This window comes from Glandiceps talaboti, chromosome 11, assembly GCF_964340395.1.
Source record: "Glandiceps talaboti chromosome 11, keGlaTala1.1, whole genome shotgun sequence".
Classification (NCBI taxonomy): domain Eukaryota; kingdom Metazoa; phylum Hemichordata; class Enteropneusta; family Spengelidae; genus Glandiceps; species Glandiceps talaboti.
Window position 1 is genome coordinate 22663899 of NC_135559.1, and position 144179 is coordinate 22808077.

General features: G+C 34.3%; 3 protein-coding genes across 3 annotated transcripts; 1 reads left to right on the forward strand and 2 right to left on the reverse strand.

Annotated features, from left to right (window-relative positions):
* Nucleotides 1–5987: 5987 nt before the first annotated feature.
* LOC144442401 (dynein light chain Tctex-type protein 2B-like) lies at nt 5988–17209 on the reverse strand. The gene is made up of 5 exons (XM_078131736.1): nt 17029–17209; nt 10020–10153; nt 8047–8116; nt 7572–7635; nt 5988–7306 (listed from the first exon to the last, which is right to left on the reverse strand). Exons 1-5 carry the CDS (start codon nt 17106–17108, stop codon nt 7259–7261), a joined length of 396 nt encoding a protein of 131 aa, XP_077987862.1. The 5' UTR covers nt 17109–17209; the 3' UTR covers nt 5988–7258.
* Nucleotides 17210–37743: 20534 nt separating this feature from the next.
* LOC144441976 (guanine nucleotide exchange factor DBS-like) lies at nt 37744–93517 on the forward strand. Its single transcript, XM_078131246.1, has 23 exons — nt 37744–37819; nt 40627–40741; nt 51179–51269; nt 53445–53558; nt 63309–63425; nt 65998–66275; nt 67256–67370; nt 67893–68012; nt 70287–70478; nt 72005–72196; nt 76327–76599; nt 78228–78331; nt 79028–79210; nt 79805–79874; nt 80237–80335; nt 82660–82752; nt 83722–83847; nt 84959–85165; nt 85325–85417; nt 86217–86295; nt 86945–87031; nt 87143–87336; nt 93179–93517. Exons 1-23 carry the CDS (start codon nt 37744–37746, stop codon nt 93458–93460), a joined length of 3300 nt encoding a protein of 1099 aa, XP_077987372.1. The 3' UTR covers nt 93461–93517.
* A 10350-nt stretch (nt 93518–103867) lies between these two features.
* On the reverse strand, nt 103868–133439 carry LOC144442165 (short stature homeobox protein 2-like). The gene is made up of 4 exons (XM_078131433.1): nt 133160–133439; nt 124168–124367; nt 112284–112341; nt 103868–104193 (listed from the first exon to the last, which is right to left on the reverse strand). Exons 1-4 carry the CDS (start codon nt 133437–133439, stop codon nt 103868–103870), a joined length of 864 nt encoding a protein of 287 aa, XP_077987559.1.
* Nucleotides 133440–144179: the final 10740 nt, after the last annotated feature.

The following is a 144179-nucleotide window of genomic DNA, read 5'->3' on the forward strand; positions in this document are numbered from 1 at the left end:
CACCATATGTGATATCAGTTTGGCAGAGTACCATACGTGATATTAGTTTGTGAGAGCACCATATGTGATATTAGTTTGTCAGAGTACCATACGTGATATTAGTTTGGCAGAGCACTATATGTGATATTAGTTTGTGAGAGCACCATACGTGATATTAGTTTGTGAGAGCACCATACTTGATATCAGTTTGTCAGAGCACCATATGTGATATTAGTTTGTGAGAGCATCATACGTGATATTAGTTTGTGAGAGCACCATACGTGATATTAGTTTGTGAGAGCACCATGTGACATTAGTTTGTGAGAGCACCATGTGATATTAGTTTGTGAGAGCACCATGTGATATTAGTTTGTGAGAGCACCATGTGTGATATTAGTTTGTGAGAGCACCATGTGAAATATTAGTTTGTGAGAGCACCATGTGTGATATTAGTTTGTGGGAGCACCATGTGATATTAGTTTGTGAGAGCACCATGTGTGATATTAGTTTGTGAGAGCACCATGTGATATTAGTTTGTGAGAGCACCATGTGATATTAGTTTGTGAGAGCACCATACGTGATATTAGTTTGTGAGAGGACCATACGTGATATTAGTTTGTGAGAGCACCATGTGACATTAGTTTGTGAGAGCACCATGTGATATTAGTTTGTGAGAGCACCATGTGATATTAGTTTGTGAGAGCACCATGTGTGATATTAGTTTGTGAGAGCACCATGTGAAATATTAGTTTGTGAGAGCACCATGTGTGATATTAGTTTGTGGGAGCACCATGTGATATTAGTTTGTGAGAGCACCATGTGTGATATTAGTTTGTGAGAGCACCATGTGATATTAGTTTGTGAGAGCACCATGTGATATTAGTTTGTGAGAGCACCATACGTGATATTAGTTTGTGAGAGCACCATGTGATATTAGTTTGTGAGAGCACCATATGTGATATTAGTTTGTTTGATATGACGTGTTTTGCCAAACCTATCAATCAGCACACCATTGATAAGGTCTTGACGACGTGACGTATCTCACAGTCTAGTCTAGTTTGGTGTATACTATAAATTAGCATTTTTCTACAGTTATGGTATATTATGGATACACACACACACACACACACACACACACACACACACACACACACACACACACACACACACACACACACATATATATATATATATATATATATATATATATATATATATATATATATATATATATATATATATATAAATGAAAGAAGACGAGTCTGATATTACATAGTGGAATTACACTACGGACCGTTTCACCCGAAGGATCGTCAGGTGTAATAGTGTGGTTTAATAGTATTCGTTAGCTATACATCCTGCATTATGTACATAACTTGTGTGTGTTCACTGATGGCTGTGTGTACACAAAAAGATTGACAACAAAGGTTACGTATTATTAAGTAAGAACTTGTTAGCGTGCCGGCATTTACTGATTAATTCAGTTCTGCTGTTCAAGTTCGTTGATTTGTCGGCAGTTATAATAAAATATTTTTCCCAGAGGCATAGTTGACATCGTTTGGTAACGTTAGAGTATGAGGAAGCCTGCTTGAGAACTGACCAGTGTACGTCGTAATTAATGTTGCTGTCTTTTAGGTGCCAAATGTATTTACTGAGTGCAGTGTCTTTCTTCTTGTGATCAAGTTTAAATGAAGACTTGTGGTTGTTAAACCTGCTTTTGAATTCTGTGTCACTAACGCCTATGTATGATTTGTGATCTTGATTAGTGGTGACTGTTGCTTTGTAAACAACGCTTTTTATGAGGCATTTTCCTGCGAGAGGGCACTCCTTTGGTTTTCTGCAGTTACAGGTATTTTGTTGTGTTTGCTTAGCTTTTGAAAGTATGGCTTTATTATGACCGCTGATTAATTTACCCATGTTGTCCATGCAACTATAGCTCACTTTGGTATTATTACGGTTGAAGATTTTATGCAGTACACTGGATATAGGGAAATGCTTGTCGATGAGGTTGAGAAATTTTCTACCGATGTTTGTTGAAACGTGTTTACTGTAAGGTGGGTTGAACCAAGTTATATTACGGCTGCGATTCCGCTTGCGTTGAGTGTGTCTTGTTTGGTCAAATTTGAGGGTGTGATTATATCCTGCTTCATTGAGTGCATCTTGGTAGGATGATGTAGTGGCGTCGAATAGTTGTTCATCACTGGAAATGTTGGATAGTCGTTGGTTTACCGAGCTGGGTATGGTCTTAATTATGGCTTTAGGATGGTTTGATTTCTTGTTGACGTAGTGGGTGGTGTTATTTGGTTTTGTGTACGGTCGGTATGACTCGTCACGCAAGTTGAAAGTGACATCAAGGAAGTTGACAATTTTGATACCTTGGTCGGTGGTGATTCTAAGGCCGAGTTTCTTAAATTCTGAAGTTAGCTGCTTGGCTACTTTGTTGGCTTTCGATGGTGAATGGTTACGGAGTACAGCTAGGCCATCATCCCTGTATAATCCTACCTCATTATCAAACATATGTTTGACTTTACTAAGTAAGTAGGTGCCTATAAGTTCGCAAGTTTCTGCTCCGTCATAGCAGCCCATAGTAATATCAAATAGGTAGGGCGGGTTAGACTTGTGCCATGGTGAATCATCGTGGAAAAGTAGGGTTTTCTTTGTATGCATAATTATTTCCTTTTCTTCGTTCTTGATATCTGTAAAATTTGATGCGAAGTCAAGTGCTTCATGTAGAAGTTTCTGGGTGATTGATGGGTAGAATTCAACTACATCAAACGTGAGGAAAGAGCATGATTGCTTATTGGTAATAGATGTGAACCATTCAATGACAGAATTAGTGTTTTTCCATTGATAGGTATTAGTGGCCTTGATAATGTCCTTGTTAATGCGGTCGAGTATGGTTTTACTTACAATTCCGATTTCACTTTTTGCGGGGTTGATTAGTCTACATTGAACGTGGTTGGGAAAGTTATCTTTATGGTCCTTGATTGTAATGAATGCTGGTTTCTGCGCAAGTGTTTCAATTCTATCATCCAGTTGAAGTTTCTCTGCGATACATTTTGCTTCGGCATTGATTTGTCCGGTTTATGAAGTGGAAGTCCTCCTGTATTTCGCTGTGGTATTGTCTTTTAACAGTTTTTTGTATTCTTCCTTCTGTAACTTGTAATGATTGTTAGTTTTGTCGGCTGGGATAAACATGTTTTCAGACTGTTTGATACATTTAGCATCTTTGCGTAGCTTATTTAAATCCAGATTGATGAAATGATTAAGTTTGAAGAAGATCTGCTACATGTTATCGAGAACATAAAATTAAGGAACATCAAATGTCAATTTTTAAATAAGCTACGCAAAGATGCTAAATGTATCAAACAGTCTGAAAACATGTTTATCCCAGCCGACAAAACTAACAATCATTACAAGTTACAGAAGGAAGAATACAAAAAACTGTTAAAAGACAATACCACAGCGAAATACAGGAGGACTTCCACTTCATAAACCGGACAAATCAATGCCGAAGCAAAATGTATCGCAGAGAAACTTCAACTGGATGATAGAATTGAAACACTTGCGCAGAAACCAGCATTCATTACAATCAAGGACCATAAAGATAACTTTCCCAACCACGTTCAATGTAGACTAATCAACCCCGCAAAAAGTGAAATCGGAATTGTAAGTAAAACCATACTCGACCGCATTAACAAGGACATTATCAAGGCCACTAATACCTATCAATGGAAAAACACTAATTCTGTCATTGAATGGTTCACATCTATTACCAATAAGCAATCATGCTCTTTCCTCACGTTTGATGTAGTTGAATTCTACCCATCAATCACCCAGAAACTTCTACATGAAGCACTTGACTTCGCATCAAATTTTACAGATATCAAGAACGAAGAAAAGGAAATAATTATGCATACAAAGAAAACCCTACTTTTCCACGATGATTCACCATGGCACAAGTCTAACCCGCCCTACCTATTTGATATTACTATGGGCTGCTATGACGGAGCAGAAACTTGCGAACTTATAGGCACCTACTTACTTAGTAAAGTCAAACATATGTTTGATAATGAGGTAGGATTATACAGGGATGATGGCCTAGCTGTACTCCGTAACCATTCACCATCGAAAGCCAACAAAGTAGCCAAGCAGCTAACTTCAGAATTTAAGAAACTCGGCCTTAGAATCACCACCGACCAAGGTATCAAAATTGTCAACTTCCTTGATGTCACTTTCAACTTGCGTGACGAGTCATACCGACCGTACACAAAACCAAATAACACCACCCACTACGTCAACAAGAAATCAAACCATCCTAAAGCCATAATTAAGACCATACCCAGCTCGGTAAACCAACGACTATCCAACATTTCCAGTGATGAACAACTATTCGACGCCACTACATCATCCTACCAAGATGCACTCAATGAAGCAGGATATAATCACACCCTCAAATTTGACCAAACAAGACACACTCAACACAAGCGGAATCGCAGCCGTAATATAACTTGGTTCAACCCACCTTACAGTAAACACGTTTCAACAAACATCGGTAGAAAATTTCTCAACCTCATCGACAAGCATTTCCCTATATCCAGTGTACTGCATAAAATCTTCAACCGTAATAATACCAAAGTGAGCTATAGTTGCATGGACAACATGGGTAAATTAATCAGCGGTCATAATAAAGCCATACTTTCAAAAGCTAAGCAAACACAACAAAATACCTGTAACTGCAGAAAACCAAAGGAGTGCCCTCTCGCAGGAAAATGCCTCATAAAAAGCGTTGTTTACAAAGCAACAGTCACCACTAATCAAGATCACAAATCATACATAGGCGTTAGTGACACAGAATTCAAAAGCAGGTTTAACAACCACAAGTCTTCATTTAAACTTGATCACAAGAAGAAAGACACTGCACTCAGTAAATACATTTGGCACCTAAAAGACAGCAACATTAATTACGACGTACACTGGTCAGTTCTCAAGCAGGCTTCCTCATACTCTAACGTTACCAAACGATGTCAACTATGCCTCTGGGAAAAATATTTTATTATAACTGCCGACAAATCAACGAACTTGAACAGCAGAACTGAATTAATCAGTAAATGCCGGCACGCTAACAAGTTCTTACTTAATAATACGTAACCTTTGTTGTCAATCTTTTTGTGTACACACAGCCATCAGTGAACACACACAAGTTATGTACATAATGCAGGATGTATAGCTAACGAATACTATTAAACCACACTATTACACCTGACGATCCTTCGGGTGAAACGGTCCGTAGTGTAATTCCACTATGTAATATCAGACTCGTCTTCTTTCATTTTTATGTATGATAGCTCTCCAAGGTGATCGAGCACTCTACTTGGCGAAAGAAGAATGAAATTATATGTATATATATATATATATATATATATATATATATATATATATATATATATATATATATATTATATATATATATATATATGTGTGTGTGTGTGTGTGTGTGTGTGTGTGTGTGTATGAAAATTTCTTGTGGTGTGCATACGTTTTTCAACTTATTTGAGTTTCACACTCCAATAGAGGGCGACATGACATCAAAAAGGTGCCAAATGAAAATGTGTGAATGTTTTCACACATTTTCAGACAATTCTGCCGACCTGAGGACTAGCGTTAAATTGAACCATATTAAAACCAGGGGTCTTGAAGACTCATTAAAGCAGTTTCACTTTGAGGACCCAAAATAAGACCTCGGAACTCGGTCAGGTCCCCGGAAGACGGCTGTGTATTCAAATGTTGGTCCTCAGATTGATAGCAATGCAAAGTACACACAAACACACACACACAAACACACACACACACACACACACACAGACACACACACACACACACTTTGTCATGCCTTATTAGTTTATAGTTGTGCTTAAGATTGATGTAAAGTTACACACATACAAATTAGTAAACCTACTTCATTTGATATTTTATTTTATCAATTTAAAATGAAGATGTTACATCTACATATATTAGCATAACCTAAATGCCAAAAAAATTGTCCCATAATAATGAGAAAATCGCAAAAACAATGGTCAATATTATGTATAAAGACATTTTATTTACATAAACAGGTATGCATTTGTCATATTACTAAGTATGCTGTGGAGTAAAACTTTTTATACACTGATGTCTAGTCTAATGGTAAATGCATATACACTGTATTGTGGCTAGACTGAAGTAGAAGTCAAACATGGTATCGGAATATATTCATATACATCAAGTACAGGTTAACAATTCGTTTCTGATTTGACAGCCCTGTGTAAACACAATGTAAGGTCATGATGACTAGCTTGATCAGAACATAAGGCTGGCGTAGTTATAACCTATTTCTAGGTGCCATCAGATGCTGGTAAAATGTTTATGTCAGCTTCGTATATAAGAACTGGACTGAATTAAAGCTAGTCTACATGTACCAGTACATGCAATGTACTTGCCAAGTCACAAGGCCAATATTGACCAATCTGGCACTAGTCAAGTCAATAGGGCAATATTGACCAGTACTGCACTTGCACTAGTCAAGTCAATAGGGCAATACTAACCAGTACAGCACTAGTCAAGTCAATACGGCAATATTGACTAGTACTGCACAAGTCAAGTCAGTAGGCCAATATTGACCAATCTGGCACTAGTCAAGTCAGTAGGCCAATATTGACCAATACTGCACTAGTCAAGTCAGTAGGGCAATAGTGACCAATACTGCACTAGCTGAGTTAGTAGGGCAATATTGACCAATACTGCACTAGCCGAGTCAGTAGGGCAATATTGACCAATACTGCACTTGCCGAGTTAGTAGGGCAATATTGACCAATACTGCATTAGCCGAGTTAGTCGAGCAATACTGACCAATATTGCACTAGTCAAGTCAGTAGGCCAATATTGACCAATACTGCATAAGCCAAGTCAGTAGGGCAATATTGACCAATACTGCACTAGTCAAGTCAGTAGGGCAATATTGACCAATACTGCACTAGCTGAGTTAGTAGGGCAATATTGACCAATACTGCACTTGCCGAGTTAGTAGGGCAATATTGACCAATACTGCACTAGCCAAGTTAGTCGAGCAATACTGACCAATATTGCACTAGCCGAGTTAGTAGGGCAATATTGATCAATATTGCACTAGCCAAGTCAGTAAGCCAATATTGACCAGTACTGCATAAGCCAAGTCTAGTCAAGACTAGTCTAGTCATGTATTGTCCATGACTAAAATATATACAGCTGTCCTACAGACCAATTAATAATAAAATACACCAAAGGCTGCTGCTACACAAAATAAGGAATCCTGGAAAGAAATGAGAGAAAAGAAATAAGAAACAGCATAATACATTGGTCAATAATTGTACACACATTTACAGGTGTCTCAACTCAATATAATATTTGACAATTGTTCGTATAGGCTTGGCTTTATCAAAAGTCAACCTTTCTTGCAAACATTTTAAGCAATCAGAATACATCATTTTGAAAACGTTGCATAAAATCATTTTTAGTACCATATTTGACTATAGTTGTTAACAAATGTATTATGTATGTTAGTTATATATACTTACATTCATAAATATATCTTGTGCATAATTGTCTGTGTCAGAGTCCCAAAAACATCGACATGCCATCCTGTGAAAAGACAAATACATTTTTTAATTTGCCTACACGAATACAACATTAAACATATCCACGGAGATCTCTCTTCTTAACGTCTAACCTATGTTTATAATTCTTATTGTTGGCAGGTAACATTCACTAGTCAAGTCACCTGTATACATGTCATTCGACTGGCATAACTGATGTCATTTTATTGGCATATCTGATATCATTTGATTGGCATATCTGACTTCATGCAATCGGCATCTGACTTCATGCAATTGGCATATATGACAACACGTGATTTGCATATCTGACATTTGATTTGCATATCTGACATCATTTGGTGTGCATAACTTACATCATTTGATTTGTATATTCAGTCATTTAATTTACATTTATAACTGTTTAGACATTTAGAGGAATAATTGAAGTATTACTCACTTGACACCTTCACCTCTTTGTTCACCTATTGCAACTTGAACAATGTATTTATACCTCTCCATCCCTTGATCTGTATTACAAAAAAAATGATATTGTTCATATCAGTCAATCAATCAATCAATCAATCAATTATTCATTCAATCAATCAATCAATCAATCAATCAATCAATCAATCAATCAATCAGTGAAATTATAAACTGTCAGTTTCAACTATGATGTAGAGTTCAAAGGAGTAGTAGAGTTAGAATATTCAGGAGAATTTTAACTTCAAGTGTGTTCATGTCATCATATTGTACATTTTGTATGTAAGTGTTACTTCATCTCACTAAACTACACTGTATGTAAGTGTTACTTCATCTCACTAAACTACACTGTATGTGAGTGTTACTTCATCTCACTAAACTACACTGTATGTGAGTGTTACTTCATCTCACTAAACTACACTGTATGTGAGTGTTACTTCATCTCACTAAACTACATTGTATGTGAGTGTTACTTCATCCCACTAAACTACACTGTATGTAAGTGTTACTTCATCTCACTAAACTACACTGTATGTAAGTGTTACTTCATCTCACTAAACTACACTGTATGTGAGTGTTACTTCATCTCACTAAACTACACTGTATGTGAGTGTTACTTCATTCCACTAAAACTACACTGTATGTAAGTGTTACTTCATCTCACTAAACTACACTGTATGTAAGTGTTACTTCATCTCACTAAACTACACTGTATGTAAGTGTTACTTCATTCCACTAAACTACACTGTATGTGAGTGTTACTTCATCCCACTAAACTACACTGTATGTAAGTGTTACTTCATTCCACTAAACTACATTGTATGTGAGTGTTACTTCCTCTCACTAAACTACACTATATGTAAGTGTTACTTCATCTCACTAAACTACACTGTATGTAAGTGTTACTTCATCTCACTAAACTACACTGTATGTAAGTGTTACTTCATCTCACTAAACTACACTGTATGTAAGTGTTACTTCATCTCACTAAACTACACTGTATGTAAGTGTTACTTCATCCCACTAAACTATACTGTGTTACTTCATCTCACTAAACTACATTGTATGTGAGTGTTACTTCATCCCACTAAACTACACTGTATGTAAGTGTTACTTCATCCCACTAAACTACACTGTATGTAAGTGTTACTTCATCCCACTAAACTACATTGTATGTAAGTATTACTTCATCTCACTAAACTACACTGTATGTAAGTGTTACTTCATCCAACTAAACTACACTGTATGTAAGTGTTACTTCATCTCACTAAACTACACAGTATGGAAGTGTTACTTCATCTCACTAAACTACACTGTATGTAAGTGTTACTTCATCTCACTAAACCACATTGCATGTGAGTGTTACTTCATCTCACTAAACTACACTGTATGTAAGTGTTACTTCATCTCACTAAACTACACTGTATGTAAGTGTTACTTCATCCCACTAAACTATACTGTATGTGTTACTTCATCTCACTAAACTACATTGTATGTGAGTGTTACTTCATCCCACTAAACTACACTGTATGTAAGTGTTACTTCATCCCACTAAACTACATTGTATGTAAGTATTACTTCATCTCACTAAACTACACTGTATGTAAGTGTTACTTCATCCAACTAAACTACACTGTATGTAAGTGTTACTTCATCTCACTAAACTACACAGTATGGAAGTGTTACTTCATCTCACTAAACTACACTGTATGGAAGTGTTACTTCATCCCACTAAACTACACAGTTTGGAAGTGTTACTTCATCCCACTAAACCACATTGCATGTAAGTGTTACTTCATCTTAATGATATGAACAAAAATTACTACAAATATTGATTCTATTAGAGCTAGGAGGGCTTTGGTTTTTGATTTGGCAATTGTAACATATACCTACATGTGTACTGACATACATGTATATCTTTCTTTGTATATTGTGTTGTGGTTTTCTTACCTTTCAATCTCTGTTTGATTTCATCCGATATACTTTTACACCAGTTTGTTGTTTCTTCACCATCATACTGTCTGTCATTTAACATTTCATGCAACACTGTATGAATCACTTCTTTAACAATGACTGGTCGAAACCTACAACAAATAGTGACAAAGTGTTGATATAATAAATATTGACAAACAATTTATAGTTAGACAAAATGCATTATAATTTGTATAGAACTTTACAATTGTGGAATTTACAAATGTATAAAAATGTGAATATGGGCTTCTAGTATATTAAACATTGATAAGTTTCTAGTAGATTGTACATTGATAAGTTTCTAGTGGATTGTACATTGATAAGTTTCTAGTAGATTGTACATTGATAAGTTTCTAGTGGATTGTACATTGATAAGTTTCTAGTAGATTGTACATTGACAAGTTTCTAGTACATGTAGCTTGTACATTAATAAGTTTCTAGTAGATTGTACATTGATAAGTTTCCAGTAGATTGTACATTGATAAGTTTCCAGTAGATTGTGAATTGATAAGTTTCTAGTAGATTGTACATTGATAAGTTTCTAGTAGATTGTACATTGATAAGTTTCTAGTGGATTGTACATTGATAAGTTTCTAGTAGATTGTACATTGATAAGTTTCTAGTAGATTGTACATTGATAAGTTTCTAGTGGATTGTACACTGATAAGTTTCTAGTAGATTGTACATTGATAAGTTTCTAGTAGATTGTACATTGATAAGTTTCTAGTAGATTGTACATTGATAAGTTTCTAGTGGATTGTACACTGATAAGTTTCTAGTAGATTGTACATTGATAAGTTTCCAGTAGATTGTGAATTGATAAGTTTCCAGTAGATTGTGAATTGATAAGTTTCCAGTAGATTGTGAATTGATAAGTTTCTAGTGGATTGTACATTGATAAGTTTCCAGTAGATTGTACATTGACAAGTTTCCAGTAGATTGTACACTGATAAGTTTCCAGTAGATTGTACACTGATAAGTTTCTAGTAGATTGTACATTGACAAGTTTCTAGTAGATTGTACACTGATAAGTTTCCAGTAGATTGTACATTGATAAGTTTCTAGTAGATTGTACATTGATAAGTTTCCAGTAGATTGTACATTGATAAGTTTCCAGTAGATTGTACACTGATAAGTTTCTAGTAGATTGTACATTGACAAGTTTCTAGTAGATTGTACACTGATAAGTTTCTAGTAGATTGTACATTGACAAGTTTCTAGTAGATTGTACACTGATAAGTTTCCAGTAGATTGTACATTGATAAGTTTCCAGTAGATTGTACATTGATAAGTTTCCAGTAGATTGTACATTGATAAGTTTCCAGTAGATTGTACACTGATAAGTTTCTAGTAGACTGTACATTGATAAGTTTCCAGTAGATTGTACATTGATAAGTTTCCAGTAGATTGTACATTGATAAGTTTCCAGTAGATTGTACATTGATAAGTTTCTAGTAGATTGTACATTGATAAGTTTCCAGTAGATTGTACATTGATAAGTTTCTAGTAGATTGTACATTGATAAGTTTCTAGTAGATTGTACATTGATAAGTTTCTAGTAGATTGTACATTGATAAGTTTCTAGTGGATTGTACATTGATAAGTTTCCAGTAGATTGTACATTGATAAGTTTCTAGTAGATTGTACATTGATAAGTTTCCAGTAGATTGTACATTGATAAGTTTCTAGTAGATTGTACATTGATAAGTTTCCAGTAGATTGTACATTGATAAGTTTCTAGTAGATTGTACATTGATAAGTTTCTAGTAGATTGTACATTGATAAGTTTCCAGTAGATTGTACATTGATAAGTTTCTAGTAGATTGTACATTGATAAGTTTCTAGTAGATTGTACACTGATAAGTTTCTAGTAGATTGTACACTGATAAGTTTCTAGTAGATTGTACATTGATAAGTTTCTAGTGGATTGTACATTGATAAGTTTCTAGTGGATTGTACATTGATAAGTTTCTAGTGGATTGTACACTGATAAGTTTCTAGTAGATTGTACATTGATAAGTTTCTAGTGGATTGTACATTGATAAGTTTCTAGTAGATTGTACACTGATAAGTTTCTAGTAGATTGTACACTGATAAGTTTCTAGTGGATTGTACATTGATAAGTTTCTAGTGGATTGTACATTGATAAGTTTCTAGTAGATTGTACATTGATAAGTTTCTAGTAGATTGTACATTGACAAGTTTCTAGTAGATTGTACACTGATAAGTTTCTAGTAGATTGTACATTGATAAGTTTCTAGTGGATTGTACATTGATAAGTTTCTAGTAGATTGTACATTGATAAGTTTCTAGTAGATTGTACATTGATAAGTTTCTAGTAGATTGTACATTGATAAGTTTCCAGTAGATTGTACATTGATAAGTTTCCAGTAGATTGTACATTGATAAGTTTCTAGTATATTGTACACTGATAAGTTTCTAGTAGATTGTACATTGATAAGTTTCTAGTGGATTGTACATTGATAAGTTTCCAGTAGATTGTACATTGATAAGTTTCTAGTAGATTGTACATTGATAAGTTTCTAGTAGATTGTATAATGATAAGATGATAATTATATACATCATACATGTGCATGTTTAATTATTTATTCCAATATACATCAGTAATTTATCTCCTTTTTAGTTTGTATAAATTAGTTCATACACATCTGTACATCGTACATTGTACTTTTGTATTGGTTTATTTTTCACGTTGTTCCCATAAAACACTATCAAATGCTTGTTTTTATGTTGAAATATACCAGTAGTCTTACTTTTTCAATCTTTATTTGATTCTAGAACAAAGAAGTGTGGCATGAAAGCAATTTGATTTTTAAATGAATTTTTTTTTTTTTTGATATTTAACAAAAAATGAATTCATTGTCACCAGTGATATATAAATGTTTTTTGCCAAATACTATTACATATTTTGGTACTAAGACATGTATTTGTATATGTGTACTATCTAACAAGAGTCAAAGTAACAAATACATGTACCAGTAGGCACAGTACTCGAAAGGGCTTTCTCACTGAACAGACATCAACCCATTTAATAACAATACATGTACTTGGTATTGATATTAGAGACTCAGCAATAGAGTGACAGCCTTGCAAACCAAATTTCTTTATAAATCTGAATCCATGATTTCTTCACATCACAAATCATATATGTACATGTATATCCCCTGATTGTACTGGCATTGCAGCTGGCTACTTACTATTGGTGGGGGAGGGGGGGGGGGTGTCAAGAAACTTCTACAAAATCTGACTCTCCACAGAATAAAATCTACAATTTGTGACTAGTGGCTGAAACTCAATCATGTATGAAAGACTGGTCCATGGCAGAAGTTGGTGATGGCCTTGTGTCCTAGCTGGTCAAAGTGACAGAAGTTGGTGATGGCTATGTGTTCCAGTCAGCCAAAGTGGCAGACGTTGGAGGTGGCTATGTGTCCCATAAGGATTGGCGATTGTTTCATTGATAATTTACAAAATGAAAACCTAATAACAATCCAAACTCATGTCATAACAATTACAATGTACAGTATGGATACCATCAACATTGATGATAAACTACAGTACAGTTACTAGCAGAAAATGCCCACTTACATACATGTACATGTATAGATGAAAGATACAATTTTAAACATTAAGAATTTGCTCCAAAGTCTGAGGCCTCACCAAGGAAACAACTTTACTCAGTGCAGCACTTTGACATGTACATGTATTTATAGTCTAGTTCCTGACGACTGTGTTCCAATTTACACTACGTTAATCTTCACATATAACAGTAATGTATGAAGATAACGTACTGTAAATCAGAAAACAGTCATCAGGAACTAGAGTAATGTATCTGTTGCAAGAGATAAACAAGCGACCTATCGGTCAGAATAGCTCCGCTGTTTTTTTTTTAATTTAATTTTTTATTTTGGTGACATGTAGAAGTGGTTCAGGTCTTCAGCTCTTCGAGTCACTATGCAGTTTTGTTTTAGTGATGCAATAAAGTGGTTAGTGGTTTCATATGATGTCTCACTATAAAACACATTTTACACAGAAGTTGGTAATGTATTGTACTTTTATACCATAGTCACCATTTTATAACAAAAATCTACTGTTATGAAAAATTGCACAAAATCTCAGAAAAAAATGACTGGGAAATGCACACAAAAAAAAGAAAAAAAGAGGATTTTGAGGTTGGCTATAAGTAATTCCAGTGTCTTACAGCTGTAACCCTGGAAAATTTTAATGAAGAATGAAATAAACTAGGGATCTAAAATAATTTTGAGGCAATTTGAATTTCAATTTTCTAACAAATTTACAAAGTCAACAACATTCAACTTGTTCTAGTTGTGGTAGATATATATAGGGAAGAAATGTATTAATCGCCATCTTAGTTTCCGTACGGCGACAATCTCAAGTACCCGGAAGAGAGTCATTCTCAGCCATACGTTACAGTGGTAACACTCGTTCATGTTCGGTTACCTTTCACAAAGAAAACACAACGAAATGGTTGAAATGATCTTTTTTTTAATTTCTTTTCATCACAACAACAAAATCTGCGTGATCAAAAGTGTTGTAAACTAAACCAGAAAGAATTATCGGACTGGCTAAACTTCCCGATGAACTGGAAGGTCCTACTACTTCCAAGTAAGCCTCGATATAGCTGCAATAATTGTAGCGTCTTGTTGCGGTTTTGTGGGTTTTTTCGTCTGTTTTGGTGACTTTTTAAGTTTTTGTGTTTAACCCGCACGTTAGGTGCGGGTTAAACACAAAAACTTAAAAAGTCACCAAAACAGACGAAAAAACCCACAAAACCGCAACAAGACGCTACAATTATTGCAGCTAGCCTCGATAGTACTATAGTACGTGAGAAAATCGTCTCAAACTAGCTATACAACTTTCAAAATATAACTTTACATGTCTTCATTTGTTAGAGTTATACAATTCAAGACGGGTTTTCACTCGAAAACAACAATTCTGTGAATAATGACACTCTGAACGCAGCGATTTCTCGGACGATGTTACCACTGTAACGTATGGCTGACAACGACTTGCTTCCGGGTTAGTCCCTCGTGCATACGGGTGGATTGTCGGCGATTAATACATACATGTACATCGTCTGATATTTTAATTCACAGTGTTTTTTGTGACCGACGCCTGTCAGCAGACTCTGCCATTTTTTTCATCATTCCATTTTATTTAAACTTTGTACTTGACATCTGCAATATTTATAATTCTCAACAAAATACCTCAACATGCCTCACTTCGCTCGTACTCAAAGCAGCCCCGCACGTAGTCCTGCTTGCATACGGAGGAATTCGGGACTCGATTCTGACAATTGTCCCTCCCCCTCCGGTGTTTAGAGTCAAGTCAGTAATACAGACTCGTGCACCCGAGGACTACCCCGCGCGGTATGATCACTGACACTGATGACATGATGAGAGAGAACCTTTTCGGATTTACATGTAAAACGGGGAAAGATACGCAAAACATAATGCAAAGTCTGAAGCCAAATTAAAGTTGTAATTATTTTGATTATTCTAACTTGCCAAATATTTGCATTTTGGAAAGGCAAGACACGTTCATGTCGTTTAACTTTAATGTGAACTGTCGGCCATATTTAAACTTCAACCGCATGCCTGGCATGCCCTTCCTTACGCAAGTTGTCTGAATTCTGGTTCACTGTCATTCAAAATTGCACGACAATATAGAATTAACCACAAGTTACATGTTATCTGAAAACATCACACTTTTATAGTGGGTCTGAAGTGTGATTTTAGTGAGTACTAAGAACGTCCTGTGTTGATACTCAAGATACTTGCTGTGGAAAATCGCTCGGTCGAATGAGGTCACCTTCAACTTCTGGTCGAATCAGGATAGAGTATGCAAATGAGGATGTTGCGGATTGGCTGATGATGTAGAAGGGTGCAGAATTGGATTTGAAGTTTACAACCCTGTTTCGAACAAACGCTTGTCATTTGGGTGCCCAATGCGTAGAATTATTACTATAGCACGTATTACATTGCTTGTTTGACGTCAATAGTGTCTTTTGAAAAGTGGCAGTTTACTTAAAGTCTCGTCGACTGATTTCCAATATGGCGTCGGTCATTATGCTCATTAACATATTCATTTTCTTTTCAAATTACAAAAAAAAAATCATAAAAAATAAAAATGAGGATGTGCTGACTTGAAATTAACAAATCTGAGTAAGCTACCCCCTGCGCATCAACACACCAGATATCAAAGCAATCTAATAAGAGGTTTTCAAGGAGTTGATGAAAATGACATTTTATGAAAAAAAATCATAAAAAATTGAAAATGGCACAGATCAACTTGGCATGAACAAATCTGAATAGCCTCCCCCCAGGGAACATGCACACCAAATATCGAAGAATTCCGACTGTCACTTATGGAGTAGATAGTAAAAATATAAAAGTTTGACGGACACCTATGATTCACTCTACTCTCTATACCTCAATACCCACCTATACCTAAAGCTACGCTTTCAGCTTTCGCTGACAGCGGAGCTAAAAAGTCACTATCTTCAGCCTTACTAACAGATGACACGACAATCTACTACATTGTACCTAGGCTGAACACTTGTGGAAGCACACTCTGTGTATAGTCTAGTTCCTATACGGTATCGTTACGATTTACACATAGAGACCACACTAACTCTGTGTTAGAACTGTGAGATGAGTCTTCCAATTTGTATCCAAGTACAATACTACAAATTACAATCTCAACCCAATTAGTAGTTTCATTTTCTATATCTGTCCTGTTGACGTTGTTATTCATTTGCTGAAATAAACTAATACATCTAATCTAATTATTTAATGCATTGGTAGTGCTGCTTGCAGACAGAGTCAGGGCTCGATTCTGACATGTCCCTTCTAAGTTCTATATGGAATGAGTCCACACTTTGCGTCTGCAAGTAGGACTGTGATAATGATTGATATACACATTGGTAGACGCCATAATTGAAACTTACTTATGAAGAAAATTCGGCCTTATTGTGTAAGTATTTTCAGCCTGGGGTTCCTCTATCACCACTTGCTCTTCCTCCGTCATTGTGAAGGTGTGTGTATCTCTTGAAGTTCCCAGTATATGAATGTTAGATTTTACGTCAAACGGTTCAACAACACACAATGTACACTCTAATGGCCGCCTTGACAACAGACAACAATTTGAACACTTAGGCTGGTCTCAAAAGACACATGCACCTCTTGTTATTGTGTTTTCGGTCATTTGTCCGTGTTTGTTGGACGAAAGTTGAACTTGACAGTGCTGTCTATTTGTGAAAGGAAACCGAATAAAAGAAAATGGGATTGAACGAAATACGCGGACGAGTGACCACAAAGAATGAATAATGTTGACGTACTTTAACGAGTGATCCAGGTGGTCTCTTAGAGGTCAGAAAGTAATATGGCGGTTGGTTATCATCAACACACTCGAACTTGCTGCTGTTAAAAAATAATGGTCCATGACAATAATAATTCATAGTGCAAATTGAATACTCTGCCAAAAATAAAATGATAGCATGCAAATCCATACAAATTAAGTGAAAAGTAATTACAATCGCATAATTTCAACCTACCAATGAAGTATGTGATTTGCCGAACGCGCCTTCGCGTTCGTACCCATTTGATATCGGAAGGCTTCGAATCTGAAGATGAACGTGTGAGGCTATCATCATATTCATATTGAGCGTAGAGGTCAACTTTTGAAAGTGAAGATGAATATGAATATGATGGTAGCTTCACACTCGTCTGTTGAAAGGGAGATATTGCTCTGTTTACTTATATAACTTGTGACTTGTATATGTATGCACTAAATATGAGGTGAGTACTTGTGTTCACTTAGACTGTGTAGACAAACTAGAAACGCTACGCCTTCCATTGCCGATTTTCAAATCGTGGTACGAAGACTGGTGATTGCTTTCAATGTATGATTGTTTTTAAACCAGGTACTGCTGTCGACGCGACAAGTACGTAATTAATGTCAGTAGTAAAGGGGGAGGTGATGCGATCTACCACGTTTTCGCAAGGGCACCACACTGTATCCGTGGATTTTTATAGGTACAAGAAGTGAAAGAGTTTGTTTGTGTTATGGGTATTCGATGACTGACATCAACTTAAAAAATAGGAAGTCGCTAGAATGGCATTTGCTCTATAAATCGAGTCACGTACACAAACGTAGACACAGAAGTAAAATCGATATGTAAACTGTTTATAGTTCATAGTTATACACAAAGTCGATTGTTACGAATTTGGTCGTTCTAATTTCATACCGCTTGAAAGACGGTAGAGAAAGGAAAGAACAAGATCACAATTTAAGTTAGAAAAAAAGCTGTAGAGATAGCTGTCACAGTAATTGTGGTTCTTTGAAAGTGGTGAGACAAATTTTTATCATGTGTCATGTGTACAGCGTAGACAGACGGGAAGTGACTTAGTGCTAACATAACATAGACCCCTATAGTGTTGAGTTTCGATATGCTTTCGTCGCGTGACTTTCAATGTCAGTATAACAAACGCCACCAACGTTCAACATTATGACTTGTAGTTCATAATAAATGCGAATTAAATGAAAATGAGGTATGAGTCATCGTCTTGTATTGACAGTACAGGCTGCCAACTCGACTTGTATTTGATTCATCTGTATATTTTGGATTATCTCACCAATTCGCCACCATTTGTATGTTGTCAGTGTCACCTAACATGCCAGCAGGGGCAGTGGAACAACTACATAGAGTGTCTAGTGAGCAATGTCCTACATCAAATAGGACCTCTGTAGGCTGTAATACAACTCATTTGAATTCAGTAGCAATGGACAAATATGACGACTATGGAATTCATGATAATCTAAGTGTGCTCAAGATAGGTCGACAGTACCATTCAGGATCGGATTCTGATCTCTCATCTCCAACTATTGAATATGAAAACCAGAAAACAGGAGAAGCTAAGTATGGTAATGATCAGATCTCATTTACATACTAAAATTTACATCCACATCTATTTTATATCCCAATCTTGATATCCAAGGCATGGTTATGTTTTTACTACACAAGAAGGAAACAGAATATTATTTACACACAAGCTCATTAATATTGAATTTATCAATACATCTGTACATGATACCTTCTATGTTCTTTATGCTTGTTTTCGATTTAAATGTTGAAAAATCAACAAATTGACAATATGACAGGTTGATAGCAATTACATGTATGGCCATGGATTGCACACAGTGTACATACATGTAGTTAGTTGAGGTCAAAGTAATACATCAGCTTGAATTGTGGGAGGGGTTTCATATAATGACATAATGTAAGTGCACTTAGGAGGGGGGGGGGGGTCGTCAAGTGAGCTCCAATAGCAAGCAGATGTTTGGTTTTTGAAACCTATACTATAATAATAATACTAATAATTCATAAAATGTAAATGTATTTATGTGAGAGATGAAAGTAGTAAGCACTCTTCTGTACTTGGTGAATTACAAATTGAATTCATATTATCTTAAACATATGTCCTTGATTGTCGCATCTATCATTACAAATGATGAAACACTGGAATGATTTACCTGTTATGTCAAATGATGAAACACGGTGAAATTATGAAATTTAATGGGGATGCATGTGGGGAGTATAGATGAAGCATATAATGATCTCATCAGTGATATGCAAATTGGGTATAAAAATGTAAATTTTAGTCAAAAATTTATATCTCAAAAATAACTTTGTCAATGAGACTAAAATTTGGTGAGATGTTTCTAGAAGTGTTATTCTGCAGATTTTCTTCAAAACATTTTGATGCAATTGGCCCAAGCAACCATGCCCATGCCCTCAGCAACAACCAAATGGCAGTATATTTTGCTGAAATAACAACATCATGTGGTAGAGGCAAGTGAGTAAACATTCAAAAAAGTATGTAAATATCCCTAGCAACCATGACCATGCCCATAACAACAGCCAAATGGCTGTGTATTTCACAAAGATAACAGGGATTAAGAAACAATTGAACATTCAAAAAATGTTATATATAAATTTGCCTAGCAACAAGACCACGCCCATAGCAACAACCAAATAATCATGTATATTGCAAAGATAACAGGAATTGAAAGACAAATGAACATTCAAAAAATGTAATTGTAAATTTGCATAGCAACAAGACCACGCCCATAGCAACAGCCAAATGATCACATATATTGCAAAGATAACAGGAATTGAAAGACAAATGAACATTCAAAAAACTGTATGCAAATGTGCCTAGCAACAAGACCATGCCCAGAGCAACAGCCAAATGATCACATATATTGCAAAGATAACAACAGGGATTAATAGACAAATGAATAAACATTCAATAAATGTATGCAAATATATCTAGCAACATGACCATGCCCATAGCAACAGCCAAACGATCGCGTATATTTCAAAGATAGCAACATGGTTGGATAGGCAACTGGATAGTCATTGAGCAAATGAACACCTATTGTTAGCATGGACTAGCATATGGATAAACATTTTTAAAAACTGTACAGTGGTGGTATTTTTAAAAATTGTACACGACATCCACATCATTGTATCTTTATATCAGTTGTGAAATATATGGATTAGCATTCCTGAAATGTAAAAAACAAGGATCAGTAGTGCTATAGGCATGGTGTGGTGTCTGTCCGTGTGTGTCTGTCCGTGTGTGTGTGTGTGTGTGTGTGTATGTGTGTGTGTGTGTGTGTGTGTGTGTGTGTGTGTGTGTGTGTGTGTGTGTGTGTGTGTGTGTGTGTGTGTGTGTGTGTGTGTGTGCGCGCGCGTGCATGGATAACTTAAATTCATAAACCACCACACCGATTGCTCTTGTATTTGGTGGGGTCATTAATTTTGGTGTCTAGTTGGGAAATTATTCAAAGCAAAATCATGGCATCAGAGATGTGTGTTTTGGGTCAAAAAATGTGATTTTTGGTCACAAAACTTAAACTCCAAACTACTGGACAGTTTAGTCTGAAATTAAGTAGGAATGTTCTTGGGGGTGTGTTGATTGAGAATTGTTCATGTCATGATGATTCCATCAGTGATATGGATATTAGTAGGCCTTAAAATGTGTCATTTTGGTCAAAAATCTTTAATTCCAAAACTACAGAGCACATTGGGCTAAAATTTAACAGGAATGCATCTAAGAATGTGTAGATGAAGAGTTAGTGAGGACATAATGATCCCATCAGTGACAAGTGACATGCAAATTAGATCTTAAAATCTCATTTTTCATTTTAAAAATCGTTCATTCCAAAACTGCTTTGCAGATTGAACTGAAATTTAAAAGGGATGCCTCTGGGGACATGTAGATGAAGATTTATTGACGACATGATGATGTCATCAGTGGTATGCAAATTGAGTCTAAAAATATCATTTTTGGTCAAAACTTATATCTCCAAAAACTACATGTTGAATGGGGCTGAATTTTGATGGGGAGGTTTCTAGAGATGTTTTGCAGATATCGCTCACATCAATTTGACATAACTGGCCCTAGCAACCATGACCACACCCTTTATCAACAGCCAAATCATGATGTATATTGTAAACTCAACACCAGGGATTAATAGGCAAGTGTATAAACATTTTTAAAATGTCTGTAAATATGTCTAGCAACAAAACCATGCCCATATCATTATCGACAGTGAAATGGTGATGTATATTGAAAAAATAACAACATGGTTAAGCTAGTGAATAAACTTTCAAAAACTTGACATAATTGATCCAGCAATGAAGATACTGTTAATACCACTGAACAATAAAAGTTTGGTTTATATAAACATTAAAAAAATTGTATAAACTGAACAGTTGTGCTACATGTACAATGCCATTGGCAATATTTTTAGATTTTGCAATTTGTCTAAAATGATAAACTTGAATGTACCATATCAAATTTGTAATGAACTTGAATGGACCATATCAATTTGTAATGAACTTGAATGGACCATATCAATTTGTAATGAACTTGAATGTACCATATCAATTTGTAATGAACTTGGATGGACCATATCAATTTGTAATGAACTTGAATGGACCATATCAAATTTGTAATGAACTTGAATGGACCATATCAATTTGTAGTGAACTTGGATGGACCATATCAATTTGTATTGAACTTGAATGGACCATATCAATTTGTAATGAACTTGAATGTACCATATCAAATTTGTAATGAACTTGAATGGACCATATCAATTTGTAATGAACTTGAATGGACCATATCAATTTGTAATGAACTTGAATGTACCATATCAATTTGTAATGAACTTGGATGGACCATATCAATTTGTAATGAACTTGAATGGACCATATCAAATTTGTAATGAACTTGAATGGACCATATCAATTTGTAGTGAACTTGGATGGACCATATCAATTTGTATTGAACTTGAATGGACCATATCAATTTGTAATGAACTTGAATGGACCATATCAATTTGTAATGAACTTGGGTGGACCATCTCAATTTGTAGTGAACTTGGATGGACCATATCAATTTGTATTGAACTTGAATGGACCATATCAATTTGTAGTGAACTTGGATGGACCATATCAATTTGTAGTGAACTTGGATGGACCATATCAATTTGTAATGAACTTAAACGGACCATATCAATTTGTAGTGAACTTGGATGGACCATATCGATATGTAATGAACTTGAATGGACCATATCAATTTGTATTGAACTTGAATGGACCATATCAATTTGTATTGAACTTGAATGGACCATATCAATTTGTAATGAACTTGAATGTACCATATCAATGTGTAATGAACTTGAATGGACCATATCAATTTGTAATGAACTTGAATGGACCATATCGATATGTAATGAACTTGAATGGACCATATCAATTTGTATTGAACTTGAATGGACCATATCAATTTGTAATGAACTTGAATGTACCATATCAATTTGTAATGAACTTGAGTGGACCATATCAAATTTGTATTGAACTTGAGTGGACCATATCAATTTGTAATGAACTTGAATGGACCATATCAATTTGTAGTGAACTTGGATGGACCATATCGATTTGTAATGAACTTGAATGGACCATATCAATTTGTAATGAACTTGGATGGACCATATCAATTTGTAATGAACTTGGATGGACCATATCAATTTGTAATGAACTTGAATGGACCATGTCAATTTGTAATGAACTTGGATGGACCATATGAATTTGTAATGAACTTGAGTGGACCATCTCGGATGGACCACTCAAGTTCATACTGTCAATGGGTTTAATTTTAGCACAACTAAACTTTTAGGTTCAGTAGTGCTATAGGCATGGGAAAGTGTCTGTCTGTGTGGATGTGTGTGTATAAACAACTTAAGCTAAAAAACTGCAGGACTGATTGCCCTGATAGTTGGTGGGTGTACTACCTTGGGTGTCTAGTTGGAAAATTGTTCAAACCAACATTATCTTTATACTACTAGTATGTGATTTGGGTTTCAAAAAATGTGATTTTTAGTCAAAAAACTTAAACTAAAAACTACTGGGCAGATTGTTCTGAAATTTAGTGGGAACATTCTTAAGAGTGCTTAGATCAAGAAGTGTTCTTGATATGATCCCATCAGTGATATGCAAATTAGGTCTAAAATGTGTCTTTTGGAAGTTTTGGGTCAAAAATCTGTAATTCTAAATTACATTTAGTATATTGAGCTGACATTTTGTTGGGATGCATCTGGGCATGTGTAAATGAAGGTGAATTCACAACATGACAGGCCCATTGGCGATATGCAAATTAGGTCTACAAATCTCAATTTTGGTAAAAAAAACTTATGTCTTGAAAACTACATGGTGATTGGGGTTGAAACTTGCTAGGGATAGTTAGAGAAGTCGATAAACATCCAAAAAGTGAATGCAATTATGCCTAGCAACAAAAATATGCAAATAACTTATCATAAAAACTAAAACTAAAAGCTCCATCAACAATATTTTCAGGACAGATGCACTTTGGTATCGCAAATGTATGTACCAAGTTGTAATGAATTTGAAGCTTGCAATTTTTAGATAGAATTTTTAATCACATAAATGGCTAATTAGATGTAATATTCATGGCTGTTTACCAAAACTAATCAGTTCTACCGGTTACCCTATAGAACACATGCATCAAATTTCATTTGAATTTAACCAGTCGTTTTTAAGAAAATGGTGATACAGACAGACAGACAGCTAGACAGACAGACAGAAAGACACACACACTTTCTTATGGACGGCAAAAAGGCATTTATTTGCAACCAGCAAATTGGCCTGCACTGTGACCCACTGAGATGCAACTTGATGTTCAAAATAATTCTGCTGCTGAAAAATTCTCTAATTGTATATGATATTAAACTTAAAGCTAACCATAATGACATTACATATAAATTATATGTACCGATGTATTCCATCGTGGCCCTCAACCAATCAGAATTCTGTGACGTACTGCATGAACTATTCTGTCAAGACAGCTTAATGTAGAAGAAATCATATGATAACAGGCCTCAGGTAGTTACACTCTCAGTCTCTTGTTTGAAGACTTTGGCTTCCGACTCTTCCTTGGACAGTTTTTCATCAGTGGAAGTAAGTGTTTTTTTTTTACAGTTATCATTCAATCTTTTAATATGCTCAGCATACAAACAAACTTTTGTATTGTTGTATTTTACAATGTACAAAATTGTCAAGACCATTGTAGCATTACAGAATTGATACAGTGGATTCTTGTACACATACACATACATGTACATTTAGCTATATCCTGCTAACAAAATTGCTTTACAGTTGTACACTTGTAATTATCACTGTTATATTGTGTGCAACATGTACTTTAACTTGATATTGTAATGGTCATCCATTCACCAAATATGTCTAGCTATGGTCTTCCTGCATGTAAACAAGAAGGGTGAACAGGCAAGGGTTCTTGTAAAGGCAGTCCTGATAATCGTTATTTATATGTCCGAATACTTCAGTTTTCTACACATACATTTGTATGTACATGTATCTATTTTGTTATTCAGGTTATGTTGCGTGCTGTGATTCGTCATTTTCCACTACTGCCAAGGTCATCTTACTTAAAAAAAGGAATCACCAAATATCCCTACCTACATGTAAATGATGGTGTACAATACAGGAATGAAAGTACTAGGTAAGTAAAGCATAATATGTCAGTAGCAGCTGTGTAGTTTTTAAATTTCCCATTCCATCCTAAGACTAGGATTTCATACTTGGCTACATGTTCATCATAGGCTTTGCATATTTTATGTCTACATGTACAGTGTTTGTTCTTCGTCACCAGATCTTCAGGCATTCAAGCTTACCATGTATGATTCCAGTATTGTAGCTGGACTATAATTTGTAGTGCGTTTTTATCCATCCGTCTATATGTCTGTCAATATGTCCATCTGTCTGCATGTATGTCAGTATGTCTGTCAGTCTGTCAGTATGTCTGTCAGTCTGTCAATATGTCTGCCTGTCTGTAGATGTCTGTCTGTCTGTGTTTGTCTGTAAATATGTCCAACTATCAATATGTCTGTCTGCCTGTCTGTCAATATGTCTGCCAGTCTATATATCTGACTGTCTGTCCATCTGTACATCCATGTGTTCACCAGTTGATGGCCGTTTTCCCAATTTCTTGTCGTTGACAGTTATAGAATTCAGGAACTATGAAATGAATAAGAGCTCACCATGTCCATTTTATAATTTAAATTGCAATTAGTTTTGTTGTTCAATTATTTATAATACTTTATTGTGATTTTCAGATTTGACAATAATAATTATCCTATTGAAGTCCAGCAGTTCCAAAAACATCATGAGAAAGAAGCTGTGATGGTGCTAAGAGATACCTTCAGTCAACATGAACCAATGACACAACACTTGCAGCCACCAGTGGATGCACTGCAATGTCTTTGTGATATTGCCACCAAACGGGCACATCAAGATGGTATTTCAACTGTTGCCATTGATACCAAACATAACCGTGTTATTGGTTTCCAGGCATCTTTCCTTTTATCTGGAGGTTACCAAGTTAAAGATTTTGAAGAATCAAGAGCCACTAAGATGAAAACACTGGAACCGATCTTTAGCATCTTGGGACAGATGAAAGAAAGAATGGCACACTTGGATGAAATGAAGGAACATCAAGAAAAAGGACATTCCATAATGGAGTTATTTATGGTTGGTGTCCATGATGGTTACCATGGTCGTGGTGTCATGACACGCCTCGTAAATGAAAGTTTAGACCTTGGCAGATCTCGAGGGGCAAAGATGGTGTGTACTTCTTTAACTGGGCCAGTGTCTCAGCATATCTTTAAGAAATATCCTGATTTTCGACAAGTTGGGGAACTGATTCTATATTCTTCATTTGATATGAATGGTTATAAACCATTTGCTCGTATAGCACCGCAATTTGAGGGAGTCATGTTATGTATGAAAAGACTGTAAAACAGTTGATAGAGTGGCACACATTGTGCCACACACTGAGTTTCTAAATGCTTTACTTGATGAAACCTTGATAAGATACAAGTAAAGTATTACTAGTAAACTATAATTACATTGATGTATATCTTCTACATGTATAACAGTCATTACAACTGTCTTCTGACATTGTTACAACAGTTTATTACATACTAGGGATTCCTTGATAGTAATTAATATTTAACAAGAAGTATATAACTTCAGTAAGTAGAATACAATGTACTGTGCATACCTTTTGAACATGTAGCAAACTTATGAATTAATGCACAAAACATAAAATTAATCTTAATTGTGTCCCTGTAATTACTGTATATGATTTTTGTGTTGAACATATGTTGCTACATAGTACATAATATTGTTTACACAGTGTAGGTCACTGATAGGATGGATGTATCACTAAGAAGTTACAACATAACATGAAACACTATTTACAAATGTTAATGATTGAAATCATGGACAGGTACATGTATGTACAGTATAATGTGAATGGACACTACCAATCACATACTAGTACTTCCTTTATGGACACTACCAATCACATACTAGTACTTCCTACTATGTGGACACTACCAATCACATACTAGTACTTCCTTTATGGACACTACCAATCACATACTAGTACTTCCTACTATGTGGACACTACCAATCACATACTAGTACTTCCTACTATATGGACACTACCAATCACATACTAGTACTTCCTACTATGTGGACACTACCAATCACATACTAGTACTTCCTACTATGTGGACACTACCAATCACATACTAGTACTTCCTTTATGGACACTACCAATCACATACTAGTACTTCCTACTATGTGGACACTACCAATCACATACTAGTACTTCCTACTATGTGGACACTACCAATCACATACTAGTACTTCCTACTATGTGGACACTACCAATCACATACTAGTACTTCCTTTATGGACACTACCAATCACATACTAGTACTTCCTACTATGTGGACACTACCAATCACACACTAGTACTTCCTACTATGTGGACACTACCAATCACATACTAGTACTTCCTACTATGTGGACACTACCAATCACATACTAGTACTTCCTACTATGTGGACACTACCAATCACATACTAGTACTTCCTTTATGGACACTACCAATCACATACTAGTACTTCCTACTATGTGGACACTACCAATCACATACTAGTACTTCCTACTATGTGGACGCTACCAATCACATACTTCCTACTAAAGTTATTTATGTGGACACTACCACTACACTAACTGTCACATACTAGTACTTCCTACTATATCATGGACACTACCAATCACATACTTCTGATTACAGACAATAACTGTAACAGTTAATTTCAAGCCCTGATGTGGACACTTACCAATCATATACTCCCTACTATATTTGACACTAACCAATCACATACATGTATTCCTTACCAGTGTATGTTGACACTACCAATCACATACATGTATTCCTTACCAGTTGACACTAACCAATCACATACTCCCTACTAGTGTACATGTATGTGGACAATACCAATCACACACTACTGTCTACTACTAGTGGACACTTCTAATCACTTGCTTTCTACTATATTGGACATTATAATCACATACTCTGCTATGTTGACATTGCAATCATGTACTCCCTACTAGTATATACATTGTATATGGATACTTGCAATCACATATTCCGTACAAGTGGATCGACACTACCAATGACATATTCCCAACAAGTGGACACTACCAATCACATGCTCCCTGTTACCGGAGAAGCCCATGTTTTAGAGCAAGGAAATTGAGGGTGGGTCACTTTTAAAAAAATGAACTCGGGATTCGGTACGTGTACACTACCAATCACATGCTCCCTACTATGTGGACACTACTAATCACATGGCTCCCTACAATGTGTACACTACCAATGACATGCTCCCTACTCTGTGGACACTACCAATCACATGCTCCCTTCTATGTGGACACTGCCAATCACATGGCTCTCTACTATGTGGACACTGCCAATCACATGGCTCCCTACTATGTGTGCACTACCAATCACATGCTCCCTACAATGTGTACACTACCAATGACATGCTCCCTACTCTGTGGACACTACCAATCACATGCTCCCTTCTATGTGGACACTGCCAATCACATGGCTCTCTACTATGTGGACACTGCCAATCACATGGCTCCCTATAATGTGTACAATACCAATCACTTGGCTCCCTACTATGTGTACACTACCAATCACCTGCTCCCTACTATGTGGACACTACCAATCACATGGCTCCCTACTATGTGGACACTGCCAATCACATGGCTCCCTATAATGTGTACAATACCAATCACATGGCTCCCTACTATGTGTACACTACCAATCACCTGCTCCCTACTATGTGGACACTGCCAATCACATGGCTCCCTACTATGTGTACACTACCAATCACATGGCTCCCTATTATGTGGACACTACCAATCACATGGCTCCCTATTATGTGGACACTACCAATCACATGGCTCCCTACTATGCGGACACTGCCAATCACATGGCTCCCTATAATGTGTACACTACCAATCACATGCTCCCTACTAAGATGTCTTTTCATGTTGTCTAAGTAAGTTTGGTTTATTAGAAGACTAATCCTATCTCAGACTTCAATTGGAAATTAGCTCCCATGGAAACAATAGAAAATAAAGTACATTTGTTTGCAGAAACTGAGGAAGTAAATCTATATAACAAAAATTCTAAGCAGTGAATGTGAGTAAGGGGTAATAGATAGTTGATATACAATGTACAGTGTGATCAATATGTGTCAATGTATGTCTCTTTGTTCTCCTCAGTAAATAAAGTTTATTTATACCCCAAACTATGCCATTGTCAGCTTTGTGTGAGTGAATACACCAGACATATTGGTTATAAGAATCTACTTGCCACACTTCTAACATACAAATGCAGACATCAAACATGGTGATTTCTGCCATTTGAAAAGGTGAACTATTAAACTTCAGGCAATGTCCATGTGTAAAACTGTAATACTGTTTCGTTGCCTTTTATTGATATACAGACATCCTTAAATGTAGATACAAGAATAGTCATTATCTTGAAAACAAATGTGATGACATACTGCTTTCTCTGCATTGTGTAGTCCCTTGAGAGCTTTGACAATGGCTTTAGTCTGTCAGTGTGTCCATCTGTCTGGCTGTCTGTGTCTGTGCATTCATGTTTCTGTAATACATACATACATCAGTTCTCAGGCGCGAGCGACTGTCGACAGTCTATTCTCAGACATACAGTATCCAATATCTTCCACACTCAGCACAAAGGTGAGATATCATTTTGTTTCATGACATATGCAAATATGACCATACAATGTATTTGTACTTAAAAATAAAAACATTATGCATAACTGAATAGCTATAATACAGAGACTCCATTCAAGTGTCTACCCGTATATTAACAGGTACAAACGTTTTATGTAATACATTGACTTTTGATCTTGAACCAAAATGCAAATCTCTGATATGATCATTTTCATTTGAACAATTTCCAAACTAAAGTCCAAAAGTAATGTCCCCAGCAAATACCAAGGCAGGCTTTTAAGTCATCCACACACACACACACACACACACACACACACACACACACACACACACACACACACACACACACACACACACACACACACACGCGTACAAGCACACGCACACACACACGCACACACACACACACACACGTACACGCACACACACACACACACACATGCGCGTACACGCACACACACACACACAAACACACACACACACACACACACACAAACACACACACACACACAAACACACACACACACACGCACACACACAAACACACACACACACAAACACACACACACACAAACACACACACACACACACACGCACACACACACACACACAAACACACACACACACACACAAACACACACACACAAACACACACACACACACACACACACACACACACACACACACACACACACACACACACCACATCATGCATACATCACATTAGTTCAGTTGTGCTAAGTAGAGAATGAAAACAACATCCCTACAAAAAATCAAAATATTCTTCCCAGTGCTTTTTGACTTTTCAGTTTTTTTAAGTTTAAGTCAGCTACAGATTGGCAGATAGACAGATACCTGTATACAGATTAACAAAACTCTCTATCATGTCTATAGCATGAATGATCCTGTTTTAATCATAGAAAATGTCTATGGTTTAATTCAGATGTGCTGAAAACAGCATTTCCAAGCAACTTCAAACAGAGCTTAATCTTGATGCCATTGACATAGAGGTGTGAAGTAGCCCATAAAGATTTAATGATTTCATGACATCAATAAAACAATAACCTTTCATTTCTAGGAGTCAAAGCATTTTCTCACACCATGAATCATGTTTTTTTACCCTGTCTAAACACACATCTATGATGCAATCATTTTGATTTGAACAATTTCCCAATTAGACACCCAAGCTATATATATTCGCCAAATATGGTAATTGGTACAGCTGTGTTTGACTTTAAGTTGTTTATTTACATGTATGTTGGTAATTCCTATATTGCATGCTTAGATTCCTAGATATTCAGATTACACAATCAGGAAAGAATTATTTATGTATAAAGTGATGGTACATGTGTACATCATACTAATTCATACTAATTCACTGTGTTGGCACTATATATTTGTATAAGACTAACCCTGTAATTACCATCATATCATATTTCTAAGAAGTACATTTATCATGTCATGTTATCCTAGAAATTGCTATTCAAGTTAATGGTCACATGGTCTGGATTAATCCATTTGGTGAAGGGATAAAGAGCCATGTGTATAAAATGGGTTAAACTATTGAGATAGGGAAAATACTGTATCCTTGCTTGCCAAGGATGTTGCACTTTAATAGTGTTAAACCATTGGGTATAATTAGCCCTGTGGGTTATACCATTGACGTAAGGGTAAATAGGCTTGATATGTTTACAAATCGGGTCCATTGAGGTACATGTAGGGTTACATAGTTTTGCATAGAAAGGATATACTGTATATTAATTAGACAGTTATATACTGTATATTGATTAGACAGTTATATACTGTATATTAATTAGACAGTTATATACTGTACATTGATTAGACAGTTATATACTGTATATTAATTAAACAGTTATATACTGTACATTAATTAAACAGTTATATATTGTACATTGATTAGACAGTTATATACTATATATTAATTAGACATTTATATACTGTATATTAATTAGACAGTTATATACTGTACATTGATTAGACAGTTATATACTGTACATTAATTAAACAGTTATAAACTGTACATTGATTAAACAGTTATATACTGTACATTGATTAGACAGTTATATACTGTACATTAATTAAACAGTTATATATTGTACATTGATTAGACAGTTATATACTATATATTAATTAGACAGTTATATACTGTACATTAATTAAACAGTTATATACTGTATATTAATTAGACAGTTATATATTGTACATTAATTAGACAGTTATATACTGTACATTAATTAAACAGTTATATACTGTACATTGATTAGACATTTATATACTGTATATTAATTAAACAGTTATATATTGTATATTAATTAGACAGTTATATATTGTATATTAATTAGACAGTTATATACTGTACATTGATTAGACAGTAATATACTGTACATTGATTAGACATTTATATACTGTACATTAATTAGACAGTTATATACTGTACATTAATTAAACAGTTATAAACTGTACATTGATTAAACAGTTATATACTGGTACCAGACATTAATTACAGTTGTGTACTGGACATTGAAATCAGTTAATGTGTAGTTATGTAACAATGATATTAATTATATTGTTTGTACATAGATGTTTTAAATGTTGCAGTAGCTAACAATATATGATGTATTACATAACAATATGTATTCAACTATATGACATTGAAAAGTGCAACTGATGTGTTACAGTGTATTACAACTTCATTTCACATTTGTGTGTATCACAATTCTTTTGATAACAAGGCCACTGTTATTGTTGATAGTACATACTGAGCATGCTCACAAATGACAGAGACAGGTTGTGAGTATACGTAAACTGTCAGTGTGAATAACACTGTTTGCATATTAATTCATACTGGTAAGTCATCATCATCATTGATATGATATCACACCATACTGGTAAATATTCTACATCATTGATATGATATCATAACATACTGGTAGATATTCTACATCATTGATATGATATCACAACATACTGGTAAATATTCTACATCATTGATATGATATCATAACATACTGGTAAATATTCTACATCATTGATATGATATCACAACATACTGGTAAATATTCTACATCATTGATATGATATCACAACATACTGGTAAATATTCTACATCATTGATATGATATAACATACTGGTAAATATTTTACATCATTGTTATGATATCACAACATAATTGTAAATATTCAACATCATTGATATGATATCATAACATACTGGTAAATATTCTACATCATTGATATGATATCACACCATACTGGTAAATATTCTACATCATTGATATGATATCATAACATAATTGTAAATATTCTACATCATTGATATGATATCACAACATACATGTACTGGTAAATATTCTACATCATTGATATGATATCACACCATACTGGTAAATATTCTACGTCATTGATATGATATCACACCATACTGGTAAATATTCTACATCATTGATATGATATCATAACATACTGGTAAATATTCTACATCATTGATATGATATCACAACATACTGGTAAATATTCTACATCATTGATATGATATCATAACATACTGGTAAATATTCTACATCATTGATATGATATCACACCATACTGGTAAATATTCTACATCATTGATATGATATCATAACATACTGGTAAATATTCTACATCATTGATATGATATCATAACATACTGGTAAATATTCTACATCATTGATATGATATCACACCATACTGGTAAATATTCTACATCATTGATATGATATCATAACATACTGGTAAATATTCTACATCATTGATATGATATCATAACATAATTGTAAATATTCTACATCATTGATATGATATCACACCATACTGGTAAATATTCTACATCATTGATATGATATCATAACATAATTGTAAATATTCTACATCATTGATATGATACCACACCATACTGGTAAATATTCTACATCATTGATATGATATCACACCATACTGGTAAATATTCTACATCATTGATATGATATCATAACATAATTGTAAATATTCTACATCATTGATATGATATAACATAATTGTAAATATTCTACATCATTGATATGATATCACAACATAATTGTAAATATTCTACATCATTGATATGATATCACAACATACTGGTAAATATTCTACATCATTGATATGATATCATAACATACTGGTAAATATTCTACATCATTGATATGATATCATAACATAATTGTAAATATTCTACATCATTGATATGATATCACACCATACTGGTAAATATTCTACATCATTGATATGATATCACAACATACTGGTAAATATTCTACATCATTGATATGATATCATAACATACTGGTAAATATTCTACATCATTGATATGATATCATAACATACTGGTAAATATTCTACATCATTGATATGATATCACAACATAATTGTAAATATTCTACATCATTGATATGATATCACAACATACTGGTAAATATTCTACATCATTGATATGATATCACAACATAATTGTAAATATTCTACATCATTGATATGATATCACAACATAATTGTAAATATTCTACATCATTGATATGATATCACAACATAATTGTAAATATTCTACATCATTGATATGATATCATAACATACTGGTAAATATTCTACGTCATTGATATGATATCACAACATACTGGTAAATATTCTACATCATTGATATGATATCATAACATAATTGTAAATATTCTACATCATTGATATGATATCATAACATAATTGTAAATATTCTACATCATTGATATGATATCATAACATACTGGTAAATATTCTACATCATTGATATGATATCACAACATACTGGTAAATATTCTACATCATTGATATGATACCACACCATACTGGTAAATATTCTACATCATTGATATGATATCATAACATACTGGTAAATATTCTACATCATTGATATGATATCACAACATACTGGTAAATATTCTACGTCATTGATATGATATCACAACATACTGGTAAATATTCTACGTCATTGATATGATATCACAACATACTGGTAAATATTCTACATCATTGATATGATATCATAACATACTGGTAAATATTCTACATCATTGATATGATATCATAACATACTGGTAAATATTCTACATCATTGATATGATATCATAACATAATTGTAAATATTCTACATCATTGATATGATATCACATTGTGGTATTTGGAGAGGTAGGTTTTCATAGTAAAGGCAATGGGCAGATATTCATTGTAAGTAGGAGGTACTGATTTATTGCATGCAAACATTGACACTGATATCAATGTTTAGGATTACATGGTAACATCGTCATTGAAAGAAGATACATCACTCTCAGATGAATTCTGATGAGTATCAAAGTTAGTATTACTACGGTTTGATATGTTGTTCCCTTAGCCTAATCAGACTTCTAAACCACTGTAAGATTGTCATGTTGTTCAGCCCTACTTCTAAACCACTGTAAGATACATTGTGTTGTTCAGTCCTATCAGACTTCTAATTTCCACTGTAAGATATGTTGTGTTGTTCAGTCCTATCAGACTTCTAAACCACTGTAAGATATGTTGTGTTGTTCAGTCCTATCAGACTTCTAAACCACTGTAAGATACGTTGTGTTGTTCAGTCCTATCAGACTTCTAAACCACTGTAAGATATGTTGTGTTGTTCAGTCCTATCAGACTTCTAAACCACTGTAAGATATGTTGTGTTGTTCAGTCCTATCAGACTTCTAAACCACTGTAAGATATGTTGTGTTGTTCAGTCCTATCAGACTTCTAAAACACTGTAAGATATGTTGTGTTGTTCAGTCCTATCAGACTTCTAAACTACATAGTTAATACATGTAGTGTGGCACATTAGTGAAATATCTGACAGACTACTTGGTTTGTTGTATGGTGGGTTCACATATTATTAGTTTATTGTATTTTCACTTTTAGGAAACTCTAACACCTCAATTACAATCACTGATATAAACCAAGTATGTAAGGGTCCCAAAATTAACAAAGTGAGCGTAAAAGTGCTCAGTGCTCACTTTGTTGAAAACGGCAAAGTGTCAGTGTCGAACTGTGCATGGAAGTGATCAATGTTCAAACCAGTGAACATGTAACAGTACAAATTTATATAAAACAGGAGTACATATTTGTAGCTATAGTAGTAGAGAACATTCTGTGTTAGTATTGTATTGTATAGGAGACTCAGAGAGTAGCCATATCAAATAACTTACATGTACATGTATAATGTTAGTTTTAGAATCTCTGGATGAAACATCAAAATCTCGTTTAGACATTAGAATCATATTACTGTGTATATGTACAATGTACATCATAGTTTATTAGCATCGTCTACTCATATTTCATTGTCTGTCAATTTCACCATCTTGATGAACTATTATAAAGTACTTGTGTTGGTTATCGACCTCTTAATACTTGACGTGTGTTGACCCATAGCACAATATATTGTGACCTTTAAATGACCATGGCTATACAGACACAGTTGAGGGTTACACTGGGTCAAGAGGACTTGGCATTGTAGCCCTACCTTACAATCCATAGAGTTTGACAGGAAACAATGACTAATGCTATAGATCGTCTTTCTGTTCTACATACATACATGTACATGTAGTTATTGTCAGTTAGTACAGAGTATGTTGACATTGTGTCATGTACATGTATGTGTGATGTCCTAAATGTACTGCTATGTTGGTGGTAATTTACATCTCAGGTAATTTTTTCTTATATTAGAGTTTTACTAACATTTTGGGTGATTACAAGTGTACATTGTTCACTTACTGCATTTGCTACCATAATATACTAGACAGAAGACTCCACGTCTATATACATGTACTTACCATAGCTACAATGCATTTCCCGTGTGATGTGACCTCTATTGTATGTTTGTACCTATTTACAAAAGTGATGACTTGGAACAAATTAATTCATGAGTCCCAAATTAACTTGTGACTTCTTTTAATAGACTTTTTTAGTCAACAAATTTGTTGCAGTGTTTCTTCCATTATTTTCCTCAAATAACAGCTACATGTAATATGTAAAGTATTCCTTTTGTTCACTTACTGCATTTGCTACCATATAGCTATAGGAAATGTACCATTATATATGAAAAGTCATAAAGCATACACTTTACAGATTATCATTTCAAATACACCTACATGTACAATGTAGGCTAGAGACTTGATTGTTGGTTTTCAAACCTAGAAAATTATTTCCAATTTGTGTTACTGGATGACATCTAGATTTAAAGTAATAAGGAAAAGTAATATACTCCATTGTTAACCTTGTCCATGCAGTCACTTTATAGTAGTAAAATACACATGGTTATGCTATGGTATTGGTAAATTAAAAAAACTCTAAGAACTGTATTACATTTGTATATGTAACCATTTGGTGTAGGGTCTATGATGTAACTAAGGAATAAAATCGTTCTGTTGTAACTGTTGACCTTATAGGCTTAGAATACTGTGATTTTGTGATACTGGTACATATATACATAGAGAGATAATGTTTTCAGTCTTTACAGTATCACATTAGTGCCTATACATTATAATCTATCTTAGGTACTAATAACACTATCATGTTAGTGCCTACATATCCCCTAGTCTACTATATATAGGTACAACATAGACTGTATACAAGTATATACATTTAATGTACTAGTATCTGAAATCAAGTGAACAATGTCAGGACATTGATGTATTAATTATAATATAAAAGAAGTTATTAGAATAACAATTAATCAACAAACCATTAAGTAGCACTGTATTGTTCATGTATTTTCAATCCAGCTTTACTGTGTATACCATATACCAATATATTTATGCTATACCAATGCTATACCAGTACTAGAATTCTTAATTTTGTTTGTTTTCAGATGGCTTGATAATGGCCAATAATGAGGAAGTTATAAAAGTGTTGGATGTAGCCGAGTTATTACAAGCTAAAGTTGCATATATCACAGGTTGGTAGAAATTTATAATTATTTATACTAGGTTGGTCACCAAGTTACATGAATGTATTTGTACTAGGCTGGTAGAAATTATTTGTACCAGGTTGATAGAAATTTATAATAATTTGTACCAGGTTGATTTTTAGAAATTTATAATTATTTGTACCAGGTTGATAGAAATTTATAATAATTTGTACCAGGTTGATAGAAATTTATAATAATTTGTACCAGGTTGATTTTTAGAAATTTATAATTATTTGTACCAGGTTGATAGAAATTTATAATAATTTGTACCAGGTTGATAGAAATTTATAATAATTTGTACCAGGTTGATTTTTAGAAATTTATAATTATTTGTACCAGGTTGATAGAAATTTATAATAATTTGTACCAGGTTGATAGAAATTTATAATAATTTGTACCAGGTTGATAGAAATTTATAATAATTTGTACCAGGTTGATAGAAATTTATAATAATTTGTACCAAGTTGATAGAAATTTATAATTAATACCAGGTTGATAGAAATTTATAATTATTTGTACCAGGTTGATAGAAATTTATAATTAATACCAGGTTGATAGAAATTTATAATTATTTGTACCAGGTTGATAGAAATTTATAATTAATACCAGGTTGATAGAAATTTATAATTATTTGTACCAGGTTGATAGAAATTTATAATAATTAATACCAGGTTGGTAGAAATTTATAATAATTTGTACCAGGTTGATAGAAATTTATAATTATTTGTACCAGGTTGATAGAAATTTATAATTATTTGTACCAGGTTGATAGAAATTCAAAGCATAAAAGCATAAATATAAAGTGAATATCAAATGATTCACAATGAAATACCTAACCCATATTTTTTCCAAGGAAAACTTACCATTAATACATATATATATATATTCCGATATTTAGGAGTGTTGAGTTATTTCAGTCTTATAAGTAATTAAGATTATGTTTACGCACTTTATGATTCAGGGTCAATCAATTATGATAGAAATTAGCACAACTCTAGACCATAATATTATATTAGATTCAGGGTCAATCAATTATGATGGAAATTAGGTCAACTCTAGACCATAATATTATATTAGATTCAGGGTCAATCAATTATGATGGAAATTAGGTCAACTCTAGACCATAATATTATATTAGATTCAGGGTCAATCAATTCTGATGGAAATTAGCACAACTCTAGACCATAATATTATATTAGATTCAGGGTCAATCAATTCTGGTGGAAATTAGGTCAACTCTAGACCATAATATTATATTAGATTCAGGGTCAATCAATTCTGATGGAGGTCAATCATTTAATGATATAACTTAGGTCAACTCTGTAATATTACATTCTGAGTATTATATGTTTATTACATGATTTATCCTGTCAGCTTGGCATTCATGTCACCAGTTTTCAATTATTTATTTAGTATAAACAGATTAGTTTTCAGCAGTTAGTAATTGCCATCCATTATGGATAGCTGCAATGTATACATGTGTAATACATATAATTGATTTCAATCACTATTATGGTTTGATATTTAGAAACATACATTATGTTCCTAGATTATCACCAGTCCCTTTTGGAGAATTTCTTTGTTTCATAACCTTTCTTTCAAATTTTGTAAAGGAAAATGTCCTCAAATTTTTTTCTATATTTCCTGGTTACAATAGTTTCCTAAGAATCATTTTTACTCTGTCAGGTTATTATTTCATACAAAAGAACACAGTTGTGTTTTTTGTTTTGTTTTGTTTTTAAAAGTCTGTTGACTCGAGTTAGTGATATTCCCTCTAAGGCATACTACAGTAGTAGTACAGTCATTACTTTGAATAAACTTGTGTAATTTGTATACATTATTACATTATATATAAATATATATTTAATTTTAGTATTATAATAGCTGTCAGTAAATTTGTAATGAGAATACAGGTACAGGAGTCAGATCAATAATTTACTTTGACTCAAGTCATACAAGTACATAATTATACATATTAATATCTATCATCTTTCCTTGGCTATATGATTGTCATCAGTCACTTCACTATATTTAGTATTTATAACTATTACTAAACTATATTGTAGACATACTATGTTTTACTCAAACCAAGTAAAAAACCCCAAATGTGTGAATATTATTGTAAGTATATACAATACTTTACAACTATACTTTATTTAAGCTGTTGTAAAAAAGAAAACACATATCCTGTTTGTGATAATCTAACTTGTCTAAATTCATTATTAGTGTCCCCAACCCCCTAAAGTTGGAGGCTACTACAATCGGCTCCGCCTGTCTCATGTCGATCCAAGCATCTGTGTGTGTGTCCGTGTATATGTGCATCTGTCTGTCTGTAATACGTTATTTCTTGAGCAGGAAGACATGCAATATCTGATTGATTTCAAACCTGACACAAAGCTGACATTATCATATGGGACATATGCACATCAATTTGTTTTTTGATATTTATTTGACCGCATGGCAGCCATATTTGTAGTTAAAAATCAATATTTACCGCATATCTCAAGAACTGTAGTACACAGACACTCAATTCAAGTGTCTAGCCCCATAATATCAAATGCAAGCTATCTTTGGTGACCTTGCCCCTTGACCTTGACCTTCAGGGTCAATTATCAAAGTAAACAGCAATTCCTGCCTATCACAGACACATTGTAGTATTTACACATCGCCAACTTCTTTTAAATCTTGCTTACAAGTTATAGTGAAGAAAAGAACAATACACAATATTTTTGGTGTTCATGTAATAGATGCCATCACACTAACTTGTCTAAATTCATATTATCTTTGTCCTATAGGTGGTCAGACTGAGGAAGGTTTTCCCATCATAACATTTCCAGAATGTCCAGTATTTAATACTATATCTAATGAAGAGTTTTTAAGATTAATGAAGTATTTGACAACGATACCAAGGTAAGCATCATGTGATGTCACATCATTACGTTGTTTACATCATGAGTGTAAGTGTGGCATATCAGGAGTATTTACATCATGAGTACAAGTGTGGCATATCAGGGGTATTTACATCATGAGTGTAAGTGTTGCATATCGGGGTATTTACATCATGAGTACAAGTGTGGCATACCAGGGGTATTTACATCATGAGTACAAGTGTGGCATATCAGGGGTATTTACATCATGAGTACAAGTGTGGCATATCAGGAGTATTTACATCATGAGTACAAGTGTGGCATATCGGGGGTATTTACATCATGAGTACAAGTGTGGCATATCAGGGGTATTTACATCATGAGTACAAGTGTGGCATATCAGGGGTATTTACATCATGAGTACAAGTGTGGCATATCAGGGGTATTTACATCATGAGTGTAAGTGTGGCATATCAGGGGTATTTACATCATGAGTACAAGTGTGGCATACTAGGGGTATTTACATCATGAGTACAAGTGTGGCATATCAGGAGTATTTACATCATGAGTACAAGTGTGGCATATCAGGAGTATTTACATCATGAGTGTAAGTGTGGCATATCAGGGGTATTTACATCATGAGTACAAGTGTGGCATATCAGGAGTATTTACATCATGAGTACAAGTGTGGCATATCAGGAGTATTTACATCATGAGTGTAAGTGTGGCATATCAGGGGTATTTACATCATGAGTGTAAGTGTGGCATATCAGGGGTATTTACATCATGAGTGTAAGTGTGGCATATCAGGAGTATTTACATCATAAGTGTAAGTGTGGCATATCAGGGGGTATTTACATCATGAGTGTAAGTGTGGCATATCAGGGGTATTTACATCATGAGTGTAAGTGTGGCATATCAGGGGTATTTACATCATGAGTGTAAGTGTGGCATATCAGGGGTATTTACATCTGTCTGCAGAAAATGATCTTTTCATAGGTTGTATTTACATACCTCCAGAAAATTCACATTATTATCAAAATGGTGACTTGTTTGAATATCTAGAAACAGATGTTATCAAATTATCTTCTCGTGGCAATATTATCCTCTTAGGAGACTTTAATTCACGTATAGGTACAAGGCAAGACTTAATTAATGAGGAAAATAATCAACACTTACCATTGCCAAGTAATTACACAGAAGATAACTTTACTGTAAGAAATAGCATGGACTCTAATAGAAACAACTGCGTCAACAAATCAGGAAGAAAACTTATTCAAATGTGCATTGACTGTAATCTTCTAATTTTAAATGGCCGTACTATTGGTGATTCCACGGGTAACTATACATATTTCTCACCCAGAGGCTGTAGTACAATTGATTTTGGTATTGTTTGCAAACCAATGTATGAATTAGTTCAATATTTCAAAGTTCAAAATTTAACACATATCTCAGACCATTGTTCTATATCGATGTCAATAAGACTAAAAAATTCACCAAGTGCAATCCAGCATAAAACAAACAAATATCAACTTTCTCCTCTCCCATCAAAATACATCTGGGATGAACATGCTGAAACAAACTTTAAAGAATGTCTTCAATTTGAGACACACACCCAGCATATACAAACATTTCTTAATACAAAGTTTGACGATGCTGACTCAGCACAAAATGAATTTGAAAACCTTATCAACAAAGTCTGTGAGAATAGCCTCAGAAGATTCTCACCCAAATTAAATAAACACACTAAAAAGCCAAAAAGAAAAAAGAAAAAATGGTTTGATGGTGAATGCTGGCTCATAAGACGAGAATTTAAAAAACAAGCTAAATTAATCCAAAATGAACCAAATAATCCAATGATTAGAGAAATGTTCTTCAAAATAAAAAAATTACTAAAAAAAACAATCCAAACAAAGAAAAAAGAATTTAAGATAAAACAACTAACTGAGATTGAAAACCACACAGGGGACACATCAGCATTTTGGAAAAAATTAAACAACTTGAACGATGACTCTTTCAATAAAACAAGTAGTGATCTTATAGAACCCTGTGAGTGGTACAACTACTTCAAAAAATTACTAAATCTAAATAATTCTGAACCCCTTACAAATAATAATTCTGATGTAATAGATTTAGAACAAAGATTAAACCCAACATTAAAACATGATCTTGATAAACCAATATCAACCAATGAAATAAAACAAGCTGTTAAAAACTTAAAAAACAATAAAGCTACAGCAGAAGACAAAATTTGCAATGAAATGATAAAATATGGACAATTTCAGTTAATAAAACCAATCCATAAATTATTTAATATTGTATATAAATCTAACGTATTTCCAAAATCGTGGAATGCCAGCATTATTGTTCCGATCCACAAATCAGGACCCAAATCAATTCCATCTAACTACCGAGGAATTGCTATATCTAGTTGCCTTGGCAAATTATTCACAAGTATATTGAATAACAGGCTAACTGAATACATAGAAAACAAAAACATTCTACCATCAGAACAGTTTGGTTTTAGAAAAAATTGTCGTACTACAGACAATCTATTTATTTTAAAAACAGTTATCAATAAATATTTATATCAAAATGAACAACAAAAAACAAAACAAAAGGACAACAAAATTTATGCTTGTTTCATAGATATGAAAAAGGCATTTGATAGCGTCTCACATGATGGCCTCTTCCAAAAAATGCTTTCTAATAACATATTTGGTAACATGTATAAAATGATTAAACATATATACAGAAATGCAACTTACAAAGTGAAAACCAAAAATGGTTTAACACAAGAATTTAAATCATCTGTAGGAGTCAAACAAGGCTGTAACCTTAGCCCTACACTATTTAATATTTTCATTAGTGACCTACCAAGAATTTTTGATTCAAGTCATTGTGACGCACCAACTATCAATAACAAGGCAATCAGTTGCCTACTTTACGCTGATGATATTGTCCTTCTGTCAAAATCGAAGCAAGGGTTACAACACTGCCTTGACAAATTATCAAAGTACACACAGAAATGGAAACTCAAAGTTAACACTATGAAAACAAAAATCATGATATTCAATAAAAACAACAGACTGTTACAAAAAAGTGTTTTTTTCTTTGAGGGAGAAGAACTAGACATTGTAAAAAAATTCAACTACTTAGGTCTAATTATTTCTCCAAATGGAAAATCAAAAGAAGCAATGATGAATTTAAAAAACAAAGGGATCAAAGCATTATTTTCACTAAAGTCAAAGTTAGGCAATCTTAGAAATCTAAGTCCACAATTAATGCTAGATATATTTGATAAACTAATAAGACCAATAGTTGTATATGGGTGTGACATATGGAGTGATGAGTGCTGCAAAGATTCACCAATTGAAACTGTAAATGTTAACTTCTGTCGGTTTATACTAGGAGTATCAAAGAAAACCACTAAAATGGGGATTTATGGGGAACTTGGAAGATTTCCATTAGATATATTTGTGAAAAAACAAGCGATAAAATATCTCGTCCATGTAATGAATACAAAAAACAACATATTACGAGAAGCTTTCAGTTTCAACAAAGAAAAAAAGACAACCTGGTACAAATCCACAACTTTGTACCTACCTAATAGTGACATAAATCAATTACAAGTCAATGAAATCAGTAAAAAAATAAAAACACAGCAAATAATCAACATTGAACATCAGCAACAAGCAAGCTTCATCTCACAGTGGAAAAACAGCTTAAATAACAGAGAGGAAAATGGAAATAATAACTGCAAACTCAGAACATACAAACTCATTAAATTAGATTTTAAGCTTGAACCATATCTAGAAAAATTAAATAACCCAGAATTGCGATCAATAATCTGTAAATTCAGACTAAGTGACCACAAACTTGAAATTGAAAAGGGCCGTCATCACAAAATACCAGCTAAAAGCAGATTATGTAAAATATGCAACTCAACCCTTGTAGAAGATGAAAAACACTTTATATTACAGTGTCCCCTGTATAATTTACTCAGGCATGACCTCTTTAGTGAAGCTGCTAAACATATTAATAATTACAGAAACTTGACAGAAGAACAACAATTTAAAGAAATAATGAGCAACAAAACTCTAATTATCGCACTTGGAAAATATATCAAACTTAGTAATATAAAAAGGGAGCACCACCTACAAAATACTCATAATATATAATTTGAAATGTCTAAATACCCTTCATTATTATTTTTTCATTAATATTATGTTTCAACTCGTTGAATAGTTATTGTTGTTGTTTTGTTTTGTTTTGTAGTCTTTATTATGATGTGTAATGTTACTTTTGAAAAGCCTATAAGTGTTATTATTATGATTTTTTTTTTCCCAATTTTATTTTATTTGTACCTTTAACAAATCCCCAGGGTTTTGTTACGTGTAATCAATAAATACTTTAAATACATCATGAGTGTAAGTGTGGCATATCAGGGGTATTTACATCATGAGTACAAGTGTGGCATATCGGGATTATTTACATCATGAGTACAAGTGTGGCATATCAGGATTATTTACATCATGAGTGTAAGTGTGGCATATCAGGAGTATTTACATCATAAGTGTAAGTGTGGCATATCAGGGGTATTTACATCATGAGTGTAAGTGTGGCATACCAGGATTATTTACATCATGAGTACAAGTGTGGCATATCAGGGGTATTTACATCATGAGTGTAAGTGTGGCATATCAGGGGTATTTACATCATGAGTACAAGTGTGGCATATCAGGGGTATTTACATCATGAGTACAAGTGTGGTATATGAGGGGTATTTACATCATGAGTACAAGTGTGGCATATCAGGAGTATTTACATCATAAGTGTAAGTGTGGCATATCAGGGGTATTTACATCATGAATGTAAGTGTGGCATATCAGGGGTATTTACATCATGAGTGTAAGTGTGGCATATCAGGGGTATTTACATCATGAGTACAAGTATGACATATCAGGGGTATTTACATCATGAGTGTAAGTGTGGCATATCAGGGGTATTTACATCATGAGTACAAGTGTGGTATATCAGGGGTATTTACATCATGAGTGCAAGTGTGGCATATCAGGAGTATTTACATCATAAGTGTAAGTGTGGCATATCAGGGGTATTTACATCATGAATGTAAGTGTGGCATATCAGGGGTATTTACATCATGAGTGTAAGTGTGGCATATCAGGGGTATTTACATCATGAGTACAAGTATGACATATCAGGGGTATTTACATCATGAGTGTAAGTGTGGCATATCAGGGGTATTTACATCATGAGTACAAGTGTGGTATATCAGGGGTATTTACATCATGAGTGCAAGTGTGGCATATCAGGAGTATTTACATCATGAGTGTAAGTGTGGCATATCAGGGGTATTTACATCATGAGTACAAGTGTGGCATATCAGGGGTATTTACATCATGAATGTAAGTGTGGCATATCAGGAGTATTTACATCATGAGTACAAGTGTGGTATATGAGGGGTATTTACATCATGAGTACTAGTGTGGTATATGAGGGGTATTTACATCATGAGTACAAGTGTGGCATATCAGGGGAATTTACATCATGAGTACAAGTGTGGTATATCAGGGGTATTTACATCATGAGTGCAAGTGTGGCATATCAGGAGTATTTACATCATGAGTGTAAGTGTGGCATATCAGGGGTATTTACATCATGAATGTAAGTGTGGCATATCAGGAGTATTTACATCATGAGTGTAAGTGTGGCATATCAGGGGTATTTACATCATGAGTGTAAGTGTGGCATATCAGGGGTATTTACATCATGAGTGTAAGTGTGGCATATCAGGGGTATTTACATCATGAGTGTAAGTGTGGCATATCAGGAGTATTTACATCATGAGTACAAGTGTGGCATATCAGGGGTATTTACATCATGAGTGTAAGTGTGGCATATCAGGGGTATTTACATCATGAGTACAAGTGTGGCATATCAGGGGTATTTACATCATGAGTACAAGTGTGGCATATCAGGGGTATTTACATCATGAGTGTAAGTGTGGCATATCAGGGGTATTTACATCATGAGTGTAAGTGTGGCATATCAGGGGTATTTACATCATGAGTGTAAGTGTGGCATATCAGGGGTATTTACATCATGAGTACAAGTGTGGCATATCAGGGGTATTTACATCATGAGTGTAAGTGTGGCATATCAGGGGTATTTACATCATGAGTGCAAGTATGACATATCAGGGGTATTTACATCATGAGTGTAAGTGTGGCATATCAGGGGTATTTACATCATGAGTACAAGTGTGGCATATCAGGGGTATTTACATCATGAGTGTAAGTGTGGCATATCAGGGGTATTTACATCATGAGTACAAGTGTGGCATATCAGGGGTATTTACATCATGAGTACAAGTGTGGCATATCGGGGGTATTTACATCATGAGTGTAAGTGTGGCATATCAGGGGTATTTACATCATGAGTGTAAGTGTGGCATATCAGGGGTATTTACATCATGAGTGTAAGTGTGGCATATCAGGGGTATTTACATCATGAGTACAAGTGTGGCATATCAGGGGTATTTACATCATGAGTGTAAGTGTGGCATATCGGGGTATTTACATCATGAGTGCTTGCAGTGTTGTCTGTGGTTGTTCTTTAACAAGCATAGTAAAGTGAATGTACAACAGAAAACACTAACACTGTAAACATGAGTACCCTTTTAGTATACCTACACTGGAACTCACATGTTATAATAGATAATGTTTATCAGAAACATCAAAGTTCTTTCTGGTGTGATCATGCCATTTCATGTGCAAGGAACACTTATGCCCTTATTTGCATACATGTATGCAATGATGTTTTTTCCGTGTTGCACTGCAGTGCAAATACCACCAGTATGCATGCACACTGGTGCAATAATCTCTGGTACATATATATACAATCATGTACATTGTAATAATAGATATTATGTAGAAGACATACACTTTGGTTACAGTGAAATAAATAAAATATTTTTGTTTATTTGTCATTTGCACTGCCAGTATATCAAAAAATGAACATCAAAAGTAAGCCATTTTGATTACAATTTTATTTGAATGGATAGCATGATGTTCTCTTTTGTGAAGATGTACAAGTTTGCTTTGTTCTCATTCAATATCTTTTCTTTGTGGTGTGCCAAATTTCCTACCTACAACAGAAACTGATGTTCCTATCATGGTACAGACACTATGATTTAGTGTACTGACTTCAGATTATTTCTTGTCTTCAGATTCTTCATACATGTAGCATGCTTCATTGTGATTGGTTCAAAATCTGTACATGTAGTATGCTTCATTGTGATTGGTTCAAAGTCTTTGTACATGTAGCATGCTTCATTGTGATTGGTTCAAAGTCTCTGTACATCTATATGTAGCTAGCCTACCTATAGACTTGAGAATGGCTATCACTACACTATTCCACTATCTTAACTGACATTTTGAATTTTTGAATTTCTGCTACGTTGCCTTGGCTACGCTGAGAATTGAACGTTGCTATTATTTAAGCTCTGCCTCGGCATACACATAATGTGTGCAAAACATTAGCATAAATTTGAATAGAATCATCCAGTACGTGGGTCAGCGGGTTACATTTACATTTGTTTAAAAAATTCTTTTACAACATCTAATTATTTATTCATCATGTGACTTACTTATGAATTAAATATGGCTAATTATGTATTCAACCAATTGCACTTTATATAGGAATGCTGTTTAAATACTCACAATGTGTTAATCTTAGAAGCTAGGAGTTGATGAGGGAACATAGCTGAGAATTTAAAATGTCAGTTAGGATAGCGAAATGGAATAGTGTAGTGTAGTGATAGCCATTCTCAAGTTTATAGGTAGGCTAATATGTAATATGCTTCATTGTGATTGGTTCAAAGTCTCTCTGTACATGTAGCATGGTTTGTTGTGATTGGTTCAGTTTCTCTATATATCCTTCTTTGTGATTTGTGATTGGTTGATGCTTTGTTACAACATAGTATGATGATTCTGTCTTTTGATGAAGATGGACTTTTCATCAAAACAACAGATCAACATTTTACAAACACGAAGACACCCAATAGCTAAGATTGCATAGTGTGAAAAAAGACAATCATTATACCATACTGGTTTAGGTATTGAGCCTTCCATTTGAGCTGTACAAATACATGTAGTTACCAAGCTGTAGTAGTTGTCAGCAAACCTGATGCTATCCCAGCTGCAAACTGATCTTGATCTGTATACAATGAGACATATATACCGTACTTACATACAAAATATACCTGCTTTATATTATCAAACCTTTGGTGTGGTTATTACTATCATTAATGTCATATCTGTCTTTTTAGTCTAAAAATCTTCAATTCCCAAACTCGACTCCCTACCTATATAATGTTATTAATATAATTCACAATGCAAATGAAATATATACAAAATGTACCAAAGTATTAGTAATACATTATGTAATAACCAACTACATTTATAACATTCTGCATGTCCACATACATTGTCTATCTTCCTCTCTTGTAACCTATGTGGCTACATGTACATGTATTAATGTATGGACTGAACTAATTATGCCAAGTTCCCAGTAATTGCTAGAATATTATCCTCAAGTTCTTGGTAATTAGTAAAATGGTATCCTCAAGTTCTTACTAATTAATAAGAAAGGAAGGCAGCTCTATATTACTATGTTTTTCCAACTCTAAATCTGAATACTTTGTGTATAACCTGTGAACAGTGAGTGATACTTTGAGCAGTACATTATTATTATGTTAAATTGCTGTTTTTGTTGACATGAATATTAATGACAGGTGGAATCTACAAAACCTGTATACATGAAGATTAAGTGAAGTTGTTTAGTTCTACCAAGAGATACATGTACATTGTAATTTGTAGGCTTACAACAGTATCATTCAAGGTTTTGGCTAATTACTACAGTCCCTATGATAAACACTAACTCATTACTACTATGATAAACACTAACTCATTACTACTATGATAAACACTAACTCATTACTACTATGATCAACACTAACTCATTACTACTATGATCAACACTAACTCATTACTACTATGATCAACACTAACTCATTACTACTATGATCAACACTAACTCATTACTACTATGATCAACACTAACTCATTACTACTATGATCAACACTAACTCATTACTACTATGATAAACACTAACTCATTACTACTATGATAAATACTAACTCATTACTACTATGATCAACACTAACTCATTACTACTATGATAAACACTAACTCATTACTACTATGATCAACACTAACTCATTACTACTATGATAAACACTAACTCATTACTACTATGATAAACACTAACTCATTACTACTATGATCAACACTAACTCATTACTACTATGATCAACACTAACTCATTACTACTATGATAAACACTAACTCATTACTACTATGATAAACACTAACTCATTACTACTATGATCAACACTAACTCATTACTACTATGATCAACACTAACTCATTACTACTATAATAAACACTAACTCATTACTACTATGATCAACATTAACTCATTACTACTATGATAAACACTAACTCATTACTACTATGATAAACACTAACTCATTACTACTATGATAAACACTAACTCATTACTACTATGATAAACACTAACTCATTACTACTATGATCAACACAAACTCATTACTACTATGATCAACACTAACTCATTACTACTATGATAAACACAAACTCATTACTACTATGATCAACACTAACTCATTACTACTATGATCAACACTAACTCATTACTTGATATACAAGTTAAAGCAGAAAGAGTTTGCCAAAAGACTGGATGTAACAGATCAAAGTCATTCATGTGACCAGTTAAGGTTGTTGAAATTACTTGCAAGATAACAATATGACAGAAACCCATGATGCATGAGTACAAGTATAGCATACTCAGGGTATTTCCATGAGTGTTTGCAGTGTTCTCTGACTGAGATAAATAAATTAATCAACATTTTAAACTCCCGTCAATAACAATCATGTTGTCCATAGCAGTAAAGTTTTGTTTTCTATCAAGTAAAACAACAACCTAAACTTTGATTGTTAATGTAGTCTTTTGATGAGAACTTCCTGTTTTAGCTGTAAGCTGTTGAATAGATGTAGATGGTGTTTTAGTTACACTAGTAGCACAAGTAGCCTAGGGTGGCATTTCTAATGACTTCTATGTTCTTACAGCATTTATTTTGGAGACTGTAAGTGATCACACTATTTTGATTACCACATAGCAAAACAGAGGTGTTTGAACCACTATCACCCACTTGTGGAATCTACCACAGTAAAAATAAAATAGTAAAACTGTTTTAGTTTGTGTCTATCTTTCAGTAAGTCAAAACCTTGATTTCCACTGTTGTAATAGTAGTTAAGTTAGATACAATGTATGTACAATGTACTGATTATCTGTTATTGTTATGCTATTTAGTTTACAAGAAGTGGACCTTGGCTTTGTCATAATTCTTGATAGAAGAGAAGATAAATGGAGTTCTGTCAAAGCTGCTCTTGTCAAAATTGCAGTAAGTTATTAATATTGAAAGAGAAAGGATGACTAGTTGACCATGTATGCATGGCAGTTTCTTAACTCTGCACTAAGCTACAATCGGACTATTTGCTGAAACTGTTTTGTTAGATAAATGATTTCATTCACAATTGTACACTGTGAGGTGAATTAAACGATCTATAGGTAAACTTGTGTGTGTGATCGCATGGCTGTATCCATAAAACAGTTAAAAATGTACAGAATTTGTGTTTTACGGAATGGACCCTAAAATCAGTGCCTTCACCAATCAAAACCAATTGAATTTGAAACACAAAATAATAAGTTAGGAGAGACACTGTGAAAGAATATATGGCAATTGTGTCTCAATAAGCATTTACCATATATAGTTATCAAGGCAAGTCAAACTAACATGGAAATGGGCGGTAGAAAACCAAGATTTTGCTCACTATACAACCTCCAGAAAAAATTGACCACTAATTAAAAGAAACAATGTCTGTTTTTGTAAATAAGCCAAATGATTGCATCACAAGTGTGTGATTTAGGTAAAAAAAATGTAATTTATGACCAAAAACAAAATGTGCTGGGCAGATCACTCTGATATTTGGTGGGAACATTTCTAGACATGTTTAGATTAAGAATTTTCAAATAGAAATTCATATGTGTTGGTAAACCATAGTATTCAATTTAACTTTTGTTCCAAACACAACTTTGAAAATTTTACCTGAAATTGTTTTACTGCACACTGCAGTCTTTATCAACAGATTAACCCAGTGATCAGAACACATGACCTTATGGACACGTGAGCCTAATAAGGGGGTCAGTACACATGACCTTATGGACACGTGAGCCTAATAAGGGGATCAGTACACATGACCTTATGGACACGTGAGCCTAATAAGGGGGTCAGTACACATGACCTTATGGACACGTGAGCCTAATAAGGGGATCAGTACACATGACCTTATGGACACGTGAGCCTAATAAGGGGGTCAGTACACATGACCTTATGGACACGTGAGCCTAGTAAGGGGGTCAGTACACATGACCTTATGGACACGTGAGCCTAATAAGGGGGTCAGTACACATGACCTTATGGACACGTGAGCCTAATAAGGGGGTCAGTACACATGACCTTATGGACATGTGAGCCTAATAAGGGGGTCAGTACACATGACCTTATGGACACGTGAGCCTAATAAGGGGGTCAGTACACATGACCTTATGGACACGTGAGCCTAGTAAGGGGGTCAGTACACATGACCTTATGAACATGTGACCCTAGTAAGGGGGTCAGTACACATGACCTTATGGACACGTGAGCCTAGTAAGGGGGTCAGTACACATGACCTTATGAACACGTGAGCCTAGTAAGGGGGTCAGTACACATGACCTTATGGACACGTGAGCCTAGTAAGGGGGTCAGTACACATGACCTTATGAACACGTGAGCCTAGTAAGGGGGTCAGTACACATGACCTTATGGACATGTGAGCCTAATAAGGGGGTCAGTACACATGACCTTATGGACATGTGAGCCTAATAATAGGGTCAGTACACATGACCTTATGGACACGTGAGCCTAATATGGGGGTCAGTATACATGACCTTATGGACAGGTGAGCCTAATATGGGGGTCAGTACACATGACCTTATGGACATGTGAGCCTAATAAGGGGGTCAGTACACATGACCTTATGGACATGTGAGCCTAATAAGGGGGTCAGTACACATGACCTTATGGACATGTGAGCCTAATAAGGGGGTCAGTACACATGACCTTATGGACACGTGAGCCTAATAAAGGGGTCAGTACACATGACCTTATGGACACGTGAGCCTAATAAGGGGGTCAGTACACATGACCTTATGGACATGTGAGCCTAATAAGGGGTCAGTACACATGACCTTATGGACATGTGAGCCTAATAAGGGGGTCAGTACACATGACCTTATGGACATGTGAGCCTAATAAGGGGGTCAGTACACATGACCTTATGGACACGTGAGCCTAATAAGGGGTCAGTCTCTGTTCAGTAATGGTTTAAGTGCCCGGATGTAGATAGCTTCCTTCACTCCCTGTTTAAAATGTCTAGACATTTTAAACTAGATTATTATATTTCATTATATTTCAGTTTGTGTCATGGATGTGTATTTGAGTTAATGGTTATATTTGACATCTTTACAATTACAGGGTTACTTTCCTGGAACTATCAGAGAAGTTTTTGTACTTAGACCAAGTGGATTCCTACAGAGAGCATTTACAGATGTTGGTTTTAAATTTTATAAAGATGAATTTAAGTTTAAAGTAAGTCATTTCATTTATCGTTGACAGTTTATTATGAACACCTGGTATGCAGCAATCGTATTTTATATGTTGGCTATCCTTTTAATCACATTCAACTTTTTTTGCACTGGTCAGTCCTGTACTAACTAACAAATTATTGAAATCAACTGACATTTGTGCATTGTCATATTATGGGATGTATTGATTCTTACATAGCTGCAATTACCTTTGACCTTCAGTGATGAAATTCACAATCAAGATCCTTTCTGTGTACAAATGTGTTATTATTACTGGTGCTCTGATATGTATGTTCTGTTACCATGGTACCAAGCTGGTTCCCCTAATGTTGTCTTCGTTCCGGCCTTCACATGATATATGACCCAACACCTCTTTAGATTTGTTGTTTTGTCTTTAATGGAGTCGAATGGTGTTTTGAATTACAACCCTATGTACTTGAAATACTGTTGTAACAGTTTGTGCCACTGATGTGTGATATATCTACGTTGATGGTGACTTGATATATGACATCTACATGTATGTTGACTTGTTATGATTTATCTCAGTCTTAGCTTGTATTTGTCTTCTTGAGACTAAATATCAACTCTTGGACATCCTATTTATGGATCTTATACTTAGTAAGGCCATACAGCAATGGGTACCTTCTCTGATGTAGGATACAGTCTATCATACAGCAATGGGTACCTTCTCTGATGTAGGATACAGTCTATCATACAGCAATGGGTACCTTCTCTGATGTAGGATACAGTCTATCATACAGCAATGGGTACCTTCTCTGATGTAGGACACAGTCTATCATACAGCAATGGGTACCTTCTCTGATGTAGGATACAGTCTATCATACAGCAATGGGTACCTTCTCTGATATAGGATACAGTATATCATACAGCAATGGGTACCTTCTCTGATGTAGGATACAGTCTATCATACAGCAATGGGTACCTTCTCTGATATAGGATACAGTCTATCATACAGCAATGTGTACCTTCTCTGATGTAGGATACAGTCTATCATACAGCAATGGGTACCTTCTCTGATGTAGGATACAGTCTATCATATAGCAATGGGTACCTTCTCTGATGTAGGATACAGTCTATCATACAGCAATGGGTACCTTCTCTGATGTAGGATACAGTCTATCATACAGCAATGGGTACCTTCTCTGATGTAGGATACAGTCTATCATACAGCAATGGGTACCTTCTCTGATGTAGGATACAGTCTATCATACAGCAATGGGTACCTTCTCTGATGTAGGATACAGTCTATCATACAGCAATGGGTACCTTCTCTGATGTAGGATACAGTCTGTCATACACTTGATAAGTATACAGTGGCAGATGAAAAAAGTTCATTGTTAAATTTACACTACAAGTTGCAACTACTACAAGATATTATTCCAGAGCTTTGAAACAACAGTTTTGGTTGTATTAAAAAACTTAACATTTTCAATTATTCCTATGCAATCTATACAGGGTCAATAACCTTGACAAAACAGTCTAACTAGCTTTAACAGGCTGTTAAATAATATCACACAAAATAATCAAGTTTAAACCAGCTTTGGGAGATATATACTTCTGCTATAACTAAACACTTGATATAACAACCCATAGTTGGTTATCTGGTAAATGAAATACCATTCACTTGATATAACAACCCATAGTTGGTTATCTGGTAAATGTAATACCATACACTTGATATAACAACCCATAGTTGGTTATCTGGTAAATGAAATACCATTCACTTGATATAACAACCCATAGTTGGTTATCTGGTAATGAAATACCATACACTTGATATAACAACCCATAGTTGGTTATCTGGTAATGAAATACCATTCACTTGATATGACAACCCATAGTTGGTTATCTGGTAAATGAAATACCATTCACTTGATATAACAACCCATAGTTGGTTATCTGGTAAGGAAATACCATTCACTTGATATGACAACCCATAGTTGGTTATCTGGTAAATGAAATACCATTCACTTGATATAACAACCCATAGTTGGTTATCTGGTAAATGTAATACCATACACTTGATATAACAACCCATAGTTGGTTATCTGGTAAATGAAATACCATACACTTGATATAACAACCCATAGTTGGTTATCTGGTAAATGAAATACCATACACTTGATATAACAACCCATAGTTGGTTATCTGGTAATGAAATACCATTCACTTGATATGACAACCCATAGTTGGTTATCTGGTAAATGAAATACCATTCACTTGATATAACAACCCATAGTTGGTTATCTGGTAAATGTAATACCATACACTTGATATAACAACCCATAGTTGGTTATCTGGTAAATGAAATACCATTCACTTGATATAACAACCCATAGTTGGTTATCTGGTAATGAAATACCATTCACTTGATATAACAACCCATAGTTGGTTATCAGGTAAATGAAATACCATTCACTTGATATAACAACCCATAGTTGGTTATCAGGTAAATGAAATACCATTCACTTGATATGACAACCCATAGTTGGTTATCTGGTAAATGAAATACCATACACTTGATATAACAACCCATAGTTGGTTATCTGGTAAATGAAATACCATTCACTTGATATAACAACCCATAGTTGGTTATCTGGTAAATGTAATACCATACACTTGATATAACAACCCATAGTTGGTTATCTGGTAAATGAAATACCATTCACTTGATATAACAACCCATAGTTGGTTATCTGGTAAATGTAATACCATTCACTTGATATGACAACCCATAGTTGGTTATCAGGTAAATGTAATACCATACACTTGATATAACAACCCATAGTTGGTTATCAGGTAAATGAAATACCATTCACTTGATATGACAACCCATAGTTGGTTATCTGGTAAATGAAATACCATTCACTTGATATGACAACCCATAGTTGGTTATCTGGTAAATGAAATACCATTCACTTGATATAACAACCCATAGTTGGTTATCTGGTAAATGAAATACCATTCACTTGATATGACAACCCATAGTTGGTTATCTGGTAAATGAAATACCATTCACTTGATATAACAACCCATAGTTGGTTATCTGGTAAATGAAATACCATTCACTTGATATAACAACCCATAGTTGGTTATCTGGTAAATGAAATACCATTCACTTGATATGACAACCCATAGTTGGTTATCTGGTAAATGAAATACCATACACTTGATATAACAACCCATAGTTGGTTATCAGGTAAATGAAATACCATTCACTTGATATGACAACCCATAGTTGGTTATCTGGTAAATGAAATACCATTCACTTGATATAACAACCCATAGTTGGTTATCAGGTAAATGAAATACCATTCACTTGATATGACAACCCATAGTTGGTTATCTGGTAAATGAAATACCATACACTTGATATAACAACCCATAGTTGGTTATCTGGTAAATGAAATACCATACACTTGATATAACAACCCATAGTTGGTTATCTGGTAAATGAAATACCATTCACTTGATATAACAACCCATAGTTGGTTATCTGGTAAATGAAATACCATACACTTGATATAACAACCCATAGTTGGTTATCTGGTAAATGAAATACTATACACTTGATATAACAACCCATGGTTGGTTATCTGGTAAGGAAATACCATACACTTGATATGACAACCCATAGTTGGTTATCTGGTAAATGAAATACCATACACTTGATATAACAACCCATAGTTGGTTATCTGGTAAGGAAATACCATACACTTGATATAACAACCCATAGTTGGTTATCTGGTAAGGAAATACCATACACTTGATATAACAACCCATAGTTGGTTATCTGGTAATGAAATACCATTCACTTGATATGACAACCCATAGTTGGTTATCTGGTAAATGAAATACCATACACTTGAAATAACAACCCATAGTTGGTTATCTGGTAAATGAAATACCATTCACTTGATATAACAACCCATAGTTGGTTATCTGGTAAATGTAATACCATACACTTGATATAACAACCCATAGTTGGTTATCTGGTAAATGAAATACCATACACTTGATATAACAACCCATGGTTGGTTATCTGGTAAATGTAATACCATTCACTTGATATGACAACCCATAGTTGGTTATCTGGTAATGAAATACCATACACTTGATATAACAACCCATGGTTGGTTATCTGGTAAGGAAATACCATACACTTGATATAACAACCCATAGTTGGTTATCTGGTAATGAAATACCATTCACTTGATATAACAACCCATAGTTGGTTATCTGGTAAATGAAATACCATACACTTGATATAACAACCCATAGTTGGTTATCTGGTAATGAAATACCATACACTTGATATAACAACCCATAGTTGGTTATCTGGTAAATGAAATACCATACACTTGATATAACAACCCATAGTTGGTTATCTGGTAATGAAATACCATTCACTTGATATGACAACCCATAGTTGGTTATCTGGTAAATGAAATACCATTCACTTGATATAACAACCCATAGTTGGTTATCTGGTAAGGAAATACCATTCACTTGATATGACAACCCATAGTTGGTTATCTGGTAAATGAAATACCATTCACTTGATATAACAACCCATAGTTGGTTATCTGGTAAGGAAATACCATTCACTTGATATGACAACCCATAGTTGGTTATCTGGTAAATGAAATACCATACACTTGATATAACAACCCATAGTTGGTTATCTGGTAAATGAAATACCATTCACTTGATATAACAACCCATAGTTGGTTATCTGGTAATGAAATACCATACACTTGATATAACAACCCATAGTTGGTTATCTGGTAATGAAATACCATTCACTTGATATATCCTTTGTCAATTAGTTGCATGAGATAACTGAGCTTAATACTTATGCTGATGTAACAAATCTTAGTAGTCAATTGAAAAACATTTATATCAATAGTATTTGGAGACCAACAATTCATAATAACGACAACAACAAATTACATAATGATAACAAATTATGAATTTGAACCATATCTAGAACAAGTAAAGAATGTTTGGCACAGAATCAGTATTTACTAAGCTCAGGATCTTAGCATCCAGAGACTACAATACCAAGGAACCCCCCCCCCCCCCCCCCATCTGTAACTGAAGCTAGAAACCAATTTCAAAGAACAATCAAAGTTTTTCAAAATGATCTCACAAACAATATTTCAAAGAATAATGAGTTCAAATGATGATTTAATTTCATCACTTATAGCTTTGGAAAATTCTCTAATTCATTATTATCTTTGTATTCAATACAGTAACTGTAGTTTTAAAAAATTAGTGTTCTATATATATTTATATTTATCTAGTATTTTTGTTTTTGTTTTTTCTGTATGTTGTTTTTGACTCTAGATAATGTATTTTTTACATTATTTCATGTCAAATAAAATATACTATACTATACTTAATATAATATTGATGGTGTTGGGAGTTCCCTTCCACATTATTACGCTTTTTTATTGTGGCATAGAAATTAGACAGTATCTATTTTGTGTGGCATCAAAATTAACCAGGTCTGTATTTGTATATGGCAGCTTAGAAATTAGACAGGTCTTTAATGTCGCACATTTTGTTTGATAGCTCATAGCTAACAGCATTGATGGATAGCCATTTTGTGGGTGACATCATTCCCTGAGGAGCTACAAGAATTATTACAGAATACATTACAACTACTTTGCATGAGTCATGGCCTCGCTATCCAATATGGCTGCCTACCTCATTGAGCCAGCTAGCACATTAACATCATTGTCTGTGTGCTTTTATACGTTTTGAAAACAAGCAGTGTTAATCCAGTTAAAGGTGTTTTCAATTTTGTAGGTTTATTCTATTATTCATTCCGTCAGGTACATTCATCAAAGTGAGAATAACATTATAGTGTGGTGACACAGATTACATTGGAAATCACTCATTTACATTTTAATATGAGTCAAACAGCTGTGAGTAAATGCAGTGAGAGTATGATGTGACCAGTGAATGACCCAGTACCATACACTTAACAAGAATGAGAGCTAGAAACAATTTATGTGCTATTAACTTTTCTACGTGACGGTGTGAACGCTAGCAGATTGTAAGTAAATAAGACTAAGTATGTTAATATAGGACTACTTTGATGTAGAAAGACGATGTATGTATAGAATGCATCCATTGCATTATCATGTAAGACACACAGACTAGTCGACAGTAATACTGTCATGTATGTAAGTGTACATTTTAATATTGTGCTGTTTCCATCTTCCAATGTTACAATTGCTAGGCAACATTTCAGTTGACCTTTGTTTTTTTGGCAAAATTGGCAGATTTTTACTCTGACTGTATACATGTAAATTAATTTAAATTTCAATCTTTTGTGTAACGCTATACACACTACGGATGTACCAGAGAATGTGCTATATGGTACAAATTTTTGAAAAGGAAATGAATTCTGAAAGGTTCACAACTGATGAAAAGTATACATTGTCAATCAAAATATCAATTAAATTGCTGTTTGCTGCAATAAAGAGAAATAAGATTGACATTTCCATACTGTGTACTGTTACAGTATCTTTTATATGATAGGTGAAATCTATACAATACATCTAATCTTATTTAGTAATTGTGTATTTTATGTCATCGGTCAAAACCATCTCATTATCTCTTGTATCCCTGTATGATATATTGTACATAAGGTGGAATGTAGATATAGGTAGACAGTACATGTCATCTGAACCATATAGATTGAGTCTGCTTTACCTTAGTTACCCCCACCAAGTGTGTAAATATTTCAAGAGCTCATAATTAAAAAATCTAATTTCTTTCTTGTGATGTATTAATAATGAGATATTTCTGTAGGAGTTTACAACTTAATTAGTATGCAGAATATTACCCTTTGTGTCATCTCTACATTTTTTGTATGTGTATGGATTGTAATATATCCGTGTGTATCTCTACATCTCTATGTGACCTGTATAGATTGTATCCCTGTGTATCTCTACATCTCTATGTGACCTGTATAGATTGTATCCCTGTGTATCTCTAACATCTCTATGTGACCTGTATAGATTGTATCCCTGTGTATCTCTACATCTCTATGTGACCTGTATAGATTGTATCCCTGTGTATCTCTACATCTCTATGTGACCTGTATAGATTGTATCCCTGTATATCTCTACATCTCTATGTGATCTGTATAGATTGTATCCCTGTGTATCTCTACATCTCTATGTGATCTGTATAGATTGTATCCCTGTGTATCTCTACATCTCTATGTGACCTGTATAGATTGTATCCCTGTGTATCTCTATATCTCTATGTGACCTGTATAGATTGTATCCCTGTGTATCTCTACATCTCTATGTGACCTGTATAGATTGTATCCCTGTGTATCTCTACATCTGTATGTGACCTGTATAGATTGTATCCCTGTGTATCTCTACATCTCTATGTGATCTGTATGGATTGTATCCCTGTGTATCTCTACATCTCTATGTGATCTGTATAGATTGTATCCCTGTGTATCTCTACATCTCTATGTGACCTGTATAGATTGTATCCCTGTGTATCTCTACATCTCTACATGCTTGGATTGTATCTCTATATCTCTCTATATACACTATATACATATATCTCTATATTTATTCACTTACTGTCTAGCCAATCAAATTATAGACTGAAATAAGCCTTAGTTTATCAGTCACTATAAAGTACATGTAAGGTCACACAGTCAGTTATTACTGGTATCTAATTGGTCTGTTCTAATTGGTACCGTATCTAATTGGTCTGTTTTAATTGGTCTGTTCTAATTGGTACCATATCTAATTGGTCTGTTCTAATTGGTTGTATCTAATAGGCCTGTTCTAATTGGTCTGTTCTAATTGTCTGTATCTAATAGGCCTGTTCTAATTGGTCTGTTGGAATTGGTTGTATCTAATTGGTCTGTTCTAATTGGTACCATATCTAATTGGTCTGTTTTAATTGGTCTGTTCTAATTGTTCTGTTCTAATTCAAGTAATTGGTACTGTATCTAATTGGTCTGTTCTCACTAATTGGTACTGTATCTAATTGGTACCATATCTAATTAGTACCATATCTAATTGGTACTGTATCTAATTGGTCTGTTCTCACTAATTGGTACAATATCTAATTGGTACTGTATCTAATTGGTTTGTTCTCACTAATTGGTACCGTATCTAATTGGTACTGTATCTAATTGGTACCGTATTTAATTGGTACTGTATCTAATTGGTACCGTATCTAATTGGTACCCTATCTAATTGGTACTGTATCTAATTGGTACCGTATCTAATTGGTACCGTATCTAATTGGTACTGTATCTAATTGATTTGTTCTCACTAATTGGTACCGTATCTAATTGGTTTGTTCTCACTAATTGGTACCATATTTAATTGGTACCGTATCTAATTGATACCGTATCTAATTGGTCTGTTCTCACTAATTGGTAATGTATCTAATTGGTACCGTATCTAATTGATTTGTTCTCACTAATTGGTACCGTATCTAATTGGTTTGTTCTCACTAATTGGTACCATATTTAATTGGTACCGTATCTAATTGATACCGTATCTAATTGGTCTGTTCTCACTAATTGGTAATGTATCTAATTGGTACCGTATCTAATTGGTTTGTTCTCACTAATTGATACCGTATCTAATTGGTCTGTTCTCACTAATTGGTACCGCATCTAATTGGTCGGTTCTCAATAATTGGTACCATATCTAATTGGTACCATATCTAACTGGTCTGTTCTCACTAATTTGTACCATATCTAATTGGTACCGTATCTAATTGGTACCGTCTCTAATTGGTCTGTTCTCACTAATTGGTACCATATCTAATTGGTACCGTATCTAATTGGTACCGTATTTAATTGGTACTGTATCTAATTGGTACTGTATCTAATTGGTACCGTCTCTAATTGGTCTGTTCTCACTAATTGGTACCATATCTAATTGGTCTGTTCTCACTAATTGGTACCATATCTAATTGGTACTGTATCTAATTGGTACCGTCTCTAATTGGTCTGTTCTCACTAATTGGTACCATATCTAATTGGTCTGTTCCCACTAATTGGTACCATATCTAATTGGTCTGTTCTCACTAATTTGTACCATATCTAATTGGTACCATATCTAATTTGTACTATATCTAATTTGTACCATATCTAATTGGTACCATATCTAATTGGTACCATATCTAATTGGTCTGTTCTCACTAATTTGTACCATATCTAATTGGTACTGTATCTAATTGGTACCATATCTAATTGGTCTGTTCTCACTAATTTGTACCATATCTAATTGGTACTGTATCTAATTGGTACCATATCTAATTGGTCTGTTCCCACTAATTTGTACCATATCTAATTGGTCTGTTCCCACTAATTTGTACCATATCTAATTGGTACCATATCTAATTGGTACCATATCTAATTGTTACCATATCTAATTGGTACCATATCTAATTGGTACCATATCTAATTGTTACCATATCTAATTGGTACCATATCTAATTGGTTTGTTCTCACTAATTTGTACCATTTCTAATTGGTACCGTATCTAATTGGTACCATATCTAATTGGTCTGTTCTCACTAATTGTTACCATATCTAATTGGTACCATATCTAATTGGTCTGTTCTCACTAATTGGTACCGTCTCTAATTGGTACCATATCTCATTGGTCTGTACTTACTTTATAATTGTCTAATTCATATTTTTTTTCTAATTTTTAATTATCAACAGGTATTTATGTTGGAATCGTTGAAAGATCTACATGATCATGTTGATAAATCTCAATTAACAACTGAACTGAGTGGATCCCTGCCGTATAACCATCAAGAATGGATAGAAATGAGAAGTGTAAGTCACTTTAAATGTTTGACTGAGTTTGACTTAGCAAGGGTGTAAGTCACCTTAAAATAAATGTTTCAGTTTAGGTAATAGGGGAGATGTTTCTAGAAGTGTTATTCTGCAAATTTTGTTCGAAACATGTTGACACAATTAGCCCTAGCAACCTTGACCATGCCCTTACCAACAACCAAATAACAACATCATCTGGTAGGCAAGTGAGTAAACATTCAAAAAATGTATGCAAATACCCCAAGCAACCATGACCACTCCCATAGCAACAGCCAAACGGCGGTGTATTTCACAGATAACAACAGGAATTCTTAGACAAATGAATAAACATTAAAAAAGTGTATGTAAATATGCCGAGCAACAAAACCACACCAATTGCAACATGCAAATGATCACATATATTGCGAAGATAACAGGGATTAATAGACAAATGAATAAACATTCAAAAAATGTATGTAAATATGCCTAGCAACAAGACCAATCCCATAGCAACAGCCAAATGATCACATAGATTTCAAAGATAACAACATAGGTTAATCACCTATACCTAGCATGAATCAACATGTGGATAAGCATTTTTAAAAAACTGTACAGTTGTGCTACAATGCCATTAACGCTATTTTTATTTTTTTTAAATGTGTCATTTTGAAGTATGTATAAATCTTAATATTCTTAGAGGATTGAATGTGGACACTCTGATACAGGCAATATTAGAGGACTGAATGCTAACACTCTGATACAAGCAATATTGGAGGACTGAATGTGAACACTCTGATACAGACAATATTAGAGGACTGAATGTGAACACTCTGATACAAACAATATTAGAGGACTGAATGTGAACACTCTGATACAGGCAATATTAGAGGACTGAATGCTAACACTCTGATACAGGCAATATTAGAGGACTGAATGTGAACACTCTGATACAGGCAATATTAGAGGACTGAATGTGAACACTCTGATACAGACAATATAAGAGGACTGAATGTGAACACTCTGATACAGGCAATATTAGATACTCTCTGATACAGGCTGGATTAACACTCTGATACAGGCTGGATTATTGCAATTCCATCCTCTATGGATTACCAGACAAAGAGATCAACAAACTTCAACGTGTGCAGAACACAGCTGCTAGACTTGTTGCCAAACTACGCAAATATGATCATGTCTCACCAGTATTACATAATCTTCATTGGTTACCTGTACGTCAACGTATTGCATACAAAATCTTGCTCGTCACCTACAAGGCTGTCAATAAACTGTCACCATCCTACATCATTGAACTAATACCCATACACAAGCCAAAGCGTGCCTTACGTTCTAGTACTCATCTTACACTTGCCATTCCACGTGTTGCAACTACCACGTACGGAGATCGCGCCTTCTCTGTTGCCGGTCCTAAGTTATGGAACTCTCTCCCAATTCACATTAGGAGAGCGGTATCGATCGAAACATTCAAGTCCCAACTAAAGACATACTTGTTGACAAACTTTTAGAACATACTATACTTTTATAAGCAGTAATCAATAGGTTTTGTTTTTTAATGAATTTCAAGTTGTTGTTTTGTTTGTTTGGGTTTTTTTTTTTTTTCTTCTCTCAGTTTTGTAAAGCGCATTGAGGCTGTTGCGTAATGCGCTGATAAGAATTTATTATTATTATTATTATTATAATATTAGAGGACTGAATGCTAACACTCTGATACAGGCAATATTAGAGGACTGAATGTGAACACTCTGATACAAACAATATTAGAGGACTGAATGTGAACACTCTGATACAAACAATATTAGAGGACTGAATGTGAACACTCTGATACAGACAGCATTAGAGGACTGAATGCTAACACTCTGATACAGACAATATTAGAGGACTGAATGTGAACACTCTGATACAAACAATATTAGAGGACTGAATGTGAACACTCTGATACAAACGTTTTTAGAGGACTGAATGCTAACACTCTGATACAGACAATATTAGAGGACTGAATGCTAACACTCTGATACAGGCAATATTAGAGGACTGAATGTGAACACTCTGATACAAACAATATTAGAGGACTGAATGTGAACACTCTGATACAAACAATATTAGAGGACTGAATGCTAACACTCTGATACAGACAATATTAGAGGACTGAATGTGAACACTCTGATACAAACAATATTAGAGGACTGAATGTGAACACTCTAATACAGACAATATTAGAGGACTGAATGCTAACACTCTGATACAGACAATATTAGAGGACTGAATGTGAACACTCTGATACAGACAATATTAGAGGACTGAATGTAAACACTCTGATACAAACAATATTAGAGGACTGAATGTGAACACTCTGATACAAACGTTATTAGAGGACTGAATGCTAACACTCTGATACAGACAATATTAGAGGACTGAATGTGAACACTCTGATACAGACAATATTAGAGGACTGAATATCAACACTCTGATACAGACAATATTAGAGGACTGTATGTTAACACTCTGATACAGACAATATTAGAGGACTGAATATTAACACTCTGAATGCTAACACTCTGATATATCTCTTTTATAGGCAATAGAAAGGTTTTCTGATAACTGTGATGGTATTAGCAATGCCTTGAAATCTCTTGGTGAACAGTTTATGCAGACAGAACTGCCCGATGATGTCAGAAGTACTGGAGTGTTACTGACAGATCATAGAAAACAAAGATATGAACTCAAAGAAGATTTGCACAGTACAATACAGTTAGGAGAAACTTTATTAAAATGTATAAAGAAATCAACCACTAATAATGGCAATGACCAAAATACACCAATGCATAGGTTTTCTAACTCTTGTGCTATTCAGAGGTAAGTTAAACTGTTAATACATGTATTCTAGAGATGTTAATGTCTATTCTGAGATCAATTAATATCTATTCTGAGGTTCTGTTTTTAATTACAACTCTACAAAGACACCACCTTGACAAGTCTGCATGTCCTGGTCTCTATACCCTCTTCTTATTCTGAGATAAGTAAAAATTAGTGCCTATTCTAGTCTCAGATACCGGTAAGTTAGTGGCTATTCTCAGATAAAGTCAGCATCTATTCTCATTCTTATTTGGCAAATAACATACTTAAATACATCACCTGTGACTATGAATTCATTTTTGAATGTCTAAAAATGCTGTTTCATTTTAAAATAAAATCACTTCCACATTATACTGTTCAGCATAGTATCACTCACCTCTCTGATAACTGCAATGCGGTTGTTTACATGTCAGCCATAACTTTATCATCCAATTAGAGTGCGCGTTTGCTCAGTAGTATGACGTAATGTTTACTATTTGCATATCACTCAGTGATATTATTCAAATTTATAACCATCAGCTGAAAAATGAGTATGTCTTTGTTTTGCGTACTATATTCCATTAAATGTACAGAAATGTTTGCGATATGCTTTCTTGTTCTAGTTAAGCAAAAATTGTGCCCTCTGTGGTGGTAATTTTGATATCCTTCATAAATTTAGGAATTCATGTTTACGATCATGTGACGACTGTGTTCGCCATCACTGGACTTTTGCCGTTCTGTGTGGAATTTTTTACTTTCCCTGTGACATGAAAAGTACAGTTCAAAAACTTATTACAATGTATACAACAGTGATCTTTTGTTCGGTTGACAACACATTTGGCATTGGAAATGCTGGTTATAGCTGGATGTCTAGTTGTCTCCTAGGTTTGTTTACGAGGGGATGTGCAGTGATCACATGATACAACAAGAAAAAATACGGCTATACGACTAATTTATTGTGTCATTACTATTAATTTTTTATTAATGGATATTTCTTGTAGGCTACTCCTACAGCTCCAAGAAACAGACAAAGCATTTGATGTATTCTGGTCTGACCATGAAACCAAACTAAAACAATGTCTATGGCTGAGAGAGTTTGAACAAGAGTATGGCCAGGTATGTAACCAAACTAAAACAATGTCTATGGCTGAGAATTAGAACTGGAGTACAATTAATGATGTGGTCAAGTATGTATTTAAAGATGAATTGCTAGTCTGCCATGCCATGTGCTTCACCATTGTTAATGGTGTATGTGAAATATTACTCTGTGTCAGAATATTATTAATACACCGTAAATTATGAAATTATAAATGAAGGAATGACATGCGATGATACACAGTAGCTAGAACATGGTAACAAAGAAATGTAAGAAAATGTAAACCAATAGAGAAGCTTCTTTTAGTTGCCAGTAATCACATGACTCCATGTATTAAAGCCAATAGAGAATCTTCTTGTTGTTACCAGTAATCACATGACTCTATGTAAGCCAATAGAAGGTTTCATGTAGTTGCCATTAATCGCATGATTCCATGTAAGCCAATAGTGGTGAAGCTGACATTTAATTTATATTCTCTATGATTAGTTATCAACAAGGTATTGCATATAAATGTTACGTTTATGTAAATGATTTATTGACAGTTGAAGTATGGTTTGGAATCATCTCTGGAAAGTGTCAACGCTATGAGTGATCCATGTGATAGTGTGTCTAGAGTGGAAGCTGTCATTCGAGATTATGAAGAACTCAATGATAAAACTCAGGTAAAAAACACATTAAACAAATAAAAGATTTTTGAAATCCCTAAATTACACACATTTCAGAAATCTTTATTTGGACAGACAATACTATATGTACTAAAAAGTCCAATATTTGAATCCCATCTTCTATCAGTGGTGCTTCTCTCTTATTCAGGACCAACATTTTCTACAGCCTTACCAGTCAACTGTTTTTCACACCACTTCATACCACACTACACTATATCACACCACACCACACTATACCATACCACACCACATCATACCACACCACACAACACCACATCATATTACCACACCACACCACATCATACCACACCACATCACATCACACCACATCACATCACATCACATCACATCACATCACACCATACCATACCACATCACATCACACCACATCACATCACATCATGTCACATCACACCACACCATACCACATCACACCACACCACATCATACCACACCACATCACATCACACCACATCACATCACACCGCACCACATCACACCATGCTACATCACATCACATCACACCACACCCCATCATACCACCACACATCATACCACACCACATCACATCACATCATACCACATCGCATTATACCACATCACATCACACCACACCATACCACACTATACCACACCACACAACACCACATCATACCACACCACATCATACCACACCACATCACATCACATCATGTCACATCACACTACACCATACCACATCACACCACACCACATCATACCACATCACATCACACCACATCACATCACACCACACCACATCACACCATGCTACATCACATCACATCACACCACACCACATCATACCACCACACATCATACCACACCACATCACATCACATCATACCACATCGCATTATACCACATCACATCACACCACACCATACCACATCACATCACATCACATCACACCATACCATACCACATCACATCATACCACACCACATCACATCATACCACACCACATCACACCATACCATACCATACCACATCACACCATACCATACCACATCACACCACATCACATCACATCACACCACACCACACCACATCATACCACACCACACCACATCACATCACACCATACCATACCATACCACATCACACCATACCATACCACATCACACCACATCACATCACATCACACCACACCACACCACATCATACCACACCACACCACATCACATCACACCATACCATACCATACCACATCACACCATACCATACCATAGCACATCACATCACACCACATCACATCACACCACACCACATCACATCACATCACATCACATCACACCACATCACACCACACAAAACTATGTCATACCACACCACACCACACCACGTCATACCACACAGTACTACACCACACCACACCACATCACACCACACCATGTCATACCACACCATACTACACCATACCACATCATGTCATACCACACCACACCACACCACACCACACCACACCACATCATACCACACCATACTGCACCACACCACACCACACCACATCATGTCATACCACACCACACCATACCACACCACACCACACCACACCACGTCATACCACACCATACCATACCACACCACACCACACCACACCACACCACACCACATCATACCACACCATACTGCACCACACCACACCACATCATGTCATACCACACCACACCACACCACATCACACCACACCACACCACACCACACCACACCACACCACGTCATACCACACCATACTTCACCACACCACACCACACCACACCACACCACACCGCACCACACCATACTACACCATACCACATCTTACCAAAATGACTCAACAATAACATCACATTACATGCAAACTAGGCACAAAGATGTATTTAAACAGTGGTATGATTTCATGAAATCTAAATAAGTGTAGTATTAAATGTGCATGTAGTAGTGTAAGCAATCAGAATGTGGTATTAATTAATACATTCAAATTTGTTATTATTTACAACTCTACCTTGACAAGATATATAAATTAATTAAAATTAATTTGTTATTATTTACAGCTCTACCTTGACAAGATATATAAATTAATTGAAATTAATTTATTATTTACAGCTCTACCTTGACAAGATATATAAATTAATTAAAATTAATTTGTTATTATTTACAGCTCTACCTTGACAAGATATATAAATTAATTAAAATTAATTTGTTATTATTTACAGCTCTACCTTGACAAGATATATAAATTAATTTAAATTAATTTGTTATTATTTACAGCTCTACCTTGACAAGACATATAAATTAATACACAATGGTAATGACTTGGTCAGCAATAATCACTACGCCAAGGACAGCATTGAACCTAAATGTCAAACAGCAAAACATCTTTTTGACCAAGTGAAAGAAAAATTTGAAAAGACTGGAAAATTTCTAGAAATTTCACTTGAATTACACTGTAGGATAGACAAGGTAAGAGAAGTACATTACTTGGTTATCAGTTGACTACAACCAAAACATCTTTTTGACCAAGTGAAAGAAAAATTTGAAAAGACTGGAAAATTTCTAGAAATTTCACTTGAATTACACTGTAGGATAGACAAGGTAAGAGAAGTACATTACTTGGTTATCAGTTGACTACAACCAAAACATCTTTTTGACCAAGTGAAAGAAAAATTTGAAAAGACTGGAAAATTTCTAGAAATTTCACTTGAATTACACTGTAGGATAGACAAGGTAAGAGAAGTACATTACTTGGTTATCAGTTGACTACAACCATTAAATCTTCTCACTGTCAACAACAGTTTATTTGTAATGTGAATTTGCCTTTTTATTGATAATGTATGTGTAACACATTTTAGCTCTCTAACAATAGTTTATGTTTAACATAATGTTAGCCCTTCTATTGATGGTTTATGTTAAACATAATGTTAGCCCTTCTATCAATAGTTTATGTTAAACATAATGTTAACCCTTCTATCAATAGTTTATGTTTAACATAATGTTAGCCCTTCTGTTGATGGTTTATGTTAAACATAATGTTAACCCTTCTATCAATAGTTTATGTTTAACATAATGTTAGCCCTTCTATCAATAGTTTATGTTAAACATAATGTTAACCCTTCTATCAATAGTTTATGTTAAACATAATGTTAGCCCTTCTATCAATAGTTTATGTTTAACATAATGTTAGCCCTTCTGTTGATGGTTTATGTTTAACATACATGTAATGTTAGCCCTTCTACCAATAGTTTATGTTAAACATAATGTTAGCCCTTCTACCAATAGTTTATGTTTAACATAATGTTAGCCCTTCTATTGATGGTTTATGTTTAGCATAATGTTGTCCTTTCTACCAGTAGTTTACGTTAAACATAATGTTAGCCCTTCTATTGATGGTTTATGTTTAGCATAATGTTGGCCTTTCTACCAATAGTTTATGTTTAGCATAATGTTAGCCCTTCTATTGATGGTTTATGTTTAACATAATGTTAGCCCTTCTGTTGATGGTTTATGTTTAGCATATTGTTAACCCTTCTACCAATAGTTTATGTTTAACATAATGTTAGCCCTTCTACCAATAGTTTATGTTAAACATAATGTTAGCCCTTCTATTGATGGTTTATGTTTAGCATAATGTTGGCCTTTCTACCAATAGTTTATGTTTAACATAATGTTAGCCCTTCTATTGATGGTTTATGTTTAGCATATTGTTAGCCCTTCTACCAATAGTTTATGTTAAACATAATGTTAACCCTTCTACCAATAGTTTATGTTTAACATAATGTTAGCCCTTCTACCAATAGTTTATGTTAAGCATAATGTTAGCCTTTCTACCAATAGTTTATGTTTAACATAATGTTAGCCCTTCTATTGATGGTTTATGTTTAGCATATTGTTAACCCTTCTACCAATAGTTTATGTTAAACATATTGTTAACCCTTCTACCAATAGTTTATGTTTAACATGTTATTCATCTCACATTGTTATGTCTGTAGGCCAATAAGTGGTGTCGTCAGGGTGTTGATTTATTGGCCACTCAATCTATTGACAAATGTCAATCACAAGATGGTGCTCAGGGTGCTCTACAAGACATTGATGATTTTGTCAAGACAGCAAATGATGTCAACCTAGATAATCCTAAAGAGTTCCATGCAGTCTTTGATCCAATACTTACCACTGAAACTAAGGTAGGATTTGATTTAATTTAATTGGATTTAATTTGGTGTGATTTAATTTGAATCAGATTTCATTTAATTTGTTTCACTTTGATTTGATTTAATTTTATTTAATTCAGTTTTATAATGATTATGATAAGTCAGATCATACATGTATAAATTCTCTCTTAAGACTATCAATTAACGTAATAATCACCTCATTTCAGTCAATTAGTTTGTAAACATCACAGTGGTAACTCTTTCACTTGTTTTTCGTTAATTTTTGTCTTAGGCCTAAAAAAAATAATTGTTTGGTTCCAGTTACCTGACCCCACCTAGCTTTGCACTGCCGATCCTAAACTTTTTTTTACTTATTCAGGAAAAAAAAAATTGTAAAAATTGTGAAGTCTCACGAGAAATAGTGGATGTGGAAACTGCCATCAACTTAAAAAGACACTATAAAACTGTTCTTCCAATCTGTAATGGCTTTACATCTGATAGGAAGAATAATAACACAGAGACCATTTGGAAATAATGGAAAACCTGAACTAGACACTCACACATGAAAAAAAAATATAATAAAATAAAATAAAAAATCTACCTACCCCACCTATTCTAAAATTGAGCATAATCGGAACCACACAATTTTTTATTAGGCCTTATGAATACTGTGTCAAAGTTTTACTTTATAAACAATCCTAGTCATAGCATGAAGTACTTCTTTATTAATTGTATACATCAGCTTGATGTGTGTATGTAAACATTTGTCAATCCAATACAGACTAGAAAACTTGTTTGTAAATAGATTTGTAGATTTGTTGATTATTAACTCAGAAATATAAAAGATTGCCAAGATGGTAGACTCCAAAATGTCTTTTATTATTTCTAAAGAACCTGCAGCAAACTTCCATAAGGCAAAATTCAGAGAAATTTTACAACTTTAATTTCAGTGAAATTTGTCCCATAAGCACATTCTACTTTTACTCAATGTTATAGTGTAATATGTCACAGTCTCTATCAATAAATCTTTATTAGTTAATGATACCTAGTATATCTCTGTCCCATATTAAGTGGTTTTTATTCAACTGTTATATTTATGATGTGTTTTGCTTTTTTGCTTACATGCAATTTGTTGCTAAACCCATATACTTGTTTTGTTTTGCTGAGGTCTTCAATGTATCAGTCCAATATCATTCTATATTACCTTCACTTGTCATTTCTTTTTCATGATGTGCGCCCCCTATAGGATGATTTATACAAGGTTTGTTCTTGCATATTCTCTCCCATCTAAGCTTCTTCATGCTGCTTTCATATGCTACATGTAGCTGTCAACAAGCACTACCCTAGGAGAGCTATCCCAATGAGTTTCCTGTGTTTATGCATTCATGTGTCTGCCCATGTATCTGTCCATTTATGTCCATCTGTCTGTCTGTCTGTCTGTCCAGTTATGACTGTCATGCATCTTTCCTTCTATCTGTCTGATGTCTATCCATTCAATTTTGTCTACATTTTGTATGTATGTCCAAACAAATCATCAGATATACACAAGTCAATGTCTTTCAAACCTAGCACAAACGTGAAATCCTGTATGTGACACATTACATTTACCGGTACATGTAACAGTCATGCATACTTGATGTTTTGAGTTCCCAATGCAATCCGACATTTCAAATCAAAATTCTTTATCAAGGATATTAAGGCACGACATGTAGGAAGTTACCACCCGACTATACATTGAAATGTTATGGAATAGAATGACTACCACGCGAGTATTTATCAACGGTTAGGTACATGCAAAAATATCTAAATTTACGTGCACCAAAAAGAACCCTATAGAACATGCCTGGAATAGAATAAGCATAGCTAGATATTAGGGAATGATGTAAATAATCTATTAATTCCATGGGGTTCCAACCTTCCAAGATGGAAAATGTTTTCCTCCTCCTTCAACCTCACTCGATCTTCACCATTAGAAACCTTACAAATTCCTGAAATAGACATATCTGATACACTATGATCGTTGGTAATAAAATGCAGATACAGGATAGTTGCGATTCTTTTTTCTGGTAAGATGTTCCACAAAACGATGTTCCACAAAACGATCACCAAGACGACGTACAGTCGAACAAATAAATTATATATATATATATATATATATATATATATATAACTAACATGAAAATGGCTGAATGGCAGCCATGTTTGTCTTAAATTTTGCCTGCTAACTCTGACAACTTATCATTCCAGTGTCTATATAAAATTATGGTATATATTGACATTTACCTGCTTGTTGAAATTTAAACAATGAAAAGTCCATCTCAAGCGTAAAAAAAAATTGTGTGGTTCCAATTACATTCAATTTTAAAATGGGTGGGGTAGGTAGATTTTTTATTTTATTATATTATATATTTTTTTCATGTGTGAGTGTCTAGTTCAGGTTTTCCGTTGTTTTCCATATGGTCTCTGTGTTATTGGTTTCTTCTCATCAGATGTACAGCCATTACAGATTGGAAGAACAGTTTTATATTGTCTTTTTAAGTTGATGTCAGTTTCCACACCCACTATTTCTTGCGAGACGTCACGATTTTCGCGATTTTATTATTATTTTTCTCGAATATGTAAAAAAAAGGTTTAGGGTCAGCAGTGAAAAACTAGGTGGGATCAGGTAACTGGAACCAAACAACTTTTTTTATTTGGCCTCATCCATAACCACACCAAAATAAAAAAAAGTATTTTAGGGGAACTAGCTGCCCTCTACAATGACTTGTTTTCACTGTAGTCCTACATCCATTGCTGTGGTTTGCTTTTTGTGTTTTTTATTTACTGCGTGCTTGCTATCTGATTTTTGAACTTTGTGTTAATATGAAAGTACTTCTCATTAATGCATGACTTATCTGTAGAACCATCCAAATTGACAATTGTATCTCTCTAGTTAAAACCAAGTTGTAGATATAGGTGTACAATTAATGCATGGTAAACAGGTGTGTAAGCCATTCAATAATAGAATGTATGTTATGTTGTATGTTATTCACCTTTAGACAGGAATGATATTATGCAGTGCTTGGTGTTAATTGGTAGTTGATCTATCTATTACCTAGCAATTATATACATAAATATAAAAATTAAACTACTTAGAGACTAGAGTGTATTCAGTTTAGTTTAGTTTAGTGTTATCTACATTGTATACATATGTCTAGTGTATGTAGAGCTGGTTGTCGTTGCAACCATTAGGGTAGCATCTATTTCTTATAGAGTATAAGCTGGTTGTCATGGCAACCATTAGGTAGCATGTATTACTTATAGAGTAGAGCTGGTTGTCATGGCAACCATTAGGGTAGCATGTATTACTGATAGAGTAGAGCTGGTTCTGTCATGGCAACCATTAGGGTAGCATCTATTACTTGTAGAGTAGAGCTGGTTGTCATGGCAACCATTAGGTAGCATGTATTACTTATAGAGTAGAGCTGGTTGTCATGGCAACCATTAGGGTAGCATGTATTACTGATAGAGTAGAGCTGGTTGTCATGGCAACCATTAGGGTAGCATGTATTACTGATAGAGTAGAGCTGGTTGTCATGGCAACCATTAGGGTAGCATCTATTACTTATAGAGTAGAGCTGGTTGTCATGGCAACCATTAGGGTAGCATCTATTACTTGTAGAGTAGAGCTGGTTCTGTCATGGCAACCATTAGGGTAGCATCTATTACTTGTAGAGTAGAGCTGGTTGTCATGGCAACCATTAGGGTAGCATCTATTACTTATAGAGTAGAGCTGGTTGTCATGGCAACCATTAGGGTAGCATCTATTACTTGTAGAGTAGAGCTGGTTCTGTCATGGCAACCATTAGGGTAGCATCTATTACTTGTAGAGTAGAGCTGGTTGTCATGGCAACCATTAGGGTAGCATCTATCACTTGTAGAGTAGAGCTGGTTGTCATGGCAACCATTAGGGTAGCATCTATTACTTATAGAGTAGAGCTGGTTCTGATTATTTAGATCTCTGTCCAGTGGATGAAGTCAATAAATGATACAAATATCTTGAAAGTATCTCACAGGTCAAAGGTTACAACAAAATGTTATTTGTTCTGTCATGAGAAGCAGTGCAACATACATCGTATATTAGACAAGAATAATTTTCCTAGTCAATTGCAGTAAATAATAAGTTATTTCATATCTGCTTACAGACAATGGTTCAACATGTTTTGAAAAGAATAGAAGATGTCAAGGAAATGTTTGAGAAACGACGAGCTAGTTTGAAGAAGTTAATAGTAAAACAAGAAAGACCAGTACAGGCAGTATCTCCAGCATTACCCAATGATAATGTACAATCACTATCAGCATCTACATCAGTCCTAAACAAGACAACACCACCACCATCTCCTTCTGAAGCTGATTTCAGAAAACAACGTCTAAGAAAAGCCAAAAGTGCTCCCAAGGTAGGCAAACTTGCAATTGTTTCCATGAGGGATGGCCCTCACTGGACTTCTTGGGAGACAAGTGTTTATATCCTTAAAGAACTATCCAGTATAAATAAAGATTATTAATGAATTTGTACAAGAGAACAGATCAAACGGGTTATTAGTTATGGACAATAATGGATGGATAAAGTACACCCAAGATGCATTGTGATATGGGCAATGACAAATGTCAGTGTGTTTGATCTCATAGGAGGATATGACAAGTTAGGAATCCACTATAATTAACCTTTGAATATATAGTATAACATAATGTGAATCCACTATTACCCTTTGAATATATTGTATGACATAATGTGAATCCACTATTACCCTTTGAATATATTGTATAACATAATATGAATCCATTATTAACCTTTGAATATATTGTATAACATAATATGAATCCATTATTAACCTTTGAATATATTGTATAACATAATATGAATCCACTATTACCCTTTGAATATATTGTATAACATAATGTGAATCCACTATTACCCTTTGAATATATTGTATAACATAATGTGAATCCACTATTACCCTTTGAATATATTGTATAACATAATATGAATCCACTATTAACCTTTGAATATATTGTATAACATAATGTGAATCCACTATTAACCTTTGAATATATTGTATAACATAATATGAATCCATTATTAACCTTTGAATATATTGTATAACATAATATGAATCCATTATTAACCTTTGAATATATTGTATAACATAATGTGAATCCACTATTACCCTTTGAATATATTGTATAACATAATATGAATCCATTATTAACCTTTGAATATATTGTATAACATAATATGAATCCATTATTAACCTTTGAATATATTGTATAACATAATATGAATCCACTATTACCCTTTGAATATATTGTATAACATAATGTGAATCCACTATTACCCTTTGAATATATTGTATAACATAATGTGAATCCACTATTACCCTTTGAATATATTGTATAACATAATATGAATCCACTATTAACCTTTGAATATATTGTATAACATAATGTGAATCCACTATTAACCTTTGAATATATTGTATAACATAATGTGAATCCACTATTAACCTTTGAATATATTGTATAACATAATGTGAATCCACTATTACCCTTTGAATATATTGTATAACATAATATGAATCCACTATTACCCTTTGAATATATTGTATAACATAATGTGAATCCACTATTACCCTTTGAATATATTGTATAACATAATGTGAATCCACTATTACCCTTTGAATATATTGTATAACATAATGTGAATCCACTATTACCCTTTGAATATATTGTATAACATAATGTGAATCCATTATTAACCTTTGAATATATTGTATAACATAATGTGAATCCACTATTACCCTTTGAATATATTGTATAACATAATGTGAATCCACTATTAACCTTTGAATATATTGTATAACATAATGTGAATCCACTATTACCCTTTGAATATATTGTATGACATAATATGAATCCACTATTAACCTTTGAATATATTGTATATAACATAATATGTTCCAACATACTTGGAATGTTAATGAGACTTAGATATTACAAAGTTGTCGTTTTCCTTACTTTTTTCCAGCTGAACAGACAAATAGAGATTGTACGTGATGATGCCAATGATCCAAATCCTGGAAGTACGGATGAAAGTGATACAGAAACTGACACATTGTCCAGCAGAAGAAGGTCAGTTAGTTTAGATCATAAACATTGTACATTGTACAGAAGATGGTCAGTTAGTTTAGATCATAAACTTTGTACATTGTACAGAAGATGGTCAGATAGTCTAGATCATAAACATTGTACATTGTACTTTGCATTGCAATGTTTATTTATTGTTAGCAAACTTACCAACTCTTTCCGTCTACTGTGGTTAATGGTTTAGACACCAGTCAATCTTAATTAAGATAGATGTCTTGTGTTGCAGCATTGTCTATAAAATAGTATTAGTGTGCTTGGTAACAGTCAGTCTAGATATTATCGTCTTGTATGTTACGACCTGTTATCAGATACCTCACTTGGTATTGGTTGTGTGAATTGAACTTTCCAAAGAGTGTAATTGTTTATTTACAAGGATCTTATCAAGAGTTTATCTTGAAAATCACTGTTGTGTGTATTCCTTTCATGCTGGTCATGTGAATTTCATTGTGTACACTGTCATGTAATGTTGTATACAAATAACATAGTTCAGCTATCAATAGAAGTGTCAAGTCATTCCTTCCTCTTAGAAATAACATTAATATGTCATGATGGGTAATTGAACAACACAGCAATATTGTAACCAGGCTAGTGTCTATAAGATGTAATGCTATTTGTTTTATGTTTATATTGCAAAGCAAAGGTAAGCCTGTCATCCCAATGACCTTTCCTGTTACATTGCAGGCATGTTATGAAAGAACTAATTGACACTGAGAGAGTTTATGTCAAAGAACTACTGAACATCATAGAAGGTTATGAATACCAAATTGACAACCCAGAATTACAACATTTAATACCTCCTTTATTGATTGGGAAAAAAGATGTCCTCTTTGCCAACCTGGACGACATTTATGATTTCCATAAAAGGTATGTTATCACATAAATTAAATGTTCTCTTTGCTCATCTGTCAGAAACAGTGCCAGTTAGTCTGTTGTCAGAAACAGTGCCAGTTAGTCTGTTGTCAGAAACAGTGCCAGTTAGTCTGTTGTCAGAAACAGTGCCAGTTAGTCTGTTGTCAGAAACAGTGCCAGTTAGTCTATTGTCAGAAACAGTGCCAGTTAGTCTATCGTCAGAAACAGTGCCAGTTAGTCTGTTGTCAGAAACAGTACCAGTTAGTCTGTTGTCACAAACAGTGCCAGTTAGTCTATTGTCAGAAACAGTGCCAGTTAGTCTGTTGTCAGAAACAGTGCCAGTTAGTCTGTTGTCAGAAACAGTGCCATTTAGTCTGTTGTCAGAAACAGTGCCAGTTAGCCCATTGTCAAAAATGCAAAGGCCAGTCAGCCCACTGTCAAAAATGCAAAGGCCAGTCAGCCCACTGTCAAAAATGCAAAGGCCAGTCAGCCCACTGTCAAAAATGCAAAAGCCAGTCAGCCTACTTTCAAAAACAAAGAGTCATACCTTTCACCTATAAATCTATTTGTTATATGATAATTTACATGGATGTCATAATTTTTTTACAGTGTGTTTTTAGTTGACCTTGAAAATTGCCGTGATACCCCACCATTGGTTGGTAGGTGTTTTGTTGCCAGGGTAAGTTATCAAGTATTAAAAATACCTACAGATAGCTTTGTTGACAATGTGACCAGAATTTTAAGCGTCTCAGGTCATCATCATGTATTACTGTTTTGATTGAACAGTCACAATAGCAGCAGTAACAAATAGCAACAGACACAAGTAGTTATGACAATCCCAATAGCAACAGTAACCAGTAGCAACAATCAAAAGTAGTTATGACAATACCAACACTCACAAGTAGTTATGACTCGACTATACCAATAGCAACAATCACAAGTAGTTTTGACAATTATAGTAATTTGATAGGGAATGTAATAATTTGAATACATCCATTGTAATTCTTAAACCCAGTATGTTATCTATTTCTTTGTCTTCAGAAAAATGAACTGGATAAACTATACAGTGTGTATTGTCAGAATAAACCACAGTCAGAAATATTGAGAAGAGAATGCGGAAATGACAACTTATTCTTTCAGGTTAGACAACTTACAATTTGATATTGACTGATGATCTCATGACAGGTGGTTGCCAAGTTATGATGGAGTCAAAGAATATTGATTGAAGGGGGGTGAATATGGACATATATTGACAGTTGATTCTTGTTAGTACAAACTCTCTTGTATTGAAAACCTGTTTACAACCAACACTAGTCGAAGGTACCGATCTCATAGCACTGTTTGCTATGTAAATCACAATGTTCAGAATGAACTCACTATAGTGAAAACCAGTTTACAACGAACTGATTTTCCATCAGAGAGCAATGGTTTTTGACACCAACAAAGAAAATTTTACTTTTATCGTAGTGCCACAACAAAATTAAACTTCACTGCCAACAAAAACACAGTTTTTCACACGTCAACAGTGTGAAATGTAGGCAGTATTTGTCAGATAAAAAAGTTAGTTATCTTTTAGAGAGTCAGATATTAAAAGTTAGTTATCTTTGAGAGAGTCAGATATTAAAGTTAGTTGTCTTTCAGAGAGTCAGATATTAAAAGTTACTATCTTTGAGAGAGTCAGATATTAAAAGTTAGTTGTCTTTCAGAGAGTCAGATATTAAAAGTTAGTTATCTTTCAGAGAGTCAGATATCAAAGTTAGTTGTCTTTCAGAGAGTCAGATATTAAAGTTAGTTATCTTTCAGAGAGTCAGATATTAAAGTTAGTTGTCTTTCAGAGAGTCAGATATTAAAGTTAGTTGTCTTTCAGAGAATCAGATATTAAAGTTAGTTATCGTTGAGAGAGTCAGATATTAAAAGTTAGTTGTCTTTCAGAGAATCAGATATTAAAGTTAGTTATCGTTGAGAGTCAGATATTAAAAGTTACTATCTTTGAGAGAGTCAGATATTAAAAGTTAGTTATCTTTCAGAGAGTCAGATATTAAAGTTAGTTATCTTCAGAGTCTGATATTAAAAGTTAGTTATCTTTGAGAGCCTCAGATATTAAAGTTAGTTATCTTTCAGAGAGTCAGATATTAAAGTTAATTATCTTTCAGAGTCAGATATTAAAGTTAGTTATCTTTCAGAGTCAGATATTAAAGTTAGTTGTCTTTCAGAGAGTCAGATATTAAAGTTAATTATCTTTCAGAGTCAGATATTAAAAGTTAGTTATCTTTCAGAGAGTCAGATATTAAAAGTTAGTTATCTTTCAGAGAGTCAGATATTAAAGTTAGTTATCTTCAGAGTCTGATATTAAAAGTTAGTTATCTTTGAGAGCCTCAGATATTAAAGTTAGTTATCTTTCAGAGAGTCAGATATTAAAGTTAATTATCTTTCAGAGTCAGATATTAAAGTTAGTTGTCTTTCAGAGAGTCAGATATTAAAGTTAATTATCTTTCAGAGTCAGATATTAAAAGTTAGTTATCTTTCAGAGAGTCAGATATTAAAGTTAGTTATCTTTCAGAGAGTCAGATATTAAAGTATGTTGTCTTTCAGAGAGTCAGATATTAAAGTTAGTTATCTTTCAGAGAGTCAGATATTAAAGTTAGTTATCTTTCAGAGAGTCAGATATTAAAGTTAATTATCTTTCAGAGTCAGATATTAAAAGTTAGTTATCTTTCAGAGAGTCAGATATTAAAGTTTGTTGTCTTTCAGAGAGTCAGATATTAAAGTTAGTTATCTTTCAGAGAGTCAGATGTTAAAGTTAGTTATCTTTCAGAGAGTCAGATATTAAAGTTAATTATCTTTCAGAGTCAGATATTAAAAGTTAGTTATCTTTCAGAGAGTCAAATATCAAAGTTAGTTAATTTTGAGAAAGAAAAAAGTGACATATCCATGGAAAGCAAATAAAAACACATTTTAAATTCACCTGCCTGTTTTTTTTTCCACTTCAAATGTATTTTAATAATTTGTAATGATTATAATTTGAATTGTGTTTTTTTTGTATTCATAGATACTTATAATACTGCGTAACACAAAATAACATTTGACCTTTCTCAGTATATGAATGTAACCTTTGACCTTGATTCTCATTAGTATAGGAATGTAACCTTTGACCTTGATTCTCATTAGTATAGGAATGTAACCTTTGACTTTGATTCTCATTAGTATAGGAATGTAACCTTTGACCTTGATTCTCATCAGTATAGGAATGTAACCTTTGACCTTGATTCTCATTAGTATAGGAATATAACCTTTGACTTTGATTCTCATTAGTATAGGAATGTAACCTTTGACTTTGATTCTCATTAGTATAGGAATGTAACCTTTGACTTTGATTCGCATTAGTATAGGAATGTAACCTTTGACCTTGATTCTCATTAGTATAGGAATGTAGCAAATGAGTTTGACTATTAATTCTTTTACAGGAATGTCAAAAATTATTACAACATCGACTACCTTTAAGTGCCTACCTATTAAAACCTGTACAACGAGTTACTAAGTACCAACTACTTCTCAAGGTAAGATAGTACAACGAGTTACTAAGTACCAACTACTTCTCAAGGTAAGATAGTACAACGAGTTACTAAGTACCAACTACTTCTCAAGGTAAGATAGTACAACGAGTTACTAAGTACCAACTACTTCTCAAGGTAAGATAGTACAACGAGTTACTAAGTACCAACTACTTCTCAAGGTAAGATAGTACAACGAGTTACTAAGTACCAACTACTTCTCAAGGTAAGATAGTACAACGAGTTACTAAGTACCAACTACTTCTCAAGGTAAGATAGTACAACGAGTTACTAAGTACCAACTACTTCTCAAGGTAAGATAGTACAACGAGTTACTAAGTACCAACTACTTCTCAAGGTAAGATAGTACAACGAGTTACTAAGTACCAACTACTTCTCAAGGTAAGATAGTACAACGAGTTACTAAGTACCAACTACTTCTCAAGGTAAGATAGTACAACGAGTTACTAAGTACCAACTACTTCTCAAGGTAAGATAGTTCAAGGTTGATTTTTCAATACTATTTTTGTGATAAAAATGACAGTTACTGAGATTAAGTCAGTGGATGATGTTTGTACACCTTTGTTCACCTGAGGTCACTGCAATGGTATCATGTGATTGGAAGTGTCCAGTAGGATAGTATCACAATGGCTTTTGTCTATCTAACTCTCTGTTTGAAATGGTTGACACTTTGATCAGCTTTGATATCATCTCCTAAATTTGTCACTTCATACTTGACACAGAAATCTAATTCACACTGCTTTGATGAGAACTGTAAAGGTCGAGAGAATGGTGTGCTGTTGCCAGACACAGGTGGAATTTTCGATTTATTATCACCACCACCACCACCACCACCACCACCACTGTTGTTCTGAACAGAGACCGTGATATTAAGGCTGCCACCAATTTCTGGTCAAATGACATAACGTGATGTCAATGTATTGATTATTTTCTATATCTGTGCATTTCTTGTAGGAAATGTTAAAATATTCCCACAATGAAGAAGGTTATGAAGCATTGCAGGATGCTCTTGATACAATGTTACATGTACTTAAATATGTCAATGATTCTATGCATCAACTACGAATTACTGGATTTGATGTAAGTACCAACAAACCAAGAGTGTTTGTTTGTTTGTTTGTTTGTTTGTTTGTTTGTTTGTTTGTATGTATAGAGTTGTTCCAATGATTTTGAATTCAGATGTTGTGTGTACCTACATGTAGTGATGTTTGTCTAACAGTTTTAATCAAGTTTAAATATATTATAATTAAAGTGGTCATATAGATAACTAATTAAAGTGGTCATATAGATAACTAATTAAAGTGGTCATATAGATAACTAATTAAAGTGGTCATATAGATAACTAATTAAAGTGGTAATATAGATAACTAATTAAAGTGGTCATATAGATAACTAATTAAAGTGGTCATATAGATAACTAATTAAAGTGGTCATATAGATAACTAATTAAAGTGGTCATATAGATAACTACTTAAAGTGGTCATATAGATAACTAATTAAAGTGGTCATATAGATAACTAATTAAAGTGGTCATATAGATAACTACTTAAAGTGGTCATATAGATAACTAATTAAAGTGGTCATATAGATAACTAATTAAAGTGGTCATATAGATAACTAATTAAAGTGGTCATATTAGATAACTAATCCTAATCCATACAACAACTTTAAAGGTAAGATTCACAAGTCAATCTCAAACTTCATTCACTGGCAAGTCAAACTACATTCCAGCTAAAGCAATGAAAAAAGTATGTGATGTTTATTAACGCTGCCATAAAGATGTTGCCATGACAACCCAATTTGTTTTTAGTCACAAGTGACCTGATTTTCATGTGGTGACTTACCTAATATTTCATTCATGAGTTGACTTACCTAATATTTCATTCATGTGTTGACTTACCTAATATTTCATTCATTTGTTGACTTACCTAATATTTCATTCATGTGTTGACTTACCTAATATTTCATTCATTTGTTGACTTACCTAATATTTCATTCATGTGTTGACTTACCTAATATTTCATTCATGTGTTGACTTACCTAATATTTCATTCATGTGTTGACTTACCTAATATTTCATTCATGTGTTGACTTACCTAATATTTCATTCATGTGTTGACTTACCTAATATTTCATTCATGTGTTGACTTACCTAATATTTCATTCATTTGTTTCTTGTATTATTTTACAGGGTAATCTTTTAGAACAGGGAAAGCTGTTGATGCAAGGATCCTTCAATGTGTGGCTAGAACACAAAAAGAATAACATCCGAGATCTTCGATTTAAACCAATGCAGAGGCACCTCTTTCTGTATGAAAAATCTGTGTTGTTTTGTAAAAAACGGGATGATGAAGGCCCTATGGATAAAACTACATACAGTTATAAGAATAGTATTAAGGTTGGTAACTAAGCAACCATCAAGCCAATCTTCACACATCTTGATGTGTCACTTTGTGTCATTCCAACACATCTTAATATGTCACTTTGTGTCACTCACATTTTCACATCATTTTGTGTCACTTACACATTTTCATGTGCCTTAATTTTTATATTGTAGATGACTGAGTATGGAATGACAGAAAATGTCAAAACTGACAAAAGAAAGTTTGAATTATGGTGTCATGGTAGATCAGAAGTGTATGTAATTCAGGTAACTATAAAGAGCTGAGTTCCCAGTGTATTCTACTACTTGCTTGTATTGTCATTTCTATTACTGCTGTTTTCCGAACCCCTTTTCTATTGTGAATCGTCCACAGTATACTATAAGTGTACAACACTTAGTTGATATAACTATAGCTATGTATACTATAAGTGTACAACACTTAGTTGATATAACTATAGCTATGTATACTATAAGTGTGCAACACTTAGTTGATATAACTATAGCTATGTATACTATAAGTGTACAACACTCAGTTGATATAACTATAGCTATGTATACTATAAGTGTACAACACTTAGTTGATATAACTATAGCTATGTATACTATAAGTGTACAACACTTAGTTGATATAACTATAGCTATGTATACTATAAGTGTGCAACACTTAGTTGATATAACTATAGCTATGTATACTATAAGTGTACAACACTCAGTTGATATAACTATAGCTATGTATACTATAAGTGTACAACACTTAGTTGATATAACTATAGCTATGTATACTATAAGTGTACAACACTTAGTTGATATAACTATAGCTATGTATACGATAAGTGTACAACACTTAGTTGATATAACTATAGCTATGTATACTACAAGTGTGCAACACTTAGTTGATATAACTATAGCTATGTATACTATAAGTGTACAACACTTAGTTGATATAACTACAGCTATGTATACTATAAGTGTCCACAATACAATACAATACAATACAATACAATACAATACAATACAATACAATACATACCCTCTTGAATTAAGTAGCTATTGTCATCAATTTCAGGCTCCAACTGCTGACATTAAATGTCATTGGGTGAGAGAGATCAGAAGAGTTTTACAAAGTCAGTTTGAAGTCGCTAAAGGTATGATTAATACTAATACTATTAATACTAGTTTTTAGCACAACTGAAATGAAGTTCACTAGTGTCATAGGAATGGAAAATGTGTGTGTGTGTGGGGGGGGGGGGGGGTGTATGTGGGTGGGTGTATGGGTGTGGGTGTGTGTGTTAATGTGTGTGTGTTAATGTGTGTGTGTTAATGTGTGTGTGAGGGTGTGTGTGTGTGTTTTAGGTCTAAAAATGGGAGTTTTTTGTCAAAAAGTTATATCTCAAAAGCTACTTGGTGGATGGGGGGGGGGGGGGCTGAAATTTGGTGTAGGTGTTATTCTGCAGATGTTGTATATCACATGACGAAACTGGTGTTAGCAACCATGATCACACCCTTAGCAACGGCCAAATGTCATTATGTTTTGCCAAGTAACATTAGGTGAGCAAGTCAACAATCATTCAGAAAATGTATGCAAATATGCTTATGACATATGACTATGACAATATCAAATGACAGTGTATATTGCCAAGATAACAACAGGGATAGGTAGGCATAGATATATACATCAAAAATTGATGTATATATGCCTTGACACAAGACCATGACCATATAGCAGCAACCAAATGATGGTGTATAACAAAATGTGTTGAAATACTTACTATGTTTACCTTTCATTGTATTCAGCTACAAGGAGAAGATCATCAACAGACAGAGTTATACAGAATATACAGAATGCAAATTCTAGTCAACTATCACCGTCACCTCGAACCCTCCACAGGTGAGTCATATTTATTTAGTCATCTGTCAAATCATCCACTCTCCAATTTCAGTGTAGCAGTGTTTTTATATATTTTAATCATTTTGTCCACAGAGTACAGTCAGCCAAATCATCCAATGGTAATGGTAATGTTGTGAGGAGACCAAGGAGTACTGGTAATTGCAGTCCAGCCACCGACAGACAAAATGCTAATGCACTGCCACCTTCACCATTACCACCTCTTGAGGGCGCTGTAGGCCCAGACAGTGACAATGAAGGAGGCTGGTCAACTGATGAGTTTACTGATGAAGATGGCAGTGTTGGAGATAGGAATAGTACTGGCAAGGTGAGATTTACTGCTTCATCAATTTGATAGACAGTATGTCATTATACAATAGCTAAGGTACAACTGTAGTTAGCATAAAAGGTACAACTGTAGTTAGCATAAAAGGTACAACTGTAGTTAGCATAAAAGGTTTTTAACACATTATACAATGTATTAGATACAAATGAGTTTAGAAGATATTCTGTTCCCGGTGACGTGGTTTCAGTTGTACTTGAATATACAGCAAGTAGTGTAAGTTGTTGGTATATAAATTTATACATCAGGCTGTCATCATATATATCACATCATATATCAAAGCCTATGATTATGTCATGTATCATAATTATATAATATCATGTCATATATCATATCATAGCATATTTTTATATAACCCCACAAAATCAATGTTATTTTTATATCATGCTGCTCCCAGTATTCTTCCATGGACTACTACAATTCCAAGCCGGTAGGTGAGAATTTGTAGTCTGCAGAATGATACGAGGAGCATTATGATGTAAACCTAACATTGATTTCATACATTGTACTTACATTAAACTTAGATCTCTCTCTACATTGTACTTACATTAAACTTAGATCTCTCTACATTGTACTTACATTAAACTTAGATCTCTCTCTACATTGTACTTACATTAAACTTAGATCTCTCTACATTGTACTTACATTAAACTGAGATCTCTCTCTCTACATTGTACTTACATTAAACTGAGATCTCTCTCTCTACATTGTACTTACATTAAACTTAGATCGATCTCTCTCTACATTGTATTTACATTAAACTTACATCTCTCTCTCTACATTGTACTTACATTAAACTTAGATCTCTCTCTACATTGTACTTACATTAAACTTAGATCTCTCTCTACATTGTACTTACATTAAACTGAGATCTCTCTCTCTACATTGTATTTACATTAAACTTAGATCGATCTCTCTCTACATTGTACTTACATTAAACTGAGATCTCTCTCTCTACATTGTACTTACATTAAACTTAGATCTCTCTACATTGTACTTACATTAAACTTAGATCTCTCTCTGCATTGTATTTACATTAAACTTAGATCTCTCTCTACATTGTACTTACATTAAACTTAGATCTCTCACTACATTGTACTTACATTAAACTTAGATCTCTCTACATTGTACTTACATTAAACTTAGATCTCTCTCTACATTGTACTTACATTAAACTTAGATCTCTCTACATTGTACTTACATTAAACTTAGATCTCTCTACATTGTACTTACATTAAACTTAGATCTCTCTCTACATTGTACTTACATTAAACTTAGATCTCTCTACATTGTACTTACATTAAACTTAGATCTCTCTACATTGTACTTACATTAAACTTAGATCTCTCTCTACATTGTACTTACATTAAACTTAGATCTCTCTCTACATTGTACTTACATTAAACTTAGATCTCTCTCTACATTGTACTTACATTAAACTTAGATCTCTCTCTGCATTGTATTTACATTAAACTTAGATCGATCTCTCTCTACATTGTATTTACATTAAACTTAGATCTCTCTCTACATTGTACTTACATTAAACTTAGATCTCTCTCTCTCTGCATTGTATTTACATTAAACTTAGATCGATCTCTCTATACATTGTACTTACATTAAACTTAGATCTCTCTCTCTGCATTGTATTTACATTAAACTTAGATCTCTCTACATTGTACTTACATTAAACTTAGATCTCTCTCTACATTGTATTTACATTAAACTTAGATCTCTCTCTACACTACTTACATTAATCTTAGATCTCTCTCTACATTGTACTTACATTAAACTTAGATCTCTCTCTCTACATTGTACTTACATTAAACTGAGATCTCTCTACATTGTACTTACATTAAACTTAGATCTCTCACTACATTGTACTACATTAAACAGATCTCTCTCTACATTGTACTCACATTAAACTTACATCTCTCTCTACATTGTACTTACATTAAACTTAGATCTCTCTGCATTGTACTTACATTAAACTTAGATCTCTCTCTACATTGTACTTACATTAAACTTAGATCTATCACTACATTGTACTTACATTAAACTTTGATCTCTCTCTACATTGTACTTACATTAAACTTAGATCTCTCTCTCTACATTGTACTTACATTAAACTTAGATCTCTCTACATTGTACTTACATTAAACTTACATCTCTCACTACATTGTACTTACATTAAACTGAGATCTCTCTCTACATTGTACTCACATTAAACTTACATCTCTCTCTACATTGTACTTACATTAAACTTAGATCTCTCTGCATTGTACTTACATTAAACTTAGATCTATCACTACATTGTACTTACATTAAACTTAGATCTCTCACTACATTGTACTTACATTAAACTGAGATCTCTCTCTACATTGCACTTACATTAAACTTAGATCTCTCACTACATTGTACTTACATTAAACTTAGATCTCTCTCTACATTGTACTTACATTAAACTTAGATCTCTCTACATTGTACTTACATTAAACTTAGATCTCTCTCTACATTGTACTTACATTAAACTTAGATCTCTCTCTACATTGTACTTACATTAAACTTACATCTCTCTACATTGTACTTACATTAAACTTAGATCTCTCACTACATTGTACTTACAGTAAACTGAGATCTCTCTCTACATTGTACTTACATTAAACTTAGATCTCTCTCTACATTGTACTTACATTAAACTTAGATCTCTCTCTACATTGTACTTACATTAAACTTAGATCTCTCTCTGCATTGTACTTACATTAAACTTAGATCTCTCTACATTGTACTTACATTAAACTTAGATCTCTCACTACATTGTACTATATTAAACTTAGATCTCTCTCTATATTGTACTTACATTAAACTTAGATCTCTCTACATTGTACTTACATTAAACTTAGATCTCTCTCTACATTGTACTTACATTAAACTTCTATCTCTCTCTACATTGTACTTACATTAAACTTACATCTCTCTACATTGTACTTACATTAAACTTACATCTCTCTCTACATTGTACTTACATTAAACTTAGATCTCTCTCTCTGCATTGTACTTACATTAAACTTAGATCTCGCTCTACATTGTACTTACATTAAACTTAGATCTCTCACTACATTGTACTTACATTAAACTGAGATCTCTCTGTACATTGTACTCACATTAAACTTACATCTCTCTCTACATTGTACTTACATTAAACTTAGATCTCTCACTACATTGTACTTACATTAAACTTAGATCTCTCTCTACATTGTACTTACATTAAACTTAGATCTCTCTCTGCATTGTACTTACATTAAACTTAGATCTCTCTACATTGTACTTACATTAAACTTAGATCTCTCACTACATTGTACTTACATTAAACTTAGATCTCTCTCTACATTGTACTTACATTAAACTTAGATCTCTCTACATTGTACTTACATTAAACTTCGATCTCTCTCTACATTGTACTTACATTAAACTTTGATCTCTCTCTACATTGTACTTACATTAAACTTACATCTCTCTACATTGTACTTACATTAAACTTAGATCTCTCACTACATTGTACTTACATTAAACTGAGATCTCTCTCTACATTGTACTTACATTAAACTGAGATCTCTCTCTACATTGTACTTACATTAAACTTAGATCTCTCTCTACATTGTACTTACATTAAACTTAGATCTCTCTCTGCATTGTACTTACATTAAACTGAGATCTCTCTCTACATTGTACTTACATTAAACTTAGATCTCTCACTACATTGTACTTACATTAAACTTAGATCTCTCTCTACATTGTACTTACATTAAACTTAGATCTCTCTACATTGTACTTACATTAAACTTAGATCTCTCACTACATTGTACTTACATTAAACTTAGATCTCTCTCTGCATTGTACTTACATTAAACTTAGATCTCTCTACATTGTACTTACATTAAACTTAGATCTCTCACTACAGTGTACTTACATTAAACTTAGATCTCTCTCTGCATTGTACTTACATTAAACTTAGATCTCTCTACATTGTACTTACATTAAACTTAGATCTCTCACTACATTGTACTTACATTAAACTTAGATCTCTCTCTACATTGTACTTACATTAAACTTAGATCTCTCTACATTGTACTTACATTAAACTTAGATCTCTCTCTACATTGTACTTACATTAAACTTCTATCTCTCTCTACATTGTACTTACATTAAACTTACATCTCTCTACATTGTACTTACATTAAACTTACATCTCTCTCTACATTGTACTTACATTAAACTTAGATCTCTCTCTCTGCATTGTACTTACATTAAACTTAGATCTCGCTCTACATTGTACTTACATTAAACTTAGATCTCTCACTACATTGTACTTACATTAAACTGAGATCTCTCTGTACATTGTACTCACATTAAACTTACATCTCTCTCTACATTGTACTTACATTAAACTTAGATCTCTCACTACATTGTACTTACATTAAACTTAGATCTCTCTCTACATTGTACTTACATTAAACTTAGATCTCTCTCTGCATTGTACTTACATTAAACTTAGATCTCGCTCTACATTGTACTTACATTAAACTTAGATCTCTCACTACATTGTACTTACATTAAACTTAGATCTCTCTCTACATTGTACTTACATTAAACTTAGATCTCTCTACATTGTACTTACATTAAACTTCGATCTCTCTCTACATTGTACTTACATTAAACTTCGATCTCTCTCTACATTGTACTTACATTAAACTTACATCTCTCTACATTGTACTTACATTAAACTTAGATCTTTCACTACATTGTACTTACATTAAACTGAGATCTCTCTCTATATTGTACTTACATTAAACTGAGATCTCTCTCTACATTGTACTTACATTAAACTTAGATCTCTCTCTACATTGTACTTACATTAAACTTAGATCTCTCTCTGCATTGTACTTACATTAAACTTAGATCTCTCTACATTGTACTTACATTAAACTTAGATCTCTCACTACATTGTACTTACATTAAACTTAGATCTCTCTCTACATTGTACTTACATTAAACTTAGATCTCTCTACATTGTACTTACATTAAACTTAGATCTCTCTCTACATTGTACTTACATTAAACTTCTATCTCTCTCTACATTGTACTTACATTAAACTTAGATCTCGCTCTACATTGTACTTACATTAAACTTAGATCTCTCACTACATTGTACTTACATTAAACTGAGATCTCTCTCTACATTGTACTTACATTAAACTTAGATCTCTCTCTACATTGTACTCACATTAAACTTACATCTCTCTCTACATTGTACTTACATTAAACTTAGATCTCTCACTACATTGTACTTACATTAAACTTAGATCTCTCTCTACATTGTACTTACATTAAACTTAGATCTCTCACTACATTGTACTTACATTAAACTTAGATCTCGCTCTACATTGTACTTACATTAAACTTACATCTCTCTCTACATTGTACTTACATTAAACTTAGATCTCTCTCTCTGCATTGTACTTACATTAAACTTAGATCTCGCTCTACATTGTACTTACATTAAACTTAGATCTCTCTCTACATTGTACTCACATTAAACTTACATCTCTCTCTACATTGTACTTACATTAAACTTAGATCTCTCACTACATTGTACTTACATTAAACTTAGATCTCTCTCTACATTGTACTTACATTAAACTTAGATCTCTCTCTACATTGTACTTACATTAAACTTAGATCTCTCTACATTGTACTTACATTAAACTTAGATCTCTCTACATTGTACTTACATTAAACTTAGATCTCTCCACATTGCTTTTTACAGACAATTGCAATGAACCAATACATAGTGCTATCAGAATATAACAAAATTGAAGATACTGAGCTGTCCGTCAAAGAAGGCGACACTGTCCGAGTTTTGAAAGTTGGTAATGATGGCTGGTGGTTTGTGAGGCATTCCCCATCAAATCAACAAGGCTGGGTTCCTGCCAGCTATTTAGAATCATTAGCTAAGAGAGCATCAAGATCTAGTACATCTATGGCAAGTCAAAGCAGTGGTAGTGGAATTACGATCAATTTATAAATAGAGTCTAGGTCAAAGGTCAAAGTCAAGTATTAGGAGAACTTTGACTATACTTCAAATATAAAGACAACACTGTACTGTTAGCCATTTTAAATAGCTTGTAATATATGTCACCAATTTTGTCCTAATAGAAAGGGTTTGATTCTTTATTCTATTAGTCTGTATAGATTACTTCTACAGATAAATCCAAAGCATTGGTAAGCATATCAAATGCATTGGTAAGCATATCAAATGCATTGGTAAGCATATCAAATGCATTGGTAAGCATATCAAATGCATTGGTATAAAATGCATTGGTAAGCATATCAGAAGCATTGGTATAAAATGCATTGGTAAGCATATCAAATGCATTGGTATAAAATGCATTGGTAGGCATACAAATACATTGGTAGGCTTATCAAATGTAGTGATAAGCCTACCGAAAGCATCGGTAGGCATACAAAATGCATTTGTAGGCATACTAAATGCATTGATAGGCATATTAAATGTATTGGTAGGGATATCAAATACATTGGTAGGCTTATCAGATGCATTAGTGGACATATCAAATGCATATTTTGCCTTACGTAATGCACTGAATAGCACGTCTAATGCATTTTGTAATACACATATTGTATACAGTCACTTACCATTTTGTAAGGTATTTTTTATTAGTGTAGGTGGTCGAAGAAAACAATCGCTATGTAGAGCCTGTGTATTAGCAGGGATAGTAAACCATGGCTGCCATTCTTACATGTACAACATGTTACATACTTATCCTGACTTGTGATAGTGCTATGAGGCTTAGATCAGTTGTTTGTCATCTGTAGTTTATGAATTTGTTGATTTAATTGTACCATCAAATTAGAAGATAAAGTTGAATGCAATATTGTTGCTGTTATTCAGTACTTCATCTCACCACAGAGAAATCATAGGTTGTTTTGTCTAGATGGGTAAAAAGAAGACATATACTCTGTCGATCGATTGATTGATTGATTGATTGATTGATTGATTGATTGATTGATTGATTCTTTCTTTGGTTAATGGGTAAGGGTAATCTAAATCTATATTCAAGACTTTATTCTAGACACTTTTCAATGTGCAATATTATATTATATTATATTATGAATTCTATCAAAAAGAGAAGTTAAGACAGCTGTAAATACAGACTATGTATGTAGACTTATAGAAATAATGTTAAAGGTCAAGGTTTAATGACAGGTCAAAGTTCACAGATAACTTTAGGTCAAAGTTCACTAGCAGTTGTACATCAAAGTTCATCAACACCATATACCCTGAATTATAGCTATGTAAGTTTTATTTGTGATTATTTTTTTTGCTATTTTGTGCAAGCTGGAAGTGTTCAAATAAGTGAAATTTATGACATTTTTAGCTCCGCTGTCAGTAACAGCTGAGCGGCGCTTAAGGGTTAGGTCGATTATCCGTCAGCGTCTGTCGTCAACTTTTTCTATTTTCAACTTCTTCTCCGAAACCGACAGTCAGAATACTTTGAAATTTGGTGTACATGTCCCTTGGGTTGGCCATTCAAGCCAAGTTGATTTGTGCCATTTTCTGCATTATTGTCAAAAATGATATTCTCATCAACTCCTTCTCAAATACTACTTGTCAGATTGCTTTGATATCTGGCATGTAGATGCGCAGAGGGTAGCTTACTCAGATTTGTTAATTTCAAGTCAGCACATATTCTTTTCTATTTTTTTAATTTTCTTTTTGTATTTTTTGAACAAGTGAATTCAATGATGCATGCGCATTTGATTTCAGCACACTAAGCTGAAGTAAGCAGCCACTTTTCAACAGACACCATTGAGGGCAGACAATAAGCAATGTAATACTGTAAACCAGGAAATCTTTTGCTAAAGACTTATTTTTGCTAATTTCGCTAGAAAACAAAAGAAGTGTTCCGAGTGTAGGAATGTTTATATAATTGTTTAATTTGAATCAAAATGTCACAATAACTGGATTTCTGATCATATGGCGTGATCATGATTGTGTATTCAATCATAGACAGTCTATGATTCCATGTAGCCTGTAGGTTAACATTGTAATGTACAGTTGATAGACGGTCTATGATAATAATAATAATCTTTTATTTGTCCAAATAAATTCGGAAATTTGTTGAATGGTCGCCGCAGAGCAGCGCCCTAGTGCCCTAGTGTTGAAGAAGCAGGAGGAAACCGGAGTGCCCGGGGAAAACCTGCGTTGTTCGGCAGGGTCAAACTGAGCATCACCCTTCTTACATGCAGACCTAGTTAAATTTTAAATCAAACCCAGCCAACACCAGGCGGGTTCGAACCCAGACTGCAGAGGTAAGAGGCGTACGAGCTAACCGCTCGGCCACCGACAACCCACGATACCATGAAGCCTGTAGGTTGACATTGTAATGTACAGTTGATAGACAGTCTATGATTCCATGTAGCCTGTAGGTTGACATTGTAACATACAGTTGATAGACTGTCTATGATTCCATGTAGCCTGTAGGTTGACATTGTAACGTACAGTTGATAGACAGTCTATGATTCCATGTAGCCTGTAGGTTGACATTGTAATGTACAGTTGATAGACAGTCTATGATTCCATGTAGCCTGTAGGTTGACATTGTAACGTACAGTTAATAGACAGTCTATGATTCCATGTAGCCTGTAGGTTGACATTGTAACATACAGTTGATAGACAGTCTGTTATTCCATGTAGCCTGTAGGTTGACATTGTATAAATGTACAGTTGATGGAGTTGAAATTAGGGGTAAAAATAGATTTTTTTGTAAAATGACGACTATAATGTAACAGTACAATATTTTACCAACTTTCTGTGTGAAATGTGTTCTGTAGTGTGTGTGAGTCATCACATGAAACCACTAACCATTTTATTACTTTGCTAAAACAAAACTGCATAGTGGAAGAGCTGAACGACTTCTACATGTTACAAAAAACAAAACAAAAACAGCGAAGCTATTCTGACCGATAGGTCGCTTGTCTAATTTACATACTTAGTATATAGCTATAGCCATGCTTCACAGACTTGCTGATAACAAGATTAGATATTTTATTTAAAGTGTAATATAGTATTATTCAATTTTATGGTCTTCCAATAGTATAATTATTATAGCTTGAATTTTTTTTACTACTTTTTCAGAAGACAAACAAATAAGAAATGGTGTGCTAGAAATAATAGCAGTGTAGTCTAAAGTAATCATCAAATTCCGAAATGTACATTCTATTCAATGACTTGTCATTTTCCTTATGTCATAGATTGTGAGGTAATGGCACAGTTCCATCCACACCTGATTAATATGCTGTGTGTACATTTAATGTTTTTGTACAACAATATATAATACAGTATATATATCAGTACATTGTGTTCATACTTGCCATTAAAATTTTAGCAAAAAGAGAAGATATATGTATTGAGAGTAAGAAATAATGATACATGGACCAAAGTCAAAATCTACCTCAGTCATAGAATTACCAGTAACACCCTATTCTACAATTTTCTCCAGATACTCCACCCTCTCCCTCCCCACCTCTCACTATTCCACCCTCTCCCCACCTCTCACATTTTGGGCATGTTATAGACATGATAACACATAGTTGTCATCAGTCAGCCAGCATTCTCCACTTCATCATAGACACTACACATGTATGGTTTATGATTTGCATGCACAGCAAACTATTGGTTGTCAAAATAGGTAAGCATGCCAAAGGTCAACATTGACAGGTCACTACTTGTTAGAGGTCAATTAGATAGGTCAAAGTTCACCTGCTTTGTGTATATGGCGGAGGTTAATTTTGACAGGTCACAGGTCACAAAAATTGAAAGATGAACTGCCACATTGCTAAATATCAAAGGTTAATTTTTACAGGTACAGCATGTCTACCTATACTAGTTGTGAAAGTATCCAGAAATTCAGATTTTTAATTTCTTTGTTTTATAAACATTGCTGATTTTATGTACATACCAATCAAAGATTTTGTAATTGACATGTTTGTTACTTACCTTGTTTTTCATTCTTTGATCAATCTTTATTTTTTCACACATAGTGTAATTTTATTTACATGATGAACGTTTGAAATTGTTGATGACATAGGTCTTGTAGAAACCATGGCAACAACTTGATGCCATACTGATTAATGATTAATGTCTCCATTATTTGTAGTGTCACATTACAAACAAACTTATAGTAACTTTTTCAAGTGTGCATGCTTTCAGTTGTCCACAAATTTAGAGATTTTCCTGAGTCAAATTTTTGATGACACTTTCTAGTACATCATTCACTTACTAACAACATCCTTGGTTGATTTACATGTATCAAGTGATAAACTGTAATGTCCTTTTTATTTGCCTACAAAGTCATTGAAAAGTGTTGTGTGTTGTATATTTGATGTCAAATTTCAATTATTCCAAAATGTGAATCTGAAATATTTCAAAATGAAGGTCTAGATTGACAAGGTGCAGAATGTTTAAATGGTGAACAGTAAAATAGATTTCTACATTTAACTAAGTTAATCATATTGATGTAGATTTGTATGATATCAACATACCAAATATTACAATTACTGCTTATCAATTGTGTACACATTGTATTGAAGTCTGTGTGAACAGTATTAAGTCCATGTGGACCACCTCAGAGCTATGTGGACAACAGTAGGTACCAGGCTCCATGTCTAGAGCTCTATAGGATCTATGTGGACAGCACTATAGGGTCCATGGTACATGTGGGGAGCAGTTGTGGTCCCTGTGGACAGCATTAGGTGTTCATGTGGACAGCACTAGGGTCCAGGGTACATGTAGACAGCATTAAGGTTCATGTTGATTGCATTCCAATTTTTTACACTGTGTATAAGGTCCATGCATTGATGCATTCCAAAATAACAAAGGTAATTGTCCTTTTATGTGAAACTTAATTTATCAAGAATTTCTATTACATGGTACATTGTACTCCCAATTTCATGTGCAATATATAAAGCTTTATTATCTTATAGTATATAGTTACTAGTTGTAGTGCCACTTTACATCTTGCCAATATAGAGCAAGACTTGTCCAAGGTCAACATCTAATATTGTTAAATTTTATTTTTTATCATAAGATATTTCAAATACTGAGGCAAGCAAGGGATTTCAAAGTTAGGTCATTATGTACACTCGATGTACTTATGCCAATCAAATGTTTGTTGAGCAGAATTGTTGTTTGAATGAATACAGTTCTCATATTTTCAAATCGTGGCATTTTGATTCATTCACATCAAAAGATAACATAGAAAAGTGTCAGTAACAATGATACATTTGAACAGGGTTCTCTATAACATGTGCACAGTTGGACAGGGTTCACTGTTATATGGGTACAGTTTAGACAGGGTTCACTGTTATATCGGTACAGTTTGGACAGGGTTCACTGTTATATCGGTACAGTTTGGACAGGGTTCACTATAATATGCATACAGGTTGGACAGGGTTCATTGTTATATGGGTACAGTTTAGAAAGGGTTCACTGTTATATGGGTACAGTTTAGAAAGGATTGTATGGCAGTGAACCTGTTGAGACCTGTTACAAATTTCCTATTTTGCCAATATCATTCAGAAGATGGTTATTATGTAGAATTAAAGATGAATGGTAAACCATACTGTGATCTTTCAGTATTAAGTACTCAATATAATATTTTCAATTCCTTAAATGAAACCACATACAAAACATAACTTTTTGAGTGACCAATTTTACAGATTAGTTTCTGTTTGTTGCTTAATGTTGAACAGATTTCGTCAGCTAAAAATGCATTCTTTTATAATATGATTCTGTGCTTGTATTAAAATAAATGTTGACTAAAACAATCTCTCGCATTAAAAAAATATGCTAGTATTACTGTACGTAACTGTTACAAACCAAGTTATATTGATAGCAAGCAACAATCAGATGATAGTATGACAAAACACTCAATGTAACACATCAGAACATTTCTCTGTACAGTGTAAAGTGGGACCACTGCAATTAACATGAACAGGTGTAAACCAGTATATGTAAATTAGTTATGAACTATTTCCAATTTATCATAGTCTTTATGTACAGAAACACAAGCAGCTTCTAAAGTTGTCTTTATTGTTGGAGGCAGTGGTTGCTAAGGAAAATGAACAAATGATTATTTGTTTGTTAGTGTTTCCTCAATAAAATCCAACCAAAATAATGATGTTCTATTTGTGTTTTGTGTTTTGTTCCCCTGTCTACAATTGATACAATCATTACTAATTGGTTTACATTAAAATCTCGGTATCTGTAACCCGGGTTCATACATCCTGAAATTTCAAAGAACTCCTGGAAATGCCTGGAATTCCTGGAAAATATGATCAACTCCTGGAAACTCCTTGAAAATTGATTAACTGCACAACTGACATATGAACTTGACTGGTCAACACTCCTGGTGTTGAGAGTAAAACTTCCAAGTGACCAAAGTTGATTGAAATACTCAAAAGTCCTGGAATGTAACATATATTTACTGTTACTAAGTTATGGAAATCATCAGAAACATCCACCACAGTAAGACTACAAAGAAAGGGATAAGTGGTTATGTCTATCTGTTTCTATGCATGTATATATGTAAAAGATAGTTACAGCTAAAGTGAATTTTATTTGGGGGGGGGGGGGTTACCATGTTTTTGAAAATGGCAGTAGGGTGGTCATCCTGTTTTGAAAATTTTGGATGGGGGGGGGGGGGTGATTGTGTTTTGGATTTTAATGGAAGAAATCAATCCATTTCTACAGTGGCATGGCCTTGTCTGAACTGCAGTATTTGTTCTTGTCCCTGTTTCTACAGTGGCATGGCCTTGTCTGAACTGCGGTATTTGTTCTAGTCCCTGTTTCTACAGTGGCATGGCCTTGTCTGAACTGCGCTATTTGTTCTTGTCCCTGTTTCTACAGTGGCATGGCCTTGTCTGAACTGCGCTATTTGTTCTAGTCCCTGTTTCTACAGTGGCATGGCCTTGTCTGAACTGCGCTATTTGTTCTTGTCCCTGTTTCTACAGTGGCATGGCCTTGTCTGAACTGCGCTATTTGTTCTAGTCCCTGTTTCTACAGTGGCATGGCCTTGTCTGAACTGCGCTATTTGTTCTAGTCCCTGTTTCTACAGTGGCATGGCCTTGTCTCAACTGCGCTATTTGTTCTTGTCCCTGTTTCTACAGTGGCATGGCCTTGTCTCAACTGTGGTATTTGTTCTTGTCCCTGTTTCTACAGTGGCATGGCCTTGTCTCAACTGCAGTATTTGTTCTAGTCCCTGTTTCTACAGTGGCATGGCCTTGTCTGAACTGCGCTATTTGTTCTTGTCCCTGTTTCTACAGTGGCATGGCCTTGTCTGAACTGCGCTATTTGTTCTAGTCCCTGTTTCTACAGTGGCATGGCCTTGTCTGAACTGCGCTATTTGTTCTAGTCCCTGTTTCTACAGTGGCATGGCCTTGTCTCAACTGCGCTATTTGTTCTTGTCCCTGTTTCTACAGTGGCATGGCCTTGTCTGAACTGCAGTATTTGTTCTTGTCCCTGTTTCTACAGTGGCATGGCCTTGTCTCAACTGCAGTATTTGTTCTTGTCCCTGTTTCTACAGTGGCATGGCCTTGTCTGAACTGCAGTATTTGTTCTTGTCCCTGTTTCTACAGTGGCATGGCCTTGTCTCAACTGCGGTATTTGTTCTTGTCCCTGTTTCTACAGTGGCATGGCCTTGTCTCAACTGCAGTATTTGTTCTTGTCCCTGTTTCATACCTATTTTCATTTACTAGCAGAATAACGAGGGATTCAAGAGTTTTAATTGATCAAGTGAGTTATTTAAGGATTGAATATTAAGATGACCACAGGTGAGGTGAGGAGTGTCTCATAGTTGATGGTTGATGTCTTCAGCAGGTGGCAACAGCGAATCAGCATCTAGCATTGAGTAGACGTCATCAGGGTTATCTTGTGGAATAAAGTATGCATGTTAATAACGTCAGATTTGACTCAATGTCACCTGCAATGGATAAAAACTTATAATTGAACGATGATAATGAATTTGGATAGTAACGAATGCGTCTGTGCCTGTACTTTGCTTTCACAGAGATATAGGCAGTGAACTTAATTACTCACTGGAGTTGTAGCTGTGACATCAGGTCTTGCTGAGCTTATATCGAGAGTTGATGATACCTCAAACCACTATAGAGAATCTATAGCGGTCTGAGATGACAGGTGTTGGTAGTGACCAGCACTAACAGGACGAATAGCGAAAGTATACATACATACATACATACATACATACATACATACATACATACATACATACATACACACACACACACACATACACACATACACACATACACACATACACACATACATACATACATACATACATACATACATACATACATGCCGGAATTCCTTCATTTATACACTGGGAGTGATTTTGTATTTGTTTCGATTGCTGAACTTTGATTTCGCACATTGAAACGTGGATCACATAACCAATGAATATAAATACAAATCGGGAGCCAACATCTTTAAGTTCACTTGCAAACCACTACTACGACGTTGAAGTCCACAGTTTTTAGAAACTAACGCTATGCGGAGGATATATTTATTTCGTATATACTATTTCCCTCTAGAAGCTCTGGGGGTTTTACTCTTACAGCCAACTTTTAGGTTATTCAGAGCCTTTCAGGCAACAACTTCCAAGCTTTCCAAGACAGCACCATCAAGTATCAGAAACCTTTCTTTATACAAAGGGTTGAAAAATATGTTCTTAAATAAGTTAAATGGCATCATCATGATAAAGGTCAGCACATCTGATGGTTGTTCATTGGTAGGCGGAGAGTTGGAGATTTTCTTACTATATAAATCAACTTTTACTGGCAATAATTTCACATTAAAAGACGGTATCATCTAAATCCAAAATTTAAAAAACACATGATGACCCCCGGGCCCCTCCAATTTTAAAAACAGGGCGAACCCAGTACACCGCAGCCCCACCCCGGTCGAAGTAACTGTCCTGGAGCCATTGCAGCCAGACCGGGGGGGGGGGGGGTCGGAGGCATGTAGGGGGTCATTCAGAAAGGGGGGAGGGGCTACTAACGAAAATATTTCCAGCCGGTAGGGGGGCGGAGTCACTCACATTTTGTGGATTTTCAAAGCAATTTCTCCACCCACCCCACCCCCCACCCCACCCACCCCACCCACAGGTCGTAAATAATGACTCCCTCGAAGCCAAGCAAGAACGTGCGAGAGTTAAAGCTGTGATAAATTCTTCGGTAATTTCTCGCAGAACTACAGTTGTTTAGCGTACGTGATGCGTTCAGCCGTCGTAACACGTAACAGAACTAATTTAAATTAGTTCCTGACCAACGTGTTCCAATTTACACTACGTAACGTTATCTTCACATATTTAATGTGAAGATGGTGCAATGTAAATATTTAAATCGGAACACGGTCGTCAGGAACTAGAAGACTTCGACAGAACATGTTGCATGAATATTACACATTTTTATTCTGTTACCTTTGAACATTTTACATGTATGTTGAACCATTTGTAAAATCTGTACAAAGGAACTTGTTGAAATGTAAACAAGACAAGATATTTTATAAATAGCAATGTGTACAGTCATATAATAACTTTTATTGTGCAATACACATACATATACAGGGTCTAATATATGTCAGCATCTAACACGTAGAATAGCACAAGTAAGAGAACAATCAATTTATATCATCGTATACATCTTATCTTTACAAATAATTGTTCACAGTTGTCTTTATCGAATACACGTAACAGATATCGGAAATAAAATGGAGAGGGAACAGAATAACAACAGAATCACAGTCAACGTAAACATTGGTATTATACCACAGGGGACTCAGGAATAATTAGTCATGCTTACATAAACAATCAATCAAACAAACAAACAAACAAACATATAGCAACCATGACAATGAGTACAGATATGACTGATAATGTGGTTACATATGTTAATCAGACATATTAATACTGATATATAAGAATGTTATCGTTTTTATCTGTTGTATTGTCAAGGTTGATATAATTTGTTTGTTTGTCTGTCTGTTTGTTTGTTTGTTTGTTTGCTTACTTGTTTGTCTGTTTGTTTTGTGTAAGCATATAACTACTTAAGCAAGAGCCCAAGTGATAATGGTCTAGATACACTGTAATCAATTCGCAATGTACATGTGGTATAATTTCATTCAATGTAAGCAACCAGTCACAGGCGCGCAAGCGCGAGCGCGCGCACACACACACACACACACACACACACACACACACACACACACACACACACACACCATAAACGCTAGATACACTTAACATGTCAAGCTGGTCTACCGATTTCTTGTACTGTTCTATATTTAGATAATCTCACAGGTAATAAATATCTGATACTAGCTCCACTGATTCATTCAGAGGGCAACTTGACGCAAACCTAACGCAGCAGCGTGCTTTCGAGCTTTCAAACGAAGATCAGCAATACTCGAACTTTTAGCAGACTTCGTAGCGTCCAGCAATGTTGTCATAGTAACAGGAAATCCGGGATGTTGAAACATTACCATGGAATGTGAAGGTGAAATGAAAGTTGATGCAGTGGTCGGTGTTACCATGGCATTAGTCACTGACGTCCCATTCAAATGTAAATGAGCCTGGACTCTCTCGAAAGGCATTCGAACTGCTCCCATGTTGACGTAGGGGGCGACACGACATGTGTCAATACCTGCATTCAGGACCACACCTGTCGGTAATAAAGATTCAATACGAATAAGTTACAAACAAAACAAACACAATCTGTTCTAGATTAATTTTATCCAATCTTAGTAAATATTTCATGAGTTGTTTTGGATTTATTTTGGATTTGGATTGTGTATAGGTATATATGTACATTGTAATACTAGGCTGTGTTTATATTGTGTATTAGGTATATATGTACATTGTAATACTAGGCTGTGTTTATATTGTGTATAGGTATATAGGTGTATATGTACATTGTAATACTAGGCTGTGTTTATATTGTGTATTAGGTATATATGTATATATGTACATTGTAATACTAGGCTGTGTTTATATTGTGTATAGGTATATAGGTATATATGTACATTGTAATACTAGGCTGTGTTTATATTGTGTATTAGGTATATATGTATATATGTACATTGTAATACTAGGCTGTGTTTATATTGTGTATAGGTATATAGGTGTATATGTACATTGTAATACTAGGCTGTGTTTATATTGTGTATTAGGTATATATGTATATATGTACATTGTAATACTAGGCTGTGTTTATATTGTGTATTAGGTATATAGGTGTATATGTACATTGTAATACTAGGCTGTGTTTATATTGTGTATTAGGTATATATGTATATATGTACATTGTAATACTAGGCTGTGTTTATATTGTGTATTAGGTATATATGTATATATGTACATTGTAATACTAGGCTGTGTTTATATTGTGTATTAGGTATATAGGTGTATATGTACATTGTAATACTAGGCTGTGTTTATATTGTGTATTAGGTATATATGTATATATGTACATTGTAATACTAGGCTGTGTTTATATTGTGTATAGGTATATATGTACATTGTAATACTAGGCTGTGTTTATATTGTGTATAGGTATATAGGTATATATGTACATTGTAATACTAGGCTGTGTTTATATTGTGTATTAGGTATATAGGTATATATGTACATTGTAATACTAGGCTGTGTTTATATTGTGTATTAGGTATATAGGTATATATGTACATTGTAATACTAGGCTGTGTTTATATTGTGTATAGGTATATAGGTGTATATGTACATTGTAATACTAGGCTGTGTTTATATTGTGTATAGGTATATAGGTATATATGTACATTGTAATACTAGGCTGTGTTTATATTGTGTATTAGGTATATATGTACATTGTAATACTAGGCTGTGTTTATATTGTGTATTAGGTATATATGTACATTGTAATACTAGGCTGTATTTATATTGTGTATAGGTATATATGTATATATGTACATTGTAGTACTAGGCTGTGTTTATATTGCGTATAGGTATATAGGTGTATATGTACATTGTAATACTAGGCTGTGTTTATATTGTGTTTATATTGTGTATTAGGTATATAGGTGTATATGTACATTGTAATACTAGGCTGTGTTTATATTGTGTATTAGGTATATATGTATATATGTACATTGTAATACTAGGCTGTGTTTATATTGTGTATAGGTATATATGTACATTGTAATACTAGGCTGTGTTTATATTGTGTATAGGTATATAGGTATATATGTACATTGTAATACTAGGCTGTGTTTATATTGTGTATTAGGTATATATGTATATATGTACATTGTAATACTAGGCTGTGTTTATATTGTGTATTAGGTATATAGGTATATATGTACATTGTAAAACTAGGTTGTGTTTATATTGTGTATTAGGTATATATGTACATTGTAATACTAGGCTGTGTTTATATTGTGTATTAGGTATATATGTACATTGTAATACTAGGCTGTGTTTATATTGTGTATTAGGTATATATGTACATTGTAATACTAGGCTGTGTTTATATTGTGTATTAGGTATATATGTATATATGTACATTGTAATACTAGGCTGTATTTATATTGTGTATTAGGTATATAGGTATATATGTACATTGTAATACTAGGCTGTGTTTATATTGTGTATTAGGTATATAGGTGTATATGTACATTGTAATACTAGGCTGTGTTTATATTGTGTATTAGGTATATATGTATATATGTACATTGTAATACTAGGCTGTGTTTATATTGTGTATTAGGTATATAGGTATATATGTACATTGTAATACTAGGCTGTGTTTATATTGCGTATAGGTATATAGGTATATATGTACATTGTAATACTAGGCTGTGTTTATATTGTGTATTAGGTATATATGTACATTGTAATACTAGGCTGTGTTTATATTGTGTATTAGGTATATATGTACATTGTAATACTAGGCTGTGTTTATATTGTGTATAGGTATATATGTATATATGTACATTGTAATACTAGGCTGTGTTTATATTGTGTATTAGGTATATATGTACATTGTAATACTAGGCTGTGTTTATATTGTGTATTAGGTATATATGTACATTGTAATACTAGGCTGTGTTTATATTGTGTATAGGTATATATGTATATATGTACATTGTAATACTAGGCTGTGTTTATATTGTGTATTAGGTATATATGTATATATGTACATTGTAATACTAGGCTGTGTTTATATTGTGTATAGGTATATAGGTATATATGTACATTGTAATACTAGGCTGTGTTTATATTGTGTATAGGTATATATGTACATTGTAATACTAGGCTGTGTTTATATTGTGTATTAGGTATATATGTATATATGTACATTGTAATACTAGGCTGTGTTTATATTGTGTATAGGTATATAGGTATATATGTACATTGTAATACTAGGCTGTGTTTATATTGCGTATAGGTATATAGGTATATATGTACATTGTAATACTAGGCTGTGTTTATATTGTGTATTAGGTATATAGGTATATATGTACATTGTAATACTAGGCTGTGTTTATATTGTGTATTAGGTATATATGTATATATGTACATTGTAATACTAGGCTGTGTTTATATTGTGTATAGGTATATAGGTATATATGTACATTGTAATACTAGGCTGTGTTTATATTGTGTATAGGTATATATGTACATTGTAATACTAGGCTGTGTTTATATTGTGTATTAGGTATATAGGTATATATGTACATTGTAATACTAGGCTGTGTTTATATTGTGTATTAGGTATATAGGTATATATGTACATTGTAATACTAGGCTGTGTTTATATTGTGTATTAGGTATATAGGTATATATGTACATTGTAATACTAGGCTGTGTTTATATTGTGTATTAGGTATATAGGTATATATGTACATTGTAATACTAGGCTGTGTTTATATTGTGTATAGGTATATAGGTGTATATGTACATTGTAATACTAGGCTGTGTTTATATTGTGTATTAGGTATATATGTACATTGTAATACTAGGCTGTGTTTATATTGTGTAGGTTTATAGGTATATATGTACATTGTAATACTAGGCTGTGTTTATATTGTGTATAGGTATATATGTACATTGTAATACTAGGCTGTGTTTATATTGTGTATGTTTATATTGTGATATGACTATATATACCTTAGATGTCATCATCTGATAACTATATAAAGAGTAGAGATATGACTATACCTTAGATGTCATCACGTGATAATAATATACAGAGTAGAGATATGACTATACTTTATATGTCATCACGTGATAATGATATACAGAGTACAGATATGACTATACCTTAGATGTCATCACCTGATAATAATATACAGAGTAGAGATATGACTATACTTTATATGTCATCACGTGATAATAATGTACAGAGTAGAGACATGACTATACCTTAGATGTCATCACGTGATAATAATATACAGAGTAGAGATATGACTATACCTTAGATGTCATCACGTGATAATAATATACAGAGTAGAGATATGACTATACCTTAGATGTCATCACGTGATAATAATATACAGAGTAGAGATATGACTATACCTTAGATATCATCACCTGATGATAATATACAGAGTAGAGATATGACTATAACTTAGATGTCATCACGTGATAATAATATATAGAGTAGAGATATTACTATACCTTAGATGTCATCGTGTGATAATAATATACAGAGTAGAGATATGACTGTACCTTAGATATCATCACTTGATAATAATATACAGAGTAGAGATATGACTATACCTTAGATATCATCACCTGATAATGATATACAGAGTAGAGATATGACTATACCTTAGATGTCATCACGTGATATTAATATACAGAGTAGAGATATGACTATACCTTAGATGTCATCGTGTGAAAATGATATACATAGTAGAGATATGACTATACCTTAGATATCATCACCTGATAATAATATACAGAGTAGAGATATGACTATACCTTAGATGTCATCACGTGATAATAATGTACAGAGTAGAGATATGACTATACCTTAGATCTCATCACGTGATGATAATATACAGAGTAGAGATATGACTATACCTTAGATATCATCACGTGATAATAATATACAGAGTAGAGATATGACTATACCTTAGATATCATCACGTGATAATGATATACAGAGTAGAGATATGACTATACCTTAGATGTCATCACGTGATAATAATATAAAGAGTAGAGATATGACTATAACTTAGATGTCATCACGTGATAATAATATACAGAGCAGAGATATGACTATACCTTAGATATCACCACGTGATAATAATATACAGAGTAGAGATATGACTATACCTTAGATATCATCACGTGATAATAATATACAGAGTAGAGATATGACTATACCTTAGATATCATCACGTGATAATGATATACAGAGTAGAGATATGACTATACCTTAGATGTCATCACGTGATAATAATATACCGAGTAGAGATATGACTATAACTTAGATGTCATCACGTGATAATAATATACAGAGTAGAGATATGACTATACCTTAGATGTCATCACGTGATAATAATATACAGAGTAGAGATATGACTATACCTTAGATGTCATCACGTGATAATAATATACAGAGTAGAGATATGACTATACCTTAGATGTCATCACGTGATAATAATATACAGAGCAGAGATATGACTATACCTTAGATATCACCACGTGATAATAATATACAGAGTAGAGATATGACTATAACTTAGATGTCATCACGTGATAATAATATATAGAGTAGAGATATGACTATACCTTAGATATCATCACGTGATAATAATATACAGAGCAGAGATATGACTATACCTTAGATATCATCACGTGATAATAATATACAGAGCAGAGATATGACTATACCTTAGATATCATCACGTGATAATAATATACAGAGTAGAGATATGACTATACCTTAGATATCATCACGTGATAATAATATACTGAGTAGAGATATGACTATACCTTAGATATCATCACGTGATAATAATATACAGAGCAGAGATATGACTATACCTTAGATGTCATCACGTGATAATAATATACAGAGTAGAGATATGACTATACCTTAGATGTCATCACGTGATAATAATATACAGAGTAGAGATATGATTATACCTTAGATGTCATCACGTGATAAGAACAAAAAGGTGACTGATTTGTTATGGTATTGTTTATTTTCATCATGCACACACAGAAAAAAAAACTTTGAAAAATTGCCCTATCTTGAACTTTACAAGGCATGATATTCGAACCAGACATGGTTGCTAGATTAAAACCTATAGATAGGGTTATGCCATTATAATGAATACCATATTTCATCTATTTTCTGTGAATGGCTACAGTATATGTGTCAGTGGTGCTGTATTGCTGTCGGTGTGTAATGTAGAACAGTGTGTTAGTAGATCCTATCTTTGAAGTTGTGGACATTAATTTAAAACGGACATCGAAGTGTGACATGAAAAAAGTTGATTTAAAAACTCTATTCCATTCCATACAGTGTATATTGTAGCTACATGTATTTTTGAATGCTAACTGAGTGTGACAATACACGTGCATTGTATGCAGCCCAGTAGCCATCAAATGAATGCACTAATACACTATCAAAAGCCTCCGGTAGAATTTATTGAATTATGTTCATAATATCTATATTCTTTAGTGAAATTCAATATTTTTCTAACTTAATTCCACTTTTAATGAAATTTAGTATTACTACTAATCAAGTCTAAATGTGTATCCATACACAGACTCTCATAATTAATAACTCTATAAAGTCAATTCATGTATCTCTTGGGAGACGATCTAGTTTAGCTCTTGGGAGACGATCTAGTTTAGTTTTTGGCGAAAGAGTAATGAATTGTAATAGACTTGAACAAAATGTTGTTTATTTTGTTTGTATGCAAATTTCATATGTTGTACTACAAGTAAGGTAAGCCGTAAGTCATAAATCTGCCATTACGTATACACCTCAATATGTCAATGCAATGATAGGTTTACATCCAGATATATAATATATATTTGGCCCAGCCCGCTTATGCTGTTGCCACACCAATTTGTCTTTTAGCAAACGTTTTCGTACTTCTACCGTCGCCATAACAACATTTGCCCAAAGGCAACTGTTGTAATACTTGTGTTTGGTAAGCTAACTTACCTATGTTGTAAGCTAACTTACCTGTGTTGTATGTACTCATCAAGTCATGAAAGTTTCCCACAAATTTAACAATTCAGTCCAAATGAAGGACAAAAAGATCGCATTGGGACAAGTATTGTAGCGTTGGTAACGCGTTAGGCTGGGATCAGAATTTACGGCAGGGGGTGGCCTGGGGAGGAATGGGGGGGGGGGGGTATGAAAAAAATTGAGAGTTCAAAAGGTGAGGCCGCGAAAAGCCTGATATACTGAAAGGGTGGGGGCGAAATATTTGCTCATAATTTTAACCAAATTAAACCTCAGCAGCGGTCGTTTACCGAGTAAATCGAAATATTTCTCGCGGCTTCGCAGCAATACCGTCTAAATCCTATATTCAGTGACGAGTTGGGTGACAGGCACATGCTAATGTATTTGTGCATGCCTTCCTCTGTCTGTCTCTGTCTTTCTCTGTCTGTCTGTCTGTCTGTCTGTCTGTCTGTCTGTCTGTCTGTCTGTCTGTCTGTCTGTCTGTCTGTCTGTCTGTCTGTCTCTCTGTCTGTCTGTCTGTCTGTCTGTCTGTCTGTCTCTCTCTCTCTCTCTCTCTCTCTCTCTCTCTCTCTCTCTCTCTCTCTCTCTCTCTCTCTCTCTCTCTCTCTCTCTCTCTCTCTCTCTCTCTCTCTCTCTCTCTCTCTCTCTCTCTCTCTCTCTCTCTCTGTCTCTCTCTCTCTGTCTCTCTCTCTCTCTCTGGAGATTTTTCTCAACATTCAAAACTCAGGAGCAGTCGTTTACTTTGCAAAATTATACACTCCATTTACCTACCATACATTTAATTATGAGGCAGTCAATAACCAAACGAATGTGTGTGTTTGCCAAAATATCTCTGAATAGGTAAGATAAAGTGTAGGTAATATAGCCATACAGTTGTATGATAATGTATTGACTCGAGTAAAATTGGGGTTTGGAGACAGTTTTCAACACTCCATGGCTTTCGATAATGTGTATGGTTTAAAATTGTATGCCATTAAATGGCCTCCTACATGTCCTTATTTTTTAAAGGTGTTTACTGTGGTAGGGGGACACCCCTTCCCACACCCTCCCGACAAGCTATCATGGGGGGTGCTGTTTCTGAGCAGAATCAAGATTGAAAGAGAAAACCCTGCTAGCTAAGTATCTCCAAGGTTAGGTTACAGCCCAGTGTAAGACCTTTTTCGCAAAGCCCATAACGTCATATATTTGTAAAGAAATCTCTTGTTGTTATGTACGGACGCTGAAATGATTACCAACGGGGGGGGTGGGGGTGGGGGGTATTGTATAATTACACATTAAAATGTGTGTGGCCGGGGGGGGGTTACGAAAATTCTTGTCTTGGGTTCATTCCGGGGGGGGGGGGGGGGCATGGATCTTTTTTTGAGAGCGTGAAGGGAGGGGGGCAGCCCCCTGCCGTAAATTCTAAATCCCAGCTTTATCGGCGTCTTCTTCCATATGTATGTTCATTGCCATGGTTACAGTCGGCCATCTCATGTAAACTTCAATCAGCAGGTTTTACCGCAATTAATATCTGATCAGTTCCCTATTACGAGGTAACACTTCATAAGCATTTCTTTACCCACCTTTCTGAAGCTGATTTTCTTGTTTTCGACACTTGGCTCTCCTGTTTTGAAACCAAACCTGTGAAGTGACACATAGAGACTACCAATTACAAACACTCAATGCAAACAAAGTTTAACACTTGTCTTGGAGATTAGTAAAAGTATACGTATACGACATAAGATGACATGAAAACCTTCATATGTGATGTCGTGTCGACTCCTTGGCCTGACATTTTATGACATTGACGTGGTGCAACAAGGTTATAAGACCTGATTTGACCGCTACTGCACAGACAGACCTGTCTTATCTTAGTCACGATAATGGTGAATGAGTCATTGTCATGGTAACCGATATATAAGGTCATCGTCATGGTAACCGGAGAAAAAGGGTCATCTTCAGATAGACAGAGAGAGATACTATTGTTTCAGTGAATGTAAAGTAAAATGTACAACTCAAAATAAAATAAAACCAATTTCCGCTACCTATGGGAGCATTCAGTAATTACAAGGTGGAGGGCCGAGAGAAATCAAGCCTGGTCTGTGGCATAAAATGTGACCCTCCCCTAGTCCGTTGTGCTAAAAAGTGACCCTCCCTCAATTTTCTTTTCTCTAAACTATGACCCTCCCCGTTCAAAAATTTCAATGAAAAACATTTTTATCACGACCTCCCAGTAAGTTGCATAGTTGTTAGAGCTCAAGATTAGTAGTCAGGAGGTCCTGGGTTCGAATCTCATTAAAGACTGTAGTAAGAATCCACCACGTGGATAGATTTTAAAGACATTCATTGTTGCCTACTATTTCCACCGCCACCGTGAGTTTGTGTTTGTATCAATCAATGTTTGGATCTAATTGGCTGAGCTGAAAGGCAGAACTCCCAAAGACGCGATGAGTGCACAACTGACAACCTCAGGACTGAGGTCAACATCCCCACTCCATCACATTATCCCCAATATCTTACCACACTGTCCCCCCTTTATTGATGTGAGAACCGCTCCTCTCCTCACACCACAGCTAACAGTTAATTCACTGCATTTCACTGATATGTTATGATATTACTTCATAATGGTGGCAGTAGTGGGATGTGGTAGTAGTAGGATTTGGAACTGGAGACAGCAGTGAGATCATGTCAAAACCATATAAAGAAATATAAAGTTAGATCTTAAAAAGTGGATCAAAGTAAAGCGTGACAATCCCCTAATTTCCATTTTCTAAAATATGGCCCTCCCCGAATACTGATTTGCAAAAAGTGACCCCCCCCCCCCTTGTAATTACTGAAGGCACCCTACTTTTACTTGGTTAACTGACTTTGAGCGTACGGTAACCATATTGTCATATCTAAATTCAGAAATCAGCTGTTTCTATGTGCGATTGATAAATGGGCGCCTGACCTCCTCCTGCTTAAAATTTCTACTCGGTCGACTTTGACTAGAGTTTATTGACGAGTATTAGTCAATTTCAGATTTGTAGATTCATGCGTCATTGAGTCCAATCTGACCAATTAGTAACAGTGTCACCAGACGTACACCAGTCACACATGATCACTTACACTCATCCCAAAGAGCATGGCGCCTCCTGCCAACCCCTCGTGTTCATCGCGGGTCACTTCAAATGCCTGCTTTGTATTACTATTAACAGGTCGCAAATCTTAAACTCCCACTACATTACGCAGATTTAAAAGTACTGTTTCTCCTGTGAGAATATAAATAATTTTGCAACAACTCATTCGATAAGGCCAATGCTGTAGATGTGGCAATATCTTGTAATAACACCTTGACAACTTTATATTTTGGCGAGAACGTGCCCCTAATTGAAAGGATCAAAAGTTGGTCTGTCTTGTTAACAGTTAGACCATCGTGACTGTTGATGATTACCATATTGGATTCATTGATATCAACTCCATACATGAGTTGACCGCTTTACAGAATAGTACACAATTGCATCATTCATTCATTCATTCATTCATTCATTCATTCATTCATTCATTCATTCGAGATCCAGACGTTGAGTATTTTCTCCCCAAAAACACAGTTGTTCTCGTCAGACATGTTAAACTTCGGTGATATGAACTACGATAACAAAAAAACACAAACACATCATTTTCCTAATTACGGGAATTTGATATGACGATAAATATATATATATTAATTCTTAGGAAACAGCTTCCTGTCATTATAATTTTAGTCGCAAATTAAAAACATAACAGATTGACGAAAGACGTGAACGGCAACTTTGCGGTGTATACTAGTAGTTTTGACTTGTAGTGATTTGGTGTTCACTCGGTGTATACTAGTAGTTTTGACTTGTAGTGATTTGGTGTTCGCTCGGTGTATACTAGTAGTTTTGACTTGTAGTGATTTGGTGTTCGCTCGGTGTATACTAGTAGTTTTGACTTGTAGTGATTTGGTGTTCGCTCGGTGTATACTAGTAGTTTTGACTTGTAGTGATTTGGTGTTCGCTCGGTGTATACTAGTAGTTTTGACTTGTAGTGATTTGGTGTTCGCTCGGTGTATACTAGTAGTTTTGACTTGTAGTGATTTGGTGTTCGCTCGGTGTATACTAGTAGTTTTGACTTGTAGTGATTTGGTGTTCGCTCGGTGTATACTAGTAGTTTTGACTTGTAGTGATTTGGTGTTCGCTCGGTGTATACTAGTAGTTTTGACTTGTAGTGATTTGGTGTTCGCTCGGTGTATACTAGTAGTTTTGACTTGTAGTGATTTGGTGTTCGCTCGGTGTATACTAGTAGTTTTGACTTGTAGTGATTTGGTGTTCGCTCGGTGTATACTAGTAGTTTTGACTTGTAGTGATTTGGTGTTCGCTCGGTGTATACTAGTAGTTTTGACTTGTAGTGATTTGGTGTTCGCTCGGTGTATACAAGTAGTTTTGACTTGTAGTGATTTGGTGTTCGCTCGGTGTATACTAGTAGTTTTGACTTCTAGTGATTTGGTGTTCACTCGGTATATTTATTCATCGAAGACGAATAGATGCTAAATCCTGTTTTGTGAAACTAATTGATACGAAGAGTGCCAGCTAATTGTCTGATAGAAGGGATTACCCGTCCAAAGAAGAAAATCTGATTTCAGAGTTCAGCTCCGATTTGGGGAGTAACGAACGACTCGTTCAAATTAGATCCATTAAGTAGTGTATTCTACTGTCAGTTTTATAAATGCATCCCCTCTATCCAATTTCGGAAGGATTTCGTTACTGATCAAAGGGTTGAATGTAGAATAATACTCGTTGATGACGAGAGTTTAGGATTGAAGTACCTTACAATTTATTTTACTTATTTATAAGAATTCAGTGTGTCGTGTGTATGTTTTGGAGTACGATATCTAACCATTGACTCAATTATTTCAAGTCATGTGTGACGGACTCCATTCTTTTCACTTCAATAACCATACGTAGCTTACTGAAAAGTCGGCTTTCAAGATAGTCTGAATATCACCGCTTTCAAATCGCCGATCCTCTCGTGAAAGTAAAGTCGCTGTTTTCGGTGCAGCCATCCCTAATAAATCCGGCGTCCTGGTATAAGGTCTATATTTCTATGTGATTTGATAATAGGGATTTAACTGTGATGTATTCAACTCGGACGAAAATGCTTCTTTGATAACAACAAAAAACGTCTTCCAGTGTTTTAAATCAAGACAGGACGTGCTTTGTGCAGAGTAAAACGGATTTTATTAATAACATTCTAATTTCCTATATGGACTCTATAACTCGGTTACTCGATAGTTGTAGGCCGCACTTTCTTTCTTTCACATATCACCGCTTCCATTTACAGACAGTGGGGATTATTATGAAAGAAAATTATAGTATCGCGTTACAGTTATATTGGAAGAGAGTAAATTAATTGAGTTGGAATAGTGAAAAGTCATCATCTGCTGACCATAGTAGAATGTTGTAATTAATCAAATTAAGCCTGCCTAATCTGCCCTCGTGCTATCTTAATATGGGACATGCTGAGCCAATGAAAAAAAGCAATAAACAAAATCAATTAGAGCAGTGAGTTATTAGTGTCAGTTTGTAGTTTAAGTGTCGGGAATTAACTGAAGTGAACATACAACGTAAACTGCTAAGGGAATTAGGAAATCGGCGCGTTGCCTACTGGGAAATAAGTTGTTTTTATTCCTTTCAGGGGTACGGGCATAGATATTGAAATATGTAGAAAGTCTCTGAATTCTACAACATGAACAGAAATAAAGTGAGAAACATCCAAATGACTGGAATGTAGGGAGACATAAGATCGAGAAGGCCATTCTCTCAAAATGTACTGCTTTGCATATTGTGTATAGTACTTATTGCAATGGGCCGGCAGTTCCATGTTTTCGTTAGCGGCACATTAAACCTAAAAGTGATGATGGCTTAGGGTATTTGATATACAGTTTGATACCACAGCAATATACCATGATATGTAGTTCGATAGCAATATACCATGATGTGTAGTTCGATAGCAATATACCATAATATGTAGTTCGATAGCAATATACCATGATATGTAGTTCGATAGCAATATACCATGATATATAGTTCGATAGCAATATACCATGATGTGTAGTTCGATAGCAATATACCATAATCAATAGATGGATAGCAATAGACCATGATCTATAGTTGAGTACCAATAGACCATGATATATAGTTGAATACCAATAGACCATGGTATATAGGTCGAAAGAAATAGGCCACGATACATAGTTGGGTAGCAATAGACCATAATATATAGTTGGATAGCAATAGACCATGATATATAGTTGGATAGCAATAGACCATAATATATAGTTGGATAGTAATAGACAATCATATATAGTTGGATAGCAATATACCGTGATATATAGTTGGATAGCAATAGACCATGATATATGACTGATAGCAATAGACAATGATATATAGTTGGATAGCAATATACCGTGATATATAGTTGGATAGCAATAGACAATGATATATAGTTGGATAGCAATATACCATGATATATAGTTGGATAGCAATAGACCATGATATATAGTTGGATAGCAATAGACCATGATATATAGTTGGATAGCAATAGACCATCATATGTAGTTGGATAGCAATAGACAATGATATATAGTTCGATAGCAATATACCATGATATATAGTTCGATAGCAATAGACCATGATATATGACTGATAGCAATAGACCATGATATATAGTTCGATAGCAATATACCATGATAGCAATAACTGGATAACAATATACCATCATATATAGTTGGATACGAATAGACCACGACATATATAGTTGGGTAGCAATATACCATGATATATAGTTGGATAGCAATAGACCATGATATTTAGTTGGATAGCAATATACCTTGATATATTCATTACACCATTTGTTAGACTTCTTGTCCACAGTTTTTGTGACATAAATATGCAGTCAGGGGAATGAGCAGATTTTACGACAAGGGGTTGAGGAGAAAATATCTCGGTCAAAATCTTTTTGCAGCTCTACCCATCCAACTCCCCCCCCCCCCAACATTTTGTGCTCTCAAAAGAACCATGATCTTCCAACGAAATGAACCCAAACATTTTCGTATCTGCCCCACCTCATGATCATGTGGAAGGCTGTATAGATATTTTGAAGTGTATGCACGAATGAGCAATTATACGGTTGCAACCCCCTTCCCACATTTTGGAGCAATTGTACAGTACACTATTAAATATTGTAAAATAATCTACTTCAGGGTCAAGTATTTCTTTGCGAATTATCTTGGCTTCGGAAGGAGAAGTCACACATTGATTGGGCTTAGTCACACATTGGGCTCTAACCTAGTCACACATTAGGCTTAGTCACACATTGGACTCTAACATTTACCTAGATACTGCCAGCAGCAGTGCCAGCACCTGTTTCCTTCATTCTTGATTTGGGAGAGAAACAGCATCACCATGACGGTAAGTGGGAGGGTGATCACCGTGATGGTAAGTGGGGAGGGTGTGCACTTTTTGCACGGCATGGTATGGTGACTTGGTGAGCAGAAAATCTCTGAATATCATGTGTTCATCAAACATCTCGACAATCAAGACAACCAAACACACTGAACGTATTATCAAGACAACCAAACACACCGAACGTATTATCAAGACAACCAAACACACTGAACGTCTGTTGAAGAATTGGATGAAGATCAACTTACATACATTTAATGAATTTTCGAAATCTTGCTCAACCATTTCACTTAATTGCTATGGAAGTTGTATTTGTCACATTAGATATATGAATCAAAACCAGAAAAGTCATGATCTATAAAGAAAGCACGGATTTCACAAACTGTATTTTCTAAAAAAAGAAAAGAAAAAAAGGCCACTAATGTTCCAATATGATTCAATGGTTCAACATGAAACGAAAATTCAGAGTTCATCTTCATACGATGTCCAAGGCAGTTACTTATCACCCTTCAAGAAAGTTTCTATTTTGTGTCTATTCTAATCGGAATGCTAAGAACAATACTTTGTGCGTATGTATGTACATTGTAACTCTAGAAATTACATGTTATGATTGCACTCATGGCTTCATACACAACCTTACACCAACAAGCTGTAAACATTGCTTGGTCACACTGCCACCAGGCTTTAATACCGCACATAGACCCGCAAAAAGAAAGGGAGGGGGTTAGATACCTAAACTTTTAGAAACTGTTAACATATTATGTATACATGTGTGTATGTGCGTGCATGCGCGCGCGCGCGCGTGTGTGTGTGTGTGTGTGTGTGTATGTGTGCGTTTGTGTGTGTGTGTATGTGTGTGTGTGTGTGTGTGAATGTGTATGTAAACGACTTAAAGTCAACAACTACCAGACTTGGTATATGGTGGGGACATTACTTAGGACGCGTGGATGGAAAATTGTTCAAATGAAAATGATCGCATCAGAGATGTGCGTTTTGTTCTTCAAAAATGTGATATTTGGTCAAAAAACTTAAACTCCAAAACTACTGCGCTGATCGGTCTGAAATTCGGGGTGTTTAATGTAAGAATTGTTCATGACGTGATGATCCCATCAGTGGTATGCAAATTAGGGCTAAAATTATGTCTTTTTGGTCAAAAATATGCAATTCTAAAACTGCTGAGTTGGTTGGGCTAAAATCTATTAGGGATGCCTATGGAGATATGTACATGAAGATGTATTCATAACATGATATTTTGGAGAGAGCAGGGTATACTCCGAGGGTATACCTAGTTTAGACATGACCGAGAGGCATGGTATCTGTTAATTATGTAGCTGCCGAGTATTGAAGCCCCAAAGTGCATGTGAACGGCACATTCAACCACATTTAGTTTCTCTTGATAGGATTTAGTTGATAAGGCCTAACATTTAACTTGCATTTAAACCGTTGAACTTTTGATGAATTTTACCCTTTCCATTTGTATGTAGCCTGTTTTTATTTACTCTGTTAAACTATAGTGAACTACTTGATTAGCCAGCCAAGCTTTCTTGTTTAGTTTGGTTGGCATGACTATTGTTAGTTGGTTGGCATGGCTATTGTTCACATTTGTATTGCATATACGAAAAATATGGTAAATGGAGTTTACAATGTGAAGGTAAAGCCGCAAAAATGTTTGCAAACGTACATTGTAAACGAAGATTTATAGCAGGCACGATTTTCAAGGATGTTATTCGATTTGGTGTTATGAGATACGCGATACTTTATGGCATGACATGACATGACATGACATGACATGGTATGACAGGATAAACGACATGACGTACATGTATATGTGCAATATGTATGTGTGTATGTATGTATGTATGTATGTATGTATGTATGTATGTATGTATGTATTTATTTATTTATGTGTGTATGTGTGTGTGTGTGTGTGTGTGTGTATGTATGTAGATACGTACGTATGTATGCACGCACGCACGGATGGATGGATGGATGGATGGATGGATGGATGTGTGTGTGTGTGCATTATGGTAGCGATGTACTACATTGAGCTATGTTGTTGTTTGATGAATATATGATAGATTGCTTATACAGTATCGGTGATGGTGTCGGAAAGTTGTTACAAAATGCGTAAATTATTCTTCAGGGATGACTTCAAAAGAGTATTAGTACTACGTATATATATTGGATACACACTAGTATACGATATATTACAATTAATGCATTTGGTGTATATTGGATACACACTAATATAAGATATATAACTAATAATGTATTTGGTATATATTGGATACACACTAATATAATATATATAACTAATAGTGTATTTGGTATATATTGGATACACACTGGTATAAGATATATAACTAATAGTGTATTTGGTATATATTGGATACACACTGGTATAAGATATATAACTAATGGTGTATTTGGTATATATTGGATACACACTAATATAATATATATAACTAATGGTGTATTTGGTATATATTGGATACGCACTGGTATAATATATATAACTAATAATGTATTTGGTATATATTGGATACACACTAATATAATATATATAACTAATGGTGTATTTGGTATATATTGGATACACACTGGTATAAGATATATAACTAATAGTGTATTTGGTATATATTGGATACACACTAATATAACATATATAACTAATAGTGTATTTGGTATATATTGGATACACACTAATATAAGATATATAACTAATGGTGTATTTGGTATATATTGGATACACACTAATATAAGATATATAACTAATGGTGTATTTGGTATATATTGGATACACACTGGTATAAGATATATAACTAATAATGTATTTGGTATATATTGGATACACACTGGTATAAGATATATAACTAATGGTGTATTTGGTATATATTGGATAGACACTGGTGTAAGATATATAACTAATAATGTATTTGGTATATATTGGATACACACTAATATAATATATATAACTAATGGTGTATTTGGTATATATTGGATACACACTGGTATAAGATATATAACTAATAATGTATTTGGTATATATTGGATACACACTGGTATAAGATATATAACTAATGGTGTATTTGGTATATATTGGATACACACTGGTATAAGATATATAACTAATGGTGTATTTGGTATATATTGGATACACACTGGTATAATATATATAACTAATGGTGTATTTGGAATATATTGGATACACACTGGTATAAGATATATAACTAATAATGTATTTGGTATATATTGGATACACACTGGTATAAGATATATAACTAATGGTGTATTTGGTATATATTGGATACACACTGGTATAAGATATATAACTAATGGTGTATTTGGTATATATTGGATACACACTGGTGTAAGATATATAACTAATAATGTATTTGGTATATATTGGATACACACTGGTATAAGATATATAACTAATGGTGTATTTGGTATATATTGGATACACACTAATATAATATATATAACTAATAGTGTATTTGGTATATATTGGATACACACTGGTGTAAGATATATAACTAATAATGTATTTGGTATATATTGGATACACACTAATATAAGATATATAACTAATGGTGTATTTGGTGTATATTGGACAAACACACCAGGCTAAAGACTGACATTTTCGTATAGTTAGACTTTGAAAGCTAGAATCAGTCACGTGTTATGGTCTACATTTTGCTTTAGGAGATAGTAAGATTTTATTTCCCCTCATTTGACGACTTGTTTTATTAGAAGAGAAAATAAATGAAGCGAAACGTAAAATGAAATGTTTTCTTGACAAACGAGGAGCGTAATCTAAAAGGCATCTTGTTAATTTAGTTAAGTGGTTTATAAAGTACTGGGCTCATCACTTATGCTAGCTTTAATACCATGTCGGAAAACACCTAGCAATTTGAACAACAACACTGCCATTACACTAATTGAACCTACACCGTAATCATCCTATATATTCTATTGTCGATACGGTCAAATGAAATAGACATGCATGTAAAACAAAACGTAATATCCGCAGAGTTCAGAGTTCGAAGTTCAAAGTTCAGATCACTTCGACATCTAATCAAGGTTCAGTCTACCGTGCACTTACTAAACCTATCACACAATAAATTGCATGCTGGGAAGGGAGGAAACACAGTTTTGAAAGGTTTTGGTGTAAAACCAATTCCTACTTAATTTGTTTTGACATTGAACTTTGAATTGCTGTCAATTACCAAAGCAATAGTAATCTATCAAGAGAAACGATCAGGAAGTCTGGCAGTCTCAGTTGAATTTAATTAATGATCAATAAAGTAAATAATGTAAGGAGATATAAACTGCATACAGTGAGGGCAAAACAACAAACCTTTAGATCAATATATTGATGTCTTTACGTAATATCCGAATGCAAAATTCTGAGCTACCATACATTTCATATACATCAATTGGTAAAGTTTATTTTGTTATGCAAATAGCTAATTAATGGTAGAAGATTGCCAATGGCATTGCAGCACAACTGGTTAAACTTATTAATTTCTTACTAAACATTTAACTCAAACTGCACACGTCAACATTAACCAATATATCTTACCTAGCTACTCCTAATAACATCAACTGCCAACTATCAAACTAGTTTGCCAGGGGTTTTTGAATTTAATTTATTGAAATATTTCCAGATCAAATTTGTATATCAACAGTGTGGGACACCGTGTCATCAATAACTCTTCACCTACACATCCTTATATACACTACCATTACAATTTCAATCTAACCTGCTGGCAGTTTTTTGGAATTCAACGCCAAATTTTGACCAAATGTTTATACATAATTTACTAAAAATACCATTTTGACCTAATTTGCATATGACTTGTGGGGACCTATGTCTTGAAGAAATTGACAACACAAAGTAACCTAGTACTTCAGACAGACAGACAGACAGACAGACAGACAGACAGACAGACAGACAGACAGACAGACAGACAGACAGACAGACAGACAGACAGACAGACAGACAGACAGACAGACAGACAGACAACTTACAACTTCATTCATTCATTCACTCATTCATTCATTCATTCATTCATTCATTCATTCATTCATTCATTCATTCATTCATTCATTCATTCATTCATTCATTCATTCATTCATTCATTCATTCATTCATTCATTCATTCATTCATTATGTATCTATACTGCATCACATTACATCTTATGTATGTATTATTAAGTCATATGTACTTACCTGTATCCGTGCATCATATGTATGTATTATTAAGTCATATGAACTTACCTGTACCCGTGCATCATATGTATGTATTATTAAGTCATATGTACTTACCTGTATCCGTGCATCTTATGTATGTATTATTAAGTCATATGTACTTACCTGTACCCGTGCATCATATGTATGTATTATTAAGTCATATGTACTTACCTGTATCCGTGCATCATATGTATGTATTATTAAGTCATATGTACTTACCTGTACCCGTGCATCTTATGTATGTATTATTAAGTCATATGTACTTACCTGTATCCGTGCATCATATGTATGTATTATTAAGTCATATGTACTTACCTGTATCCGTGCATCTTATGTATGTATTATTAAGTCATATGTACTTACCTGTATCCGTGCATCATATGTATGTATTATTAAGTCATATGTACTTACCTGTACCCGTGCATCATATGTATGTATTATTAAGTCATATGTACTTACCTGTACCCGTGCATCATATGTATGTATTATTAAGTCATATGTACTTACCTGTACCCGTGCATCATATGTATGTATTATTAAGTCATATGTACTTACCTGTACCCGTGCATCATATGTATGTATTATTAAGTCATATGTACTTACCTGTATCCGTGCATCATATGTATGTATTATTAAGTCATATGTACTTACCTGTACCCGTGCATCATATGTATGTATTATTAAGTCATATGTACTTACCTGTACCCGTGCATCATATGTATGTATTATTAAGTCATATGTACTTACCTGTACCCGTGCTTCAGAAAGACCAAGTCTGTTACTCAATTCTTCTCTCATGAAGGCATCTGGATAATGTGTCTCGTCAAACAGCCTCTCTAATTCATTGAGTTGTTCTAGTGTAAAGTTGGTTCGACTTCTTCTTTGTTTTATCTTTGTCTGTTGTGAATCAGCCTCGTTGAGACCGTCATATTTATCTTTGGGTGAATCTGTATATAGCAATATAATGAATTGTTTAATTACAGCCATGTAGTATATCTGTATATATAACAATGTAATGAATTGTTTAATTACAGCCATGTAGTATATCTGTATATATAACAATGTAATGAATTGTTTAATTACAGACAGTGCTCTATACCGCAGTGGCAGAGCGTAATAGTTTTGGTAGTACTGGAACTCTTTCTTGGTTGTAACTCGGAGTTTCACGCATTGTGCGATCATCAGACAACTCGTCTGTATATGTAGAGTTGTCTGATGATCGCACTATGCGTAAAACTCCGAGTTACAACCAAGAAAGAGTTCCAGTACTACCAAAATTATATATATATATATATATATATATATATATATATATATATATATATATATATATATATATATATATATATATATATATATATAAAACAATGTAATGAATTGTTAAGTGTATGTAGTAGAATAATGCAATTTATTTATTTTATTTTATTTATTTATTAAGCCTTCACAAGAAGAGAAACCAACAATGAAAAAAAAGAAAACACAATACATTGCAATCATACAAAATAAAATAATGTCAAAATGGCATCAACAACATGCAATGAATTGTTAAGTGTATGTAATATAACAATGTAATGAATTGTTAAGTGTATGTAGTATATCGGTATATATAACAATGTAATGAATTAAGTGTATGTAATATAACAAAGTAATGAATTGTTAAGTGTATGTAATATAACAATGTAATGAATTGTTAAGTGTATGTAATATAACATTGTAATGAATTGTTAAGTGTATGTAATATAACAATGTAATGAATTGTTAAGTGTATGTAATATAACAATGTAATGAATTGTTAAGTGTATGTAATATAACAATGTAATGAATTGTTAAGTGTATGTAATATAATAATGTAATGAATTGTTAACTGTGTGTAATATAACAATGTAATGAATTGTTAAGTGTATGTAATATAACAATGTAATGAATTGTTAAGTGTATGTAATATAACAATGTAATGAATTGTTAACTGTGTGTAATATAACAATGTAATGAATTGTTAAGTGTATGTAATATAACAATGTAATGAATTGTTAACTGTGTGTAATATAACAATGTAATGAATTGTTAAGTGTATGTAATATAACAATGTAATGAATTGTTAAGTGTATGTAGTATAACAATGTAATGAATTGTTAAGTGTATGTAGTATAACAATGTAATGAATTGTTAAGTGTATGTAATATAACAATGTAATGAATTGTTAAGTGTATGTAGTATAACAATGTAATGAATTGTTAAGTGTATGTAATATAACAATGTAATGAATTGTTAAGTGTATGTAATATAACAATGTAATGAATTGTTAAGTGTATGTAATATAACAATGTAATGAATTGTTAAGTGTGTGTAGTATAGCAATGTAATGAATTGTTAAGTGTATGTAATATAACAATGTAATGAATTGTTAAGTGTATGTAATATAACAATGTAATGAATTGTTAAGTGTATGTAATATAACAATGTAATGAATTGTTAAGTGTGTGTAGTATAACAATGTAATGAATTGTTAAGTGTATGTAATATAACAATGTAATGAATTGTTAAGTGTATGTAATATAACAATGTAATGAATTGTTAAGTGTGTGTAGTATAACAATGTAATGAATTGTTAACTGTATGTAATATAACATTGTAATGAATTGTTAAGTGTATGTAATATAACAATGTAATGAATTGTTAAGTGTATGTAGTATAACAATGTAATGAATTGTTAAGTGTATGTAATATAACAATGTAATGAATTGTTAAGTGTATGTAATATAACAATGTAATGAATTGTTAAGTGTATGTAATATAACAATGTAATGAATTGTTAAGTGTATGTAGTATAACAATGTAATGAATTGTTAAGTGTATGTAATATAACAATGTAATGAATTGTTAAGTGTATGTAGTATAACAATGTAATGAATTGTTAAGTGTATGTAATATAACAATGTAATGAATTGTTAAGTGTATGTAATATAACAATGTAATGAATTGTTAAGTGTATGTAATATAACAATGTAATGAATTGTTAAGTGTATGTAATATAACAATGTAATGAATTGTTAAGTGTATGTAATATAACAATGTAATGAATTGTTAAGTGTATGTAGTATAACAATGTAATGAATTGTTAAGTGTATGTAATATAACAATGTAATGAATTGTTAAATGTATGTAATATAACAATGTAATGAATTGTTAAGTGTATGTAATATAACAATGTAATGAATTGTTAAGTGTATGTAATATAACAATGTAATGAATTGTTAAGTGTATGTAATATAATAATGTAATGAATTGTTAACTGTGTGTAATATAACAATGTAATGAATTGTTAAGTGTATGTAGTATAACAATGTAATGAATTGTTAAGTGTATGTAATATAACAATGTAATGAATTGTTAAGTGTATGTAATATAACAATGTAATGAATTGTTAAGTGTATGTAGTATAACAATGTAATGAATTGTTAAGTGTATGTAATATAACAATGTAATGAATTGTTAAGTGTGTGTAGTATATGTCGTTAACCCATGAAGACTACACGTGATTCCCATTGACGTGACGTATAATCGAAGGAATATTCAACAGTCTGATGACAATATTGAAAGTCTTCAAAGAAAGTGGACGTATACTGCATTGTTGCCTTCGTCAATAATTAACATTTTTGTTAACATACTTATTTCATATATACATGTCTCCGCCACATGCTTTCAAAAGTTATGAAAATAAATGAAAGAACGCTAAATCTGCATCAGAGTGAGGATAGGTTCATAGCTTTGGAAGATTAAAACGAGACTGGCATTGATTTATGACACGTTGAACTCCTTATCTTACATGACACTGGTAAGTATTGAGTGATACACAAAACCTTTACGTTTTAACAAACTTGTCTCGTTTTAATTCTAATTTATTTTGTCTACTACATTGTATATCCATTTCTTGTATTTTCACCGTTTTTATCCCTGTTATCTTTATGTTCCTTCTTTATTTTCCTTTTTTACCCGGTCACTTTCAGTCCTTGCATGAAGACTGTCTGTGAACAGTAAAAGTGTTAAAGATAGTTTGAAATAAGTGCTGTTTTAATAACCGTTGACTTGTATTACTTGATCTAAATTTAATCTAATATTGACCACCCGTTGGACTACAGAAGTGGCCGAAGCTAACTTGGTGAAAATGTGATCTAGGAAACGTTGTGTTTAGATCATTTCAATGATTTTCGACTAGTGAAACCTACATATTTAAATACAGTTTTGAAGATTTGATGGCAGATGTTGGATGTTAAAACACACATCCAACTCATGTCATGTTTTCTATTCAACTCCTAAAGAATGAAAGACAAACAAAATAGTTTATGATCAAAGGGTATATTTTTAGTACAGGAAGCTATACAAGTTGATGAAAAGCTATAGCAACATTTAACAAACCTAAATATGCTGTGAGCTGTGAGCCAGAATGTTCCTTCTTTATATCCAGGTGATCTATCTACGATAAATGTGTAATCTTTAAATCAACTATATTCAATAATCCATTTACGATATCTTGACACCCACCTGAGATGGGTGTGGGGCCCCCTGAGATAACCGACTACATTAGACTGTAGGTAATATATGTATTTTTCTTGTTAACATATGTAATCATGAAAGTTGTTCGACATGAAGTGTAAGTTATCTCTCCAAAAGAAGGCAGAGTTTACATAAAGAGCTAGAGTCGAGTCTCTTAATGAAGCAGGGCCTACAGCATGTTACAAGTTAACATCCTTGCTGTAGGCGGCGGCTGTCTTTGTCTCATTAGCACAGATCCGGTGTAATAATTAGTAGGGTCGAAAAATCAAACCCCAATCCCAAGAGTTTAAAGGCAGTCAGAATTGTGCCACAGGATTGGTGTTAAGATATTATCTTCTAGCATACTAATTACCGCTATGTTGTTTCTATAGTCACCGGGAACTTGCCCTCAGTGTTTTATCTACACTGTACCAAGTCAGTGTTGTTGAACAAGTCTTCATTTCACACAAACTGTAACATTGGCTATTTTTTTAGATTTTTAGTCGTTCTACTGATGGAGCTCTACACATAGCCCAGATGCCTCCATAAGTATTAGCGTGATCAAGCTTTAGATATAGCCTAGAAGCTTACCATAAACAGTAACCTAATGACAAAATACAGAATATGCACATTCAAAGTTGCTGTAACTCAACTAGTTGTCATAACTGTTATTCGTATTTTCGACTTATTTGACCTATGGTTGATAGCCTAGTAATTAAACTCTATCATCATTCTAGCACTGTACAATTTGTTGGCAAACAAGTTAATGGTGTCTGTTCTAGGATTGCCTACACACGGACATCAATCCAGTCTGCTCAGTACCAGTAACATTAGTTAAAGAGGTAATACAGAGTGTAGGAATATATCCAGATTTCCATGTCGAGCTTTGGTCTACTATTTGACGACGATTAGTTACGTACAATACTAGTCAATAGCCAACTGTGTGATGTGACGTCACTAAAAGTTGTAGTTATGCTGTGACGTCACTAACTTTGCAAAAGATGGACTATGAACTGCCCAAATGTAAATATATACATGTAAATAATGTGTGTGTGTGTGTGTGTGTGTGTGTGTGTGTGTGTGTGTGTGTGTCACCCCTTTTCCTGCCTTTCTTTTGAACTGAGCTTTTTGTACCCTAGATTTTCTTTACAATTCTTAGACACTTTTCTCACATTTGCTGATCTGATGATAGTCTGATATATTAACAGAGTGAACGCTAGTCACAATATTTGGAAACTCTTTGAGTTGAATATTGTTTTATACATACGACTTAGAACATCCATATTCCTTGAATTAAGTCTATAATGCTCTGCTACTAATATTTCACTGAGCACTGTTCTCTCCAGTAAGACACTTTTATCAATATAGTATATAATAGGTGGATCTCAACAAAACTCAACTCAAGGGTCTTCCAAACCGATAGAATACACTGACATATGCATATAAAAATTAAGATGGGAAATTGGATAATGCTATGGATTGTGATATCCCAAACTAACTATAAACTATTAACTACTAACTATTAACTACTAACTATTAACTGTTAACTATAAACTATTAACTATAAACTGTTAACTATAAACTATTAACTATAAACTGTTAACTATTAACTACTAACTATTAACTACTAACTATTAACTGTTAACTATTAACTATTAACTATTAACTGTTAACTATAAACTATTAACTATTAACTGTTAAATTCCCTAATGACACACGCACACAACATCCCCGAACTGCCTCTATACACGGATGACTACAAAATACGTCATATTGAAGGGACTCTACGCTTTGCCAAATCCTACGTGTGATACGGTGGTGTCTATGTATTGTATTACATCCCACGAGGATTGACATAGACCAATTACGATCACCCAATTCATTAAGTTAAAACTTTAGCTGACTAATTAAGCCTATATCTCGAGGCCATACACTGGTCAATCAAGCCGAACTCCATCACTAAAACGATCGCATGGCATAAAAATGACAACTAGAGAACTTATGTATCACAGCGTAGAAATAATCACCAATGCAATTGTATATCCTTGTCACCAACGAATGGCTCCCTTGCGGTGTCATAACGAGGCACTACACGTATACCATAGTAACTGCTACTCTCAAAAAACAGTTCAATGTTAATGAATTAGTCTGTGGAAGGGACGGGGGAAGAGAGTTCCGTTTATTGTAAGAATTTATGGGTATTTCATAATATATGTGTATGTATGAAAACCGTCACACCTGACTAGCTCAACACTTCTACACTTACGATATGCTTTGTTATTGGTTCCACCGACAACTATTTATTCCAGTCTATCCGCGTGGTGTATTCTATATTTCTAAAGAGCATTGAGAATAAAATAGTTTACATTAATTCAGTCATTGCTGTTGACAACCGCGTGAATTTCAAACGTATTTATAAATTACAGACACCAATATGTGATACAATTATTTAATGCTACGTAGAGACGATGAATTATTGTCTGTCCATGTCAGGGTCTGTACACCGTTCCCCTTCAATGAATTTACAGTGTCTCTCAAATAGTTAAATTAAAGTGAAACCTAATTAATGGGTAAGAGTAAGCTATTAATTTATCTGACATCTACACCTTTTAAAGAAAAAAACAATGATCAAAGCCAGTCGTCAGTAGAAGATTTTTCTCGCTTTAATAGCAAAGTGACTACGTCAAGCGTTTATACAAGTCGAGTAGAGTATTACCCCACGACTCGTGCTGCTCTGATAAGTTGTATTGTTACTAACCATCTCACAGGCTTCTACAAAATTTTTAAAGGAAAGGCGACATTGAATAAACTATAAATTGAAGTCATTGTATAGAAATGATGACGTATACATGTCAAGACACCAAACACAAATATTGGACTCACACTCACTTCTCAGATATTGTCATCAGTAAACAACAAAATAGTTGATATGTTTACGCTATATGCATCAAACCACGGATTATGAATACACGGAACAAGATATCAAGAGTTGATAGGAGTAGACATTAGATTCTCCAGTTTGCTTTCTGCACATATTTCGTTACCAATGACAAACATAACGAAGTGGGAAAAATATGCTAAATTATATTACTTTGGGGTGTGTGTGTGTGTGTGTGTTTGGTAGACAGACAGACAGACAGACAGACAGACAGACAGACAGACAGACAGACAGACAGACAGACAGACAGACAGACAGACAGACAGACAGACAGACTGAAAGGGCAGGTTAACAGAATACATATTTATGTGAGTATTTTATTGTTTTACAAATTATACTATCATAACTTGAAATAATTGATAAAAATAAGAAGACACTTATAAGTTGTGATGCACCACTTCTCAGTAAAGCTCCGGACATTAAGAAAGAACAAATTACAGATGGAAGTACACATGGTGACTTGAATAATGACAACAACACAGAAAGGAACGGGTGAAGGCGAATGAAAATTACAATGGAAACATGTGAGTTTTTAAAAGAACAGCAGAAATCCGACCTATAATTCATATGGTGAACATTGTAGGGAGGATCGCTCCCAGTTGAAGGGGCAGTGTAAGAGAAAGATCGTTCGCCGAATCTCTTCGTGACATCTGAAGAGGACCAAAGTTGTCGAGATAAGATACAGTCGAAGAAGCCGAGAAATATGTTGGGAACAATCGCTCCATGAGTTATAACAGACATACGAAGTTAATAGTTGTGTATTATAATAGGAGAACTTATCGGCAGCCATTGTAATCGAAGGCTAGGTTTTAAACATCGTCTCATGTTCTGACTCTACATACAAGGTGTGTACATGTTTATAAGATTACAGTTATAAACTATTACAGTAATCTAACCAAAAAAGAACAAATGCACAGATAACAGTTTGGATCGCCTGTAACGTGAAATAATTGTGTGTCGAATCGACGACAGCTAACGAAGTTGTCTCGCAGACATTCTGGACATCCTCTACCATGATGGAATTGCAGTCAAGGGAAACCCCATTATTTGTAGACTTATAGAAAACAATACTTTGCTGTATCATCCTCGATATAACTAGCATTGTCTTTAACTTTGCTGTATCATCCTCGATATAACTAGCATTGTCTTTAACTTTGCTGTATCATCCTCGATATAACTAGCATTGTCTTCAACTTTGCTGTATCATCCTCGATATAACTAGCATTGTCTTCAACTTTGCTGTATCATCCTCGATATAACTAGCATTGTCTTCAACTTTGCTGTATCATCCTTGATTTGACATCGGAAATACAATTTTCAAAGTTTCAATCGTCGGAATGTCTATCGTCTGCACAAGAATCCAAAACAGGTTTGTTTTCATTTTTATAAAAAGGATTTGGTATTTTGAAGACTTGTGTTAGGTGCAGAGTATCAAGTTTAACCCTCTATGTGCAAATCATCTACAATAAAGGAATGCATCAAAACACTTTGGCTTTTATTTGATTTGATTTTTAGACTAAATCTAACGCTAGTAAACGACTATGGTGAGGAGGTGGAAAGAGAGGAATATATTTTGACACGTAGACCTAGGCACGGTTGGTATGTTCGTGCTATATACGGACGGGTCTGATATTGACTCTTTTAGACCTAGGCACGGTTGATATTTCGAGATGTATCATCGTATTTTCAGGCGACATATTTCTTACATCTATTTTGCCATTATTATTGTTAAATCGTGCTAACTAATCCCACAATGTAGATGTAAACATTACGATTACATCGCCGTTTAAACAAAGACCGAGTCCTTCACAACTTACAGTAGGTTATTCCAAAGACCCTACACGAGTGTCTATGGTTAGTCTTACTTTTCATTTTCATCTATTCTCCTTCTCCTCCTCTCTAGAATTCGTTGTTCAGAATCAAAGTCAGCTGTCTTTGTCGAAATCCAGCATGACTTCTCGACTCTCGATACATAGAGACTTCGGTGTCATATCAATCAGTACTGGAGGATACAAAGAGTCTTGAATAATTTACATGTATACTTATTTTTATGGTTACCTTCAAGTTTCGATCAGTGTTTGCTGGCAAGCCTTTTACTACACTAGAATCACTCCCCTGGTCAAAATTCTATAACCATTCTATATAGCCCTACTTGAAGAGAAGAGTAAGTTACTGTATGGTGGTAATTTTAGAACGCCTACGTGAGTAAGTTACTGTATGGACTATGGTGGTACTAATAATTTTAGAACGCGTACGTGGGTTACTTACCGATATATCTGTCCGGCGATGTGTCGTCTACGTCGTCATTGTCAATCTGTTGATACATTTTAACAGCAATACATTTATTATCTTGTAACAATACACTGTTGGTAGCCACTGACTCCTTTCTAGAATCATCTTTCTCCAAGTCCTCTATATTTTCTGTTGTTTCAATATTTTCTTGGTAATCTTCCTCAACTTTTTCTTCTGGTTTGTTTTTAGATTCCTGGCTTCCAACTTTGGGTGAATTCTCAAACGATTTGGACACAAACGCTGTTAGCTCCTCCATAATGGTATGTCACTAACTTTACGGACAAATGGGTCCAAGGATACTCTTAAGTAATGACAAATTCAAGAGTTTTAAAGGAACGAGACCTTTGTTCGTTCTCTTCAGGGTTTTTTAAACGTAGAGTAATAAGTCAAAGAAAGAATGGAATAGTTGTAGTCCGTCTTGTCTGAGCTTCTTTCGTTCGTCAGCTGACAGGATACCTGCTTGGTTAACTGGAAATGATGACTCTAGTATTTGGCAGCAATGCATCAATATCGTTTAGTTTGCATGTACAACAATGCAACATTGGCATGTCAGTGTTTATAATGCGATATAAGTGTGGTTTACGGTCATAAAACTAACGATTTGTATACCAATGCTGTACAGTAAGAAATATTTCCACCATCTAGTGTATGCTATCAAAATAATTGGTAAGTACTACATTGATAGAAATATCCATCCCCATATTCTATTGACTTCATCAAGGTCAACATTCACTTTCACTGTGGCAATGCTATCAGTCTGGACTCGTTTTTACTCACAGGTTATTTCCTATGTACAAGTGACTATATCTTCACGTGTCAGTAAACACTGCCGACAAACGAATTCGTTCTCCCATACACCGGTGATGCTGGTATTTCCGCCACGTCTTGAGCTTCTCCTTGGGATGACGATAGAATTTGTCACTACGTAACGCGTGTCGTGTAAAATCTATGAGAATAGAATTTGTTAAAATAAAGTTGGGATTATTTTGTTTCTGTACTGTCTGGTTGAACTGGAATAGTTGTACACAAGTGGTAAGAACAGTTAGTAAGTTAGCTGCTCGTCACTATACGTTGCAACCGATGTTACTCACAGTGAATGACTTATTCAATTCATCGGATTATACGGTCAATAAGGCAAGGTTCTCCCACTGAACTGACAGCTGTACCATTCGCTGAACTAATGAAATTACCCCCAACTTTCTCTCAACTCGGCCTTTTAACTGATAAGACTCCTTAAGTCCATAATTATTGATAAATCCGTTAGTAATGATTAGAGATTTTCGTTTATATGCCGTAATTATAAGACTCCGCCGTGTAGTGGCATGTCGCCTAAGGCAGATCACATACAACATACTATACCACCTTAAGCACAAACCTACAATTGTGATAAACAGAGCTGTTCCATGTCTACAGTGAATACAATTCCCAGTATGACTGGTTCTAACAATTTTAACACATTTATTTCTGATTACTTCAAATTTGTTTGTCATTTTGCTAGTATTAATCAAGTGTTAGTTTTTCATTAATTTCTTTACCGTACTGCTTTCCCAGAGTCGATCATACTCCCCTTATCAGCTCTTTGCCCCTCTTTTCGATCTATCGTCTCCTCTCCTCGCCATGCTTTTCCCGTATTCTTCTCCTGGACCCGTCTTTTCTTATTTTCCCATCTTCTTGCTATGATCCGTTATTCCTCATTGTTTTCCCACTCGCCATTCCCTACTGTTCGTTCCTCTCCTTCTTCCTTCCTATTACCATTGCTCTTCTCTTTCCCTCTTCCCCTCTACCTTTCCTTTCGAGTTATCTTATATCTTCTTCTATCCCTTCTCCTCTCATAATGTCTGGCATATTCTCTTCTGTATATATTACCGTATTAATTGAATAAAAGTCAAAAAGTTTAAGTTTCAAATTATTTGCTATCAAATCAACCGTTCTCCGGTGAATATTTGGGTTTTGACTGCACAGTTCAATATATTTATATATTCAAGTCCGTAAAGTGTTACCTAATCCGTTGCTATGAGAAACTGTCAAGTCTGACAATTACGCATGCGTACTGTATACTATATTATATTCATTTACATTAATATAATGTCTACACGTTTGTGATTAATGTATACAACTGACCATTCACAAGAACATTGTTTACTTTAAAGTACTGTTGTTTACATTCTTATTTGGAAATAGTGCCAGAGAGGAGTACGGGAGGGCTTTTCCTGCTGCAGTAGACAATTTTGTCAATTTAAAAATGACTAACTGGCGTACTGTGAAGATGATGATGAAATAGACAATATAACGAAATAAGAAACAAACAAACAAACAAACAAACAAACAAACAAACAAACAAACAAACAAACGTGAATTCCCTTCTTCGTAAATCTGTATTATGGTGAAGCTCAATCCAATTGAGTGTATGGCGTTTAAAAACAATTTGAACTATTTCACAAATTCCTCTCACACCCGAATATGACAATACAAATGTGAGCATAGACGGTAGGGGTCGATTTTACTCCGACAAGAGAGGGAAGTATATATAATCTAAAATAGTGTATTGCTTATTGTAACTTTCAGGTTGTTAACATCTCTACATCTGTTGGACTATTTTGCTACATTCGTATGACGTCATAACAACTTGGATTATCTGTAAGTGGTGTTACTTTGTACAACACGATCCAACATAGTAGTACCTCGTACCTCTCGTACCAACTCCTAGACGTTTGGTAAGTAACACAATAATGAAGTGAAACTGAGCGTTGCCATCAAACAGTCAAAAATCTAATCTATTTGATTCTGTGCATATCACACTGCACAGTGTATAATACCACAAACAAGTTTATTCATACAATAGGTAACATAACTAGGGTAGTTAATATTGTTTGACCAATGTTGATAGAAAGTTGTGTCAACTACATGTACTGAGTCTCCCAACGATTTATGATGTGTTGGAGATATCTTTGGAAATTACACAACCTTCGACAGGCAAACATTTGAGGCGGAACTTGTTACAAACATGGAAAGTAAAAAAATGAGTTGGATTAATAGCACTGGGGAGCTATAAACGACTTAACTGGCAAATCATAACACAAACCATTACAAATTATTCCAAAGCAATTAGAGTTAAAACCTTAATGGTTCCGAAGTAAGTTAACACTCATCTTGATGACATTACAGAATAAAAAAGGGTATGTACAATTCCTACCAAATCCAACTTTTTATGATTTTTTTGGCGAAAAAAGTTCCTCATTCTCTTTCCGTTTACCCCGTTACCAATTGTGATGTTGTAAATATTATATCTGTATTAGTCACTCATAAAGCTACAGGGTGGGTGGCATTTCTTGCAGATTAAGCCACGAATTGGGAAAATATTAACCCCTCTTTGTCACATTATAAATGTGTCACTATCTACAGGTCAATTTCCAGATCATAGTCTTATCTCGTTACAAAAAAGGCCGGACTGATGATTTCGGCAACTAAAGACCGATTCTATTTTATTTGCAATCAGTACATATTTTGAGAGAATTCTAAAGAAACATTTAAATTTTTAGAGAAATATTCAAAATTAGGAGACCTCCAATCAGAAGGTTTTAAAAAAGTAAGTCTCTATCAATATTTGTGTTTATCAGGTAATCTAATTTCACACTTTATGGAGTCTTCTCTCTTCTTTTGTTTTATTTTGTTTGGTTTTGTGTTGTTCCGTTTTGTTTGATTTTGTGTTGTTCCTCTTTGTTTGGTTTTGTGTTCTTCCGTTTTGTTTGGTTTAGTGTTGTTTGGTTTTGTTTAGTTTTCTGTTGTTTTCTGTTTTATTCCGTTTTGTTCTGTTTTGTTTCGTTTCGTTTTGATTTACTTTGTTTACTAGTGTAACTGATTAGTACTGGTATAGTGTGATGTCTCTACCCCTGTATGTACTAATATAGTGTGATATCTATACCCCTGTGTGTACCAGTATAGTGTGATGTCTATACCACTGATTGTGTACTAATATAGTGCGATGTCTACACCACTGTGTGTGTACTAGTATAGTGTGATGTCTATACCACTGTGTGTATACTAGTATAGTGTGATGTCTATACCACTGATTGCGTACTAATATAGTGCGATGTCTACACCACTGTGTGCATACTAGTATAGTGTGATGTCTATACCACTGTGTGTATACTAGTATAGTGTGATGTCTATACCACTGATTGTGTACTAATATAGTGCGATGTCTACACCACTGTGTGTGTACTAGTATAGTGTGATGTCTATACCACTGTGTGTGTACTAGTATAGTGTGATGTCTACACCACTGTGTGTATACTAGTATAGTGTGATGTCTATACCACTGTGTGTATACTAGTATAGTGTGATGTCTACACCACTGGGTGTGTACTAGTATAGTGTGATGTCTATACCACTGTGTGTATACTAGTATAGTGTGATGTCTACACCACTCTGTGTGTATACTAGTATAGTGTGATGTCTACACCACTGGGTGTGTACTAGTATAGTGTGATGTCTACACCACTGGGTGTATACTAGTATAGTGTGATGTCTATACCACTGTGTGTATACTAGTATAGTGTGATGTCTATACCACTGTGTGTGTACTAGTATAGTGTGATGTCTACACCACTGTTTGTATACTAGTATAGTGTGATGTCTACACCACTGTGTGTATACTAGTATAGTGTGATGTCTACACCACTGTTTGTATACTAGTATAGTGTGATGTCTACACCAATGTGTGTGTACTAGTATAGTGTGATGTCTACACCACTGTGTGTATACTAGTATAGTGTGATGTCTATACCACTGTGTGTATACTAGTATAGTGTGATGTCTACACCACTGGGTGTGTACTAGTATAGTGTGATGTCTATACCACTGTGTGTATACTAGTATAGTGTGATGTCTACACCACTCTGTGTGTATACTAGTATAGTGTGATGTCTACACCACTGGGTGTGTACTAGTATAGTGTGATGTCTACACCACTGGGTGTATACTAGTATAGTGTGATGTCTATACCACTGTGTGTATACTAGTATAGTGTGATGTCTATACCACTGTGTGTGTACTAGTATAGTGTGATGTCTACACCACTGTTTGTATACTAGTATAGTGTGATGTCTACACCACTGTGTGTATACTAGTATAGTGTGATGTCTACACCACTGTGTGTGTACTAGTATAGTGTGATGTCTATACCACTGGGTGTATACTAGTATAATGCGATGTCTATACCACTGGGTGTACTAGTGTAGCGTGATGTCTACACCACCGTGTGTGTACTAGTATAGTGTGATGTCTACACCACCGCGTGTGTACTAGTATAATGTGATGTCTACACCACCGTGTGTGTACTAGTATAGTGTGATGTCTACACCACCGTGTGTGTACTAGTATAGTGTGATGTCTACACCACTGAGTGTGTACTAGTATAGTGTGATGTCTATACCACTGTGTGTATACTAGTATAAAGTGATGTCTATACCACTGGGTGTATACTAGTATAGTGTGATGTCTATAAGACTGTGTGTATACTAGTATTGTGTGACGTCTATACCACTGTGTGTATACTAGTATTGTGTGATGTCTATACCACTGGGTGTATACTAGTATTGTGTGATGTCTATAAGACTGTGTGTATACTAGTATTGTGTGATGTCTATACCACTGGGTGTATACTAGTATAGTGTGATGTCTACACCACTGTGTGTATACTAGTATAGTGTGATGTATATACCACTGTGTATACTAGTATAGTGTGATGTATATACCACTTGGTGTATACTAGTATAGTGTGATGTCTATACCACTGGGTGAGTACTAGTATAGTGTGATGTCTATACCACTGTGTGCATACTAGTATAGTGTGATGTCTACACCACTGTGTGTGTAATAGTATAGTGTGATGTCTACACCACTGTGTGTGTACTACTATAGTGTGATATCTATACCACTGGGTGTTTACTAGTATAGTGTGATGTCTACACCACTGTGTGTATACTAGTATAGTGTGATGTCTATACCACTGTGTATACTAGTATAGTGTGATGTATATACCACTTGGTGTATACTAGTATAGTGTGATGTCTATACCACTGGGTGAGTACTAGTATAGTGTGATGTCTATACCACTGTGTGCATACTAGTATAGTGTGATGTCTACACCACTGTGTGTGTAATAGTATAGTGTGATGTCTACACCACTGTGTGTGTACTACTATAGTGTGATATCTATACCACTGGGTGTTTACTAGTATAGTGTGATGTCTACACCACTGTGTGTATACTAGTATAGTGTGATGTCTATACCACTGTGTATACTAGTATAGTGTGATGTATATACCACTTGGTGTATACTAGTATAGTGTGATGTCTATACCACTGGGTGAGTACTAGTATAGTGTGATGTCTATACCACTGTGTCCATACTAGTATAGTGTGATGTCTATACCACTGTGTCCATACTAGTGTAGCGTGATGTCTACACCACCGTGTGTGTACTAGTATAGTGTGATGTCTACACCACCGTGTGTGTACTAGTATAATGTGATGTCTACACCACCGTGTGTGTACTAGTATAGTGTGATGTCTACACCACCGTGTGTGTACTAGTATAGTGTGATGTCTACACCACTGAGTGTGTACTAGTATAGTGTGATGTCTATACCACTGTGTGTATACTAGTATAAAGTGATGTCTATACCACTGGGTGTATACTAGTATAGTGTGGTGTCTATAAGACTGTGTGTATACTAGTATTGTGTGATGTCTATACCACTGTGTGTATACTAGTATTGTGTGATGTCTATACCACTGGGTGTATACTAGTATTGTGTGATGTCTATAAGACTGTGTGTATACTAGTATTGTGTGATGTCTATACCACTGGGTGTATACTAGTATAGTGTGATGTCTACACCACTGTGTGTTTACTAGTATAGTGTGATGTCTATACCACTGTGTATACTAGTATAGTGTGATGTATATACCACTTGGTGTATACTAGTATAGTGTGATGTCTACACCACTGTGTGTATACTAGTGTAGTGTGATGTCTATACCACTGTGTATACTAGTATAGTTTGATGTATATACCACTGTGTATACTAGTGTAGCATGATGTATATACCACTGGGTGTATACTAGTATAGTGTGATGTATATACCACTGTGTGTGTACTAGTATAGTGTGATGTCTACACCACTGTGTGTGTAATAGTATAGTGTGATGTCTACACCACTGTGTGTGTACTACTATAGTGTGATATCTATACCACTGGGTGTTTACTAGTATAGTGTGGATGTATATACCACTGGGTGTATACTAGTATAGTGTGATGTATATACCACTGTGTATACTAGTGTAGTGTGATGTCTATACCACTGGGTGTATACTAGTATAGTGTGGATGTATATACTGCTGGCTGTATACTAGTATAGTGTGGTGTCTTTACCACTGGGTGTATACTAGTATAGTGTGATGGATATACCACTGTGTATACTAGTATAGTGTGATGTCTATACCACTGGGTGTATACTAGTGTAGTGTGATGTATATACCACTGTGTATACTTGTATAGTGTGATGTCTACACCACTGTGTGTACTAGTATAGTGTGATGTCTATACCACTGTGTGTATCCTAGTATAGTGTGATGTCTATACCACTGGGTGTGTAATAGTATAGTGTGATGTCTATAAGACTGTGTGTATACTAGTGTAGTGTGATGTCTATAACACTGTGTGTATACTAGTATAGTGTGATGTCTACACCACTGTGAGTTTAATAGTATAGTGTGATGTCTATACCACTGGGTGTATACTAGTATAGTGTATGTCTATACCACTGGGTGTGTACTAGTGTAGTGTGATGTCTACACCACTGTGTGCATACTAGTATAGTGTGATGTCTACACCACTGTGTGTGTACTAGTGTAGTGTGATGTCTACACCACTGTGTGTATACTAGTATAGTGTGATGTCTACACCACTGTGTGTATACTAGTATAGTGTGATGTCTATACCACTTGGTGTATACTAGTATAGTGTGATGTATATACCACTGGGTGTGTACTAGTATAGTGTGATGTCTATACCACTGGGTGTATACTAGTATAGTGTGATGTATATACCACTGGGTGTGTACTAGTATAGTGTGATGTCTATACCACTGTTTGTATACTAGTATAGTGTGATGTTTATACCACTGGATGTATACTAGTGTAGTGTGATGTATATACCACTGGGTGTACTAGTGTAGTGTGATGTCTTTACCACCTTGTGTATACTAGTATAGTGTGATGTCTACCTCACTGGGTGTATACTAGTATAGTGTGATGTATATACCACTGGGTGTATACTAGTATAGTGTGATGTCTATACCACTGGGTGTATACTAGTGTAGTGTGATGTATATACCACTGGGTGTACTAGTGTAGTGTGATGTCTTTACCACCGTGTGTATACTAATATAATGCGATGTATATACCGCTCAGTGTATACTAGTATAGTTTGATGTCTATACCACTGGGTGTGTACTCGTATAGTGTGATGTCTATACCACTGTGTGTACTAGTATAGTGTGATGTCTATACCACTGTGTGTGTACTAGTATAGTGTGATGTCTACACCACTGTGTATACTATTATAGTGTGATGTATATACAACTGTGTAAACTTGTGTAGTGTAATGTCTATACCACTGTGTGTGTACTAGTATAGTGTGATGTCTATACCACTGTGTGTGTAATAGTATAGTGTGATGTGACTATACCACTCTGTGTGTACTATTATAGTGTGATGTCTATACCACTGTGTACTAGTATAGTGTGATGTCTACACCACTGTGTGTGTACTAGTATAGTGTGATGTCTACACCACTGTGTGTGTACTAGTATAGTGTGATGTATATACCACTGGATGTATACTAGTATAGTGTGATGTATATACCACTGTGTGTGTACTAGTATAGTGTGATGTCTACACCACTGTTTGTATACTAGCATAGTGTGATGTCTACACCATTGTGTGTATACTAGTATAGTGTGATGTATATACCACTTGGTGTATACTAGTATAGTGTGATGTATATACCACTTGGTGTATACTAGTATAGTGTGATGTCTACACCACTGTGTGTGTACTAGTATAGTGTGATGTCTACACCACTGTGTGTACTAGTATAGTGTGATGTCTACACCACTGTGTGTGTACTAGTATAGTGTGATGTCTATACCACTGTGTGTATACTAGTATAGTGTGATGTCTACACCACTGTGTGTATACTAGTATAGTGTGATGTCTATACCACTGTGTGTATACTAGTATAGTGTGATGTCTACACCACTGTGTGTATACTAGTATAGTGTGATGTCTATACCACTGTGTGTATACTAGTATAGTGTGATGTCTACACCACTGTGTGTATACTAGTGTAGTGTGGTGTCTATACCACTGTGTGTATACTAGTATAGTGTGATGTATATACCACTGGATGTATACTAGTATAGTGTGATGTCTACACCACTGTGTGTGTACTAGTATAGTGTGATGTCTATACCACTGTGTGTGTACTAGTATAGTGTGATGTCTACGCCATTGTGTGTACTAGTATAGTGTGATGTCTATACCACTGTGTGTACTAGTATAGTGTGATGTCTATACCACTGTGTGTGTAATAGCATAGTGTGATGTGACTATACCACTGTGTGTGTACTATTATAGTGTGATGTCTATACCACTGTGTACTAGTATAGTGTGATGTCTACACCACTGTGTGTGTACTAGTATAGTGTGATGTCTATACCACTGTGTGTATACTAGTATAGTGTGATGTCTATACCACTGTGTGTATACTAGTATAGTGTGATGTCTACACCACTGTGTGTATACTAGTATAGTGTGATGTCTATACCACTGTGTGTATACTAGTATAGTGTGATGTCTACACCACTGTGTGTATACTAGTATAGTGTGATGTCTATACCACTTGGTGTATACTAGTATAGTGTGATGTATATACCACTGGGTGTGTACTAGTATAGTGTGATGTCTATACCACTGGGTGTATACTAGTATAGTGTGATGTATATACCACTGGGTGTGTACTAGTATAGTGTGATGTCTATACCACTGTTTGTATACTAGTATAGTGTGATGTTTATACCACTGGATGTATACTAGTGTAGTGTGATGTATATACCACTGGGTGTACTAGTGTAGTGTGATGTCTTTACCACCGTGTGTATACTAGTATAGTGTGATGTCTACCTCACTGGGTGTATACTAGTATAGTGTGATGTATATACCACTGGGTGTATACTAGTATAGTGTGATGTCTATACCACTGGGTGTATACTAGTGTAGTGAAATGTATATACCACTGGGTGTACTAGTGTAGTGTGATGTCTTTACCACCGTGTGTATACTAGTATAGTGCGATGTATATACTGCTCAGTGTATACTAGTATAGTTTGATGTCTATACCACTGGGTGTGTACTCGTATAGTGTGATGTCTATACCACTGTGTGTACTAGTATAGTGTGATGTCTATACCACTGTGTGTGTACTAGTATAGTGTGATGTCTACACCACTGTGTATACTATTATAGTGTGATGTATATACAACTGTGTAAACTTGTGTAGTGTGATGTCTATACCACTGTGTGTGTACTAGTATAGTGTGATGTCTATACCACTGTGTGTGTAATAGTATAGTGTGATGTCTACACCACTGTGTGTGTACTAGTATAGTGTGATGTATATACCACTGGATGTATACTAGTATAGTGTGATCTATATACCACTGTGTGTGTACTAGTATAGTGTGATGTCTACACCACTGTTTGTATACTAGCATAGTGTGATGTATATACCACTTGGTGTATACTAGTATAGTGTGATGTATATACCACTTGGTGTATACTAGTATAGTGTGATGTCTACACCACTGTGTGTGTACTAGTATAGTGTGATGTCTACACCACTGTTTGTATACTAGTATAGTGTGATGTA

Coding starts and splice junctions, on each gene's coding strand:
- LOC144441976 (XM_078131246.1), top strand. CDS start 37,744: ATGGCCAATAATGAGGAAGTTATAAAAGTGTTGGATGTAGCCGAGTTA. Junction 63,426..65,997: donor AATGGATAGAAATGAGAAGT/GTAAGTCACTTT, acceptor TCTCTTTTATAG/GCAATAGAAAGGTTTTCTGA. Junction 86,296..86,944: donor TCAGTTTGAAGTCGCTAAAG/GTATGATTAATA, acceptor CATTGTATTCAG/CTACAAGGAGAAGATCATCA.
- LOC144442165 (XM_078131433.1), bottom strand. CDS start 133,439: ATGGAGGAGCTAACAGCGTTTGTGTCCAAATCGTTTGAGAATTCACCC. Junction 124,368..133,159: donor ATCGCCGGACAGATATATCG/GTAAGTAACCCA, acceptor TGCTATATACAG/ATTCACCCAAAGATAAATAT. Junction 112,342..124,167: donor TTTCTGAAGCACGGGTACAG/GTAAGTACATAT, acceptor GTCACTTCACAG/GTTTGGTTTCAAAACAGGAG.
- LOC144442401 (XM_078131736.1), bottom strand. CDS start 17,108: ATGACGGAGGAAGAGCAAGTGGTGATAGAGGAACCCCAGGCTGAAAAT. Junction 10,154..17,028: donor AGGCCGAATTTTCTTCATAA/GTAAGTTTCAAT, acceptor TATTTGTTGTAG/GTTTCGACCAGTCATTGTTA. Junction 7,307..7,571: donor CACAAGATATATTTATGAAT/GTAAGTATATAT, acceptor ATTTCTTTCCAG/GATTCCTTATTTTGTGTAGC.